The sequence below is a fragment of the Coregonus clupeaformis genome, chromosome 20, assembly GCF_020615455.1.
Source record: "Coregonus clupeaformis isolate EN_2021a chromosome 20, ASM2061545v1, whole genome shotgun sequence".
Taxonomy (NCBI): domain Eukaryota; kingdom Metazoa; phylum Chordata; class Actinopteri; order Salmoniformes; family Salmonidae; genus Coregonus; species Coregonus clupeaformis.
The window spans coordinates 47,146,264-47,290,442 of NC_059211.1; the positions used below are offsets into that span (position 1 = coordinate 47,146,264).

The following is a 144,179-nucleotide window of genomic DNA, read 5'->3' on the forward strand; positions in this document are numbered from 1 at the left end:
TTACAGTACAATACAGTACTTTTATTCCTTTGAGGGTATATCATGGTAGGGGGATTTGGGGAAGGCCACCCGAGCCACAGACTGTTTACTCGGCTAACATCTGACAGATGGAGACAGTACAGGTGCATCAGTGCCAAGACAGAGAGAGTAAAAAAACAGCTTCCATCAGACTGTTGAACAGCCATCACTAGCCGTCTACCATGTGATGCACACTAACTCACACAAATCACACACACAAGCTATCACACACACACACACACACACACTCACACGAACAAAGCCAACGCTGCTGTCCCATGTCATACAGACATTAAACCACTGGACACTTCCCGTTTCACACTGAGTATTTAAATACTGTATTACCGACATACAGTAGCTCACTCTAATATATCTACTGCTGTACATATCATTCTTAGTATATCTTGTGTAAATTCTTCCAGTGTATATATGTATATTTTGTAATTTTACTTTTTAATTATTTGTGTAATTGTTTGACATTTTACTGCATTGTTAGGAGCTAGTAACAAAAGCATTTGCACCCACTATAACATCTGCTAAACTGTGGACATGATCAATACACTTTGATTTGAGGTCAAAATCATAACAGACAAACTATGAGCTTGCTTGAATCTAAAATGCATCATGTCTAGGTTCTGCATCATTTCTTAGGAACCACTGCCCTCGAGTGGTTGACATGGGGATTGTTCATTGAGGCAATAAAAAAGGTAGCCTAGTGAAACCAGTCTGATCGTGCTATGGCTCATAGAAACTAAACATGAGTGCAGCAGTCAGTCTGCTTGATCCGGCTATAAAAAGGTATTACACAAAGGTAAACAGAGAACACTACACACTACCTGACATGAACCTTCCTCTCCCCTAATTGATTACCAGTGTTGGGAAAGCTACTCTGAAAATATAGTTTACCAAGCTACCAATTACTTCACACTTAAAGAAGTTAAGCTACACTAAAGCTAACATTAAGAAAAATATAGTTTACTTAACTGAAGTTACTTTGAAAAAGTAGATCACTACATCCAAACTACTTTGTGAAAAATTATCATATCTAAATCTGAAATGTCATTGACTACAAATTGCTAGAACACATCACTCCCCAGTCAGATGTTAACAGAATGTATAATATAGCCTATTAAACACAAAAAGTGAGAATTAGGCACACAAGGGTTTCAAGTGAGAATTAGGCCAGCATGATGCTGAAAAATAAATAATTATTGCCTAATTCACCCATATTTTATTATATTTTTGCAAAAACAGTAGTGTCTGGTTCCAAGATGTTAGCTACATGGCAAAACATGTAGTTTACTACTGAAAACACTACCAAGATTTGAATTTAGTTCAACTACCACCAAGCTACTGCAAAATGTAAGTAAATAACTAGTTGAACTACATGTAGTTCACTACTCCCCAACACTGTTGATTACATCATTCACAAGCAATGAGAGAGGGGATGGACAAAGTTCAAATTGTGACATAAACGTGCAGAAATGTTACAATAATTTGTATCACAGAAAGGCAACCAATTATACAAAGAAGAAGACCAACAAGAACACAGTTTTACATGAAAAAATCTTTAAAAATACTGAACTGATTATCATTTAAAGAATGGTGTTTAAATTATCCATGTCAGAGAACTTGGCTGTAACAGCATTTCTTTAAAATCAACAAATAACTCAAAAAAGGGAAAGATGTAAAGGCTTTATTATCATAATGTATATTTCAAGCATATGGTTAATATTTATAGAAGTAACGTATAGAAATGTCCCTGAAGTAGGGGAACCAGTCTCTGATGAGAGTGCCATAGTACCAGAACCAGGGATAGTAAGACTCTGTCTGTTGTGTGGCTCCAGAAGTGATGATGTGCAGAGCCGCCTCACTGGCCGGCCAGGCTTGGATGTTGGTGATCCCCCTGTAATACAAACAAAGGTGACTATTTGAAATGTGTCCAAGGATACTTGTATGTACTTGCATGTAACAACCATCAGGTCAATCATGAAATAATTGACTGTATTCCAGATGTAAGTTTACTTGACTGAACTTGGTATCAAAAATAGCTCACTTGACTTTCTCCATAGCTGAGTCTGTATCGATCAGGCCCAGGATGCAGATGGTGATGGACACGTTGCTCCTCTGCATGGCAAGCTCATGCTGCAACGTCCCAAAGAAGCCGTTCAGGGCAAACTTGGTGGACGTGTAGGGAGCCACAAATGGACTGCACATTTTTCCTTAAGGACCAAAACAATAGCCAGTCATAGGTTCAGGGTCACTTAATGGCGCATTTCCATTCAGGATTTACTCCAGTGTTTTACCCAAAAGGATCAGACTTTTCTGTTTCCATCTACACGGGCCAACACCTGTGTCTCACTGGGTCATGGCTCCGGTGGACCTGCTCTCACTTGTGGCCAAAGCCAGGCCACTGGTACTTTTCAGCATGCATTTACATAACAATGGCTAACTGTGGACTTCAACACCTTCTCATAAAGCAAATGTATTGATGATGCAGAGGTTGTTGCAGAGGTTGTTGATTTCCCTAGTATAACATAAGGGTGTATTCACTAGTGTAACACTGGTGTTACAGTCGAAAAGCAGTATTAGAACACTTTGTGTAGAGAGAAGAGCTCTCACTTACCTAACAAGGAGGAGACGACCACAATGGAACCCTTACTTTGATCAAGGGTAGGCAGAGCTGTCTTTGCCATCTGTAGATAGCTGAGGAAATTCACCTGTGAAAAAGAAATGAAGCAGGAAGAACTAGTTAGTTCGATTCCCAAGGGGGATGGGCAGTATGAAAATGTATGCACTCACCACTGTAAATTGCTCTGGATAAGAGCATCTGCTAAATGACTTAAATGTATTAGTATATAATGGTATGTGATATAGCAGTACTTGTGATTAAGTTACCCCACCTGCATTAACCATCTAGTGTGTTCCACATCTCCATCCCACATGGCGAATGGGCTGGGTCCTATGTGATTCAGCACCAGGTAGTCCAGTCCTCCCAGCTTGTCCACAGCAAACTTCACCACTCTCTCTGGGTCAGAAGGATTGGCCATGTCTGCTGCTATGTATAGAGCTTTCTGGGCCCCCAACACCTGGCATTTCTCTACTACCTGCAATACAAGCAAGTGATGTTTGCATAAGGGTAACATAATCATGAAAAACATTAAGTAATCAAGTTTTATTAGACGTATGTACAGGATACACATGGTATACCATCCAATGAAATGCTTAATTGCCGGTTCGTTCTCGACAATGCAACAACAATAAGAAATAATATAAGATAAAAATACGAACATAAAGTAAATGGCTCATTAGAATACAATAAACATTTTAGCATAAGTATAATACAGGAAGAAGGGGGATTGGGGGCAAGTGTTTAAATTGTGTAGTATTAGCAATAGTAAATAAGAGTCTGGTAGCAACAGTTGTGGTGTGTGTAGCATGAACGTGTATGTTAGTGTGTGTGTATGTGTGTATGTCTGTGTGGGTGTGAGCGTGAGTGAGCAGGTGGTCAGTCCAGTTCAAGTGTTCAGCAGTCTGATGGCTTGTAGATACAAACTGTCTCTGAGCCTGGTGGTAACAGACCTCATGCTCCAATACTGTCTACCCAACGGTAACGGAGTGAACAGCTCGTGGCTGGGGTGTGTGGGGTCCTTCATGCTGCGGGACTTCCCCAGGCACCGTTTTAAATAGATGTACTGGGCCGTCTTCACCACCCACTGGAGGGCCTTGTCATAGAGTTAAGTGGGAGAACTAATGGCTAGAGACATTGACATTGACGAAAACACCTAATTGAAGTGGTACTGACCTGCTGTAGAACCTTTTCCCTCCTGGCTGTAATTACCACCTGGGCACCAAAGCCGGCAAGGTGATATGCCATTTGTTCACCTATACCCGCACTGGCACCAGTCACCAGGACCCGGGCACCCTTTAACGACTCTGAAAACCAGCCATATTGAAAGTCATTACAGTAGTCATTACTTCTTACAGTATAGTTTGTCTAAATGCAATTCAAAAGGGAAAAACAAAGACAAGGGGCTAGAATGGGGACTGTTTAATGTCGACGTAAGGCCTATCAAGAAAACGTACAACTGATGTGGTGTAAAGTACGTGCTGTATCCTAGACCTGATGGACAGTTTCCTGGCATCCAACTATCATGATGATATGGATCTTTATGTCTGTCTAGGACTTAGTGTATAATACAATGTGTAATCTATACAGGCACATGCACAGATAGGAGTCAACCTGTGACCAGCACATGCCCCTTTGCCCTCCCACTTGCCAAGTGCCCTTTTGGTTGGTGATATAATATGTACAGTGCATTCGGAAAGAATTCAGACCCCTTCACTTTTTCCACATTTTGTTACGTTACAGCCTTATTCTAAAATTGATTAAATAGTTTTTTCCCTCATCAATCTACACACAATACCCCATTATGACAAAGCAAAACTGGTTTTTAGAAAACTTTTAGCAAATTTATATTTAAATAGAAATCTGAAATATCACATTTACATAAGTATTCAGATCTGGTCTGTCTGCCCAATATAAACGATCAAAACTGGCGGAGGAATAAAAATAGCATAAATAGGAAAGTATACCAGTTTCATTTGAAGACCAGGATGTTGACAGCTGTGCCATACAGATTGCAAAATAGTTGGGAAGAGATTTTTGATGTACCGATTCTATGGTACAGGGTGTATGAGTTCATATATAAAACGATGCAAGATTCAAGACTTCGTGCTTTTCAGCTAAAATTATTATATAGAATTCTTGCCACCAACAAAATGTTGACTATTTGGGGCATACAATCATCGAAGCTCTGCAGATTTTGTTGTGAGGATACAGAATCAATATACCATTTATTTTGGTATTGCCCTCAGGTAGCCTGTTTCTGGTCTCAGGTTCAGGAATGGCTGAAAATACATAACATTGATCTAAAATTGACCCTAGAAATAGTACTGTTGTGAGATCTGGAGAGACCGGATCAGTCAATTACTAATATACTAATACTCTTAGTAAAAGTATTTATCTTCAACTCGCAATCTGTGGATTCTATTCGATTAGATAGATTGAAATTGTATGTTAAACATCACAGCATAGTTGAAAGATATGGTGCATAGAAATCCGAAGAGGGTGGCCAGCAGAGATAGGTGGGATGGGCTGAGGGAAGCTGAGGGTTGGGATGTGGAATTGGAGACAAGTGGGAGTGGAGTTGCTGGGCGGGGGACAGAATGAAGGTCAAAGATAAAAGTAAAAAAAATACAGTCAAAATAAAACATAACAAAAAGTCAGTCTGAATGACACTGAGGGGCAATGTTGTTACAGCTAACGCCTGTTTGTTTGAGGCTGATGCCTTGCAGGTGTTTGTACAAATGCATATACACACACTCTCATTCAAATGCACACATCTGCACATACACAGACTGTGGGGGGGGGTCGGATGGTTGAGGGGCAGCTCTTGGGGAACTGTGGGGGGATTTTGGAGGGCTGGTGGCCGGGAGCTTGGGCCGGTGGCTGATGGATCGCTGGTTTGGGTCCCCATTTTTGATTTTGTGGGAGATCGACGTGCCCTTGAGCAAGGCGTTGACCCTGGTTGCTTCTGTGTGTCGCTCTTGATGGGAGTCTGTTAGATGACTAATGTGATGTAGTTGTTGAGCGGCTTCACTGCAAGTGTATTGTATGTTTTAAATATTCAATAAAACAAAATGTATTTAAAAAAAAAAAATATATATATATATATATATATACATATATATATTCTGACCCTTCACTCAGTACTTTGTTGAAGCACCTTTGGCTGCGATTACAGCCTCAAGTCTTCTTGGATATGACGCTACAAGCTTGGCACACCTGTATTTTGGGAGTTTCTCCCATTCTTCTCTGCAGATCCTCTCAAGCTCTGTCAGGTTGGATTGGGAGCGTCGCTGCACAGCTATTTTCAGGTCTCTCCAGAGATGTTCGATTGGGTTCAAGTCCAGGCTCTGGCTGGCCCACTCAAGGACATTCAGAGACTTGTCCCGAAGCCACTCCTGCGTTGTCTTGGCTGTGTGCTTAGGGTCGTTTTCCTGTTGGAAGGTGAACCTTCACCCCAGTCTGAGGTCCTGAGCACTCTGGAGCAGGTTTTCGTCAAGGATCTCTCTGTACTTTGCTCCGTTCATCTTTCCCTTGATCCTGACTAGTCTCCCAGTCCCTCCCAGTCCCTGCCACATCCCCACAGCATGAGGCTGCCACCACCATGCTTCACCGTAGGGATGGTGCCAGGTTTCCTCCAGATGTGACGCTTGGCATTTAGGCCAAAGAGTTTCTTGGTTTCATCAGATCAGAGAATCTTGTTTCTCATGGTCTGAGAGTCATTTAGGTGCCTTTTGGCAAACTCCAATCGGGCTGTCATGTGCCTTTTTCTGAGGATTGGCTTCCATCTGGCCACTCTACCATAAAGGCCTGATTGGTGGAGTGCTGCAGAGATGGTTGTCCTTCTGGAAGGTTCTCCTATCTCCACAGAGGAACTCTGGAGCTCTGTCAGAGTGACCATCGGGTTCTTGGTCACCTCCCTGACTAAGGCCCTTCTCCCCTGATTGCTCAGTTTGGCCGGGCGGCCAGCTCTAGGAAGAGTCTTGGTGGTTCCAAACTTCTTCCATTTAAGAATGATGGAGGCCACTGTGTTCTTCGGGACCTTCAATGCTGCAGACATTTTTTGGTACCCTTCCCCAGATCTGTGCCTCGACACATTCCTGTGTCATGACTGTCCTGACAGTGGATCAAAGGACCCTCTCTCTCTCCCACAGGAGAGGGAGCGGGGAGAAGTTGGACAGTTTTATGACTTAACAACCGGTCGTAAATACCGTGCAGACATTCTCTTCCTTGCCATGAAGTATTGGGAGAAAGGACCCCTTTGTTGACACAGAGATTCTTCCCGCCAAAACTCCAATATCCAAAGTGGATAATGAAACAATATTTATACTTCAAAGAATGTGGGAAATGGTTGTTGGGGACTTAAAGAACAATCATGTCGAATTCGTTACTATGTTGTGATGTCATTAAAGACGGTGGAACAACATAACTGTATCTCTGGGGGTGTACACTTCCCAGTTATGAGGTTTGCATCTAATTGTTGTATAAAATGAATGATTAAGTATAATAATATGTTTGTGAAGATAATCATGTGATTTTAGCATTCTAGATTAGATGATTATTTTCCATATTGACTTGTTCTCAGTCAGTGGCCTAGCCCAGATGAGCACAAACATGATGAAACACCCCTTTTTCTTCTCAAGTATAAAACCCCTCGTGACGAAATTCACACTAGACCAAGCAGACCACGGTGTAAGCCGGATGTTGCAAATGGTTGAATTTCTACCAGACCAGGAAGCTACACGGCTTCAAATGGTTAGACCAGAAAGACCAGAAAATGTGAGGCGTTAGTCCACACGTTTGAAATGGTGAGAAACTCTGAAACTCTCAACCTCTAAACGAGGTGAGGAAGAAGATAAACGCACTACACCTTATCATATCAGTCTGCAACTGGCATGTATAGTCATCTAGAGAATTTTCACTAAAGATACAAGTTGGGAAGGACAATCCCTCTCCGACAACTGTTGGTACATCTGAAGTATCTATTCTAACAGATCAACTATACGAACTACAGAGTATGCTAAAGTACCCATTCTAACCACCACCACGACCAGAAACTCTACCAAGGACATTGGGATCTATGTTGGGCAAACCAGAGTCCTACATCATCAACTCAACTATCGAAGACAGCTACACGTAAATACATGTTGCATTTCTAATCCGAATGAGCGGATATTAGGGTGCTAAGCATTCGTATTTCCGTGAGCGTAGTTTACAAATGTCCGATAGGTGAATTCCTTTGTCTCTTCCTCCTCCCCCTCTCTGAATCCGCCATTGTGTTATAACCAAACTGTCCTGTTTTGTTAGTCCGCTAGACTGTATTTACTGTATAATGTTAGTGGGTTTTATGTAGTCTGGAATTGCTATGGAGTTAGTAAATAAATAATTGAGCCAAGTTGTGTATTGCTGATTCAGCAATAAGGTTAGGGTTCTTACAGGTTCAAGGTTTATGCGACGTTCAGAATGAGACTGATAAGAGGTAATTATTTAATAAGTGACCTTGCACACTCTTGCCTGCATCTAGCGGATCTATGGTGTAATCATTAGTCCAACAGTTGCAATAGAGAGTTGCTATTGGAGAAATTCTTGTATGTTTATTACCACTTTGTTCCGTTTTTTGGCAGAATGAATACACCCGATCACACGCAAACACAGTTCACTTTCACAACAGCCACATACAAACAGCAGGATCCCTTTGATTGTTGTATAATTCCTTCTGGCATCTAAGTGCTCTCCTCCTCTCACCTTTTTCCTTTGCTTGTGGACTTTAGTGCACAACACATCAGCTTTCTGTGACCAGGTGAAAAAACCTTTCCAAGCCAGACCTTCATATCATAACCTCTAACCGCTACACACAGCCTACAGTGGCTTGCGAAAGTGTTCACCCCCCTTGGCATTTTTCCTATTTTGTTGCCTTACAACCTGGAATTAAAATGGGTTTTTGGGGGGTTTGTATCATTTGATTTACACAACATGCCTACCACTTTAAAGATGAAAAATATTTTTGGGGGTGAAACAAACAAGAAATAACACAAAAAAAAAAAAACTATTCACCCCCCCAAAGTCAATACTTTGTAGAGCCACCTTATGGAGCAATTACAGCTGCAAGTCTCTTGGGGTATGTCTCTATAAACTTGGCACATCTAGCTACTGGGATTTTTGCCCATTACCACAGATTCTCAATTGGATTGAGGTCTGGGCTTTGACTAGGCCATTCCAAGACATGTAAATGTTTCCCCTTAAACCACTGGAGTGTTGCTTTAGCAGTATGCTTAGGGTCATTGTCCTGCTGGAAGGTGAACCTCCGCCCTAGTCTCAAATCTCTGGAAGACTGAAACAGGTTTCCCTCAAGAATTTCCCTGTATTTAGCGCCATCCATCATTCCTTCAATTCTGACCAGTTTCCCAGTCCCTGCCGATTAAAAACATCCCCACAGCATGATGCTGCCACCACCACGCTTCACTGTGGGGATGGTGTTCTCGGGGTGATGAGAGGTGTTGGGTTTGCACCAGACATAGCGTTTTCCTTGATGGCCAAAAAGCTCAATTTTAGTCTCATCTGTACCTTCTTCCATATGTTTGGAGAGTCTCCCACATGGCTTTTGGCAAACACCAAACGTGTTTGATTATTTTTTTCTGGCCACTCTGTGTATGGCTTAAAGTGGTCCTATGGACAGATACTCCAATCTCCGCTGTGGAGCTTTGCAGCTCCTTCAGGGTTATCTTTGGTCTCTTTGTTGCCTCTCTGATTAATGCCCTCCTTGCCTGGTCTGTGAGTTTTGGTGGGTTGGCCCTCTCTTGGCAGGTTTGTGGTGGTGCCATATTCTTTCCATATTTTAATAATGGATGTAATAGTGCTCCGTGGGATGTTCAAAGTTTCTGATATATTTTTATAACCCAACCCTGATCTGTACTTCTCCACAACTTTGTCCCTGACCTGTTTGGAGAGGTCCTTGGTCTTCATGGTGCCGCTTGCTTGGTGGTGCCCCTTGCTTAGTGGTGTTGCAGACTCTGGGGTCTTTCAGAACAGGTGTATATATACTGAGATCATGTGACACTTAGATTGCACACAGGTGGACTTTTTTTAACTAATTATGTGACTTCTGAAGGTAATTGGCTGCACCAGATCTTATTTAGGGGCTTCATAGCAAAGGGGGTGGATACATATGCACGCACCACTTTTCCGTTATTTATTTTTTACAACTTTTTGAAACAAGTTATTTGTTTCATTTCACTTCACCAATTTGGACTATCTTGTGTATGTCCATTACATGAAATCCAAATAAAAATCAATTTAAATGACAGGTTGTAATGCAACAAAATAGGAAAAACGCCAAGGGGGATGAATACTTTTGCAAGGCACTGTACATCGTTGTCACCATATTAGCTAACGACATAATCAACATAGTTAGTAGAACTAACTCATTAGTAAACCCTCCAAAATCATGCAGTACAGCAAGCAGTTTAGCAGTTACACAGGTGGGCCCCAGTGGCAATAAATTAATAAAAGCAAAAGCTTATCTTGACTTGGAAGAGTTCCATTGTTGGATAGCCATAGCCAGCTAGCTAACATAGCATCCCTGTCTGTTTGAGCCGGGTGTTTGAGTAGGCTAAACTAGCTAGCTGCATTCGCTAGCTAAGTAAGTGAAGGTGAAAGTGGAAAAAAATATAATGAAATATAGCTAGCTCTCTCTCTCTTGCATCTCCTTCATTTTTGAAGAAATTAATTTGTTCAAAACTGTTCAACTATTGCCTTTCTCTCTCTTTGAGTCAACTACTCTCCACATTTTATGCACTTCAGTGCTAGCTAGCTGTAGCTTATGCTTTCAGTACTAGATTAATTCTCAGATCCTTTGATTGGGTGGAAAACATGTCAATTCATGCTGCAAGAGCTCTGATAGGTTGGAGGACGTCCTCCAGAAGTTGTCATAATTACTGTGTAAGTCTATGGAAGGGGGTGAGAACCACGAGCCTCCTAGGTTTTGTTTTGAAGTCAATGTACCCAGAGGAGAACAGAAACTAGCTGTCCTCTGGCTACTGTAGACCTTCATTGCAAAACTGTTTTAATCAATTATTTGTAAATATGTAAATATGTTTAGCATAGTTTTATCTAAAAAGGTTAACTTTGTTAATGTTTGACTATTTTCAAATTTTTTCTGAAATTCACTGAGGAAGATGGTCCTCCCCTTCCTCCTCTGAGGAGCCTCCACTGGTATGTATTAATTTGTGGATGTCGATCAGCCATTTCGTATGATATGTTGCGAATTGCAATTCTATGATATGTTACGAATTACAATTCATATGACATGTTACGAATTCCAATTTGTTGTGGCTACCATTAGCTAGGTGGCTAATGCTAATGTTAGCTAAGTTGCTAATGTTAGCTAGGCTAGGGGTTAAGGTTAGGGTTAAGGTTAGGAGATAGGTTAAAGGGTTGAGGGTTAGCTAACATGCTAAGTAGTTGCAAAGTAGCTAAAAGGTAGTAAGTAGTTGTAAAGTTTCTAATTACCTGGGTGGGCGTATAACGCGAACGTCTAGCAACCTAAACAAGGTTGTGTGTTCAAATCAATCACGGACAACTTTAGCATTTTAGCTACTAATAACAATTTCTTAGCTACTTTGCAACTACTTAGCATGTTAGCTAAATCTTCCCGTAACCCTAAACCAAACTTTAACCCTTTAACCTAATTCCTAACCCTAACCTTAACTCTAAACTTAACCCCTAGCCCTAACCCCTAGCCTAGCTAACGTTGGCAACATAGCTAACATTAGTGTTAGTCAAAAATAGAATTCGTAACATATCATACTTATTGTATATTCCTTAGAATATCGTACAAATTGCAATTCGTAATATATCATACGAATTGTAATTCGTAACATATCATATGAATTGTAATTCGTAACATATCATATGAAATGGATGATGGATATCCACAAATTAATACATACCATATAAAACGTAACATATCATACGAATTTGAGTGTACCAGATTTTGATTTACTATGTTACGTCTACCCCTGAGTCCAGGTTGACCCCCCTCCTTTCATTTTTGCCTTAAGTAACCTTCTGTCTTATGTAACCATACCAAACGTAACATACTCATTTGAGTGTTACGGATGTTCCTTTACTATGTTATGTCTAGTCTATGAGAACAGGATGGGCTGCTAGACGTTCCTGTTACAAGCTCACCCATCCACCCCGACCAACCACCCTCCTTACATTTTTGCCTTAAGTAATCTTCTGTCTTATGTATAGCAAATGTCACATATCATGCTAATTTGAGTTTTTCCCACATTTTTTAAAACGTTATAGCCTTAATCTAAAATGGATTAAATAAATGTTTCCCCTCATCAATCTATACACAATACCCCCAATGACAAAGCTAAAACAGGTTTTTAGACATTTTTGCAAATGTATTAAAAATAAATAACAGAAATACCTTATTTACATAAGATTCAGACCCTTTGCTATGAGACTCGAAATTGAGCTCAGGTGCAGCCTGTTTCCATTGATCATCCTTGAGATGTTTCTACAACTTGATTGGACATGATTTGGAAAGACATACACCTGTCTATATACGGTCCCACAGTTGACAGTGCATGTCAGAGCAAAAACCAAGCCATGAGGTCGAGGGCATTGTCCGTAGAGCGCAGAGACAGGATTGTGTCGAGGGTACCAAAAATTGTCTGCATCATTGAAGGTCCCCAAGAACACAGTGGCCTCCATCATTCTTAAATGGAAGAAGTTTGGAACCACCAAGACTCTTCCTAAAGCTGGCCGCCCGGCCAAACTGAGTAATCGTAATAGGGGAGAAGGGCCTTGATCAGGGAGGTGACCAAGAACCCGATGGTCACTCAGAGCTCCAGAGTTCCTCTGTGGAGATGGGAGAACCTTCCAGAAGGACAACCATCTCTGCAGCACTCAACCAATCAGGCCTTTATGGTAGAGTTGCCAGACGGAAGCTACTCCTCAGTAAAAGGCACATGACAGCCCGCTTGGAGTTTGCCAAAAGTCACCTAAAGAACTCTCAGACCATGAGAAACACAATTGGTCTGATGAAACCAAGATTGAACTCTTTGGCCTGAATGCCAAACGTCACGTCTGGAGGAAACCTGGCACCATCCCTACAGTGAAGCCTAGTGGTGGCAGCATCATGATATAGGGATGTTTTTCATCGGCAGGGACTGGGATTCCAGTCAGGATCGAGGGAAAGATTAATGGAGCAAAGTACAGTGAGATCCTTGATGATAACCTGCTCCAGGACACTCAGGACCTCAGGTGAAGGTTCACCTTCCAACAGGACAACGACCCTAAGCACACAGCCAAGACAACACAGGAGTGGCTTCGGGCCAAGTCTCTGAATGTCCTTGAGTAGCCCAGCCAGAGCCCGGACTTGAACCCGATCTAACATCTCTGGAGAGACCTGAAAATAGCTGTGCAGCGACGCTCCCCATCCAACCTGACAGAGCTTGAGAGGATCTGCAGAGAAGAATGGGAGAAACTCTCCAAATACAGGTGTGCCAAGCTTGTAGTGTCATACCCAAGAAGAGTCGAGGCTGTAATCGCTGCCAATGGTGCTTCAACAAAGTCAACAAAGTACTGAGTAAAGGGTCTGAATACTTAAGCAAATATGATATTTCCTTTCTTTTTCTTCTTCTTTTTAACATTTGCAAACATTTCTAAAAAACTGTTTTTGCTTTGTCATTACGGGGTATTGTGTGTAGACTGATGAGGAAAAAAACTATTTAATCCATTTTAGAATAAGGCTGTAACATCACAAAATGTGGAAAAAGTCAAGGGGTCTGAATACTTTCCGAATGCACTGTATTTGTTGTGATAATTGCATTGTTTGCTCTATAACCTGTTAATTCATATACCTTGCAACCGTGATATATAGACCTAAAGGCTGAGACAGTAAGAAGACACAGTGGCAGAATAAATTCAACCCCACCTTTGTTTTATCACAAAACCGGATAACAACCTCTGTCCAGTGAAGTCCTCAAAGCATATTGCATGTACAGTAACAGACAGTTACATGACCTACAGCATGGTCAAGCAAGTTAATGTTTGCGACATTTTCAGACCACTAAACAACTATTGATTTAGAACCACAGAGAGTTACCACAAGTCGCGCAAAGATAACAGGAGCTGCCACCACTATTCCAGCACCATTTCAACATCATCAAATCACCTCTGCTTAGTCTAATACAGTGACAACTAAAAGATACCAAAAACAATTTAGTCCAATCAACGTCAGCTAAATATGCTGTGGCTGTCCATGGTTCTGATTTCTGTGTGAGCGTGTGTGTGTGTGTGTGTTTGTGTGTGTGTGTGCGTGCACGTTCGTGCAAGTAGAAAAACATGTTGACTCACCCTACTTGTAGAGAAAAGCCAATGCCATCCTCCTCTGTTTCATGTTGATGAAATGGGCTATCACTCTGTCATACATTACACTCTTATTTTTTGTTGTCCTAGGCTACCTGGCTAAAATGCTTGCTCGCTACCCAATCTTCCATTCATGGGCAACGTTAGCTAGTTAACATTAGCCTTCTACATCTAGCTACATATTGAACTTCCATCCTCTCAGGCCAGGGGCACAACGATGTAGGAATTAATGGTTGGATCAGAATCACCATTATAATCATTGGCTAGTACGGATAATTAAATAAAACCACAAGTCCAAATCCCTATCTCCATCAATGGCTAATTTAGGAAAGAGACAATTTTAGCTAGCTGGCTAGCTAGCCACCGGAGGACAACAACACAAGAAGATGTAACAATTCAAGTTTTCTGTCAATGACCTATGCTCTCAATGGGATTTGATAGGAGTGATGCCAAATCCAAACTGGCTTCCCTTTACACTTTTTTTTGGTGCGCTAGGACCATTCACAGTTGAGCTCGCTCAGTTTAGCTCAATGCTGATTGTCAATTTTTTATATACTTTTTTTGTCAAGGGAGGCAAAATGCTCGCTGGCTTCCCTTGCCTTCAATGCTACGGGCGGCAACCAATGTCATACTCGTTTGGACCAGACAGCATCAGATAGATGACCTACACATAGAGAGACAGAGGGGCACTGTTTCGCTCGGATGATTTCCCCTGTGAGATACATTCAGACTCTTGCGAATTGAAGGAAAATTATGAAACACAGAGAGATGAAGGATTTGTATTTATTTAGTAAAAAAATTTGGGAAGCCTGGTTTCACTTGGCATCCTTGAATACACGCCACTGGTAATGAGGGGCATTTCCAATGTACTTATAAAAAAGCTTCTCCCAAATGATATACAATTTAAACTAAACTTTGCAGCAAGGCATTTCAAAACCGGAAAGGCCTATATCAGATTACCTCAAATGTATTATATTCACTTTGAAACAGTTGTACTTGATGAACTGGATTATCATGAATTCCAATTTGATCATATGAGGTTATCATATGATCTTAAAACAGAAGGTCCTCTTATAAGGTCACGGTCACAAGAGATGCACCATCAGGCAAATGATAAACAATTAGACACACAATCAAGCGCTATCACAGTCTACCGTTTTCACAAACCAAAGTGCGATTTCATTCAATTTTGACAAATATAATACTGTTCTTGTGTTGAAATACTGACAGTGTGGCTTACACACGTTAGATGTTATTACTATTTGAACCTTTCCCTGTTCGAGGTCTAGCCCCGAACCCAACTATATCAGTTTGATTGTGTAGTTTTGTTGCCAAACCTTAACACTTCTCTAGTAGCCTTCATCTACCATAATGTTTTGCGATTTGTTTTCTATAATTAATGTGCCGGTATTTTTCTGTCTCAAAGACACAAGCCTGGTTCCATCTGTATTAATCTGACAAATTAATAAAACAGTATACTGCCTTTATGTGCAATTTTAGTGAAACTGAATTCTTATGAGGATTTGAGGTTTCATAAATCAATAGCGTATCATATGTCTGTAATGTGTCACAACTGTCGAAGTGCTGACAACCACCCTCTGAGGTTCAACTGGTTCAGGGGCTGTAATAACGAATTATGTGATCATAAAATCGCCTGTAGCCAACAAAAGGTTGCACAGACCAGTCAAGGATTGTGAAGCTAAATATATATCTTACCTGGGTCTAAAGTGGGTCCACTCCATTGGAAAGCAACAAAAGCTGCACCTATAGAACCAACTACTAAGAGTTTAGTAAAAGCCTTCATTTTGCGACTGCTATAACCTACTCATTGGTTTCATGCAACTATTATTTGTTGTGAGCCAAACAACATAACAATAAATAAATAAAATCCCCACGATAGATATTTAGATTTATACTCTCAAGCTTCTCTGCACTTCAAGGTCCCGTAGTCGTTCAGAAACAATTTTTTTGTTGGTGAGAAAACATCCTTTATAAGAGGCTTATCTCATTCAATGTGAAGTAGGCTGAGTCTTTTATACTTGAGACAGCCTACCATTGTGCCCCAAATCCAAGTGTCATAAGACCTGTATAATTTTTTTTTAGGGCGAGGTATTATTATGGGGATTGGATTCATGCAGCCTGCTAAATGATTAGCGAAATCAAGTAGGGTACACCAACCACACAATCTGTAATTTCCATCATAAAGTGCAATACAATTATTATATTTATATTATTGTTATTATTATTATCATTATTTTTATCAGTAGTATTATTATTTAATATAGGCCTATTATTATCACCTTCATTATCACCGTCATAAATATGTTTCTGACTTTATTGTGCCTGGATTATTTTTATGCATGCGCGAAATGCACATGTTTTCTTGTGTTCTGAAATTGGCAACAACAAAAAAATATTCCTATCCTCATCCCCCTTCCCCTCCCCTCCTCCTCATGATCAGCAGCAGCCGGCCCGCAGCAGCATCAAATAGCATGAACATATTCAACCCATTATTCGTTTATTGTACCCAGTCGACATTTTATTTGTAGGATATATATAAATCACTTGGAACATGACGGTCTCTAAATATATTTATTTTGATGTCTTTCAGATCTTTGCGAATCAGCTACTCTCGGATTATTATTATTTTTAAATAACTTTATTGACACACATCTGTGTCACAGGGTTGCCCTTCAATGTAGCTGGTTGCTCTTCGTGGTCGAGCTCATTCATTTCATGCTTGCTGTTGCAACGAAATAAACGTTAATTCAAAAAATACCTTCATTTACCCGTGACACTATGGCTGGCAAGATTTTACCTGTTCTAAAGTAAGTTTTCCATTTCATACTCACGAGAAACATTAGTATAGCTAGCTAGCAAGTTATCTGGCATGCTTGAAGCAGGTTGAAATTTAGCTAGCTACAGTACAGTAGTAACGTTAGTTACCTAGAATTTTGCCTTGAATTTGGGTGTTGGCTAGCTAGATAGTTATCTGTTGTCCTTTAGTCGTGAACTAGCTAGCGAAACAACACACAACCTACTAACTATCTAACTAGTAGCCAGCAGATCCGACCTGCTTGCTTACAGCTGCACTAGGGTTCGGACTAGCTCTCAAACTCTAGACAGCATTAAAATCCAATTTTATTTGTCACATGCTTCGTAAACAACAGGTGAAATGTTTACTAACGGGTTACAATAAGTAACGATAACTTGGCTGTATAAACGGATTACCTGTACCGAGTCGATGTGCAGGGATACGAGGTAGTTGAGGTAGATATGTACATATAGGTAGGGATACGGGATAGATAATAAACAGTAACAGCAGCGTATGTGATGAGTCAAAGAGATTAGTGCAAAAAGGGTAAACGCAGATATTCCGGGTAACTATAGGTAAACGATTTAACTGACTATTTAGCAGTCTCATAGATTGGGTGTAGAAGCTGTTCAGGGTCCTGTTGGTTCCAGACTTGGTGCATCGGTACTGCTTGCCATGTGGTAGAAGAGAGAACAGACTGTGACATGGGTGGAGTCTTTGACAATTTTTAGGGCCTTCCTCTGACACCGCCAGGTATCGAGGTCCTGGATGGCAGGGGGCTCGGCCCCAGTGATGTACTGGGCCGTACACACTACCCTCTGTAGCACCTTGCAGTCGGTTACCAAACAGTTGCCATACCAAGCTGTGATGCAGCCAGTCAAGATGCTCTCAATGGTGCAGCTGTAGAACTTTGAGGCGCTGAGGGACCCTGCCAAATCTTTTCAACTTCCTGAGGGGGAAGAGGCGTTGTCGTGCCTTCTTCACGACTGTGTTGATGTGTGTGGACCATGATAGTTCCTTAGTGATGTGGACACAGGAACTTTAAGATCTCAACCTGTTCCACAAAAGCCCTGTTGATGTGGATGGAGGCGTGCTCGGCGATCAGCTCCTTTGTCTTGCTCACGTTGAGGGAGAGGTTGTTGTAATGGCACCACACTGCCAGGTCTCCGACCTCCTGCCTGTAGGCTGTCTCATAGTCGTTGGTGATCAGGCCTACCACCGTCGTATCGTCTGCAAATGTAAAGATGGTGTTGGAGTCGTGCATGGCCACGCAGTCGTGGGTGAACAGGGAGTACAGGAGGGGACTAAGCACACACCCCTGAGGGGCCCCCGTGTTGAGGTTCAGCGTGGCGGATGTGTTGTTGCCTACCAACACCACCTGGGGGTGGTCCGTCAGGAAGTCCAGGATCCAGTTGCAGAGGGAGGTGTTTAATCCCAGGGTCTATTTTAGTGATGAGCTTGGGAGGGCACTATGGTGTTCAATGCTGAGGTGTAGTCAATGAACAGCATTCTCACATAGGTGTTCCTTTTGTCCAGGTGGGAAAGGGCAGTGTGGAGTGCAATAGAGATTGCGTCATCTGTGGCTCTGTTGGGGCGGTATGCGAATTGGAGTGGGTCCAGGGTGTCTGGGATAATGGTATTGATGTGACCAGACTTTCAAAGCATTTCATGGCTACAGGGTGATAGTCATTTAGACAGGTTACCTTGGTGTTCTTGGGCACAGGGACTATGGTGGTTTGCTTGAAACATGTAGATATTACAGACTGGGTCAGGGAGAGATTGAAAATGTCAGTGAAGACACTTGCCAGCTGGTCAGCGCATGCTCTGAGTACGCGTCTTGGTAAGCCATATGGCCGTTAACCTGTTTAAAGGTCTTGCTCACATCTGCTATGGAGAGCGTGATCACACAGTCGCCCGGAACAGCTGGTGCTCTCATGCATAGTTCAGTGTTGCTAGCCTCGAAGCGCGCATAGAACATATTTAGCTCGTCTGGTAGGCTCACTTCACTGGACAGCTCGTGGCTGGTTTTCCCTCTGCAATCTGTGATAGTTTGCAAGACCTGCCACATCCAACGAGCATCAGAGCCAGTGTAGTAGGATTCTATCTTGGTCCTGTATTGACACTTTACTTGTTTGATGGTTCGTCTGAGGGCGTAGCGGGATTTCTTATAAGCGTCCGGATTAGTGTCCCGCTCATTGAAAGCGACAGTTCTAGCCTTTAGCTTAGTACAAATGTTGCCTGTAATCCATGGCTTCTGGTTGGGATATGTACGTACGGTCACTGTTGGGACAATGTCGTTGATGGACGTATTAATGAAGCCGGTTACTGATGTGGTAAACTCCTCAATGCCATCGGATGAATCCTGGAACATATTCCAGTCTGTGCTAGCGAAACAATCCTGTAGTTTAGCGTCTGCTTCATCGGACCACCACTTCCGTATTGAGCGTGTCACTGGTACTTCCTGTTTGAGTTTTTGCTTGTAAGCAATAAGGCTTTCGAAAAAACATATGAATCTTATCCCATCAGCGAGAATCCTTCAAATAAAAAATATACACTTACTGTAGCAGTTTTGCACGATCCATACAGCTATAAATGGGAAAATGATGCGCACGTTTCAATGGAGCAGAAGTCTGTGTGTTGTGATTCTGGATGGCCAGATAGCTAGCAACAATTACAAGAAACTGCAATGTGGGGAATCGTAAGTAGCTTGTTTTGGAGAGAGAAGTGCATTTTGCATCTGGGCGCATGGTCAATCCGTTGGCCATGCAGCATTTAGTGTGATACGGCCTCAGTAGAAGTCAGGGCATTCATACTTCTTGCATTTAGCTGAGCAGTGCAGAGCTGTTGTGAAGGAAGTTGTCAAGGAAGTGGGTTTGTGTTTATGCAGGATGTACCGCCCCCACCTACCGTCAACCAATCATGTCAATGTAGAGCTGATACAGAGCCCTCCGCATTGTTACTACATTTGGGAGGTGCACAGTGATGCGGTACGGAGCTTGATTTGGCCTCTGCATGCCTCCGGAGCCTCCGCAATTGCGCCACACCCTCCATATGGAGCCTCCGACCACATTTTCGGATCAGGCATAAATTGGCTTTTAGTCCTCCACAATGGATTAGTTCACTATATATATATATATATATATATATATATATATATATATATATATATATACACTACCAGTCAAAAGTTTGGACAGACCTACTCATTCAAGGGTTTTTCTTTATTTTTGTAGAATAATAGTGAAGACATCAAAACTATGAAATAACACATGGAATCATGTAGTAACCAAAAAAGTGTTAAACAAATCAAAATATATTTGAGATTCTTCAAATAGCCACCCTTTGCCTTGATGACTGCTTTGGACACTCTTGGCATTTTCTCAACCAGCTTCACCTGGAATGCTTTTCCAACAGTCTTGAAGGGGTTCCCACATATGCTGAGCACTTGTTGGCTGCTTTTCCTTCACTCTGCGGTCCGACTCATCCCAAACCATCTCAATTGGGTTGAGGTCGGGGAATTGTGGAGGCCAGGTCATCTGATGCAGCACTCCATCACTCTTCTTCTTGGTAAAATAGCCCTTACACAGCCTGGAGGTGTGTTGGGTCATTGTCCTGTTGAAAAACAAATGATAGCCCCACTAAGCCCAAACCAGATGGGATGGCGTATCGCTGCAGAATGCTGTGATAGCCATGCTGATTAAGTGTGCCTTGAATTCTAAACAAATCACAGACAGTGTCACCAGCAAAGCACCCCCACACCATAACACCTCCTCCTCCATGCTTTATGGTGGGAAATACACATGCGGAGATCATCCGTTCACCCACACCACGTCTCACAAAGACACGCGGTTGGAACCAAAAATCTCAAATTTGGACTCCAGACCAAAGGACACATTTCCACCGGTCTAATGTCCATTGCTCGTGTTTCTTGGCCCAAGCTGGTCTCTTCTTCTTATTGGTGTCCTTTAGTAGTGGTTTCTTTGCAGCAATTCGACCATGAAGGCCTGATTCACACAGTCTCCTCTGAACAGTTGATGTTGATGTCTGTTACTTGAACTCTGTGAAGCATTTATTTGGGCTGCAATTTCTGAGGCTGGTAATTACATTTACATTAAATTTTTGTCATTTAGCAGACGCTCTTATCCAGAGCGACTTACAGGAGCAATTAGGGTTAAGTGCCTTGCTCAAGGGCACATCGACAGATTTTTCACCTAGTCGGCTCGGGGATTAGAACCAGCCACCTTTCGGTTACTGGCACAATGCTCTTAACCACTAAGCTACCTGCCGCCTACCTGCCGCCTAATTCTAATGAACTTATCCTCTGCAGCAGAGGTAACTCTGGGTCTTCCATTCCTGTGGCGGTCCTCATGAGAGCCAGTTTTATCATAGCGCTTGATGGTTTTTGCAACTGCACTTTAAGAAACTTTCAAAGTTCTTGAAATGTTCCGTATTGACTGACCTTCATGTCTTAAAGTAAAGATGGACTGTCATTTCTCTTTGCTTATTTGAGCTGTTCTTGCCATAATATGGACTTGGTCTTTTACCAAATAGGGCTATCTTCTGTATATCCCCCCTACCTTGTCACAACACAACTGATTGGCTCGAACACATTAAGAAGGAAAGAAATTCCACAAATTAACTTGTAAGAAGGCACACCTGTTAATTGAAATGCATTCCAGGTGACTACCTCATGAAGCTGGTTGAGAGAATGCCAAGAGTGCAAAGCTGTCATCAAGGCAAAGGGTGGCTATTTGAAGAATCTCAAATGTAAAATATTTTGATTTGTTTAACACTTTTTTTGGTTACTACATGATTCCTTATGTGTTATTTCATAGTTTTGATGTCTTCACTATTATTCTACAACGTAAAAATAAAGAAAAATCCTTGAATGAGTAGTTGTGTCCAAACTTTTGACTGGTAGTGTATGTTACTGCTTGACTAAAAAAGTATTGGTCGACCAACAGCCTATCGACCAAACAATCAACCAGTCGACTAATTGTTGTCAGCCCTACATTAGCTAAAATCTACACTGAACAAAAATATAAATGCAACATGTAAAGTGTTGGTCCCATGTTTCATGAGCTGAAATAAAAGATCCCAGAAATTTTCCATTTGCACAAGAAGCTTATTTCTCTCAAATGTTGTGCACAAACCTGTTAGTAAGCATTTTAGCCTTTGTCAAGATAATCCATCCACCTGACAGGTGTGGCATATCAAGAAGCTGATTAAACTACATGATCATTACACAGGTGCACCTTGTGCTGGGGACAAAAGGCCACTATAAAATGTGCAGTTTTGTCACACAACACAATGCCACAGATGTCTCAAGTTTTGAGGGAGCGTGCAAATGAAATGATGACTGCAGGATTGTCCACCAGAGCTGTTGCCAGAGAATTCACTTTTCATTTCTCCACCATAAGCCTTCTCCAATGTCGTATTAGAGAATTTGGCAGTACGCCCAACCAGCCTCACAACCGCAGACCACGTGTAACCACGCCAGCCCATGACCTCCACATCTGTCTTCTTCACCTGCGGAATCGTCTAAGAGGAGGGGAGGCTGGGTGCTGAGGAGTATTTGTCTGTAATAAAGCCCTTTTGTGGGGGGAAAATTCATTCTGATTGGCTGGGCCTGGCTCCCCATTGGGTTGGGCCTATGCCCACCCATGGCTGCCCCTGCCTAGTCATGTGAAATCCATAGATTAGGGCGTAATGAATTTATTTCAATTGACTGATTTCCTCATATGATCTGTAACTCAGCAAAATCTTTGAAATTGTTGCGTTTTATATTTTTGTTCAGATTTCGAGAAATTATTCCTTAGTTGTTAATTTTAACTTCTCTCATTGACTTTTCAAACCCAGGCCTGGTCTGCTTGGTCTGTTTCGTAAGCATTCACGGACGTCTTGCGATGTTGCGCCTCTGGGTTTAGAAACTCTGTGATGTAATGTTATCTAGCTAGCTAACAACACTAACTGCAGCTTGTTTGCTAGCTAAGCTACACCTGATTGACAGCCAGATAAAGCTAACATTAATGCAACATGATAACTTATCCACCATGATGTTGCTATGAATTGACTTGATGTGCATATGGGTAGTCAGGTGTAGCTTAACACTGTATTTTTGTCCATCTGTGTCTGTCATCTAAAACTTGGCACTTCTTACCATCCGCAAAGTTGTTTCATCCCAGTGTTCCCATCTTTTTCTCTTACAGGTTGGCCACTAAGTTGACCATTGCAGGAGGTGCTTTGTATGTTGCCTATGATTCTGGACTATTAGGGGGAAGTGAGCAGGGCTCCGAGGTCCTAGGAAAAGCTAAAACTGCCATTCCCCCTGCAGTGGATGAGTGGGTGAAGTACTTTGGCTTTGAGGTAAAAATGCCATTATTGTACTGATTTTAACTGGTTCTGACCAACAGAACAATGCACTATGGAGTATGAGGTGAGTGAGAATATGTGAGGGAGGTCAAATGTACATTGTTTCTTTTAGCTTCCAGCTTTCCCTGAAATCGGATTCGCCCCTGGTGAAGCGTGGAACTCGGGTAAGAATTGGTTGACAGCTGATTCATAAAGGACTTCCAAGTCAAAAATGTAGCAATTGAAAGAGCTTCTGTCTTATTGCATTCCAGGGGTGCAGTCATCCATATCTGCTCTCTCATCGGGCCCTACAGCAGTGGGTGACTACACCAACCAAGGCTTGCAGTACCTGAAAGACCTCACCAAATGAAAAGTGACATCATGCAACCCTCTGCAATCACAACCAAATCCGCTGGTGTAATGTGACTGGTGCAAATACATACCTCCTGTAAAAGTCACTTGCTTGCTTTAAATGCATAGCACATCAACTACAAAAAATGCAGTGGCACAGTACATTTTGTGGAATTAGGTTTAGGCCAATTATTAATTTGTTTAGTTGCTGATAATGCCAGAACTCAATATTTGCATTCTATTGTGTTGACAGCAATTTGTCAACACAAGCAGATAACATTCTTCTTTACGCTACGTTTTGAGTAAAAAAATGACCGAACTTGGGTACCGCAGAAAGACTTGCACCCAAGAGATAAATCTGATTAAATCCTGATGGACATATTTAGTGCTGTCGTGTCTTGTGTGTGTATACATTGTTAATTTTACTATTTTTATTTATCTCAAGACTGATTTAATATATTTTGACCCGATTCCCAATCTATCCCATCATGATCCAACACATCTTTTATACAGAAAGAATGTTGTGTGTATATATATTTAACCATTTACGAGTGTAAAATAAACCTAAACATGTCAGATGTGAGACGTTTGGTGTGATATGTTGTCTGTTGAATTGAATATGTTTAGGTCCGGGTTCTCCAACCCTGTTCCTGGAGCGCTATCCTCCAGTAGGTTTTTGCTCCAACCCCAATTGTAACTAACCTGATGCAGCTGATCAACCAGCTAATTATTAGAATCAGGTGCGCTAGATTAGGGTTGGTGTTAAAACCTACAGGACAGTAGCTCTCCAGGAACAGGGTTGGAGAGTCCTGGTTTAGGTATACTTTGACAGCGTTTCCCAACTCAGGTCCTCAAGTACTGCCAACAGCACACATTTGTTGTAGCCCTGGATAAAAACACCTGATTCAAATTGTCAAGGGCTTGATGATTATTTGACAAGTAGAATCAGGTGTGCTTGTCTGGGGCCACAACTAAAATATGTATTTTGGGGGGTACTTGGGTGTAAGGTTGGGTTCGTATTACATGCTACAATTTATACTGCAAGTACTAGAACTTTTAACGGTGTGTTCGTAAAAATTCAGTCAAATTAAATGAAAGAACTGTAAATCATACTGTTCCTCCTAAACTGAATGGGTGAAAAATGGCAGAGGAAAGGGATATGCTAACAAATAAAACGTTCTTACTCATGATGAAATAATTACACAAATGGGTTGGTGATTGCTACAATTCCAGACCTGGGAGGAATGAAAGATGGAGGATAACAGAAGAGTGCACAATCTTTTGGAGTTTCATTTTACTGTACATAGAAACGCCACAGCACAACTGGTGGTGATACAAGTAGCAAAGAAGCACTGACAATTAGTTTTTTACAGTCACATTTTGTAGATAAACATTTTAGTAAAATTGGGCTGCAAAGACTCCCACAAGATTTTCTGCAAGAGATGTTCTTCCTCTGCAACTGTCAAAATAACCAATATGCTTGAATGCACTCAAGGCTGCATTCAAGTGATGCATGCAAATCTGACAATCGATAGAATTAACCTTATGTACACCATGGACCAACGCACTTTGTAAATGAATGCACTGTATGCCCTGGAGTGGTGAGACTAAATCTAAATAATTCTAACCAAAACATTGGCGTTTTGGACTTCCTGGGATTACATTATGTACTGTAGCTCCCAAGTCTTTAAAATAAGATTAAAAAGTGAAGCCACAAGAGGCCAGCCAGGCTGGAGGCTTTTTGAATGCAGTCTTTGCTGCATTTCTCTAGGTGAGATTTCTAGATGGGCTTTAAAGCTGGTATTTCAATTGGATATTTACAATATAACAGGAGTAACCACAACAGCATACATTTACAATACACTACACAAAAGTTAGATTAAATATTGTATGCGTGTTAACGTTTATTTTCTCCATGCGTTTTTATCATTATGATTTACCGATGCTGCAATATGCCACTTGTTCTTGCACAAGAAAAGTATCTTGACAGAAAAAGACAATGTGGCAAATCTTTAGCATATGTATGTGTGTAATTTAAAGTGCACCCTACAATATCAACATATGAATGAGACTAATCAACTGTCATGGATGTTATATTGGAGAAAATGGTCTTATACTGCATTAACTTCCAAACATTGCACATATCCTCTTATACAAACCAACAATAGCAAAAACCTGGTACGCAGCATTTGACACTTTTTTCTTTAAAGCATTTTTTTACTTTTACTAATACTGACCAAATGGTGGCCTTGACAGTAAATGGAATAAAATTGTGAGCGGTTAGCAAATATATACAGTATGGCAACATGATCAGCCTGAAGGCACTTTATGATGTTTGTTTTCTATTCAAGATCAGAATTTAGTGTAAAGCACTGCCTCTATTCCACTCAAGCTAATCATACAGTCTGATGATGTTGGGATTCTGAACATGGTCAGGTATTGTTAAGGCTTAGGCCTTTTCCCGATCTCTACAATCTCATCAGGTTGTGTGGTCCGGAAAAACATGCCCTAACTTTATGAAGACCTGTATTCCTTGTTTCTAACAAGTCTTGATTCAGCATTATGAATAAATGTTTAGATGTTCAAACTAGTGATTAAACCATCAGTTCTCCTAGGCCAGTGCAACCGAGTGCTATGAATCCAATGATAGCACTGTGGGTTCAGAAGGAATGATTGTCTATGAACTGACTGACACATAAATCAAACATAATGCCTATTAATAAAGACAGTAATTTTTTTTTTTTTTTTTACTTATACTTTCAGGGGCATCACAGCTTATTGCATTTCTCCTTCAAAGGCTTCACTGAACACTACAGCTCAAACTAGTCTCTACAAATATTCACCTATACATCATGCTTGCTGTTTGGTCATTCAAGGATCACATATGAATGGCTATTGGGGGCAGCTTTTACTATTAGTTTTATAATATATAATTCAGTTCAGCTTTGAATAAAGATAATTGAGCATTGGGATGTGGGAGACAATTCAAACGCGGTCGTTATTGCACTTTACTGTAAGTCTGTCATTGTAGGGCAAGGTGCACTCCTGGACTGTCCAAGATGTGAATCTACCGTGCAGCACAACAACCAAATGGGGTAACTGAAGAAGGGAGGAGGTTTAAAAAGGTCCTTCCAAGTGTACATGTTCCCACTCTCCTCCTAGTGGCCTACAATAGCATTGCTACAGTTCTGCTGTGCATACCATAGAACTAGTTTTAATGTGGACTAAAAGATTGCACTTCCTGAATAATAAAGCATAACTGTTATACCCTCCAGGGCCTTAAGAGATGGAGAGATAGAGTGAGGAGGATAAGTGAAAAGTAAGCGATAGAGTGAGCAAACAAGTGTCCTAGGTGGTCTTCACCAGGTCGTAAACATGGATGTGAAAGTCATCGTCGTATTTGATGTAGTATACGGAAGGCTTGGCAGGGACTTGGTAGATCACCAGGCCTGTTCGCTTCACACCTTTGTCAGTAACATACTCCACCTGCTTCCCCACAAGGCTCTCAGTCTCCTCGCCTGGCTTTCGGTCGGCCGGAAGCAAGTGCTTATTTTCTAGAGAGAAAAACAATGAATAGTCAATGCTAGGGTCTTTTCTTCAAATCTGCTTTGGGCCATTAGCAAAATATGCTATTTTAACCAACATGCTTATGCTTGTATGTATTCAAATATATAAATAAGTCACATAGGACAAGTAAGAACAAACACAGGAAATATTGTCCATAGCACTCCTAAAGCCACCATCATCTTATAATTAGTGTATAAAGAACAAACAATTTCTACTCTATATTCACCCTCCTGTTTTCTTTAGGGAGAAGTATCTGAACACTCTTATGCAGGTGGAGATGATGCTGAAGCTGAGAAATGGTCAGTACCTGCTTCAGGTAAGATCCTGAGATCTCCATCGGCGTAGTCGTCCCACAGCTGGTACATGTAGAGCACGGGGTCCTTCTCATAGGTGATGTAATACCAGTTAGTCATGATGGGAGCCCTGGAGAGGACCATGCCTCGCCACTCATTCTTCTCTCCATCCTCCTTCTCAAAAAGGTGTTCCACCGCTTTGCCTACCAACTCCTCCGCCCCGTGAGGAACCTTGATCTTGTTGTTGACTGTGGAAGCAGATAAAGGTCATCAAGACAGAGACTAACATCACATAGCCACTGTGTCCCTGCTGTCTGATCATGCAGTATCAGATATACAATAAAAACATGTTATAACTTGTGCAAACCAAATTACAACGTTTTTGCATTACTCTGAGAAGAGGATGTGACGCCAGAACTAAAAAAGGAACCCATCACATCACTCACCAACTTTCTCTGTGAGGACCTGTAGATTAGACACCCTTTCGTCCTTGAATAGCTCGATGCCGTAGACGCAGTCAAACCCATCATACTTGACCATAAATAGTGCGGGGTTGACACTGAGACGGTCGAGGACGGTGCCTTTCCATTTGCTCTGGTTGCCCTTCTCCCTCCAGTTGTGCTGTATTCTTACTCCCAGGAGACTGTTGGGGTCAGGGGTCATCACTGTGGAGTCACTCAGCTCCCCGCTACTACGCTTTCTGTGGCATAGTTAAGCAAATCATATTTGTTTGTAAGTGTAGCCTACCTATGTGCAGCTTACTCTGACAGTCTGGAAAGAGGAAAATCTCCAAGTGTTCATGTTATGATAACAATTACAGAAAACTACATGTTTAAACATACCTGCCCCTTTTCTTGGACATCCCTCCAAAAATTCAAATACTGCTGAGGGAACAAACAGACAGAAATGCTCAGAGATTCTGTGATAGAAACAGCCATTTTCAGAAAAATAATACTAGTCTGGAAAGAGACTGAGCTGTAAAGTAGTGGTTGAGACAGACAACCAGAGCAGCCAATGGCTTAGCATGTCTAAATAACTTCCTGGTCATTTCCTTGTATGCATTGCATCCATGGAGGTCACTGCAATCAATGCAGAAGGAACAAAACTGCCGCAGTTATACATCTTTACCCAAAATGTCATAATCTATAGTAATTAATTATGTCACTATTTGAACCAACACAATCATTGTTCAGTAACAACAAACTAATAGACTGAAAGTTGGCTATGAGAGATCAAGAGATGTGCTATTCAACTTCAAGAAAATACGTCAGCCACCACTGTATCAGACAAACATGCAGAAATTACTGTAGTCAATTTGAATTCGTCGCAACGATTGTATAAAACATGAATCGTCAAGTTCTACCATATCGCATTCACTGCTGATGAGACATGGACAATACGCGCCACAAGCACTGTTTGATCGTAATAGGTTATCAATAATTATTGTCTTTATGTCAACTCTACAATGATGTTCGGCGCACAAGCAAATGTAAATCTGGGTCCATGTCCCCGATAAATAATATATACACCGGTGGCCTATATTCTCTCCCAAAAATATAAGATTACCTGTACACGAATTTCATGCCAAAAATTTTCAATTCTTCCTGCAGTAAATGCACACTGCCGCCCATGCAAACCTCGCGAAACCTATGGAAAATGGGAGGATACTTCCATGGGAGAAAAAACTACAGCGCCCATAGAACCTTGAGGAGTGATGACCGTAGAGAGGGAGGTGAACGTGAGAGCAATGAACAATGGGAATTGCTGTCATTGTGGTGACCTCAGGTTTCGTTTCAGTGAACAGTCCACCGATATTGAGCAAAGGTAAGCTCGTGTTGGTTTAACAAAACATTTATGGTTTAACAAATGGTAGGCTACTTGGGTGAAACCTCTGGGTGAAACAGTTGCACATAATTTCATCATATATAATTATTATTACATTTACATTTACGTCATTTAGCAGACGCTCTTATCCAGAGCGACTTACAAATTGGTGCATTCACCTTATGATAGCCAGTGGGACAACCACTTTACAAATAAATAAATAAAAATATTTTCCTATTTTTAATGTTTAATTTTTAGAGTATATTTTTCATTTTCATTTGTTTTATATATATATATATATATATATATATATATATTGTATTTTTCTTTTATATATATTTTTTTGTGGGGGTGGGGTAGGGGGGTGGTAGAAGGATTACTTTTATACTATCCCAGGTATTCCTTAAAAAGGTAGGGTTTCAAGTGTCTCCGTGAGGGACAGGTGACACCTGAAAGTTGTAGGGGTATGTTGCAGGTAGACCTATGCTGTAGGATGCTGTATAAAGAAATCAATCAAAGAAAGGTTCAGGTCCTTGAATGCTTATACTGTAGTGTGTAGGCTACTGAACTTCCAGTGAAGTGGATGGCCAATGAGAGCATCTTTGACTGTGTACAAGGTGCAGAGTGAGTGACATCTGGTCCTATGGCATACTGCTGTGGGGAAATCTCTCTGGGTGGGTTACACTATCAAAAGATGGCAAAATACTGTATTTTGTTGGATGAAGCAACATATGTGAGTGAGAAAATAAACATTTTGAAATGCATGTTTTGATGTTGTCTTTTCTAGATAAGAGCCCATACCCTAATGTTGTGGTGGACACCAGATTCTACAAGATTATCAAAGATGGATGCCACATGTCTCAGGCAGCCAGACTTTGCCCCTCCAGAGATGTGAGTACATTATGCTTTGAGAGAGGCAATGAAGAATTAATCAATCACAGCAATCAATGACATAATCTGACAACCTGCAGTATCCGGCACTGAGTCTTCTCCTCAGGTACACTATAATGGAGATGTGCTGGAACCTGTAGCCAATAGTGCGTCCAACCTTCAGTAACATTGGTCAGCTTATCTAGAGGCTACTGCTTGACCAGCCAGACCAGCTGAGTGACCAAGGACCTAAATGAAGTAGAGAGTCTGCGTATCCTATTGTCACATTGTTTTGTTTTTACCTTACATCAAAACTGTTAACAAATTAACAAAATCAGTGGAGGTTGTTTTCAGTCTTTGAACACCAAGGCAAGAAATGATAAGTGTATCGACCAAAGTTTTTTACTAAAACATTTAGGGAACTCAAGTACTCCAAAGTGAGACACACAAGCCGAAATTAGTGACGTTTAATAAGAATAGCAACAAGGGAACACGCAATCAGAGAAAAGTGTTATCTTTAGCACTTCAACAAAAGCTTTGGGCAACCCTGCTCTTAATTAAGTCATAATCAGTCATATAGTGAGATTTTGTGTAAGCACACACTGGCAGCTTACATTCCCAAAACCTTAAGGGTTTCTAGCTAACTCCCTCTGAATCCATCGGCGGTACGAAGTCACTCGTGTGTACACATCAGGGGTACTAGGGTTGGCACACCTCTGCCCTGAGAAAGAGACAATGCCCGCTGACATCCCTTTACACACCAACGGACCTCCTGAATCCCCCTGCAATAGCAAACAATGCATTTCAATTCATTCTCCTTTGTCATACAGAAAAACGGATGAGTCATCTATCATAGTTAGTGCCTTGACCAAGAGAAACTATATTCTAGTTATAGCCAATAATAGCCTGTCCTGACCAGGAAAAACTAATTGCAGAGAGTTATAGCCTATAACAGTGCAGTCATACCGAGCAGAAGCCTTGGAAAGCGCTGGGGCCTGTTGCGCACACCACGCGGCTGGAGATGTTGATGCCACTCCACTTGCGGGCACACTCTCTGGGTGGGATGATGGTGGCATTGACCTCCTGCAGCTTGTCTGGTGAGTTGTCGTTATCATCTATGTCCCCCCAGCCAGCCGTGGTGCACATGCTTCCCTCAGCCATCGAACCATTCATCAGAGGGATCAGCTGCACTGCTCTGTTCAGGGTGGCCCTCCCTCTCAACTAAGAAAGATCACAGAGATAGCACACTGTATACATAATCTGTATGTATTCAGATATATGTTGTAAATATTCACTCAGTGGCGAGTTTATTAGGTACACCACCCCGTTCACGAAAATGGATCGCTCATACAGACAGTGAGTCACGTGGCCGTGGCTTGCTATATAAAGCAGGCAGACGGGCATCTAGGAATTCAGTTACTGTTCAATTTAATGTTAGAATGGGCAAAACAAGTGACCTAAGCGACTTTGAGCGTGGTATGATTGTAGGTGCCAGGCACGCCAGATCCAGTGTCTCAGAAACGCCCGCCCTCCAGGGCTTTTCACACACGACAGTGTCTAGGGTTTACCGAGAATGGTGTGACAAACAAAAAACATCCAGTCAGCAGCAGTCCTGTGGGCGAAAACAGCTCGTTGATGAGAGAGGTTGAAGGAGAATGGCAATAATCGTGCAAGCTAACAAACAGACAAATAACGGCACAGTACAGCAGTGGTGTGCAGAACGGCATCTCAGAACGCACAACTCGTAGATCCTTGTCACGGCTATTGCAGCAGACGACCACACCGGATTCCACTCCTATCAGATAAAAACTAGTTGGCATGCGATCACCAACACTGGACGATTGAGGAGTGGAAAAACATTGCCTGGTCCGACGAGTCCTGGTTCCTGTTGCGTCATGCTGATTGCAGAGTCAGGATTTGGCGTAAGCAGCATGAGTCCATGGACCCATCCTGCCTGGTGTCCACAATTGGCCCAGCGGCGCACAATTGGCCCAGCGTCGTCCAGGGTAGGGGAGGGAATGGCCGGCAGGGAGGTAGCTCAGTTGGTAGAGCATGGCGTTTGCAACGCCAGGGTTGTGGGTTCGATTCCCACGGGGGGCCAGTATGAAAAAGAAAAAAAAAGAATAATGTATGCACTAACTGTAAGTCGCTCTGGATAAGAGCGTCTGCTAAATAATGTAAATGTAAATGTAAATGGTGTCAACAGTACAGGCTCGTGGCGGTGGTGTACTGGTGTGGGGAATGTTTTCCTGGCACACGTTAGATCCCTTGATACCAATTGAGCAACGATTGAATGCCATGCCCCGAATAATTCAGGCTGTTATGGAGGCAAAGGGGGGTCTGACCCGATACTAGATGGGTGTACCTAATGAACTGGCCACTGAGTGTATATAGGCTATGATTATATATATTATTTTGTATGTATTATTCATGGACTTTAAACCTACAATGAAGTCAGTATCATCATGGATATTATTGTAGGCTATGTCCTTGTTGTCACTCACCTTGAGAAGCATGACGTCATTCTCCAGGTTGTCCCCATACCTGGGGTGTGGAATGTATTTAACCACATCCAATACTTGTTGTGAATTTTCATCCTCTGACAAGTCGTGAGCCCCAAGAACCACCCTGTAACGCCTGAAAATCAGTGCATGAAAGAATTTACTTGTGTATTTACCTTGAGAGACTAGTGTAATAACATTGAAATACATTTGGACAGATCCTACTACATTCTTAGACTCAACAACCCGGAAGCAACTATCAGCAGACAAAAAATACACACCCTTAATAGAAATCAGCAAAAAATAAATATTAGACACTGTTAAAGCATTCGCTCAGAGAAAAGCACCAGGTATGGACGGCTTTCTCATAGAATTGTACTTAACATTCTGGGACAAAGTAGCGCCCCTATTTACTCAAATGACAACACACGTCACTCAATTCAGTGCTTCCTAGTTCCATGTATCAATCAGTTATCTCAGTTATATTAAAACCAGGAAAATCTGGAGAGTCCCCTGCAGATTACAGACCCATAAATTTGATAAATTGCGACAATAAAATCATAACAAAACTCATAAGCAACAGAATGGCAAAAGTCTTCCCAGACTTGATACATGTTAAGCAAACAGGGTTGATTAAAAATAGATACAAACATACAAGAACATGTTTCGGTATAATACAATACGCTAAAAAACAAGATGTAGATTTATCAATAATGGCTGTTGATACCGAAAAGGCTTTCGACTGTCTTAAATGGCCTTTTCTATTCAAAACTTTGGAAGCCTTCAACTTTCCATTTGAAATAATAAATGTCATGAAAATATTATATAAATGTCCTAAAGCTAAAATATACACAAATGATACATTATCTGATTAATTTCCTTTAGAAAGGGGCACAAGACAGGGATGCCCCCCCAGCTATCAGTATTGATTAACATGAGTATAAACTAAACTTTTTTGCCGATTATCTCCTGATGTACCTGACAAATATGGAAAACTCAATTCCCCCCTTGTTAAAAATATTTTCAGAATACTCTAAAATCTCAGAATATAAAATACATGTGGAAAAAACTTAAATAATGTAATGGCAATAAGATAAATAGTAACTCATGATTTACAGCAATCCTTTAACTGGACCAAAAAAAATCTTACTGTAAATTCTTAGGATGCTTAATAAGTGACAACAAACAACAAATATATAAAGATTGCTTTATCCCATTACTCAACAACATGAAAGCAGATCTAATTAAATGGAACAATCTTCCCATAAATCTTACAGGTAAAATAAACCTTTTTAGAATGGCATGGCTCCCAAAGTTTTTATATTTATTTTCGGTAATACCAATTACCCAACCAAAGACATTCTTTAAAAAAGTATACTCGGTCATAGCAGACTTTATATGGGCAAATAAAACTAATAAACTAAAAAGGAAAGTTTTACATCTTCCTAAGTCTGAAGGTGGTTTTAACCTTCCAGACTTGGAATTGTATTAACTCGGCACACAAGGCTTTTATTTGCGACATATTGTTAAATGCACTAAAGAGGAACAATGTGTACGTATTGAAGATTCACATGCTCATACCCAGAATGTTTTCACGTGTCTATTTTCAAAGGAAAAAGCTAAGAACATTAACAACTTCATAGTTAAGAACACTATAACAGTAGGGAATAAAATGAAATGGATTCTACAAGAACCAATATCACTCCCTAAAAACAATGGAGCAATCCTTGGCTAGCTTTTCAGAATTCACTGATAAATTGGCCCACAATTAAAAGTTTAAAAGTTTAATATCACGACATTTCCACCTGAAAGCTTTTGGACATCAGAGCAATGTTGAGGGAATCCTATTTGAGTCAGAAAAATATACTTGTGTGATAGGTAAGATGTAAAAACCTTGCTTAGAGCCTATCCAACTGACAATCTCTTAGAAAAAAATATTAACTATTGGAACTAAGATTTAAAAATAACTGATATTGGCACAAGATGGAGGGAGTGTTGGAACATAATGAACAAAATTAGAGTTAACAAAAATGTACGCTTAATATAAACTCATGTAGAGAATGTATTATACAAGAGACAAAATTCACAAATTCTACAGCACAACGGCAGAGTCATGACTTAACAATGACTCAATAATTCATGACTTCTGTGAGTGCTATAAAGTCCAGTTATGGGCAGAGTTAGAAACCTGGCTGTCAGAAGTTTTACAATGTAAATGTACTTTTAATCCGTCTTTCAGCATATTTCAAGACATGGCATATCCTCGAGGGTGTGGTGAGATACCCAATGGGTTGGACTATTATTTTTGTCACTTATATTGAAGAAGCTATTACTTAAATACTGGAAGTGAAATGATACTCCATCGTTAAGAGAATGGAAGAATCAAATGCTTTATTTAAATATTGAAAAAAGTCTGGCTACAGACAGAAACAACATAACACAATCTGAAGTCATATGGGGCAGAGTCTCACAAGCATTGGAAACAACATTGGGTGTGGAGACAGTGGGAAAATGTGGGTATGAGCAAGTGTGATATCATTAATGTTTGTTGAAATGTATGTACATTTTAAGTTGTCTATTGTTTTTGTCTATGTATGATTTTTGGTTATTGTCAAAAAAAGTTTTATAAAATATTTTTTTTAAACAACATTGAAATAAATTAGTTTGAGAGATTCTGAGAGACTTGTTATATGTTTAATAGAGATTCTCACCCGTCACAGTGAGCAGCGGTGAGGACAAAATCCTCTCTCACCAGAACTCCTCCACAGATGTGTTGACCTTGGGACTGTAAGGAAGCCATGTAAGGACGAGAGTTACGAGCTGCCTCTCTTCCACCAACAATACCCACCTTCGGCACCTTGCGCCCATCAGTGCCTTTGAACAGAAAGTAGAGATTACTTTTTCTATAGCTTTTGTCTATAGCTCTGTATTGCTACTGTATCTGCACAGATTACAACAAATGGTATGTCAGTATTCACTACTGCCAAATAGAATATGAACTGCCTTTAGAGCTGTATGCAGAAGCATTGAAATTTTCATAACTAGTACTATACTTTTATACTTATATATTAGTCTGCATGCTGCAGTTAGTTCAGTGCTAATGGAAGTTAGTGTGTTATTTAATTTAAACATGCCTTACCATTTAAGGCGATGATCAGCACTATGTGAAGAACCACTGAGCGGATTGCCATAGTGCATATGGGCAAATGGCATGGTACACCTCTCGGTTATAAAAATGTAAGGGGGGGGGGGGTGTCTTTGTTCCCCATTGTACTGGGTCTTTGTTCCCCATTGCCACACACCGAACGTGTTTACCAATATTTTGCTGTGGCTTTGTGGTTTCAAGTGTTGCTTGATGGTGTACTCTGAGGAAAGATGGTTGTGATATTAGGAAATCATGGCTAGCAGAGTGCTGGCTGGTCTGATTGTATAGAGATTTCCCTTGAATCTCAATATTTTATCAAAAACATTAGAGCAAGCATCAGTTCAAGTTTATGTAATTTATTTATGATGATACTCAAACATGCAGAAGCATTATGTTGGAAAGCAAATTACAAAGGCTCCATGTTGTGCTATTGCTGCAAATACTTGTGCAATGAGAAGCTACCACTAACTTCTGTTGGCATTGTTGGGACATAGTGGTGTTTACCATGATTTGCTCATGTAAACCTTTCCCAGCATTCGCAGGTTTGAATAGACTGCAAAACTGTTTAAGTATAACAAACATGACATTCTATCTGATGTGTATGCAATTCTTTATACTGATCACAAGCCATTTCACTCTGTTCTGTGAAGCACACATTTATTTCCCTTACACTACGTACATGGTAATTGTTATGCATTAAACATAGACGATAAAGATAGACATCCAATGTAACAATTTAAGAAAGACATCAGGAGTACCAATAGGTATTAATATAAAAAAGAATTGGGCTGCAAACAAACTAGTGTCAGAGTGGTGTGTAAGATGCGTGGAAGGAATCAAGCGCAGGAACAGGATGACTTCAACCGTCTTTAGTAATGTTCAAAAAACACGTGAACAATGAGTCGCCAACCCAACCGGGTGGCGCAAACAATTACGCACAAAAACACAGTGCGTCTAAACAAGAAAAGCGCACGCAGTGCGAGCTCTCGGGTAACAACAACGAGAGAATACAATAAACTTCTCAGAGGCAGGCTGACAATAAACAATCACGCATAACACCTGACCCAAACACACGAAACTAAATAGGGAAACAATTAAGACACAAATAAGGGACAGGTGTTATGAACAGACAAAACCAAATGAACATGAAACATAGAACGGTGGCAGCTAGTACTCCGGAGACGACAACCGCCGAAGCCTGCCCGAACAAGGAAGAGGAGCAGCCTCGGCCGAAACCGTGACAGTACCCCCCTTGACGCCGCGGCTCCAGCCGTGCGCCGACCCGGAGCTCGGGGACGACCCGGACGACGCGGAGCAGGGCGCGCAGGATGACCCCCGATGGAAATCGGTCAGTAGGGACTGGTCTAATACGTCCCTCCTTGGCACCCAGCACCGCTCCTCCGGACCGTACCCTCCCACTCCACGAGATATTGAAGACCCCCATCCGGCGTCTAGAATCCAGGATGGACCTCACGGTGTACGCTGGAGCCCCCTCGATGTCCAACGGGGGCGGAGGAGTCTCCTCAATCTCAAAGTCCTGGAGTGGACCAGCTACCACCGGCCTGAGGAGAGACACATGGAACGAGGGGTTAATATTTTTGTAATCAACAGGTAGTTCTAACCTATAACTCACCTCGTTCAATCTCCTCAGGACTTTAAATGGCCCCACAAACCGCCGACCCAGCTTCCCGGCAGGGCAGGCGGAGGGGCAGGTTTCTGGTTGAGAGCCAGACTCGATCTCCAGGTGCGTACACTGGCCCTCACTGCGGTGTAGGTCGGCGCTCGTCTTCTGTCGACGTATGGCACGCTGCAGATGGACGTGTGCAGCGTCCCACGTCTCCTCCGAGCGCCGCACCCACTCATCCACAGCGGGGGCCTCGATCTGGCTCTCATGCCATGGTGCCAGAACCGGCTGGTACCCTAATACACACTGAAAAGGGGTTAGTTGGGTGGAGGAGTGGCGAAGAGAGTTCTGTGCCATCTCGGCCCAGGGCACATATCTCGCCCACTCCTCCGGCCGGCCCTGACAGTATGACCTCAGAAACCTACCCACGTCCTGGTTGACACGTTCAACCTGCCCATTACTCTCCGGGTGGTAACCCGAGGTAAGGCTTACCGAAACCCCCAACCGTTCCATAAATGCTCTCCACACTCTAGAGGTGAACTGGGGGCCTCGGTCAGACACTATATCCTCGGGTACCCCGTAGTGCCGGAAGACATGGGTGAACAGAGCCTCTGCGGTCTGTAGGGCAGTGGGTAGACCCGGCATGGGAAGGAGACGACAGGCCTTAGAGAACCGATCCACAACGACCAGGATGGTAGTATTCCCCTGTGAGGGGGAAGGTCGGGTAACAAAATCCACCGAGAGGTGGGACCAGGGTCGTTGTGGAATAGGCAGGGGTTGTAACTTACCCTGGGCAAATGTCTGGGCGCCTTACACTGGGCACACACCGAACAGGAGGAGACATAAATCCTCACATCCCTAGCTAACGTTGGCCACCAGTACTTCGTGCTAAGGCAGTGCACTGTCCGGCCGATACCCGGATGGCCAGAGGAGGGGGGACGTATGAGCCCAACAAATGAGGCGATCGCGCACCTCGAGCGGAACGTACGTCCGACCCACAGGACACTGTGGAGGACTCGGGTCGGTGCGAACGCCCGCTCGATCTCACCATCAACCTCCCACACCACCGGAGCAACCAGACAGGACTCCGGTAGTATGGGCGTGGACTCAACTGACCTCTCCTCTGCGTCATACCGCCGAGACAGAGCATCTGCCTTCCCGTTCTGGGACCCAGGGATGTATGTGATTTTAAACACAAACCGGGCTAGGGAACATAGTCCAGCGAGCCTGGCGAGGATTCAGTCTCCTAGCTGCCCGGATGTACTCCAGGTTACGATGGTCAGTTAGAATGAGGAAAGGGTGTTGAGCCCACTCGAGCCAATGCCGCCACACCTTTAGGGCCTGTACCACGGCTAACAGCTCCCTGTCTCCTACGTCATAATTCCGCTCCGCCGGACTGAGCTTCTTACTGTAAAACGCACAGGGACGGAGTTTAGGGTGGAGTGCCAGAACGCTGGGAAAGAACGGCCCCTATCCCGGCCTCTGACGCGTCCACCTCTACTTGGAACGGTAAAGAGGGATCCGGATGCGCCAACACCGGCGCCGAGGTAAACAGGTCCTTCAGTCTCCCAAATGCCCTGTCCGCCTCAGCTGACCACCGCAAGCGCACCGGACCCCCCTTTAACAGAGACGTTATGGGAGCTGCCACCTGTCCAAAACCCCGGATAAACCTCCGGTAACAATTCGCAAAACCCAAGAACCGTTGCACCTCCTTCACAGTGGTTGGGGTCTGCCAATTACGCACAGCTGACACCCGGTCTACCTCCATCTTCACCCCTGACGCAGATAACTGGTAACCCAGAAAGGAGACCGACTTCTGGAAAAACAGACATTTCTCTGCCTTGACATATAGGTCATGCTCCAACAGCCTCCTCAATACTCGGCGCACCAGGGCTACATGCTCAGCACGGGTAGGGCTATACACCAGAATGTCGTCGATGTACACAACTACTCCCTGTCCCTGCATGTCCCGGAAAATCTCATCGACGAAGGATTGGAAGACTGAGGGAGCATTCATCAACCCATATGGCATGACTAGATACTCGTAGTGTCCGGAAGTCGTGCTAAACGCTGTCTTCCATTCATCGCCCTCTCGAATGCGCACCAAGTTATATGCGCTCCTAAGATCCAATTTTGTAAAGAACTGCGCACCGTGCAGTGACTCCGTCATAGTCGCAATCAGAGGAAGTGGATAGCTGTACTTCACTGTGATCTGATTGAGACCGCGGTAATCAATACACGGGCGCAGACCTCCATCCTTTTTCTTCACAAAAGAAACTTGAGGAAGCGGGTGAAACGGAGGTCCGTATGTATCCCTGTCTAAGAGACTCAGAGATGTACGTCTCCATAGCCTTTCTCTCCTCTTGAGACAAGGGATACACATGGCTCCGCTGGGAGAGCTGCTCCTGACTGGAGATCTATCGCACAATCCCCCCGTCTATGAGGCGGCAGCTGCGCCGCCCTAGTCTTACTGAACGCCAGTGCCAAATCCTCATACTGGGGGAATCTGCAGTGCTGGCATTAGATTCGGACTCTCCACCGAGGTCGCCCCTATGGAAACACCCAGACACCGCCCTCACATTGAGCAGACCACCCTTTAAGAGCTTTCTCTCGCCACCTAATAATAGGGTCATGAGTCATCAACCAGGGAAGACCCAGCACTACCGGATACGCAGGAGAGTCAATCAGATAGAGCTGAATTCTCTCCTCATGACCCTCCTGCGCCATCATCTGAAGGGGTGCTGTGACTTCCCTAATCAACCCAGACCCTAACGGACGGCTATCTAGGGCATGGACGGGGAAAGGCTTATCCACTGGAAGGAGAGGGATCCCTAACTCTAAACAAAACTGGCGATCTACAAAATTCCCAGCTGCGCCTGAATCTACCAGCGCCTTATGCTGGGAATGAGGTGCAACCTGTGGGAAACAAACAGGCAAGGTTAGGTGCACGACAGAAAGCTCTGGGTAAGCAGGGCGCCTACTCACCTGGGTGGACCCCCCAATGCGTGACCTGCCTTCTCCCTCACTGGAGAACCCGCCCCAACACCTAGCCGCGGTGTGCCCTCCACGACCACAGTTGGTGCAAGGGCCGGGTCCCCTCGGGCTCCTCCTCCTCCGTTCCCTAGCGCCAGCACCTCCGAGCTCCATAGGGCTCGGCTCGGAGGTGCTGGAGAGTGGAATGGGCGAACCCCCCCTCCCGGGACGCCACGGGTGGCGAGCAGGGTATCCAGCCGGATGGCCATGTCGACAAGCTGGTCGAAAGTCAACGAAGTGTCCCTGCACGCCAACTCTCGCTGGACGTCCTCCCGGAGGCTGCAGCGGAAATGGTCGATATGGGCCCGGCTCATTCCACCCTGCATCAGCCGCTAGGGTCCGAAACTCCAAGGCAAAGTCCTGGGCGCTCCTCATCCCCTGTCGGAGGTAGAATAGCCACTCCCCCGCCGCCTTCCCCTCTGGTGGATGGTCGAACACAGCACGGAAGCGGCGGGAGAACTCCGCATAGTTCGTGGTAGCGGCGTCCATTCTCCTCCACTCGGCGTTGGCCCACTCCAACGCCTTGCCGGTGAGACAGGAGATGAGGGCTGAGACGCCTCGTGTCCCGAGGGCGCCGGGTGTACGGTGGCGAGGTAGAGCTCCACCTGCAGCAGGAACCCTTGACACCCGGCAGTGGAGCCGTCGTACGCCCTCGGGAGCGAGAGCCGAATCCCACTTGGTTCCGGAGATGCGACAGGAGGGCTGACCGATGGAGCTGGGTCGGTACGTGGAGGTGTGGGAACCCCGCTGGTCTCCCATCGGTGCAGGGTATTCATCACCCCCTCCAGGGCGTGACAGACCTGATTGATGCGGTCCTCCTGACCACGAAGACGTTCAGCCATCTCGGCTGTCGGCGTGGTCTCTCCTGCTGATTCCATGATGATGCGTGATTCTGTCAGAGTGGTGTGTAAGATGCGTGGAAGGAATCAAGCGCAGGAACAGGATGACTTCAACCGTCTTTAGTAATGTTCAAAAACACGTGAACAATGAGTCGCCAACCCAACCGGGTGGCGCAAACAATTACGCACAAAAACACAGTGCGTCTAAACAAGAAAAGCGCACGCAGTGCGAGCTCTCGGGTAACAACAACGAGAGAATACAATAAACTTCTCAGAGGCAGGCTGACAATAAACAATCACGCATAACACCTGACCCAAACACACGAAACTAAATAGGGAAACAATTAAGACACAAATAAGGGACAGGTGTTATGAACAGACAAAACCAAATGAACATGAAACATAGAACGGTGGCAGCTAGTACTCCGGAGACGACGACCGCCGAAGCCTGCCCGAACAAGGAAGAGGAGCAGCCTCGGTCGAAACCGTGACAACTAGGTTATTAGCACATTCATTTTGCAGGATAAATCCTAACATATTTTCTTGTTGATGACCTTCTTCCAGGGTAAGAACTTGGAAATCTGACTATAGACATTGGGCATGTACGGATAGTCACAGTTTACATCCGAGTTGAAGGAGATGAGACCCACAGCCTTTCCATTGAACACCAAAGGACCACCAGAATCCCCCTGTGGGAGAGATGATGATACCTTGTAGGTTACATACCAGTCAAAATTGGCCCATTTAGGTGCTTTGGTGCATGTATGATGTAGGCTACACATGTATGAACATCACATTGTCTTCCTACAATTTTTTGACTCAATATTATATATTTTTGAGGAGTTAAACAAACCTGACAAAAGCCGTTCTTGGTCAGGTATCCACCTGCCCAGATGACCTTGGGAGAAAGTTTACGCCAATCCTTCTGACAGACCTTCAGGACAATGGTAGTCACGTCCACCACTTGAAGGTCATTGACAATGCACTTGGTGTTGGGTTTGATGACTTGGTCCTTGAATTTTCCCTGTTTTCACAACTTTGCTTGATTTAGCTTCCCTAGACAGCTTGAAACACGTGTAGGCCAAAACGTGGGAATCTGTAGTGTTAGCAATTACTGATGAATGCATATGACCTATTAAGATGAACACTTAATAATAGTGTAAATAATAATATAAAGACATATCCTATTGAAACAAATATGTCACTATAGGCCTATCTTCAGAAGCATGATGTCATTACCAGTGTCAACATCTTCATAGTTGGGATTGCATTTGTGTTCCACGCTGTATCTGACAGCCATCTCTGGGCCCTTCTTGATGTTGTGGGTACCAATGACAGTCAAGTTGCTAAACGAGGAGCAGAAAAAACATTGTTTATCAGTCTGTTGAGTAGTATGGACACTTGAAATGATATACTACTTTTTGAAATGTACAGTTGAAATTGAGTTAGGCTACTCTACCTTTTGTCACAGTGTGCAGCTGTTAGCACAAAGTCTGCAGTGATCAGGAATCCTCCACATGTGTGCTTCCCATTCTTCTGCACAGAGGCCATGTACTGCAGGGTATTCTTCTGTGCTTTTTTCCCATTGATGGTTTGACCCCCAAATACAACTGAGATAGTAAAAGTAGCAAAAGTGGCCACAATGAGCTAAACGGTAAGGTAATAGGCATTTGTTCAGATCTCATTGATGTGTGTCCATCAAGTTCAGGTGTGATGGGTGATTTCGAAAGAGTCAGGCGCAGGAGGGTAAATCACAGAATAACAGGATTTATTCCGGAACACAGAGTTACGCAGTAATGCGTCAACACTCCAGTGCTCAAAACAGGCGCACTGGAACCAACAAGGCACACAGGGAAATATCCTGGCGATACAAAATACTAGGAGCTCCACCGAGCTTCACTAACCACACAATAAACAATCACACACAAAGACAAGGGGGCAGAGGGAACACTTATACAGGTAATGATGAGGGGATATGAACTAGGTGTGTGTAATAAACAAGACAAAATAAATGGAATGATGAGATATGGAGCGGCAATGGCTAGAAGGCCGGTGACGACGAACACAGAAGCCTGCCCGAACAAGGAGAGGAGGCAGCTTCGGAGGAAGTCGTGACATCAGGAGAGAGACATATCTGAATGTCCTAGATAGGTCAGGAGAACAGTAAGTAGTTTGTTCATGGTGTGCATCTTGCTTGGAGGGCTTTTCAAACAATCCAGGAATACCTGATTCACTATTGTACCCTTTATATACACAAGATGGTTGATCTGAGGACAGCTGTGGTTTCACTTCTATGATGACGATGTTTCTATCGATCCTTGTATGGTCTTCCTGTAAAGGCAAGGTACGTGTTTTCTGCATTTACCATAACTCTGTCGGCCCTTCTACATATGAATAGGTGGAGAGTTATCATGGGGACCTTATATGTGACACACTGATTATTAGTGTCACTTTAATGTTGCCAATCCTTGTTGTCGTGTTGATGACCTTATTACTTTTGATACTCAAGTACAATTAAAACCAAATACTTGTAGACTTGTACTCAAGTAGTATTTTACTGGGTGACTCACTTTTACTTCAGTCATTTTCTATTAAGGTATCTTTACTTTTACTCAAGTATGATAATTAGGTACTTTTCCCACCAATGGTCCTTGGTGGTATTCTTCTGTTAAATGTTCTGCATCACATTTGAGTGTTTCTCAGCACACAGAAACAGACAGACTTCAGAAAGTATTCACACCCCTTCACTTTTTCCACATAATGTTGTGTTACGGCCTGAATAAAAAATGTATTCAATTGAGATGTTTTGTCACTGGCCTACACACAATACCCCATCATGTCAAAGTGTAATTATGTTTTTCGAAATGTTTGCAAATTAATAAAAAATGAAAAGCTGAAATGTCAATAAGTATTCAACCCCTTTGTTATAGCAAGCCTAAATACGTTCAGGAGTAAAAATGTGCTTAACAAGTCACATAATAAGTAGCATGGACTCACTCTGTGTGCAGTAATAGTGTTTAACATGATTTTTTAATGACTACCTCATCTCTGTACCCCACACATACAATTATCTGTAAGGTCCCTCAGTCGAGCAGTGAATTCACAGATTCAACCACAAAGACCAGGGAGGTTTTCCAATGCCTTGCAAAGAAGGGCACCTATTGGTAGATGGGTAAAAAAGCAGACATTGAATATCCCTTTGAGCATGGTGCAGTTATTAATTACACTTTGGATGGTGTATCAATACAACCAGTCACTACACAGATATAGGTGTCCTTCCTAACTCAGTAGCCGGAGAGGAAGGAAACCACTCAGGGATTTCACCAAGAGGCCAATAGTGACTTTAAAACAGTTACAGAGTTTAATGGCTGTGATAAGAGAAAACTGAGGATGGATCAACGACATTGTAGTTACTTCACATTACTAACGTAATTGCAGAGTGAAAAGAAGGAAGCCAGAACAGAATAGAAATATTCCAAAACATGCATCCTGTTTGCAACAAGGCACTAAGGTAATACAGCAAGAAATGTTGCAAAGCAAATAACTTTTTGTCCTGAATACAAAGTGTTATGTTTGGGACAAATCCAATACAACACATTTCCACCAGACACTGGGAAATGAATTCACCTTTCAGCAGGAATATAACCTAAAACACAAGACCAAATCTACACTGGAGTTGCTTACCAAGAAGGAAGTGAATGTTCCTGAGTGGCCGAGTTACAGTTTTGACTTAAATCTACTTGAAAATCTATGGCAAGACCTGAAAATTGTTGTCTATCAATGATCAACAACCAATTTGACAGAGCTTGAAGAATTTTGAAAAGAATAATGGGCAAATGTTGCACAATCCAGGTGTGGAAAGCTCTTAGAGACGTACCCAGAAAGACTCACAGCTGTAATCGCTGCCAAAGGTGCTTCTACAAAGTATTGACTCAGGAGTGTGAATACTTATGTAAATTAGATATTTATGTTTTTCATTTTCAATACATTTGTACAAATTTCTAAAAACATGTTTTAACTTTGGGATTATGGGGTATTGCGTGTAGTCCCGTGTAGCTCAGTTGGTAGAGCATGGCGTTTGCAACGCCAGGGTTGTGGGTTGGATTCCCACAGGGGGCCAGTATGAAAAAAAACAAACATTATGCACTCACTAACTGTAAGTTGCTCTGGATAAGAGCGTCTGCTAAATGACTCAAATGTAGATGGGTGAGAAAAAACATATATTTAATCCATTTAGAATTCAGGCTGTAACACAACAAAATGTGAAATAAGTCAAGGGGTATGAATACTTTCTGAAGGCACTGTACATACAGACAGACGCCAGACAGACAGACCACAGTGATCACCATGTCCTCTGGTCTGAAAAAATAAGCTTTCGTTTGGTTTCAAAGCATTGTGACGTCTTCATGAAACCAGAGCTACTCTGTTGTCTTGACCACAAGTTTCCACGTGTGGAGGTGTTGGGTGATGACAGCTGAAGATGCAAGAAGAGCTAGCTGCCTAAAGATGTATACTCAAATCAAATCAAAGTTTATTGGTCATGTACGCAGTTTATCAGATGTTATAGCAGGTGCAGCGAAATGCTTATGTTACTAGCTCCTAACAATGCAGTAAAATGTCAAACAAGTACACGAATACAATACACTAAAATTTAATAAAAAAACGACAACAAATCAATAAATGTCAGAATGAATCCAATTAACTCCCCAAATAGCACTGTAACAGTAATCAAAATGAAAATGACTTGAGGCTGTTAATGGAAATCAACAAAAATACACACATAGACGTGCATGCATATACACTCTCTCCTAGTCGAGCATTCACATTCTCACACGCACACAGACACGGTACAGAGCTCATTGAAGAACGGACAGCCTTTATTGTTTCATACAATGATGTATATTTATTAATGTCTCATTCCTTAATACTTAATGATGCACTTGATCCAGGAAAGATACTTGGATATTTTGGTGTAGACGTTGGGCTTCTGTGGCTCATTGCAGTTTCCTTTCTGGTTAAAGGACACAACTCCTACTGCTGTCCCCTTGCACACCAGAGGACCTCCTGAATCTCCCTGCAATAATAGTTGAAACAAGGGAGGGAAAAAACAAACGTACTCTTCATTTGCAAAGCAAATCGCTTCTTTATAATTAATGCATTATCAGAATTAAAGGGCAATTCCAACAATTTTCAACCTCATATTCATTATCTCCAGCACCAAACCAGTGTCTACATATGAAGAGTTTCATTCCAAAATGCAGCATATCTATTTTCAGAAATGTGGGTAAATTAGCTTTTATTGTTTCAAGAAATTATGAAAGCGATTGTTGTGTTGTTTCACTATCTAATCGAGGCATGGGGTTGTTCAGTGACAGACATATATCACTTAATGGTTTCATTTCAGAGAGACAAATAATCTATTTTTTTTTGCTAAATGCTACATATCCACCTCACTCTCACAGAAATAAGTAGTACTGCTAGGTTTTACACAGTCAAATGTAACAAATAAATAAAAAAATTATAACTAACTGTATAAATGATACTTTTGTGACATCAATATTAAATTTTTTGTAGACGCTCTTATCCAGAGTGATTTACAGGAGCAATTTGGATTATGTGTCTTGCTCAAGGGCACATCAACAGATTTTTCACATAGTCGGTTTAGGTATTTGAACCAGTAACCGCTAGGCTACCTGCAGTAATATGAGATCTGACATTTTAGTCATTTAGCAGATGCTCTTATCCAGAGCGACTTACAGTAAAGTAAGTGCATTTATCTTACGATAGCTAGGTGAGGCAACCACATATCACAGTCAAATATATAGGATACGAACATTCCATTCCAGCTAAACAATGGATATATAGCGTTTTGCAAAAATAACACATTTTCATACATATTTAATATCTATGAACAAAACATCTGAGAACATAACAATTTTACACACACATGAAGGTACCCATAAGCAATCATTTCTGATGAAAAAACACAAATCTGAAAACATTTGTGGATATAGCGTTTTGGAAATTAACTGTTCATATGTGAAAACACATTTCTAAGATCTGTGGTTAAAAAGATACTGTAAGAAGAAAGGTCCTAAAAAATCAAAGGGTAGGATTAAAAGTTTTAAAAAAACACAGTGATTTTCAAGACCTGCAACGAGTTTCTAGCCCAAGGGAGGGTATTTCCTTGCTCCCCATGTCACCACGAATCACATAGTGACTGAAAATGTTTTATCTTTTGATGATGTCATTGGGTAGAACTTCTTTACTTGATATTTTTTCTACAAAGCGTAGTAATGCGCCATTTTCACATATGTTGACACTGGTATTGTGCTGGAGATATTGAAAATGAAGTTGAAAAGTAGTGGAGTTGCCCTTTAACTACATTCTATGACCATACCTGGCAAATGCCTTTATAATCAGCAGCAGTACCACCGGCACATATCATAGACGGGGTTATAGTGACAGTGTTCCCCCAAGATCTCTGGCAGGAACTTCTGTCTACAACGGTGACATTCACCTCCAGAAGACATGGGTTTGCAGAGCCCCCTGTTTTGGTGGCACCCCACCCTGCCACGGTACAGAAGGATTTGGCCTTGATGTCCTGGTCTTTCTTAGGGAGAGGGACCTGCTGCACTGCCTTGCTCTTCCGGGTAGTTTTGACAAGCTACAGTTAGAGTACATGTCTGTAGTTAGGTTTTCTAATACACTATATGATATATTATGCAACATTAATAGGCTACTATGTATGCACATGTTCAAAGGTTTTCATACGCGACTATGGGTCTTGTGTGGCTCAGTTGGTTGAGCATGGCGCTTGCAATGCTGTGGTTGTGGGTTTGATTCCCACGGAGGACGAGTACAAAATAAAAAGAAGATGTATGGACTCACTATTGTAAGTTACTCTGCATAAGAGCATCTGCTAAATGACTAAAATGTAGATGTAAATTACACCTCATTAAATGAAATGTTAATCTATGTAGATATGTTATTTATAACAGTACATTTGGCATTTATTATTTGAGGAATGGGGGGCTAAGCTAAGAAACATTCTCACATTGTGCATACTTCTGCTGTCATGTACCTGCAACAGCATGATGTCGTTCTCCAATGTCTTAGCATTGTAACCAGGATGTATGTGGTAATATTTCACATCAATGATGTGAGAAGAACTTTCCTGCCTTGTAATGTCATGAGCACCAACCACAACTGTCAGATTCACACCCCTGTGAAGAGGAAACAACAGTCTACTTACTGAGCACCTAAGCACACAGAACATTCTACAGCATAAAACAAATCTGCAATTTTTAACAGATACCACAGAATCATTTATGACTTTTCAGTGTGAGTAGTTTAAATTGTAGATGTCATTTTCTTACCAAAATAGTTCAATAGGATAAGAGTAACACACAATTACCATTTGTAGCAGTGGGCGGCTGTCATGACAAAACTCTCAGACACGAGGAACCCTCCACAGATATGTGACTTCTTTGCTTGTACAGAGACCATGTAGGGTTTGGAGTTAAGTCTGGCTTCTGCTCCATTCACTATGCCAGAGTCCTGGTAGGCTGGGACAGAGAGATTTGCCTTAATGAATCGTAGGCAGTGGTAGGCTATCACGTCGATACAAGATATTGAATAATTTTTCATGACATTCTGCTATTTACTTTAAAAAATTGTGTTTTTATAACAAGATCAGCTTTATTAACATCAATACCATACATTATATCACATTTACATTTCATAATGAAGAAAGATTGAGAATGATTTTAAGGGATTCAAAAGTCAACAACTTCCCATCGTTCACCCCCTCCACGTTTCGTTTCAATGGTTCTTCTCCTTTTCAGATCAATTCGAATTTGTTTAAAGACTGTCTCGCTGGAAACCAAAATATTTTCAATTGCAATTCGGCACCGGGTTTTCCATATTTGTGCTTTTACTGTACTTTACCATACAACTAATTGATGAATTGTACCATAATTGTCAGGTTACATTATAAAACCAGAAAGAAGACCTTCTGTGTGTCTACAGTGGGGGGAAAAAGTATTTAGTCAGCCACCAATTGTGCAAGTTCTCCCACTTAAAAAGATGAGAGAGGCCTGTAATTTTCATCATAGGTACACGTCAACTATGACAGACAAATTGAGGAAAACAAATCCAGAAAATCACATTGTAGGATTTTTTATGAATTTATTTGCAAATTAAGTATTTGGTCACCTACAAACAAGCAAGATTTCTGGCTCTCAAAGACCTGTCACTTCTTCTTTAAGAGGCTCCTCTGTCCTCCACTCGTTACCTGTATTAATGGCACCTGTTTGAACTTGTCATCAGTATAAAAGACACCTGTCCACAACCTCAAACAGTCACACTCCAAACTCCACTATGGCCAAGACCAAAGAGCTGTCAAAGGACACCAGAAACAAAATTGTAGACCTGCACCAGGCTGGGAAGACTGAATCTCCAATAGGTAAGCAGCTTGGTTTGAAGAAATCAACTGTGGGAGCAATTATTAAGAAATGGAAGACATACAAGACCACTGATAATCTCCCTCGAATTGGGGCTCCACGCAAGATCTCACCCCGTGGGTTCAAAATGATCACAAGAACGGTGAGCAAAAATCCCAGAACCACACGGGGGGACCTAGTGTATGACCTGCAGAGAGCTGGGACCAAAGTAACAAAGCCTACCATCAGTAACACACTACGCCGCTGAGTTGCATCCAAAGAACACCATACCTACTGTGAAGCATGGGGGTGGAAACATCATGCTTTGGGGCTGTTTTTCTGCAAAGGGACCAGGACGACTGATCCGTGTAAAGGAAAGAATGAATGGGGCCATGTATCGTGAGATTTTGACTGAAAACCTCCTTCCATCAGCAAGGGCATTGAAGATGAAACGTGGCTGTGTCTTTCAGCATGACAATGATCCCAAACACACCGCCCAGGCAACGAAGGAGTGGCTTCGTAAGAAGCATTTCAAGGTCCTGGAGTGGCCTAGCCAGTCTCCAGATCTCAACCCCATAGAAAATCTTTGGAGGGAGTTGAAAGTCCGTGTTGCCCAGCGACAGCCCCAAAACATCACTGCTATAGAGGAGATCTGCATGGAGGAATGGGCCAAAATACCAGCAACAGTGTGTGAAAACCTTGTGAAGACTTACAGAAAACGTTTGACCTGTGTCATTGCCAACAAAGGGTATACAACAAAGTATTGAGAAACTTTTGTTATTGACCATATACTTATTTTCCACCATAATTTGCAAATAAATTCATTAAAAATCCTACAATGTGATTTTCTGGATTATTTTTTCTCATTTTGTCTGTCATAGTTGACGTGTACCTATGATGAAAATTACAGGCCTCTCTCATCTTTTTAAGTGGGAGAACTTGCACAATTGGTGAGAACAGCGCCGGAGAAGATGGCTGCCGTTTTACAGCCCTCTAACCAATTGTACCATTATGTGTGTTTTTCCGCGTTATTTGTAATTTATTTTGTACATAATGTTTCTGCCATCGTCTCTTATAACCAAAGAGAGCTTCTGGATATCAGGACAGCGATTACTCACCTCGCATTGGACGAATATTTTTTCTTCAACGAGGCGTTCGCGAAGGATATCATACAGACACCCGACAAGGCCCAGATCCCCGTCATTCGCGTGAGGAAGAGACGGAGATATCGCGGGACGCAGATCCGGGTGCCTCGTAGGGATCCGACGGCGAGCGAGTAAACTGCCTCTCCCATCAATCCTATTAGCCAACGTTCAATCTTTTGAGAATAAAATTGACGATTTAAGATTACGGTTATCCTACCAACGGGACATTAAAAACTGTAATATCTTATGTTTCACGGAGTCGTGGCTGAACGACAACAATGATAACATTCAGCTAGCAGGCTATACGCTACATCGACAGGACAGAACTGCAGACTCTGGTAAGACAAGGGGTGGCGGTCTCTGTATATTTGTAAACAACAGCTGGTGCACAAAATCAAATACCAAGGAAGTCTCAAGGTTTTGCTCGCCTGAGGTAGAGTATCTTATGATAAGCTGTAGACCACACTATTTACCAAGAGAGTTTTCATCTATATTTTTCATAGCTGTCTATTTACCACCACAAACCAATGCTGGCATTAAGATTGCACTGAATGAGTTGTACAAGGCCATTAATCAACAGGAAAACGCTCATCCAGATGCAGCGCTCCTAGTAGCCGGGGACTTTAATGCAGGGAAACTTAAATCCGTTCTACCTAATTTCTACCAGCATGTTAAATGTGCAACCAGAGGGAAAAAAACTCTAGACCACCTTTACTCCACACACAGAGACGCATACAAAGCTCTCCCTCGCCCTCCATTTGGCAAATCTGACCATAACTCTATCCTCCTGATTCCTGCTTATAAGCAAAAACTGAAGCAGGAAGCACCAGTGATTCGGTTAATAAAAAAGTGGTCAGATGACGCAGATGCTAAGCTACAGGACTGTTTTGCTAGCACAGACTGGAACATGTTCCGGGATTCTTCAGACAGCATTGAGGAGTACACCACATCAGTCACTGGCTTCATCAATAAGTGCATCGATGATGTCGTCCCCACAGTGACCGTACGTACATACCCCAACCAGAAGCCATGGATTACAGGAAACATCCGCACTGAGCTAAAGGGTAGAGCTGCCGCTTTCAAGGAACGGGACTCTAACCCGGACGCTTATAAGAAATCCCGCTATGACCTCCGACGAACCATCAAACAGGCAAAGAGTCAATACAGGTCTAAGATTGAATCATACTACACTGGCTCTGACGCTCGTCGGATGTGGCAGGGCTTGAAAACTATTACAGACTACAAAGGGAAGCACAGCCGCGAGCTGCCCAGTGACACAAGCCTACCAGACGAGCTAAACCACTTCTATGCTCGCTTCGAGGCAAGCAACACTGAAGCATGCATGAGAGCACCAGCTGTTCCGGACGACTATGTGATCACGCTCTCCGTAGCCGATGTGAGTAAGACTTTTAAGCAGGTCAACATTCACAAGGCCGCAGGGCCAGACGGATTACCAGGACGTGTACTCCGAGCATGTGCTGACCAACTGGCAAGTGTCTTCACTGACATTTTCAACATGTCCCTGACTGAGTCTGTAATACCAACATGTTTCAAGCAGACCACCATAGTCCCCGTGCCCAAGAACTCTAAGATAACCTGCCTAAATGACTACCGACCCGTAGCACTGACGTCTGTAGCCATGAAGTGCTTTGAAAGACTGGTCATGGCTCACATCAACAGCATAATCCCAGAAACCCTAGACCCACTCCAATTTGCATACCGCCCCAACAGATCCACAGATGATGCAATCTCTATCGCACTCCACACTGCCCTTTCCCACCTGGACAAGAGGAACACCTACGTGAGAATGCTATTCATTGACTACAGCTCAGCATTCAACACCATAGTGCCCTCTAAGCTCATCACTAAGCTAAGGATCCTGGGACTAAACACCTCCCTCTGCAACTGGATCCTGGACTTCCTGACGGGCCGCCCCCAGGTGGTAAGGGTAGGTAACAACACATCTGCCACACTGATCCTCAACACGGGGGCCCCTCAGGGGTGCGTGCTCAGTCCCCCTCCTGTACTCTCTGTTCACCCATGACTGCATGGCCAGGCACGACTCCAACACCATCATTAAGTTTGCCGACGACACAACAGTGGTAGGCCTGATCACCGACAACGATGAGACAGCCTATAGGGGAGGAGGTCAGAGATCTGGCCGTGTGGTGCCAGGACAACAACCTCTCCCTCAACGTGACCAAGACAAAGGAGATGATTGTGGACTACAGGAAAAAAAAGAGGACTGAGCACGCCCCCATTCTCATCGACGGGGCTGTAGTGGAACAGGTTGAGAGCTTCAAGTTCCTTGGTGTCCACATCACCAACGAACTATCATGGTCCAAACACACCAAGACAGTCGTGAAGAGGGCACGACAAAGCCTATTCCCCCTCAGGAGACTAAAAAGATTTGGCATGGGTCCTCAGATCCTCAAAAAAATTCTACAGCTGCACCATCGAGAGCATCCTGACTGGTTGCATCACCGCCTGGTATGGCAACTGCTTGGCCTCTGACCGCAAGGCACTACAGAGGGTAGTGCGTACGGCCCAGTACATCACTGGGGCAAAGCTCCCTGCCATCCAGGACCTCTATACCAGGCGGTGTCAGAGGAAGGCCCTCAAAATTGTCAAAGACTCCAGCCACCCTAGTCATAGACTGTTCTCTCTGCTACCGCACGGCAAGCGGTACCGGAGTGCCAAGTCTAGGTCCAAAAGACTTCTCAACAGCTTCTACCCCCAAGCCATAAGACTCCTGAACAGCTAATCATGGCTACCCGGACTATTTGCACTGCCCCCCACCCCATCCTTTTTACGCTGCTGCTACTCTGTTAAGTATTTATGCATAGTCACTTTAACTCTACCCACATGTACATATTACCTCAACTACCTCAACTAGCCGGTGCCCTCGCATATTGACTCTGCAACGGTACCCCCCTGTATATATAGCCTCCCTACTGTCACTTTATTTTACTGTATATATAGCCTCCCTACTGTCACTTTATTTTACTTCTGCTCTTTTTTTCTCAACACTCTTTTTTGTTGTTGTTTTATTCTTACTTTTTTTGTTTAAAATAAATGCACTGTTGGTTAAGGGCTGTAAGTAAGCATTTCACTGCAATGTCTGCACCTGTTGTATTCGGCGCATGTGACCAATAAAATTTGATTTGATTTGATTTGATTTGATTTGACTAAATACTTTTTTTCCCCACTGTATGTCCCTAGCGTCCCTTTGCTGTTCTAGAGAATAGATGCGGGTCAGAAGGTAAAATGTCCCACTCTGCTGCCCTCTCACCCCAGAGTGTGTATACATCAAAGGTGACGTTTGGTCTTACCTGTGAGCCCTGGAGCGGGCAGTAGAGTGATGAGCAGGAGCAGGAGAGATGTGGCAGCCATGTTGTCAAAGAGCGTGATTGAAAATGTGTTCGAGAATGTGAGAGAATGAGTGATGGGGTCTTTGTCTTCTCAGACTGGTGGGTTTAGAAGTGGTGAGTGTCTCTATGAGACAGGATGTACCACCTGCTAGCGTCACAGGATCTCACCTCTCAGAGTGTGAACTTACCATACATACTATCGATTGACACCTCATATAGGCCTAGATCATCCACCACATTGTGACTGTTAATATTCGCTGGAAAACAGCCCTAAGATGATATATATTTTCCTACCTAATTGTACTATTAGTTAACTTTCTTTGATAAAACAAATATACCGTTTTAATCACTACTTTTTCACTTGAAAAATGGCTTTAAGTATTTGTAATTCCAGAAAGGATTCATGCTTGATATCACTGTAATAATTGTATTTAGGTAAGAAATAATTGAATACTCATTTTGTCAGGCCGTGTGTCTCAGGTACTGTAGTATATCCAGCAGAGGGGACAAGAGAGACAAAAATATTTCTGAAAGTTATTCAGTCTTACAACCAAGAGATGGTGCAGCGTCCCCAGTTGAAAGAATCGACATGGTGCTGGTTTCCCCACATTCAGTGTTTCCCCCCTCCTACAATGCATTGTGCAACATTAACCCAGCGTGTTTTGTGTAACATCAGAGAATTCCACCAGCTTATCCCATGTAATTACCTATTTAAATTGTCTGTGCTTTCTCCCTCATTCAAGACAATAGCTATTTGTCTTACATGGAGGTCGATGCCCTCCTTTCTTTGATCCCATTATGTGTCTACGTGCCAACCATGAACAACTAGACGTTAACATTGTGTGATCACCCCACTCTAGATACCTAAAAAACATGCTTATTTCATTTCACAATGTACACTATTTAAAACGGCCAAACTCCATTCACAACAGGATTCAGTTGGTAAGAGACAGACATTCAGTCAATACTAGGAATAGATTGTCCGCCATCTATGTCTTATCCCGGCAGAGAAGAGAAATTGGCAAAATAACATTTAGATTCAGCGCAATAAAGAAATTGAATTATTTATCTGAGCAAACCAAAAACCTTTCAATATAAAAAGTCATACAATACTTTAGAACTACTTAAACATAATACATTGGAAGGATGTGCATGACTATGGTAGAGGAAGGAACCAATCTATCTAAATCTAAATATTCTGTCAGAGTATTTATCTGGTCAATATGTCAGTGTATTACATCTGTTGTTTGTACCAGTGTGTTATAGGTGAACATTTGATTGTATTATACATTGTATTTTAATGTTTAAGGACTCTTGGAAGATTAGTCCAAATGAGGACTAAAAGAGATCCTAATAAAATAAAATAAAATGTGGCAGACCTTGCTATTGTCATCTCAGTCTGCTTTCAGTCGCGCTGTGAACCACTTTTTGCATCTGCTAAGTTTGCAATGCATTAGTGCCGTGCTATCAGCACTCCGAACCAGATAGATGAACCACAGTGACCAAGGCTTCTGGCATTCAGAGGAAGCAGTGGTGTAGTTTCAGAGTATTGTGTCGCCTTCATGAAACCAGAGCTACTTTGTTTTCTTCACTACTTGTTTCCATGTAGCCTATGTGTCTAAAGACTTGTATGATAATAACCCTATGTTGTTCATGTCAGTAGTGACTCATGGAAAATGACTTGAGGCTTTTGCTGGAAATCAGCACACACATGCACACACACACATACACTCCACAGATATGTGTCTTTGCCTGTACAGAGACCGTATAGGGTTTGGAGTAGCACCTGGCCTGTACTCCATTCACTATGCCAGAATCCTGTCATTGTGATTATCACATTGTGATCATTCACATTTCCAGTGAAAACAGCACTATGATACATTTCTTCATACTTAGTGGTAAATGCTTTTGTCTTGTCTCATGTCTGTTGTGTCAAGACTCTCAGGTATGGTTATATCTAGCAGAGGGAGCAAGAGAGTGGGGACGGGGACGGGGACGGGGGACTCACAATGAAAACTAGTTGAGATAGATATTGGCCTACACAGTGCACCTATTCAGAAACAACATGTTAACTACGAAAGGGCCATACCTTTCAAGTCACTATAGAAACAACAGTAAAACATTAAATGCAATGTTAGTTTCAGATTAAGAGGAAGTTGTGTTGTGATCATTGAAGTGGAACCTTGTTGAATAATCTTGGACCTTGGTGGTATTCTTCTGTGAAACTACATCTGAGTGTTTCTCAGCACACAGAAACAGAGAGACAAGTTTCCACGTGTGGTGGTGTTGGGTGATGACTGCTGAAGATGCAAGAAGAGCTAGCTGCCTAAAGATGTATACTCAAATCAAATCAAAGTTTATTGGTCATGTACGCAGTTTATCAGATGTTATAGCAGGTGCAGCAAAATGCTTATGTTACTAGCTCCTAACAATGCAGTAAAATGTCAAACAAATAAAAACATTTAAAAAAAGAAATGTCAGAACGAATCCAATTACCGGTAACCCAAAAGCTCTGTAACAGTAATCCAAATGCAATCTGTACGTATATACTGTACATCGGATGAATATACACACATGAGGCTACTTGCGTTGACTTAAAGAGCTTGGTCATATTTTTAACCGTATATAGCCTTTATCTACAGTGAAGAAATGACTTGAGGCTGTTAATGGAAATCAACTAAAATACACACATACATGTGCGTGCATAAACAGTTTCTCTTACGTCCGCAAACACATTCTCACAGGCACACAGACACGGTACAGAGCTCATTGAAGAACGGACATCCTTTTCTGTTTGATACAGTGATATATATTTGAAGAGTTTCATTCCAAAACTCCAAATATCCTTTTTCAGAAATGTTGGTGAATTAGCTTTTATTGTTTAAAGAAATTATGAAAGAGATTGGTGTGTTTTTACACTATCTAATCATGGCATGGGATTTGTTCAATGACAGACATGTAGTTGTTAAAAATCTATCACTTGATGGTTTCATTTCAGACAGATAATCATGTTTCTGGGTTTTTTTTATGCAAAATGCTATATATTTGCCTCACTATCAGAGAAATAAGTAGTACTGCTAGGTTTTACGCAGTCAAATGTAAGAAATAACAAAAATAACAAAAAACATTATAAAGAAATGTACAAATGTTAGATTGGTGACATCAACATACATGTTTTTTTTATTATATATAATTCAATACAGTAATATGAGATCTGTATGTAAAACAAATAAAAAAATTGACATTTTAGTCATTTAGCAGATGCTATTATCCAGAGCGACTTACAGTAAGTTAATTAATCTTAAAATAGCTAGGTGAGACAACATCATATCACAGTCAAATATACAGGATACAAACATTCCATTCCAGCTAAACAATGGATATACAGCCTACAACAACAAACACAAACATTTTCATACACATCTGAAATCTATTAATAAAAAATCTGAGAACAGTAATATTTTACACACACACATGAAGGTACCCATAAGTGTTTTGGAAATAAACTCTTCATTTATTACTCACTCAATGTATATTTCATTCCTTAATACTTCATGATACACTTGATCCAGGAAAGATACTTGGATATTTTGGTGTAGACGTTGGGCTTCTGTGGCTCATTGCAGTTGTCTTTCTGGTTAAAGGACACAACTCCTACTGCTGTCCCCTTGCACACCAGAGGACCTCCTGAATCTCCCTGCAATAATAGTTGAAATAAGGGAATGAAAAAACTAAATTACTCTACATTTACAAAGAAAGTCACTTTATAATTAATGCATTATCAGAATTAAAGACATTCTATGACCATACCTGGCAAACGCCTTTATAATCAGCAGCAGTACCACCAGCACATATCATAGACGGGGTTATGGTGCCAGTTTTCCCCCAAGATCTCTGGCAGGAACTTCTGTCTACAACAGCTACATTCACCTCTAGAAGGCATGGGTTTGGAGAACCGCCTGTTTTGGTGGCACCCCACCCTGCGACGGTACAGAAGGATTTGGCCTTGATGTCCTGGTCTTTCTTAGGGAGAGGGATCTGCTGCACAGCTTTGCTCTTCGGGGTAGTTTTGACAAGCTACATTTGGAGCACATGATCATACAGTTGATGATATTATACAAAATATTATTATACACATCTTCCAAGGTTTTCATACATGACTACTGCACTGGATTTTGCATACTTCCGCTGTCATGTACCTGCAACAGCATGATGTCGTTCTCCAATGTCTTAGCATTGTAACCAGGATGTATGTGATAATCTTTCACATCAATGATGTAAGAAGAACTTCGAGGTATTGTAATGTCATGAGCACCAACCATAACCGTCAGATTCACACCCCTGTGAAGAGGAAACAACAGTCTACTTACTGAGCACCTGAGCACACAGAACATTCTACAGCATAAAACAAATATGCCATTTTTAACAGATACCAGAGAACAAAAATGAGTAGTTAAAGTTGTGGAAGTCATTTTCTTACCTAAATAGTTCAATAGGATAAGAGTAAAACACACAATTACCATATGTAGCAGTGGGCGGCTGTCATGACAAAGCTCTCAGACACGAGGAACCCTCCACAGATATGCTTAGTCTTGTTTTGTACAGAGACCATGTAGGGTTTGGAGTTGCGTCTGGATTCTGCTCCATTCACTATGCCAGAGTCCTGGTAAGCTGGGACAGAGAGATTTGCCCTAATGAAACGTAAGCAGGGGTGGGCTATCACGTCGATACAAGATATTGAATTGTTTTTCATCACATCAATTGTTCTGGTCTTTACCATACAACTAATTGATTAATTGTACCATAATTGTCAGGTTACATTATAAAACCAGAAAGAAGACCTTCTGTGTGTCTATGTCCCTAGCGTCCCTTTGCTGTTCTAGAGAATAGATAAGGGTGAGAAGGTCAAAAGTTTCCCACTCTGCTGCCCTCTCACCCCAGAGTGAGAAGAGGTCAAAGGTGAAGTTTGGTCTTACCTGTCAGCCCTGGAGCAGGCAGGAGAGTGATGAGCAGGAGCAGGAGAGATGTGGCAGCCATGTTGTCAAAGAGCGTGATTGAAAATGTGTTCGAGAATGTGAGAGAGTGAGTGATGGAGTCTTTGTCTTCTCAGACTGGTGGGTTTTGAAGTGCTGAGTGTCTCTATGAACTCCTTCACAGGATGTACCACCTGCTAGCGTCACAGGATCTCACCTCTCAGAGTGTGAACTTACCATACGTACTATCGATTGACACCTCTTATAGGCCTAGATCATCCACCACATTGTGACTGTTAATATTCGCTGGAAAACAGCCCTAAGATTATATATATTTTTCAACCTACGCTCTTAGAAAAAAGGGTTCCAAAAGGGTTCTGCGACTGTCCCCATAAGATAACCCTTTTTTGGTTTCAGGTAGAACCCTTTTAAGCATAACTCTTTTGGGTAGCATGTAGAACCCTCTGTGCAAAGGGTTCTACATCAAATCAAATCAAATGTTATTTGTCACATGCGCGAATACAACAGGTGTAGACCTAACCGTGAAATGCTTACTTACAATCCCTTAACCAACAATGCAAGAAATAGAGTTAAGAAAGTATTTACTGAATAAACTAAAGAAAAAATTTAATAAATTAAATAAAAAGTAACACAATAAAATTACATAACAATAACGAGGCTATATACAGGGGGTACCGGTACCGAGGGTGGCAGGTAGCTTAGTGGGTAAGAGCGTTGTGCCAGTAACCGAAAGGTCGCTAGTTCTAATCCCCGGGCCGACTAGGTGAAAAATCTGTCGATGTGCCCTTAAGCAAGGCACTTAACCCTAAATGCTCCTGTAAGTCGCTCTGGATAAGAGCGTCTGCTAAATGACTAAAATGTAAAATGTAATGTGAGGGGGTACAGGTTAGTCGAGGTAATTTGTACATGTAGGTAGGGGTAAAGTGACTGGTGTCAATGTAAATAGTCTGGGTGGCCATTTGATTAATTGTTCAGTAGTCTTATGGCTTGGGGGTAGAAGCTGTTAAGGAGCCTTTTGGACCTAGACTTGCCACTCCGGTACCGCTTGCCATGCGGTAGCAGAGAGAACAGTCTATGACTTGGGTGACTGGAGTCTTTGACAGTTTGTTGGGCCTTCCTCTGACACCGCCTAGTATATAGGTCCTGGATGGCAGGAGCTTGGCCCCAGTGATGTACTGGGACGTACGCACCACCCTCTGTAGCGCCTTACGGTCGGATGCCAAGCAGTTGCCATACCAGGCGGTGATGCAACCGGTCAGGATGCTCTCAATGGTGCAGCTGTATAACTTTTTGAGGATTTGCGGACCCATGCCAAATCTTTTCAGTCTCCTGAGGGTGAAATCTTTTCAGTCTCCTGAGGGGGAAAAGTTGTTGTAGTTCCCTCTTCATGACTGTCTTGGTGTGTTTGGACCATGATAGTTTGTTGGTGATGTGGACACCAAGGAACTTGAAACTCTCGACCTGCTCCACTACATCCCCGTTGATGTTAATGGGGGCCTGTTCGGCCCTCCTTTTCCTGTAGTCCACCATCAGCTCCTTTGTCTTGCTGACATTGAAGGAGAGGTTGTTGTCCTGGCACCACACTGCCAGGTCTCTGACCTCCTCCCTATAGGCTGTCTCATCGTTGTCCGTGATCAGGCCTACCACTGTTGTGTCATCAGCAAACTTAATTATGGTTTTGGAGTCGTGCTTGGCCACGCAGTCGTGGGTGAACAGGGGAGTACAGGAGGGGACTAAGCACACACACCCCTGAGGGGCCCCGGTGTTGAGGATCAGCGTGGCAGATGTGTTGTTGCCTACCCTTACCACCTCGGGGCGGCCCGTCAGGAAGTCCAGGATCCAGTTGCAGAGGGAGGTGTTTAGTCCCAGGGTCCTTAGCTTAGTGATAAGCTTTGTGGGCACTATGGTGTTGAACGCTGAGCTGTAGTCAATGAACAGCATTCTCACATAGGTGTTCCTTTTGTCCAGGTGGGAAAGGACAGTGTGGAGTGCGATTGAGATTGCGTCATCTGTGGATCTGTTCGGGCGGTATGCGAATTGGAGTGGGTCTAGGGTTTCCGGGATGATGGTGTTGATGTGAGCCATGACCAGCCTTTCAAAGCACTTAATGGCTACCGACATGAGTGCTACGGGGCGGTAGTCATTTAGGCAGGTTACCTTCGCATTATTGGGCACAGGGACTATGCTGGTCTGCTTGAAACATTTAGGTATTACAGACTCGGTCAGGGAGAGGTTGGAAATGTCAGTGAAGACACTTGCCAGTTGGTCCGTGCATGCTCTGAGTACACGTCCTGGTAATCCAAAAGGATTCTACCTGGAACCACAAGGGTTCAACCTGGAACCAAAATGGGTTCTTCAAAGGGTTCTCCTATGGGGACATCTGAAGAACCCTTTTTGGTTCTAGATAGCACCTTTTTTTCTGAGCGTGTACTGGTACTACAGTATTAGTTAACTTTCTTTGATCAAACAGATATACAGTTTTAATCCTGACTTTTTCACTTGAAAAATGGCTTTAAGTATTTGTAATTCCAAAAAGTATTTATGCTTGATATCACTGTAATGCTTGTTTTTAGTTTAGAAATTGCATTTTGAAAGGCCATGTGTCTGAGGTACTGTAGTATATCCAGCAGAGGGGACAAGAGAGTCAGAAATATTTCTGAAAGTTATTTAGTCTTACAACCAAGAGATGGAGCAGCGTCCACAGTTTAATTAATAGACATGGTGCTGGTTTCCCACATTCAATGTTTTTGTTGTTGTATTTTTATTTATTATATGTATATATATATTTTTTTTACAATGCATTGTTACTGTGTGTAATATTAACCCAGAGTGTTTTGTATAACACTAGGGAATCCATCCTCATTCAAGAGCTACAGTATGTGTCTTACATGGAGGTCGATGCCCTCCTGGGTGTGACCCCATTGTGTGTCAATGTAACCACTACATGCCAACCATGAACAACTAGCCAGTGTGTCTATGTATGCTGATGACTCAACACTATACATGTCAGCTACCACAGCAACTGAAATTACTGCAACTGCAGTTAGTTTCAGAATGGGTGGCAAGGAATAAGTTAGTCTTAAATATTTCAAAACTAGAAGCATTGTATTTGGGACAAATCATTCACCAAACCCTAAACCTCAACTACATTTTCTGGAATTTTCCAAGCGGTTTAAAGGCCTAGTCAACTTCTGACCCACTGGAATTGTGATACAGTGAATTATAAGTGAAATAATCTGTCTGTAAACAATTGTTGGAAAAATTACTTGTGTCATGCACAAAGTAGATGTCCTAACCGACTTGCCAAAACTATAGTTTGTTAACAAGACATTTGTGGAGTGGTTTGTGTAAGTGTATGTAAACTTCCGACTTCAACTGTAAATACTTCTGAAAAAGTGTGGAAATCATATTCTTCTATACTAATACAATTGCTCAGAGAAATACATTTTGTTTAACAAGTATTGGTCACAAAATCAACATTTTGCAATGGACATCTCATTCTCTGGACTTGAAAACCCGTGGTGTGAATTTGAAGAGGGCAGTCCATAAGCAAAGACAAATTATATCAAGGATCTGGAAGGATTCTGTATGAAGGAATGGAATGGTCTAAGATCCCTCCCAATGTGTTCTCCAACCATAGCCGCGGGAAGTAGGGGTGCTGAGGATGCTGTAGCACCCCCTGAAAAATCGGAATTAAAAATAAATAATTAATAAAAACAGATATTATACTTTTTTTAAATAATTTTTTTCACAAAAGTAGTGTACTGGGCCTTCACTAGTCCTGTATTAGAGGACCGATATAGATGTCTGTAGCGCGAGCAAAACATTTTTTTTCAGCATCTCCGTTTTGGCAAAGTAAGGTTGTTAGTTATAAAATTAAGAACAGTATCTTGCAAGATTCCATAGTTGGAATTGTAAGAGTTGTTGCCCTGTTCCTTTCTCTGCGGTCGTCATTCTAATGGAATCCAAAAAGAACAAAACCCTGTCCTCAAACATTTACATCAAAAGGTGCAAAGTTATGGGCAAAGACCCAAAACATCCACATCAAATTAAATATTTTTCTTGATCAAATAACATGGAAAACTACCACTTTTTGTGCAGTATTAATTTACCATCGTTACAAACCGCTTCATGTAAATGTACATTACTGTATTGTACGCAGGCTGGTCATCTAGGTTTTGTACCTGTGGACTTTCCATGAAGAAACACAATGCACAATACAGTAATTGAGTACATTGAGACATCAAGTGGTTTGTGATGATATGATGTGGTTTAGTTGGTAGAGCATGGCGCTTGCAACGCTAGGGTTGTGGGTTTGATTCCCACGGGGGACCAGTATGAAAATGTATGCACTCACTACTGTAAGTTGCTCTGGATAAGAGTGCCTACTAAAATGTAAAAGGAATGAATTACCATTTTTTTAAATGCACCCCCCCCCCTCCCCCCACTTCTTGCGGCTATGTCTCCAACTCATAAAACATTTTAGAAGAAGGCTCAGTACCACTATCCTTGCAAGGTGAGGTATTGAAACGTATTGAATACAGGGGTGTCAATAATTTTGACCCCTACCTTTTTGAGAAAAAAAGTTATCACTTGTTAAACAAAATCTCTTTCTCTGAGCAAGGCTATGTATTCCATTCCAGCTAAACAATGCATATATAGCGTTTAGCAAAAAAATAAAAAAAACATTTTCATACACATCTGAAATCTATGAATTAAAAAATCTGAAAATGGTAATGAATGTACCCATAAGCAATCATTTCTGATGAATAAACACAAATGTGAAGAATTGGTAAATATAGCGTTTTGGAAATAAACTCTTAATTTATTACTCACTCAATGTATATTTCATTCCTTAATACTTCATGATACACTTGATCCAGGAAAGATACTTGGATATTTTGGTGTAGACGTTGGGCTTCTGTGGCTCATTGCAGTTGTCTTTCTGGTTAAAGGACACAACTCCTACTGCTGTCCCCTTGCACACCAGAGGACCTCCTGAATCTCCCTGCAATAATAGTTGAAACAATGGAGGGAAAAAACTAAATTACTCTACATTTACAAAGAAAGTCACTTTATAATTAATGCATTATCAGAATTAAAGACATTCTATGACCATACCTCGCAAACACCTTTATAATCAGCAGCAGTACCACCAGCACATATCATAGATGGGGTTATGGTGCCAGTTTTCCCCCAAGATCTCTGGCAGAAACTTCTGTCTACAACAGCGACGTTCACCTCCAGATGGCGTGGGTTTGCAGAACCGCCTGTTTTGGTGGCACCCCACCCTGCCACAGTACAGAAGGATTTTGCCTTGATGTCCTGGTCTTTCTTAGGGAGAGGGATCTGCTTCACAGCTTTGCTCTTCGGGGTAGTTTTGACAAGCTACATTTGGAGCACATGACCATACAGTTGATTCTCCAATAAGCAACATGATATTATACAAAATATTATTATACACATCTTGAAATGTTTTCATACATGACTACTACACTGGATTTGAACAAACCTGACTGTGCTTGTTTGTTTTTTTCTCTCCATTAGATCTAAGGTCTATTGGCATTTATTGTTGGTGTAATGGTGTGATAATGCTAAGCTAATAGACATTCTCACACTGTGCATACTTTCTCTGCCATGTACCTGCAACAGGATGATGTCGTTCTCCAATGTCTTAGCATTGTAACCAGGATGTATGTGGTAATATTTCACATCAATGATGTAACAACAACTTTCCTGCCTTGTAATGTCATGAGCACCAACCATAACCGTCAGATTGAGAAAGAGAAAACCACAGTCTACTTACTGAGCACACAGAACATTCTACAGCATAAAACAAATATGCCATTTTTAACAGATACCACAGAATCATTTATTACTTTTTGGTGTGAGTAGTTAAAGTTGTAGATGTCATTTTTTTCTTACCTAAATAGTTCAATAGGATAAGAGTAAAACACAATTACCATATGTAGCAGTGGGCGGCTGTCATGACAAAGCTCTCAGACACGAGGAACCCTCCACAGATATGCTTAGTCTTGTTTTGTATAGAGACCATGTAGGGTTTGGAGTTGCGTCTGGATTCTGCTCCATTCACTATGCCAGAGTCCTGGTTAGCTGGGACAGAGATATTTGCCCTAATGAAACGCAAGCAGTGGTGGGCTATCATGTCGATACAAGATATTGAATTGTTTTTCATCACATCAATTGTTCTGGTCTTTACCATACAACTAATTGATTAATTGTACCATAATTGTCAGGTTACATTATAAAACCAGAAAGAAGACCTTCTGTGTGTCTATGTCCCTAGCGTCCCTTTGCTGTTCTAGAGAATAGATGAGGGTGAGAAGGTCAAAAGTTTCCCCACTCTGCTGCCCTCTCACCCCAGAGTGAGTAGAGGTCAAAGGTGATGTTTGGTCTTACCTGTGAGCCCTGGAGTGGGCAGGAGAGTGATGAGCAGGAGCAGGAGAGATGTGGCAGCCATGTTGTCAAAGAACGTGTCTGAGAACGTGATTGAAAGTGTGAGAGAGTGAGAGATGGGGTCTTTGTCTTCTCAGACTGGTGAGTTTAGAAGTGGTGAGTGTCTCTATGAACTCCTTCACAGGATGTACCACCTGCTAGCTTCACAGGATCTCACCTCTCAGAGTGTGAACTTACCATACATACTATCGATTGACACCTTTTATAGGCCTAGATCATCCACCACATTGTGACTTTTAAAATTAGCTGGAAAACAGCCCTAAGATGATATATATATATTTTCCTACCTAGTGGTATTATTACTGCACTTTCTTTGATCAAACAGATGGACAGTTTTAATCCTGACACGTAAAAAATTGCTTAAAGTAATTGTAATTCCAGATAGTATTCATTCTTTTTATTTATTTATTTATTTTACCGTTATTTTTTCAGGTAAGTTGACTGAGAACACATTCTCATTTACAGCAATACAACTGTAATGCTTGTATTTATACTGAACAAAAATATAAACGCAACATGCAACAATTTCAAAGATTTTACTGAGTTACAGTTCATAAACAGTGGGGAAAAAAGTATTTAGTCAGCCACCAATTGTGCAAGTTCTCCCACTTAAAAAGATGAGAGAGGCCTGTAATTTTCATCATAGGTACACGTCAACTATGACAGACAAATTGAGAGAAAAAAATCCAGAAAATCACATTGTAGGATTTTTAATGAATTTATTTGCAAATTATGGTGGAAAATAAGTATTTGGTCACCTACAAACAAGCAAGATTTCTGGCTCTCACAGACCTGTAACTTCTTCTTTAAGAGGCTCCTCTGTCTTCCACTCATTACCTGTATTAATGGCACCTGTTTGAACTTGTTATCAGTATAAAAGACACCTGTCCACAACCTCAAACAGTCACACTCCAAACTCCACTATGGCCAAGACCAAAGAGCTGTCAAAGGACACCAGAAACAAAATTGTAGACCTGCAACAGGCTGGGAAGACTGAATCTGCAATAGGTAAGCAGCTTGATTTGAAGAAATCAACTGTGGGAGCAATTATTAGGAAATGGAAGACATACAAGACCACTGATAATCTCCCTCGATCTGAGGCTCCACGCAAGATCTCACCCCGTGGGGTCAAAATGATCACAAGAACGGTGAGCAAAAATCCCAGAACCACACGGGGGGGACCTAGTGAATGACCTGCAGAGAGCTGGGACCAAAGTAACAAAGCCTACCATCAGTAACACACTACGCCGCCAGGGACTCAAATCCTGCAGTGCCAGACGTGTCCCCCTGCTTAAGCCAGTACATGTCCAGGCCCGTCTGAAGTTTGCTAGAGTGCATTTGGATGATCCAGAAGAGGATTGGGAGAATGTCATATGGTCAGATGAAACCAAAATAGAACTTTTTTGGTAAAAACTCAACTCGTCGTGTTTGGAGGACAAAGAATGCTGAGTTGCATCCAAAGAACACCATACCTACTGTGAAGCATGGGGGTGGAAACATCATGCTTTGGGGCTGTTTTTCTGCAAAGGGACCAGGACGACTGATCCGTGTAAAGGAAAGAATGAATGGGGCCATGTATCGTGAGATTTTGAGTGAAAACCTCCTTCCATCAGCAAGGGCATTGAAGATGAAACGTGGCTGGGTCTTTCAGCATGACAATGATCCCAAACACACCGCCCGGGCAACGAAGAAGTGGCTTCGTAAGAAGCATTTCAAGGTCCTGGAGTGGCCTAGCCAGTCTCCAGATCTCAACCCCATAGAAAACTTTTGGAGGGAGTTGAAAGTCTGTGTTGCCCAGCGACAGCCCCAAAACATCACTGCTCTAGAGGAGATCTGCATGGAGGAATGGGCCAAAATACCAGCAACAGTGTGTGAAAACCTTGTGAATCAAATCAAATCAAATCAAATCAAATCAAATTTTATTGGTCACATGCGCCGAATACAACAGGTGCAGACATTACAGTGAAATGCTTACTTACAGCCCTTAACCAACAGTGCATTTTTTTTAAACAAAAAAAGTAAAAAATAAAACAACAACAAAAAAAGTGTTGAGAAAAAAAAGAGCAGAAGTCAAATAAAATAACAGTAGGGAGGCTATATATATATACAGGGGGGTACCGTTGCAGAGTCAATGTGCGGGGGCACCGGCTAGTTGAGGTAGTTGAGGTAATATGTACATGTGGGTAGAGTTAAAGTGACTATGCATAAATAATTAACAGAGTAGTAGCAGCGTAAAAAGGATGGGGTGGGGGGGCAGTGCAAATAGTCCGGGTAGCCATGATTAGCTGTTCAGGAGTCTTATGGCTTGGGGGTAGAAGCTGTTGAGAAGTCTTTTGGACCTAGACTTGGCACTCCGGTACTGCTTGCCGTGCGGTAGCAGAGAGAACAGTCTATGACTAGGGTGGCTGGAGTCTTTGACAATTTTGAGGGCCTTCCTCTGACACCGCCTGGTATAGAGGTCCTGGATGGCAGGAAGCTTGGCCCCAGTGATGTACTGGGCCATACGCACTACCCTCTGTAGTGCCTTGTGGTCGGAGGCCAAGCAGTTGCCATACCAGGCGGTGATGCAACCAGTCAGGATGCTCTCGATGGTGCAGCTGTAGAATTTTTTGAGGATCTGAGGACCCATGCCAAATCTTTTCAGTCTCCTGAGGGGGAATAGGCTTTGTCGTGCCCTCTTCACGACTGTCTTGGTGTGTTTGGACCATGATAGTTCGTTGGTGATGTGGACACCAAGGAACTTGAAGCTCTCAACCTGTTCCACTACAGCCCCGTCGATGAGAATGGGGGCGTGCTCAGTCCTCTTTTTTTTCCTGTAGTCCACAATCATCTCCTTTGTCTTGGTCACGTTGAGGGAGAGGTTGTTGTCCTGGCACCACACGGCCAGGTCTCTGACCTCCTCCCTATAGGCTGTCTCATCGTTGTCGGTGATCAGGCCTACCACTGTTGTGTCGTCGGCAAACTTAATGATGGTGTTGGAGTCGTGCCTGGCCATGCAGTCATGGGTGAACAGAGAGTACAGGAGGGGGACTGAGCACGCACCCCTGAGGGGCCCCCGTGTTGAGGATCAGTGTGGCAGATGTGTTGTTACCTACCCTTACCACCTGGGGGCGGCCCGTCAGGAAGTCCAGGATCCAGTTGCAGAGGGAGGTGTTTAGTCCCGGGATCCTTAGCTTAGTGATGAGCTTAGAGGGCACTATGGTGTTGAATGCTGAGCTGTAGTCAATGAATAGCATTCTCACGTAGGTGTTCCTCTTGTCCAGGTGGGAAAGGGCAGTGTGGAGTGCAATAGAGATTGCATCATCTGTGGATCTGTTGGGGCGGTATGCAAATTGGAGTGGGTCTAGGGTTTCTGGGATAATGCTGTTGATGTGAGCCATGACCAGCCTTTCAAAGCACTTCATGGCTACAGACGTCAGTGCTACGGGTCGGTAGTCATTTAGGCAGGTTATCTTAGAGTCCTTGGGCATGGGGACTATGGTGGTCTGCTTGAAACATGTTGGTATTGCAGACTCAGTCAGGGACATGTTGAAAATGTCAGTGAAGACACTTGCCAGTTGGTCAGCACATGCTCGGAGTACACGTCCTGGTGATCCGTCTGGCCCTGCGGCCTTGTGAATGTTGACCTGCTTAAAAGTCTTACTCACATCGGCTACGGAGAGCGTGATCACATAGTCATCCGGAACAGCTGGTGCTCTCATGCATGCTTCAGTGTTGCTTGCCTCGAAGCGAGCATAGAAGTGGTTTAGCTCGTCTGGTAGGCTTGTGTCACTGGGCAGCTCGCGGCTGTGCTTCCCTTTGTAGTCTGTAATAGTTTTCAAGCCCTGCCACATCCGACGAGCGTCAGAGCCAGTGTAGTACGATTCAATCTTAGTCCTGTATTGACTCTTTGCCTGTTTGATGGTTCGTCGGAGGGCATAGCGGGATTTCTTATAAGCATCCGGGTTAGAGTCCCGTTCCTTGAAAGCGGCAGCTCTACCCTTTAGCTCAGTGCGGATGTTTCCTGTAATCCATGGCTTCTGGTTGGGGTATGTACGTACAGTCACTGTGGGGACGACATCATCGATGCACTTATTGATGAAGCCAGTGACTGATGTGGTGTACTCCTCAATGCTGTCTGAAGAATCCCGGAACATGTTCCAGTCTGTGCTAGCAAAACAGTGCTGTAGCTTAGCATCTGCGTCATCTGACCACTTTTTTATTAACCGAGTCACTGGTGCTTCCTGCTTTAGTTTTTGCTTATAAGCAGGAATCAGGAGGATAGAGTTATGGTCAGATTTGCCAAATGGAGGGCGAGGGAGAGCTTTGTAAGCGTCTCTGTGTGTGGAGTAAAGGTGGTCTAGAGTTTTTTTTCCTCTGGTTGCACATTTAACATGCTGGTAGAAATTAGGTAGAACGGATTTAAGTTTCCCTGCATTAAAGTCCCCGGCCACTAGGAGCGCTGCATCTGGATGAGCGTTTTCCTGTTGATTTATGGCCTTGTACAACTCATTCAGTGCAATCTTAATGCCAGCATTGGTTTGTGCACCAGCTGTTGTTTACAAATATACACAGACCGCCACCCCTTGTCTTACCGGAGTCAGCCGTTCTATCCTGCCGATGTAGCGTATAGCCCGCTAGCTGTATGTTATCCATGTCGTCGTTCAGCCACGACTCGGTGAAACATAAGATATTACAGTTTTTAATGTCCCGTTGGTAGGATAACCGTAATCTTAGGTCATCCAATTTATTTTCAAATGATTGAACGTTGGCTAATAGGATTGATGGAAGAGGCAGTTTACTCGCTCGCCGTCGGATCCTTACAAGGCACCCCGATCTACGTCCACGATATCTCAGTCTCTTCCTCACGCGAATGACGGGGATTTGGGCCTTGTCGGGTGTCTGTATGATATCCTTCGCGGCCGCCTCGTTGAAGAAAAAATCTTCGTCCAATACGAGGTGAGTAATCGCTGTCCTGATATCCAGAAGCTCTTTTTGGTTATAAGAGACGATGGCAGAAACATTATGTACAAAATAAATTACAAATAACGCGGAAAAACACACATAATAGTACAATTGGTTAGAGGGCTGTAAAACGGCAGCCATCTTCTCCGGCGCTGTTATGAGGATTTTACTTACAGAAAATGTTTGACCTGTGTCATTTCCAACAAAGGGTATATAACAAAGTATTGAGAAACTTTTGTTATTGACCAAATACTTATTTTCCACCATAATTTGCAAATAAATTCATGAAAAATCCTACAATGTGATTTTCTGGATTTTTTTCCCTCATTTTGTCTGTCATAGTTGACAGGTACCTATGATGAAAATTACAGGCCTCTCTCATCTTTTTAAGTGGGAGAACTTGCACAATTGGTGGCTGACGAAATACTTTTTTTCCCCACTGTAAGGAAATCAGTCAATAGAAATAAATTCATTAGGCCCTAATCTATTGGTTTCACACGACTGGGCAGGGGCGCAGCCATGGGTGGGCCTGGGAGGGCATAGGCCCACCCACCGGGGAGCTAGGCCCAGCCAATCAGAATGACTTTTTCCCCACAAAAGGGCTTTATTACAGACAGAAAGACTCCTCAGTTTCATCAGCTGTCTGGGTGGCTGGTCTCAGACGATCCCGCAGGTGAAGAAGCCGGATGTGGAGGTCCTGGGCTGGCGTGGTTACACGTGGTCTGCGGTTGTGAGGCCAGTTGGACATACTGCCAAATTCTCTAAAACGATGTTGGAGGTGGCTTATGGTAGAGAAATGAACATTCAATTCTCTGGCAACTGCTCTGGTGGACGTTCCTGCAGGTAGCATATCAATTGCACGCGCCCTCAAACTTGAGACATCTGTGGCATTGTGTTGTGTGACAACTGCACATTTTACAGTGGCCTTTTACTGTCCCCAGCACAAGGTGCACCTGTGTAATGATAATGCTGTTTAATCAGCTTCTTGATATTCCACACCTGTCAGGTGGATGGATTATCTTGGCAAGTGAAAAATGCTCACTAACAGGGATTTATACAAATTTGTACACAACATTTTAGAGAAATAAGCTTTTTGTGCTTATGGAACATTTCTGGGATCTTTTATTTCAGTTCATGAAACATGGGACCAACAATTATAATATAATAATAATATGCCATTTAGCAGACGCTTTCATCCAAAGCGACTTACACTCATGTGTGCATACATTTTTACGTAAGGGTGGTCCCGGGGATCGAACCCACTACCCTGGCCTTACAAGCACCATGCTCTACCAATTGAGCTACATTGCATGTTGCATGTATATTTTTATTCAGTATAGTTTCGAAATGCTTGTAGACAAATTTAGTCAGGCCATGTGTCTCACGCACAGTAGTATTTCCAGCAGAGGGGACAAGAGAGTCAGAAATATTTCTGAAAGTTATTTAGCCTTACAACCAAGAGATGGTGCAGCATCCCCAGTTTAAAGAATACACAGGTGCTGGTTTCCCACATTCATTTTTTTTTGTTGCATTTTTATTTATTTAATTATTATATATATATATATATATATATATATATATATATATATATATATATATATATATATATATATATATATATATATGTATTTTTTTTAAAGTGCTTTGTTACTAAACCCAGAGTGTTTTGTATAACACTAGGTAATCCACCCTCATTCAAGAGCTATGTGTTTTACATGGAGGTCGATGCCCTCCTGGGTGTGACCCCATTGTGTCTATGTAACCACTACACGCCAACCATGAACAACTAGCGCTTTATTATGTGTGACCACACCACACTCTAGATACATCAGACCTTGCCATTGTCATCTCAGTCTGTTTTCCAGTGGCTGTGCACCCATTTTTGCACTGCATTGGTGCCATGCTTAACAGCATTCCGAACCAGATAGATGGACCACAGTGACCAAGGCTTCTGGCATTCAGAGGAAGCAGTGGTGTAGTTTCAGAGTATTGTGTCGCCTTCATGAAACCAGAGCTACTTTGTTGTTCTACCCATATGTTTCCACGCAGCTATCTGTTTAAAGATGTGTATATGATAATAACCTTTTCTTATTCATATCAGTTGTGACTAGTGGAAAATGATTTTATTTACATTTTAACAGATGTTCTTATCCAGAGCAACTACGGTTAAGTGCCTTGCTCAAGGGCACATCGGCAGATTTTTCACTCTAAGATTCAAACCAGTGACCTTTCGGTTAGTGGCCAACGCTCTTAACCACTAAACAACCTGCCTCCCCAGATTTGATTTCAGGATTTTACTGGAAATCAGAGATAGGTTGATATTTTGGTGTAGACATTGGGTGTTCTCGGCTGGTTACAATAGTCTGCATCATTGAAGGACACAACTCCCACTGCTGTCCCCTTACACACCAGAGGACCACCTGAATCCCCCTGAAAGTTGAATAGTTGAAACAGGAGAGAAATTTGCAAAACAAGTATTTATATATAAATACTCATATTCTTCTATACTAATACAATTGCTCAGAGAAATACATTTAGTTTAACAAGTAATCCCTTTTTTGCTCCAAAAGTAGGGGTCAAAATTGTTCACACCCCTGTTTTCAATACCTTTCAATACCTCGCCTTCCGAGGATAACGTCACTGAGCCTTTTTCTTGAATGTTTTATGAGTTGGAGAACACATTGGGAGGAATCTTATATAATTCCTCCATATAGAATCCTTCCAGATCCTTGAAATCCTTTGTCTGCGATTATGGACTGCCCTCTTCAATTCAAACCACAGGTTTTCAATGTGATTTGTATTTTTCAACATGAAAGTAGAGCTCTTTGGCCACACACACCAGTGGTGGGTTTGGCATCGAAATGAGAATCCATAAGCAGAAAAGAATCCCATATCTACTGTAAAATATGGTGGTGGATCTTTGATGTTATGGGGCTATTTTGCTTACACTGGTCCTGGGGCCCTTGTTAAGGTCAATCGCATCATTAACTTTACCCAGTACCAGGAAATTTTAGCCAAAAACCTGATTGCCTCTGCCCAGAGGCTGAAACTTGGCTGCAAGTGGATCTTCCAGCAAGACAATAACCCCAAGCACACAATCCACAAATAAAAGGTTAATTGGCCACAAAATGAGTCTCCGGACTTCAAACCCATTGAAAACCTGTGGATATCAAGGATCTGGAAGGATTCTGTATGGAGGAACAGTCTATGATCCTTCCCAATGTGTTCTCCAACTCATAAAAAAACTGTAAGTTGCTCTGGATAAGAGCGTCTGCTAAATGACTCAAATGTAAAATGTAAATAAAACATTTCAGAAAAAGGCTCAGTGCTGTTATCTTCGCAAGGTGAGGTATTGAAACGTATTGAAAACAGGGTTGCCAATAATTTTGACTCCTACATTTTTGAGAAAAAAATGTTATTACTATTTTTATTACTACTATTTTTCGGAGTAATTATATTAGTATAAAATAATATAATTTCCCAATTATTTTAGCTTACAACATAGCTCAGCATATGAATTCTTTATTTTATAGAGTCATTTTTGCTCATCTTTATCAAAGATGTATTTCGGACCCCACAGTATGCACAAAGTGCACAAAACATTAGGAACACCTTCCTAATATTGAGTTGCACCCCTTTTGCCCTCAGAACAGCCTCAATTCGTTGGGGCATGTATTCTACAAAGTGTCCAAAGCGTTCCACAGGGATGTGGGCCCATGTTGACTCCAATGCTTCCCACAGTTGTGTCAAGTTGACTGGATGTCCTTTGGGTGGTGGACCATTCTTCATACACACGGGAAACCCAGCAGCCTTGCAGTTCTTGACACACTCAAACCGGTGCACCTGGCACCTACTACCATACCCCGTTCAAAAGCACTTAAATCTTTTGTCTTTCCCATTCACCCTCTGAATGGCACACATACACAATCCATGTCTCAATTGTCTCAAGGCTTAAAAATGATTATTTAACCTGTCTCCTCCCCTTCATCTACACTGATTGAAGTGGATTTAACAAGTGACATCAATAAGGGATCTTAGCTTTCACCTGGATTCACCTGGTCAGTCTTTGTCATGAAAAGTTCCTAATGTTTTGTATACTCAGTGTAGGTCACCACATTGGAGACTGAGAAGCAGACATGGTCTTACAAAAGTCTTACAAAGGTAATCCCACACTCTGACTGAAGAGATTCATCATTTGATTCCAAGTCCTAGTGATGTGTGCCAGAGGAGGCTGGTGGGAGGAGCTATAGGAGGACCGGCTCATTGTAATGGCTGGAATGGAAGAAATGGAACGGCGTCAAACATGTGGTTAATGTATATGATACCCTTCCATTCCAGCCATTACAATGAGCCCATCCTCCTATAGCTACTCCCACCAGCCTCCTCTGATGTGCGGAGACCTCAAGTTAGGATTCAGCTCTTAAAGAGTTGAGCCTTAAAAGTAAGTCAGGTACTGCAGTATATCCAGTGGAGGGGGCAAGAGAGTCCGAAAAATATGAGCTGCTACTGTTATGCAGTCTTCTAACCAAGAGATGGAGCAGCTTCCCCAGAATAAAATGACAGACCGGTTCAGCCATAGTAGTAGCCATAGCGCATGTGTACTTGTGGGTCTCTTTTTGTGATAGAAAAAATTTTTTTTTGTCATTACCTTCTTTGGTGTGCTTTTTAGGGCAAATAGTTGACAAATTAGGTCCTCTGTAGAGAGTAATGAACCTGTTCAGGAATAACAGGTTTTTATGTTTGTTCAGATGCTCTCGTCCATTCATCTTGCTCCCCTAGTTTTTGTCATCAATTGAGGTTAATTGCAATGATCACTTGGAATGAGGAAGCCACTCTAACGGAGGAAGTGACTCCAACCTCTGTCCTCTCCATCATTATCAAGACAACAGGTCGGCCCCTCCAGAGTAGCCTGCCTTCAGCTCTTACCTCTCACATTGGAGTTACTGGCAGACAGGGGCCCATGCAGTCAACAGTGCATTGGGGAGATCAGCCACTGCTACTCAGTGTGCTTACCCAAGGCCAGAGAGAAAGCCCCCTCGCCCCCCAGCTCCCCCAGCTCAAAGCCCTCTAATGCTCTAACGGTTTGGCCCATTGATGTGGAGGGGCTCTCTTTCTGTGTCATGTTAGGGGAGCCCTGGATCATGTTTGACATGAGGGTCTGAGAGGGCTGATGAATGCAGCTCAGCAGTGTGAACTGGGAACGTGGAGCTCAGCTCAGGGTGGGTGGGACCATCAGGTATCAGAGGAACATGCCTCTAATGCATGGAGTAATTCACACTTAGATGAAGCAATACATATCATGGGTCTGGATGAGGCAATACATATAATGGGGTCGGATGAGGCAATACATATAATGTAAGTGTTTGCACCTGTGAATAAAACACACTGAAAATAACACAAAAATGTATTGTTAAAATGTAATTTCTTAACCTCTTATCTTTCTGTAATGTTGCAAGAGGCCCCGGGTGTTCAGATGAGCCCCCAAAATGTATCCTCTGTACAGCAGCAGGGCTTCTATGATGAGGTTACACTTCTCTTAAAACTTACATATGTTCCTCCTTCTCATGTGTTATACCGTTTTTAAGATTACCCAGAGTCATACCTATAGTACATTGTACCAAGAGGTTTCATACCTACAGCAGTTAGACAGTACCATTACTCAAACTTTGTGTGGACCACAATTGAAACATGACTCATTTTACTTTAGCGAGCTTTAGAAGAAGATGCCCACCTATTGTCACAGTTCTTATGGAGGAGAATGGAGAACTAGTGAAGTGGAGGCATAGAGGGAGGACACACACAAAGATGTGGGACTACAAGGGGAAATTGATTCATTAGGCTCCAGAGGGAACTATAGTATAAGCTCAAAGCCTGTCTAGACTCACGGCAGTCTGGTCAAAACTCTACACCCTCTTAGTGTAGGCTACATTTCATTGCCACTCTTTGATTCCACAGCCTGTCTCTATATTTCTCCTGGGTACTGAGAAAACGATTACATTTTAAAGGCTGTTTAATTTCAATTCCTCATTTGTAGCTCTCCATAGGAAAAATTAGCCCCCTCAAACTGAACTGTAACCGACCGTTGTATTCCTCTCCCTTTGCCAACAGTGTCAAGTTATCTGTGTTCTGTTCTTGAGAAACAAATGATGACAAGGCTTGACAGAGGAAACTGACACTTTCTGGTCATGGTTATTTTATGCGTCTGATACAGCCTGCGAGGGTAATCCAATAAAAGCATTCTCACCACAGCGAGACCAGCTTATTTTTTAAACTTTACCTAAGAAGGTCAAATAAGCCATGACAAAAACCTCATTTTAAACATTATACGTGGAGAAAATCTTCTTTAAGGAAGAGCACCCACCTGCTAGTCTTTGAACAGAAAAGGCCAGTGTGTGCTACCGTAGCCTTAGCTCTGAGAAAATATCCCAACGCAGATGGTGACAAAAGACAGAGACACTCTAGCCCCTTTCCCTTGGAGAATTACTCCACACACACTGGAGCTCGAGCGGCAGGGTGGATAAGGTTTGGCACGCCTCAGGCTTCGCATGAACCTGTCCCAACTTAGGCCTTTTCCAGTCACCAGAAGCCAAAGACAACCTTATGATGTTGACTGGGACTTCATCCAAAATCTGGCCTGCTTCGGTTGGCCAAACTATCTAGACGGAGACTAGCCTCAGCCCCTCCAACCCCTACACCCTCTCCCCATCCTGCTAGCCTTCCCTTCCCATCCTGCGGTGTCTGACATGCTCGCAGGCATCTGGGGAATGCACACAGGGGTGAGGCTGGACGGAGGCCTCTGTGGCACCGCATACCTGTGGAGTGGCATGGCAGGGCTTTGGGGGTAATGTGGCTGGCGCGTGTGCCACTCAGCAGCCCTGTCTCATGTGGCTGCAGACACACAGACTAATCCACTCACTCAGTGATGAGAAGGCCCGATATGGCCCGTCTGATGGATCTGATGCCTGCTGCCAAGACTCCGACAGAGGGAGTTCGGCCAGACAGCCACAGAAGGAACACAAAAGTAAAGGAATTTCTGAAAGATATGGAACTTAACCCACTCTAACTGACATTGTAACTCATTCTAACTGAGCTCTATGAGGAAGAAAATAAACGTTCAGCTTTTTCTGAGACATTGGGCATATTCTCATATTCTTCTAACACACACAGGTACAGACATGCGCACATGCACTCACACACTCATCGTCTGTCCCTCGGTCCATTCACCGTAATAATTTGGGCTGTTTTTGTAACAAAACAAGACCCTAATCCCAAATTCAAGGAGCTGTGAATGGCCCTGAACAAAATGGTAGACAAATGTGAAGGATTAGAGTAGGCCTGTGAAAGAGTGAAGGGTTTGCTATTGATCTTCGGTGGTCCTGGGCTCTCTCAGGGCCTTTCTGTCTGAAAACCCCACTGGGTAAGAGCATGCAGGGCCACTCCAGAACCCCCTCGGCCACCGAGAGACACAACAGCCACAATTAGTCTCAGGGGCTGTAATAGCAATTCAATAGGTGCTTTAAAATGGTGCCCCTTCTCTCCTCCCTTTTCGTCTACAATACATAGATCGGTATTATGAGTGGCAAGGTTTTTTTTCTCCCACCCACCACAGTTCTTTTCACTCCTCTGAGAGAAAATGACCACACAGGTTTCAAAGGTCCCTGAATCTTTAGGTCATTGATCGCTAAAGCAGCATGACTTGTGCCCCCATAGATTTTGGCCAAGGGCCTTCAAAATGGGCTTTCTGGAGCATTTATTATTGCTTGTTTTGTCCCCCAGTTGCAATTAATCTGGAAGAAACCATTTGTATGGCACTTTTACAGATGACAAAGCATGTATAGATACAAAAACGAAAAAAATAGCTTTTGAGTTAAATTATCAACATACAATATGTGTCTGTAAAATAGGGTAATAGGCAGACAGATGTATAATATAATTCACTGTTGGAGGTTGGAATAATTCCCACAGTACTGCCCTAACATTTTGAGGTCAGTACAGAGCTCTGCTGTAAAGACTCAGGACAAATCATTAGAACATTGAGCTATCCATTGCTATGAGGTCAAATGTAGGATGTGGACCACTAACTTATTTTGTCATATTTTCTATGCACTTTGCCAAACCATGAAACCACCCTATATGAGTTAATCAACACATAGCACGCAACTGATCAATCTCTTAAAAATTTGGTGGTCCTGACTTTTTCACAACAACATTGCATGACTCCTGTCCTCTCATTAAAGTTATTTCAGTCCTTTGTTCAGACACAGCTGATCAGACACAACCCATATTTAGGACCAAGCACCTGTGCATATGGCATCAACAGGCTATAGGAGAGGGGGAGTGGGAGATGTCTTTGGAAGGATATCTATTCCCTTTTACTATGTTTGGAGCATTCCAAGTTGATTTTGTACAGCGTTTTGGGCTTTTCTGCTGATCAAAGGCCATTGCTTTGATGAGCACTGCCAAGGGATCCCTCTTGTTTTGCTGGCGAGCGCACTGACAGGACAGTAGAGGAACAATGATAATTACAGACTCCCATTTAGTGTCCCTGCGCTCTGAGCTGCGTCTGGCATAAACAGGCAGCCTCACCTTAAAGCCAAGAAAGAAAGGAGAAATTCTTGGACTGTTAGATGAGTGGAGAGGTGGAGACACTTTGACGATGAGGCGAGCCATTCAACAGAACAGGCAGAAAATGGGATTACTTTACTTTGTAGTCTTGCATGTTTTAAAGAGTTCCTGTTGCTGCTGAATAATAGACCAGGATGCATTAGTCGAGAAACACCTGCATAACTACACTTACTTCTATGATTACAGTTAATATTATCTGTCTATTGTCTACTAAACTTTATTTCCCAACTTAACTGTCGATAAAATACAGAACCTAAGTGAAGTTTCAGTGCGTTACACTATTTCTTGTCAACCCGGCAAACCAGGAACATTAGCTAAGATTCCCACTAAGTTCTAGTTAGGGTTTTATCGAACATTAGGATGATACACCCCAAAAACATTCATATTTTTTATAATAAATATATATATCCTTGGAATGTTCTCCTAACATTCACTAAAATGTTGTGCCCAACATCTGTAACAACCACCAAAGAACATTCCCCAAAAGTTCTCATTAGGTTTCCAGGTAATGTAATAACACAATGTACAAGAAATGTTTTCCCAGCAAACCAAAATTGGTTCTATGAAAGTTCCCAGAACATTCTTTAGGTAGCGACAAAGTTCTCATAACATGTATAAAACATTCACCTGATGTTACACGTTCCTATAACACATTTGATCTGTTCTTTAAAGGTTCCCAGAATATTTCATTAGATTGTGGGAACAGTCTGTTGAGAACATTGTGGCATCACAAAATACACAAAATACATTTTCCCAAAACACAAAAACGTTCCAGTTGTGTGGGTGATTATACAATGTTTATTTTAGGGTGCAAAAACCATTCACCTGATGGTACAAGAACGTTCCCAGAACACATTTATTCTGTTCTGTAAAGGTTCCCAGAATGTTTCATTAGGTTGTCGGAACAGTCTGGTGGGAACATTGTGGGGACATGACAAGAGATATGTTCCCAAAACACAAAAGCTGTCTAGTTTTGCTGTTATTCAGATAATGTTTTATCAGGTGGCACAAAACATTCCTTTGATGTTGCAGGAATGTTAACAGAACAGCCTATCTAAGTTCTTTAAAGGTTCCCAGAACATGTAATTGGGCTGTGGGAACAGTGTGGGTGCATTACAAAAGATAGGTTCCCAAAACACAAAATATGCTCAGTTGTGATGACATTCATACATAAATAAGTCAGTTTGTATGAAGTTCGTAGCATATTTGTTTTAGGTTTAACATAATATTCCATTGATGTTCATGCAATATACATTGTACCTTGTCTTGGACATCCTTAGAACATTTCAAGGACATCTTAAATTCAAGTTTTTCCTAATACTACCACAACATTCAAATACATCCCCTTTATGTTTCTCTCCAGATTTAATGGCAATTCTCATTTGAGGACTGTATTGTAGGTGATGTAGAGACACATGATTTTAATTTCAGTCATAGGTCATTTGAACAGCATTTCATCTTACAAACACATGTTGAGTATCTGAACATTCTTTATTTCATTGGACATTTGAACAACATTTAATCATACAAACACAACCATATTTTCTACACTTCATATATTTGAACCTGCAATGTTTGGTTCCTCGAGACAGGTCTTTTATCGTCTGTGCCACCAGGGAAGCTCTCGTACATCCTATTTTTTTCAGTATATAGCCATGGCAGTATGGTCCATCAGGAATTCCACGCTTCCTTTTTAGCCTTCTTAGACATAACTAACCCAGGAAAATACTGGTAACTGGGTTATTCACCATCACGTCACCCATCCTCTTTATATGCTGCGTAGAGAGAATGGCACCGGAGGGGATGGCTGCTGTTTTACGGGCTCCTAACCAATTGTGCTATTTTGTGTGTTTTTTCACTTTGTTTGTGACTTATTTTGTACATAATGTTTCTGCCACCGTGTCTTATGACCAAAAAGAGCTTCTGGAAATCAGAACAGTGATTACTCACCTCGAACTGGACAAAGGTTTTTCTTTAACAAGCTGAACGCGAAGGATTTACTGCTGCTCCCGGACCAGGCCCAAATCCCTGTCATATGCATGAAGAGGAGACACCAATACAGGGGACGCAGATCAGGGTGCCTTGTGAGAATTTGTTGGCGAGTGGGTAACCCGCCTCTACCATCTGTCCTATTGGCTAACGTGCAATCATTGGAGAATTAACTGGATGAGCTCTGTTCGAGACTATCCTACCAATGGGACATTAAAAACTGTAATATCGTATGTTTCACAGAGTCATGGCTGAACGACTTTATGGATTATATACAGTTGGCTGGGTTTTCCGTGCATCAGCAAGACAAAACAGCTACCTCCGGTAAGACGAGGGGTGGTGGTTTGTGTACCTGAGGTAGAGTACATCATGATAAGCTGTAGACCCCACTATCTATATTATTCGTAGCTGTCTATTTACCAACACAAACCGATGCTGCCACTAAGACCGCACTCAACGAGCTGTATAAGGCTATAAGCAAACTTGAAAATGCTCATCCAGAGGCGGTGCTCCTAGTGGCCGGGGACTTTAATGCAGAAAAACTGAAATCTGTTTTATCTAATTTCTACCAGCATGTCACATGTGCAACCAGAGGGAAAAACCTTTACTCCACACACAGAGATGCATACAAAGCTCTCCCTCGCCCTCCATTTGGCAAATCTGACCATAATTCTATCCTCCTGATTCCTGCTTACAAGCAAAAACTAAAGCAGGAAGTACCAGTGATTCGCTCAATACGGAAGTGGTCAGATGACGCAAATGATAAGCTACAGGACTGTTTTGCTAGTACATACTGGAATATGTTCCGGGATTCATCCGATGCCATTGAGGAGTATACCACATCAGTCACTGGCTTCATCAATAAGTGCATTGATGACGTTGACCCCACAGTGACTGTACGTACATACCCCAACCAGAAGCCATGGCTTACAGGCAACATCCGCACTGAGCACAGTTAGAAAAATATGGCATGTAGAAGCAAACTGGATGGACATCATGAAAATGATCGGAGAGGTTAAGGGTAGAGGAAGTTCAGGAGTAAAAACAAACAAAATAGAATTATTGTAAAATTGACTGTGTCCATAAAATGGATATAGTATGTATAAGCTGGAGGTAGAGGCCTAAGCGTTGTTGTTCACTAGTTTACTCCAATTAGGGAAGGGGTGGTGGGGTTGGAAAGTAAGATATGTATATAAACTCAGCAAAAAAAGAAACGTCCCTTTTTCAGGACCCTGTCTTTCAAAGATAATTCGTAAAAATCTAAATAACTTCTCAGATCTTAATTGTAAAGGGTTTAAACACAATTTCCCATTCTTGTTCAATGAACCATAAACAATTAATGAACATACACCTGTGGAACGGTCGTTAAGACACTAACAGCTTACAGACGGTAGGCAATTAAGGTCACAGTTATGAAAACTTAGGACACTAAAGAGGCCTTCCTACTGACTCTGAAAAACACCAAAGGCCAGGGTCCCTGCTCATCTGTGTGAACGTGCCTTAGGCATGCTGCAAGGAGGCATGAGGACTGCAGATGTGGCCAGGGCAATAAATTGCAATGTCCGTACTGTCAACAACAACTGCCCGAGTTACACCAGGAACGCACAATCCCTCCATCAGTGCTCAGACTGTCCGCAATAGGCTGAGAGAGGCTGGACTGAGGGCTTGTAGGCCTGTTGTAAGGCAGGACCTCACCAGACATCACGGGCAACAACGTCGCCTATGGGCACAAACCCACCGTCGCTGGACCAGACAGGACTGGCTACCCGGACTATTTGCACTGCCCCCCCACCCCATCCTTTTTACGCTGCTGCTACTCTGTTAAGTATTTATGCATAGTCACTTTAACTCTACCCACATGTACATATTACCTCAACTACCTCAACTAGCCGGTGCCCCCGCACATTGACTATGCAACGGTACCCCCCTGTATATATAGCCTCCCTACTGTCACTTTATTTTATTGTATATATAGCCTCCCTACTGTCACTTTATTTTACTTCTGCTCTTTTTTTCTCAACACTTTTTTGTTGTTGTTTTATTCTTACTTTTTTGTTTAAAATAAATGCACTGTTGGTTAAGGGCTGTAAGTAAGCATTTCACTGTAATGTCTGCACCTGTTGTATTCGGCGCATGTGACCAATAAAATTTGATTTGATTTGATTTGATTTGATTTGACTGGCAAAAAGTGGTCTTCACTGACGAGTCGCGGTTTTGTCTCACCAGGGGTGATGGTCGGATTTGCATTTATCATCGAAGGAATGAGCGTTACACCGAGGCCTGTACTCTGGAGCGGAATCGATTTGGAGGTGGAGGGTCCGTCATGGTCTGGGACAGTGTGTCACAGCATCATCGGACTGAGCTTGTTGTCATTGCAGGCAATCTCAACGCTGTGCGTTACAGGGAAGACCTCCTCCCTCATGCGGTACCCTTCCTGCAGGCTCATCCTGACATGACCCTCCAGCACGACAATGCCACCAGCCATACTGCTCGTTCTGTGCGTGGTTTCCTGCAAGAAAGGAATGTCAGTGTTCTGCCATGGCCAGCGAAGAGCCCGGATCTCAATCCCATTGAGCACGTCTGGGACCTGTTGGATCGGAGGGTGAGGGCTAGGGCCATTCCCCCCAGAAATGTCTGGGAACTTGCAGGTGCCTAGGTGGAAGAGAGGGGTAACATCTCACAGCAAGAACTGACAAATCTGGTGCATTCCATGAGGAGGAGATGCGCTGCAGTACTTAATGCAGCTGGTGGCCACACCAGATACTGACTGTTACTATTAATTTTTACCCCCCCTTTGTTCAGGGACACATTATTCAATTTCTGTTGGTCACATGTCTGTGGAACTTGTTTAGTCTCAGTTGTTGAATCTTGTTATGTTCATACAAATATTTACACATGCTAAGTTTGCTGAAAATAAACGCAGTTGACAGTGAGAGGACGTTTCCTTTTTTTGCTGAGTTTATATGTAAATGTATGTATATGTATTTATATGTATGTATGTGTATATGTATGTGTATGTATGTATACAGTGGGGAGAACAAGTATTTGATACACTGCCGATTTTGCAGGTTTTCGTACTTACAAAGCATGTAGAGGTCTGTAATATTTATCATATGTACACTTCAACTGTGAGAGACGGAATCTAAAACAAAAATCCAGAAAATCACATTGTATGATTTTTGAGTAATTAATTTGCATTGTATTGCATGACATAAGTATTTGATACATCAGAAAAGCAGAATTTAATATTTGGTACAGAAACCTTTGTTTGCAATTACAGAGATCATACGTTTCCTGTAGGTCTTGACCAGGTTTGCACACACTGCAGCAGGGATTTTGGCCCACTCCTCCATACAGTGTCACGGTTTACTAAGCCAGAACCCAGAAGCAGACCAGGACAAGGTAAGTGGTGTCAAAGGTGAGTGTTTATTTAACTGATCCACGAGTGCTGCTGAATAATCCAGGGAACAGAGCGGGCGGCGTGGATGAGTTGTTGAGGGTGCAGTAGTTGGTCCAATGATGGCTCGGCAGCCGCCGACCATCAGGCAGAGGTTGGGTGAAGGTTCCGGACGAGTGACTGCAGGGAGAACAAAACGGAGGTAAGCATACAACAAGCAAACAAGGTGCAAAACAACAAAACTAATGCTCTAAGCTCTAAGACTGATCCGCTGATAAACATACTGTTCATGGCTAACGATCCGGCAGGGAATGGATGTTAGGCCAGAGCCTAAGAAGGGTGATGATCAGGACCAGGTGTGCAGATTGCTGATGGGATGCAGGTGCGGAAATCAAGAGAGCTCCCGCCTAGCAACGTTGCCCGGCAACCAGGCAGGGAGCGTTCCAGAACCCTCGGGAAACTGGAGATCACGAGCAGAAAAACTAGTACACAGACAGGACCCGACTCAGACTGCCGGGATCGTTACAGTACCCCCCCTCCGACGAACGCCACCGGGCGGACTCCCGGAGCGCCAGGATGGAGGCGGTAGAAGTCACGAATGAGGTCAGCATCTAGGATCTGTCGCCGCGGAATCCAACTCCTCTCTTCAGGACCATACCCCTCCCAGTCCACGAGATACTGGAAACCCCGGCCCCGCCGTCTGGAATCCATGATGCGTCGCACCGTGTAGGCAGGACCACCTCCGATCATCCGAGGAGGAGGAGGAGGAGGCGGAGGAGGCAACAGAGGACTGAGGAAAACAGGCTTGAGGCAGGAGACATGAAAGGTGGGATGGACTCTGAGCGTCCTCGGTAGTTTGAGTCGAACTGCCACCGGATTGATCACCTTCTCCACCACAAACGGACCAATGAACTTCGGTAACAACTTCCTAGACTCAGTCCGTAAAGGAAGATCCCGTGTGGCCAACCAGACCCTATCTCCGATGGTATAGGTGGGAGCGGGGATCCGGCGACGATTCGCCTGGAGCTGATACCGGTCCGAAACTCTAAGGAGTGCCTTTCTGGCCCGATGCCAGGTCCGGTGGCAACGACGAATATGGGCCTGAACAGAAGGCACTGAGAGCTCCTTCTCCTGAGAAGGGAACAAGGGAGGTTGGTAGCCATACAGGCACTGGAAGGGAGACATCCCAGTGGCAGATGTAGGGGAGAGTATTGTGGGCATACTCAACCCAAGGCAACTGAGAGACCCAGGAGGTGGGGTTGGAAGAGACCAGGCAGCGTAGCGTGGATTCCATCTTCTGGTTGGCTCTCTCCGCCTGACCATTAGATTGGGGGTGAAAACCAGATGTGAGACTGACTGTAGCTCCAATGGCCAAACAGAAGGACTTCCAGACAGCAGAGGTAAACTGAGGGCCACGGTCGGAAACGATATCACTGGGCAAACCGTGGACCCTGAAAACCTCCCTAACCAGGATCTCGGACGTCTCCGAGGCAGAGGGAAGCTTGGCAATTGGCACAAAGTGGGCGAACTTGCTGAATCTGTCCACGATAGTCAGAACGACCGTGTTCCCCTCAGAAGCGGGCAACCCAGTGACAAAGTCCAGGGCCAGATGCGACCATGGTCGCCGGGGAATAGGAAGGGGGTGAAGTAGTCCAGAGCTGGGCCGATTGGTACTCTTATTCTGCGCACACACTGGACAGGCAGCAACAAAACCCCGAGTATCCTCGGCCATGGCAGGCCACCAAAAACGTCTGCGAAGAAACGCCATCGTCCGAGCCACGCCAGGGTGACAAGCCATCTTGCTGGCGTGGGACCATTTGAGGACAGCAGGACGAACCGACTCAGGCACAAACAACCGACCGGGTGGACCGTTACCGGGACCGGGCTGCGTCCGAAGGGCCGCCATCACCTCCTCCTCAATCTTCCACATAACTGCTCCCACGACGCAGTTCCGGGGAGAATTGTCTCGGTCTTGGACCCACTCTCTTCCGTCTTGGAGAACATCCGGGACAAGGCGTCCGCCTTGCCGTTCTTAGATCCAGGTCGGAACGTCAGGGAAAAATTGAATCGTCCGGAAAACCACGCCCACCTGGCCTGGACGGGAGTTGAGACGTCTAGCCGATTGCACGTAAGCAAGATTCTTGTGGTCAGTCCAGACAATAAACGGTTGCTCCGCCCCCTCCAACCAGTGGCGCCACTCCTCCAAGGCAAGTTTCACCGCGAGAAGCTCCCGGTTACCCACATCGTAATTCCTCTCCGCAGGCGAAAGGCGACGAGAGTAGTAGGCGCAGGGATGGAGTTTACTGTCCGTGGAGCATCGCTGCGACAGGATGGCGCCAACTCCCACATCAGACGCGTCCACTTCAACGACGAACTGACGGGCCGTGTCCGGTTGAGAGAGAATCGGTGCGTTGGTGAATCGCCTCTTCAAATCCAGAAACGCTCGATCCGCCTCCGGATTCCACTTGAAGGTCCTGATACTGGAAGTCAAGGCAGTTAACGGAGCGGCCACACGGCTGTAATCCCGGATGAATCTGCGGTAGAAATTCGCAAACCCCAGAAATCTCTGGAGCTGCAATCTCGTACCGGGCTGGGCCCATTCCAGAACCGCTCTAACCTTCTCCTGGTCCATCCTAATCTCTCCCCTGGAGATGATGTACCCGAGAAAGGATGTCGTGTGGGCGTGAAACTCGCACTTCTCGGCCTTCACGAACAGGCGATTCTCCAACAATCGCTGCAGAACCTGCCGGACATGCTGGACGTGGTCGGAAGGTTCCTTCGAGAAGATCAGAATGTCATCCAGGTAAACAAACACAAAGAGACCGATCATATCTCTCAGGACGTCGTTCACCATACTCTGGAATACCGCTGGAGCATTGGTCAGTCCAAACGGCATCACCTGATACCGAAGTGACCCATCGGTGTATTGAAACCCGTCAACCACTCGTCCCCCTCTCTGATCCGGACCATGTGATACGCATTGCGTAGGTCTAGCTTGGTGAACACCGTAGCACCCTGTAAGGAGTCGAAGGCAGAACTCATCAAGGGCAGGGGATACTTGTTCTTGACCGTGATGTCATTCAACCCCCGATAATCAATACACGGTCGAAGAGAGCCATCCTTCTTACCCACAAAGAAGAATCCTGCCCCCAGGGGTGATGACGAGGGACGAACGAGACCAGCAGCTAGGGACTCCTTGATGTAGGTCTCCAAAGCCTCACGTTCAGGTCGGGAGATACTGTATAACCTTCCCTTGGGGTAGACAGCTCCAGGGAACAGGTTGATGGCACAATCATATGGTCGGTGGGGAGGGAGTGACAGAGCCTTCTGCTTACTGAACACTTCCCCCAAATCGTGATATGTCTCGGGAACCAGGGACAAGTCTGGGGGTTTAGCCTCAATCACCTGACTGGGAACCGAATGGGGACAGGCAGTCTTGAGACAGTTAGCATGACAATCAAGGCTCCAACTCGTTACCTTGCCCGTCACCCAATCGAACGTGGGATTGTGTTCCTTCAGCCAGGGGTATCCAAGGACCAGAGGAACATGGGAAGACGGCAGAATGAAGAATGAAATCATCTCAGAATGATTCCCCGACAACAGCATCTTAACCGGTTCAGTCCTCATCGTGATACGTGCCAGACTACTGCCGTCCAGAGTGGTAGCTTCAATGGCTTCCGGCAATTGCTCCTTGGAAAGCCCCAGCTGTTCCACCAACTCGGCATCAAGAAAGCTTCCATCGGCACCTGAATCGATAAAAGCGTTAATCGCTAAGCTCTGATTCCTGTTCATAAGGGTAGCCGGAAACGGGGTCTGACAGAGGTATTGAGAGATCGAAACTGGCTCGCTAAAAGTCCTCCCAACTTTAGCGAGCCGCGCAGTTTGACGACCGCCGGGAACCAGTGGCGAGGTAATGTCCCGAACCACCACAGTAGAGGCAACAGTTAGTCCTACGTCTGTGTTGGCGCTCCTCCTTGGTTAACCCGTGCCGCCCCACTTGCATGGGTTCAGAATCGGGAGACAGGACCTCTCCACTAATCCTGTGTGGTGGACGATGATCGACGTATTCTGGTCCAATCCCGACCCGACTGGAACCTGAGAAGCTGATCGGTTGGACGGGACCCATTGCTTCTCCCTCCTTCGCTCTCGGACTCGATTATCCACCCGAATAGACAAGGCTACCAAGCTGTCCAGGTCACTAGGCTCCGGATAGGAGATCAACTCATCCTTGAGCTGCTCCGACAGACCCTGGTAAAAGGCCGCTTGCAGAGACTCCTCATTCCACCCACTCTCCACAGCCAACGTCTTGAACTCGATCACGAAGTCGGCCACGCTGCGAGTTCCTTGGCGAAGTGAAAACAGGCGCCTAGCTGCGTCCCTCCCTCGGACGGAATGGTCGAAGAGCTTCCTCATCTCGGCCGTGAACCCCTGGTATGAAGCCATGCAGGGATCCTGTCGTTCCCAAACGGCTGAAGCCCACTCCAGCGCTCGACCACGCAGCAACTCAATCACAAAGGCTATCCTAGCTTTGTCTGTGGCATAAGAGTAGGGCTGTAGATCGAACACTAATCCACACTGCATAAGGAAGGAACGGCATCTTCCCAGCTCCCCCTCATATTTATCCGGCGTCGGAACCTTGGGCTCACGGAAGGACACAGCTCCAGAAGCGGCAGGCGAGATGGGTGAAACCGGTAGTGGATCCTCCACCGGAAACTTGCGCTGGTTCTGGACCTCCGTCAGACCGGTAGAAAGGTTCCGAACTGACAACGCGATCTCCTGTAGTACCGTGCTATGATGGCCCAACATCTTCTCCTGATGGGTAATGGCATGGCGAACAGAGTCCAGGTCCGCTGGGTTCATTACTGGCCGGATCGTTCTGTCACGGTTTACTAAGCCAGAACCCAGAAGCAGACCAGGACAAGGTAAGTGGTGTCAAAGGTGAGTGTTTATTTAACTGATCCACGAGTGCTGCTGAATAATCCAGGGAACAGAGCGGGCGGCGTGGATGAGTTGTTGAGGGTGCAGTAGTTGGTCCAATGATGGCTCGGCAGCCGCCGACCATCAGGCAGAGGTTGGGTGAAGGTTCGGACGAGTGACTGCAGGGAGAACAAAACGGAGGTAAGCATACAACAAGCAAACAAGGTGCAAAACAACAAAACTAATGCTCTAAGCTCTAAGACTGATCCGCTGATAAACATACTGTTCATGGCTAACGATCCGGCAGGGAATGGATGTTAGGCCAGAGCCTAAGAAGGGTGATGATCAGGACCAGGTGTGCAGATTGCTGATGGGATGCAGGTGCGGAAATCAAGAGAGCTCCCGCCTAGCAACGTTGCCCGGCAACCAGGCAGGGAGCGTTCCAGAACCCTCGGGAAACTGGAGATCACGAGCAGAAAAACTAGTACACAGACAGGACCCGACTCAGACTGCCGGGATCGTTACATACAGACCTTCTCCAGATGCTTCAGGTTTCGGGGCTGTCGCTGAGCAATATGGACTTTCAGCTCCCTCCAAAGATTTTATATTGGGTTCAGGTCTGGAGACTGGCTAGGTCACTCCAGGACCTTGAGATGCTTCTTACGGAGCCACTCCTTAGTTGCCCTGGCTGTGTGGTAAAAACTCAACTCGTCGTGTTTGGAGGACAAAGAATGCTGAGTTGCATCCAAAGAACACCATACCTACTGTGAAGCATGGGGGTGGAAACATCATGCTTTGGGGCTGTTTTTCTGCAAAGGGACCAGGACGACTGATCCGTGTAAAGGAAAGAATGAATGGGGCCATGTATCGTGAGATTTTGAGTGAAAACCTCCTTCCATCAGCAAGGGCATTGAAAATGAAACGTGGCTGGGTCTTTCAGCATGACAATGATCCCAAACACACCGCCCGGGCAACGAAGGAGTGGCTTCGTAACAAGCATTTCAAGGTCCTGGAGTGGCCTAGCCAGTCTCCAGCTCTCAACCCCATAGAAAATTTTTGGAGGGAGTTGAAAGTCTGTGTTGCCCAGCGACAGCCCCAAAACATCACTGCTCTAGAGGAGATCTGCATGGAGGAATGGGCCAAAATACCAGCAACAGTGTGTGAAAACCTTGTGAAGACTTACAGAAAACGTTTGACCTGTGTCATTGCCAACAAAGGGTATATAACAAAGTATTGAGAAACTTTTGTTATTGACCAAATACTTATTTTCCACCATAAATTGCAAATAAATTCATTAAAAATCCTACAATGTGATTTTCTGGATTTTTTTTCCTCATTTTGTCTGTCATAGTTGACGTGTACCTATGATGAAAATTACAGGCCTCTCTCATCTTTTTAAGTGGGAGAACTTGCACAATTGGTGGCTGACTAAATACTTTTTTTCCCCACTGTACATGTTTCAAGCAGACCACCATAGTTCCTGTGCCCAAGAACGCCAAGGTAACCTACCTAAATGACTACCGACCAGTACACTCACGTCGGTAGCCATGAAGTGCTTTGAAGGGCTGGTCATGGCTTACATCAACACCATCATCCCAGAAACCCTAGACCCACTCCAAATCGCACACCACCCCAACAGATCCACAGATGACGCAATCTCTATTGCACTCCACACTGCCCTTTCCCACCTGGACAAAAGGAACACCTACGTGAGAATGCTGTTCATTGACTACAGCTCAGCATTCAACACCATAGAAGTGGTCCTCTGTAGCTCAATTGGTAGAGCATGGCGCTTGTAACGCCAGGGTAGTGGGTTCGATCCCTGGGACCACCCATACGTCAAAATGTATGCACACATGACTGTAAGTCGCTTTGGATAAAAGTGTCTGCTAAATGGCATATTATTATAGAGCCCTCAAAGCTCATCACTAAGCTAAGGACCCTGGGACTAAACACCTCCCTCTGCAACTGGATCCTGGACTTCCTGAAGGGCTGCCCCCAGGTGGTAAGGGTAGGCAGTAACACATCTGCCACGCTGATCCTCAACACAGGGGCCCCTCAGGGGTGCGTGCTTAGTCCCCTCCTGTACTCCCTATTCACCCACGACTGCGTGGCCAAGCACGACTCCAACACCATCATTAGGTTTGCCAACGACACAACGGTGGTAGGCCTGATCACCGACAACGATGAGACAACCTATTGGGAGGAGGTCAGAGACCTGGCATTGTGGTGCCAGGACATCAACCTCTCCCTCAACGTGATCAAAACAGAGGAGCTGATCGTGGACTACAGTAAAAGGAGGGCCGAGCACGCTCCCATTCACATCGACAGGGCTGTAGTGGAGCAGGTCGAGAGCTTCAAGTTCCTTGGTGTCCACATCACTAACAAACTATCATGGTCCAAACACACCAAGACAGTCTTGAAGCGGGCACGACAACTCCTATTACCCCTCAGGAGACTGAAAAGATTTGGCATAGATCCTTAGGTCCTCAAAAAGTTATACAGCTGCACCATCGAGAGCATCCTGACTGGTTGCATCAACGCCTGGTATGGCAACTGCTCGGCATCCAACCGCAAGGCGCTACTGTCACGTCTCCTCCCGTTGCTCCACTCCGGGGCTCTGATTTGCTGGTCTACTGAGCCACCGGTCTGAGCGCACCACCTCGGCAACACCGGAATGGAAACCCAACGCACCCTAATCACCTCCAGCGCACCTGCACCTCATCATCTCATCACCACCCTTATATAGCCCTGGACTGTTCAGTGTTGGGTTGTGTATGATTGTTAGTGTCTTGTTGTGTACTCGCTCTTTGTTGTTCTTTACATTGTTGATTCCTGCGTCTGTGTCCTGCCTCTTCGTATTCTCAGTACTCGTCACAGCTACAGAGGGTAGTGCGTACTGCCGAGTACATCACTGGGGCCAAGCTTCCTTCCATCCAGGACCTCTATACCAGGCAGTGTCAGAGGAAGGCCGAAAAAATTGTCAAAGACTCAAGCCACACTTGTCATAGACTGTTCTCTCTGCTACCGCACGGCAAGCGGTACCGGAGCGCCAAGTCTAGGTCCAATCAGCTTCTACCCCCAAGCCATAAGACTGCTGAACACCCGGACTATTTGCATTGACCCCCCCCCCCCCTTTTTTTACGCTGCTGCTACTCGCTGTTTATTATCTATGCATAGTCACTTTACCCCTACCTACATGTACATATTACCTCAATTACCTTGACTAACCTGAACCCTCATACATTGACTCGGTACTGGTACCCCCTGTACATATCCTCGTTATTGTTATTTTATTGTGTTACTTTTTTAAAAAACTTTAGTTTATTTAGTAAATATTTTCTTAACTCTTATTTTTCTTAAAACTGCATTGTTGGTTAGGGGCTTGTAAGTAAGCATTTCACGGTAAGGTCTACACCTGTTGTATTCATTATCTCAGCCAATCATGGCTAGAGGGAAGGTTCCTGTATTTTTCCATGGCTAAATCAACTAGGCTAGTAATTTAACAATTTTATTCGTATTTCCAGATGGCATACACGTTTGTTATTAAGGTACATGAAAGTTCACATGTTCCAGAAGGCATTTCTGCAAAAAACCCATTTTAATAATAAAGAAATATATATATTTCAAATGCCTCTCCTGGGAAGTAGTGACATGTGACATACGCCTAGCTTCCTGAAATGAGTCACATATTTACAAGGTATCCAAGAGTATGAGTGCTGATCTAGGATCTCTTTTGCTTTTCAGATCATGAAAAATAAACTAGGGTTGACCATATCAAGCATCTGAAGGTAGGAATTATATCAAGTGCATTTAAAAAAAAGTTGAACCGTCAATTTCTACACAATGTTTTTTGGGGGGGCGTTTAAATTCTGCATTTGACTGGATTTAGTAGAGTATATCTGAGCCTCAATTTCATAGTCCCCCCCCAAAAAAAAATAAAAAAATAAATAAACATGGTTAAAGAATATGTTGGATTGAACCTGCAATTTTCAGATCTGCATTCATATCACTAAGCCTCTGCGCAACCAGGGGATAGCTGTTTTTTTAATATCTTTTATATATAGTCAATAAGTACACAGAACGAGTTATACCAAAATTCCCATCCTCTTCATACATTGTTTTATGATTTTCTTTCTTCATAATGTGTCTTATGAAATTTGATTTTGAAATTGAGAAAAGGTACAATTGTTTCCTTATTTATTTTTAAGGTTCTGAGTCTGTTCTGAGTCAGTACGAAAAAGTACGAAAATGTATGCACTCACTACTGTAAGTCACTCTGGATAAGAGTGTCTGCTAAATGACTAATGTAAATGTAAAATATATTTCAAAAGCATATGAATACACAAGAGTACAAGTTATTTAAAGGAAGCTCTATCCAACTAAAATCACATTTCATAAGACTTTCAACACGTGATGAAGAAAGAAAATCATAAAATACAGTGTTGCAAGTATACAGCGTATTAAAGGATTCAATTAAAAGTATACAATTTAATTTTATCGTCAATTGTGCACAAGGTTTAAACAAAACTTGACTTCCGCTTTTAACCCAACCTCTCTGAATCAGAAAGGTGTTGGGGGCTGCCACATTGGGCACGTTGTTTTTTTGGGGTTAACTGCCTTGTGCAAGAGAAGAAGGACATATTTTTCATCTTGTTGGCTCAGGGATTCAAATTAGCAACCTTTCAGTTACTGGCCCAATGCTCTAACCACTAGGCCCCCTGCCTCTAAGAAAAGGATGGGAACATTTTAATAACTCAGAAATTGTTCTGTGTCCTGATTGACCATATTTGACTGGGAAAAAAACACAAGGCTGCAGCTGTCCCCTGGTGGTCCAGAGTTTTAATGATCTGTCTGCAGAGCTGATGATTGCATGTTCAATCCCAAGCTTTTATTTTTTTGTATTTTTTTGTTGGTGGGGGTTACAGGTACAATATCCATTTAAACGATATATTCAGTTTATATCAAATGTACCTGTGGGCAGCCCCCAGCAACTAAGGTTGCTTGTCAGTCACCCCGCATACCCCCCAACCTCCTGCCCCCCCCCTCCCGGCGACCAGAGAAAACCCTTCCCATACCATCTTTTGAAAACGATAACGGTGGAATGGAGGCTCAGCTATACTCTACCAAAAGAGAGGATATCTTTATTTCTTCAAGATTTATAAAGAACTCAGAAAGGCTGTTCTGTCAACATTCCTGCAACATCAAAGGAATGTTTTGTGCACCCTAATACAAATATTATCTGAATGTCAGCACAACTAGACAGTTTTTGTGTTTTGGGAACATATCTATTGTCATGTCCCACAACTTAATGAAATTCTGGAATCCATTAAAGAACAGACGAAATGTGTTCTGAGAACATTGTTGTAACATCAGGGGAATGTTTTTTTCACCCTAAAATAAACTTTGTAGAATCATCCACACAACTAGACAGTTTTTGTATTTCGGGAACATTTTGTGATGTCCCCACACACTGTTCCCACAACCTAATGAAACATTCTGGGAACTTTTACAGAACAGACAAAATGTGTTCTGGGAATGTTCTTGTAACATCAGGCAAATGTTTTATACAAACATTTTATAATCTTCACCTTGACTGGACAGTTTCTGTGTTATGAGAATATTTGCCGCGACCTAACACATTTTCTGGGAACTTTCACAGAACCAATTTTGGTTTGCTGTGAAGACCCTACATATTTGGCATGTGGCACTTTAAAGATTCAGTAGGTGTCGCCGCCGAAACTTCCCCCACTAAGACACAGGAAACCTTTGGCCAAGTCTTCAACTCAAAAGATGTAAAGCTGTAAGGGTACTGGAAACAAAAGAGCTCACACACTCAAAGTCTCCTTAGACCCTCACACCAACATCCAATTGTTTGGCAGGCCTTTAGATCGAACGGCAGAGCGACATAAAGCTATTTTGACTAGACATGTTTCCCATCAAAGCAATTTCACATTGACAGGCTGAAAGGTTAGCCTTTCTCCCCCCAATAGAGGCCATTCATCCCCATCTCTCCAGTCTGCAGGGTGAAAATATTCTATGGCCTCCCATGCTTACCAGGCCTTCAGTGTGATTAAAGACCCATGATAGCTCATTGAAGAGCTCATCAGCACAAGTCTTTTACAAGTCAGGGGAGGTCTATTACATCAAATCCACTCCCGCATTGAATGTTCATGTGGTTGTGATGATAATGCAGATTATGTAACTCTGATGGAGATGTTGACAACGCAAAACAATCAAGGCAAGTACAGTACATTACATGAGTGGAAAACATTGACTCTTTTTGAATGAAGCTAACTGAGGAGATGTGAAGTGTGTTGCTATAAGTGACTCCTTGAAAATTGGGTAATTTATGTGCATTTTATTGAAGTTCACCAAGCTGAACATGAACCAAGGCACTCACTTATGTTATTATGATGACAGTATTCAATTGACAGACCAATATTGTCTTCTTAAAATCTGACTAATAGTTGAAACGGTGTTCTTGTAGATCATGTCATTGTTGACCACTCAGTAGAGGATGATTGCGATCTGAGGAGGTGGCATGTTACAGTAACATACAGTATAGACTACAAAATGGAATGGAATACAATTAGGATTTCAGACTAGACACAAAATGGAGGCAATAACATCAACTTCAAATGTTATACGGTACAAAAAGGTTTAAATATATTAAAAGTTCTATTTGCAACAGGTTTTTGAAAATGTTAACAAGACATGACAAGATAATGCAATAACCAGTTACCATACGTTAGAAATGAATGGGTAGTCTTAGCACTGTGAAAACGTGTACACACAACCTCAAATGCACGAAGGGAGTAACATATGCATTTAACTACTGAATTCTGGAACTAACATATCAGAGACAATGTCATAAGTCCCACTTTCAAAGATTGAGCCCTGAGCTAGTGGTCTAGGATTGTTGGATGAAAGAAGGAGGCTAAAGTACACCCCACTGGGCACAGATCATTTCTACATCTAGTGTTGATTTACATTTGGTTGAGTTGTCAACTAATTTGAAGTCAATGTGAAAACAAAACAAAAATGTCACCATGTCATTGGATTTAGGATCAAATGTAGGTGGAAAAATGACAAAATTCCCTTACGTTGATTACTTTTTGCAAATCCGATCAGTTTTCCACATTGATTCAACGTCATCACTTTTAATTATTTTGTTGAAATGATGTGGAAACAATGTTGTTTCAACTAGTTTTTGCCCAGTGAGACTTCTGCAGAGCTCACACATTCATTTCAGAAACCCAGAAGACCCAATAGCCAGATGTCGTCAGTTTCTGTTTTTGTCTTAAACAGACATCCATAGGTATGTTCAGTCCAACCGTTTTCGTCAACAGGGAATTCTGTCCCCTCTGAAGTACAGTCAAGTGCAAGAGTCCTTGTATTGTATCTTTAGAGTCCTCTCTCAAACGCTTTAGTTACTTGATCAGATGAACGTATTTGACAACCTAAATCAATGTTCAAATCTGTTCACTGTTTGTCAGGTTTCTTTCACCAGTTCTTTGCTTTAATAGCATATTGTAAGGTCACTCAAGGAAAAGCATTGTCTCCTGTAGAGTCATAGAAATGAAGGGATGAGTGGGGGGCAATATATAGACAATACTCGTACCCTTTAAAGGGGAGATATGTTTCAATTACATGCTTTCGCAGAAGCTGCTGGGGTCAGAATTACTCCTTGACACAGAAGAGCGTCATCAATATCATCCTTCAGCTTGATAACCAGTCATAATAATAATAGACATACTGTATTTACACAATATTAGCAGCTTTACTTCTGGACCTTACACTAAAAAAGGGAAGTGTGAATAACTTAAACGTCCTGTATTATGCCCCCACTGCGATCTCGACAAGCAAAATAGTGTATAAAACCCCAACAAATGTACATATATGGGAGAGGGGATGGATAGAATAATGACAATTTCATCAGTAATTATCTTGATAACAACAACACTAGTAGGAGGGACTGGGACTGTTGTTGGCTGGTTGCAAAGCAGAGCAAAGCCCAGTTGTCCAGCTATGAGGGCAGCATGGGGAGGAAGTGGGTGGAGGGGTGTCTCCTCCGAGCTTTGTGACCTCGCCGGGGTTTCCCCCTGCCGTTCAGAGACACAAACATCTGCCTGCCGCCGTGTTTCCAGCGCAGGGAGGCGTACGTGTTGTATCCGTTCTCCTCGATGCGCTCCTTGAACTTACAGTTAGGGTTGTACTTCATCTGCAGGTGAGAGAGAGAGAAAGCGAGAGAGAGACAGAGACAGAGACAGAGACAGAGACAGAGACAGAGACAGAGACAGAGAGAAGGGAGAGAGGGGAGAGAGGCAGAGAGGGAGAGAGGGAGAGGCAGGTGTTTATTAGGACCAGAGGGAGTAACTAACAGCAGCAGCATGGACACACCTCTGAGCTAGGGACAAAGGTCTATGCATGTTATTGCACTCAAATGTTCCATATGTTGCTGTGTTGTTATGGAGTTATTTGTTGTGTGTTCAAAGTGAATGGCCATTCACGGTGAATGGCAAACAATTATATAATTAGGTGATTGTTATTGTTGGATCATGGTCAAGAAGATAGTCGGATGTTACTGAAAGTAGAAGAAAAAAAAACAACAACATGAAAAAGCATAACAAACAATCAGATACATGGCTATCAAAAAATAGTACATAGCAGATGAGTGCTTTTTCATGCTGGTTGTTTCTTCCTTTATCCACTTCTGAGGCTAAAAACAGAAGCAGTGATTTGTGTCAATATACATGCACAGCCTAGCCAACAAAGCCCTCTCCACTTTGCCATGGGTGGTTGAGCTTCTTATCTGTAAGTAGGTATGACCTAAAAGATGTGACCGTGACAACGGATTCTAGAGCAATCCCCTCTACAGGCCTCTATCAGTCCGAGATCACAGGGCCCTTATGGAGATAGCATCAGCCTAGCGTGATTCTTCTGCTTAATGGTCATTAAGGGAGGATTCAGTAGGAGGTGAATGGAGAGGCTTTGGTAGGCTGATTGAGTTCATCTATATCCTGTTTACGCTGGTGGCAGGGTGAAATAACTGTCTGCAACTCGTCTCATCACAGCTTCTGAGGAATTGTGTATGACGAATTGCCAGCTCCAGATTTCTCTCTCTCTCTCTGAGCTGTAAAACACTTAGGGCTCTATTCAAACTGTATCGCTGAAGCCTTACAGATTGCACGATAGAAATGTAAAGGAAATGTCAGTTTGATCTGACATATGCAGTGTTTACGGGGAAAGCAGTCTCCGCTGACGCGGTAACATTGCCTTTAAATTTAAATCACGCTGTAACGAAGAACTTCCGCGATACAGATTTTATAGAGCCCTTAGACATAGGCAGCCTCATTACATGAATGAGAGAGAGAGAGAAAGAGAGTGAAAGAGAGGGAGGGAAAGAAAGAGAGAGCTGGCTGTGTGTATAACACAACCACTGGCAGACGGCACTCTAGACCTTCACATCTGCCTCTTTTGTTATCTCAGTTCAGCCTCCTTTTCTTGGCCATCTATTTTGACAGTGGAACAATCCTCTCCAAGTCACGCAGGCGAGCATCACCTGTAGCTATCATCAGGCTTGGCCCAGGTGCATAGCCGTGATTGATACCGCAACTCTGGCCTGCTATTGATTTTCCTATTGGATACCTCGAAGACTCACTTGAATAGAATGATCTGTGTTTAAAGAAACCATCGGGGTCCCCTAGCTAGAACCTGGCCCCCCAGGGTGTCTTGTGAAACAATGTTGCAAGGTGTACCTACCGATCCAAAGAGTGTGCCTTTTTTGGACATGGCTAAGTACAGCCCGGTGCTGACAGATTTGATGGCGACGACTCCCACACTGACAGATCGGATTTCCATTAGGCCTGAAAAAGAAGGAATAGGAGTCTCTGTTAGAACATTGGAGTTTCCCCATCAAAACCATTCATTACCGATTAGGAAACCAGACGGCCATATGCTCTGGGGAGAGTTTTTTCCCAAGACAAGAGACAACAATATGCACAATGGCCCATTTAAACGATTCCCTTTGTGAAAAGACATCAACAACGCAGTTCCTCAACAATCAGCTCACTGAGAACTACTAGACTGCATTTGAAAATAGGCTGTGTATGTCATACAGAAATACAGTGAAATGATTAAAATCAGCCATTTCAAACACATATCAAAAACAATATTCAAGAGGAAAATATCAATTTACTCGTAAGACAACATTGTTTTTAAGTTTTAAAAAAAGATTTGCCATTCGAAAACATTTTCCCGAGCTCACTGGTGTGCATCCGTCCATGGCCTGGTGTATCTACACTGAGGGTACAAAACATTAGGAACACCTTCCTAATATTGAGTTGTGCCCCCTTTTGCCCTCAGAAGATTAGTCGTGGCATGGACTCTACAAGGTGTCGAAAGCGTTCCACAGGGATGCTGGCCCATGTTGACTCCGATGCTTCCCACAGTTGTGTCAAGTTGGCTGGATGTCCTTTGGGTGGTGGACCATTCTTGATTCAGACGGGTAACTGTTGAGCGTGAAAAACCCAGCAGCTTTGCAGTTCTCGACACACTCAAACCGGTTTGCCTACTACCATATCTCGTTCAAAGGCACTTAAATAATTTGTCTTGCCCATTCACCCTCTGAATGGCACACATACACAATCCATGTATACATTGTCTCAAGGCTTAAAAATCCTTCTTTAAACTGTCTCCTCCCTTTCATCTACACTGATTGAAGTGGATTTTAAAAGTGACATCAATAAGGGGCCATAGCTTTCACTTGGATTCACCTGGTCAGTCTATGTCATGGAAAGAGCAGGTGTTCCTAATGTTTTGTACACTCAGTATACACCATCTCATTAGACTGACTGCAGCATACAGCACAAAGGGCATTATGGGCTGGGTCCCAGCCTGCACAGGGAAGGAGTGCCATCATCCCAGACCTGACACTCCACCCAGATGATGCCCGCTGTTGTTTACCAGGGAGACACAAAGCAGCGTCTGATGGCCACTTACACCAACCTCTTACCCACTTCTACCATGAAAGACCTGGCAGTGCTGCGGGCTAATTGTTTCCTCTGGGCACTGATTGCAAACAAGTCCCATGTAGCTTGGTCTTGATCTTGTTTTAGTCTACACAAAAAGCCCTTAGCCATTGTCATGACGATAGACTAAAATGTTTTGGAGATGACCTGAGGGTTTTACTGCGGGGGCCTGAATAGGACCTAATTGCTGGATATGCATTTCCCTTGGATAACTCCTCCTGGCTTTATTTGCACAGTCTCACCTTCAAAGGCACCCTGATGTGGCCTGCTATCTGATCTGAGCACACATCCCTCCCAACAGACACCACCAGCCATGGATACCCGGTTTGGAGGAGAAAAACATAGAGAAACATGATGGGTTTTTTCTCCTCCTATGGGCACCTCTGGATGTTGCTGAAAAAGGAAACAAGGCTAATAAATGGACTGTTGCCTTTGGACAGGGCCTGTAAACACTGTAACACATCAAGGTGCTGAAGGAGATGTGGACCCCATGCCAGTAGGAAATGAAGCAGGAGCCGTAAACTCGCAAAGCGCCCAGACCAGAGGTGCAGCGTTGCTCATGCAGAACAACATGTGCTGAAGGGAGAAGCGGGTGAGTTTCCGAGCAGGGTTCCTGGTTAAACCCATCCAGCGATGAAAAATAAACGCCCTCACCAGGGTCCCGAGCAGGTGCTAGTCTCCCGCCTCTGCCATCTTTCCCCCATTTATTTATGTAAATCCAGACTTTGTTTGGAAAGAAATGAGGAAAAAGGTGTACTTGGCAGCAACGGTTGACTTAATATGTTTGGGGATTAAATAATCAGTCTCAAATCAGAATTCAAACTGATGTACTGTATGTTCTAGTTCCACCAGCCTGTATCTAGATAGCTCATACAAAGGTATTGTATGATAATAGCAGAGAGGGGCAATGATCTTAGGGGGAAATCCTCATCGTCCCACTTAAAGGGATAGTTAAACCAAATTACAAAGTTACACATTTATTTCCTTACCCTGTAAGCAGTCTATGGACAAGGTGTGACAGCAATTCATGCTTTGGTTTAGTTTCCCTGGCACTGTTTTCACATGCTTATGTTTTAGCATTTGTGGCACAAAGCCCATTCAAGTCGTGGGACCAATATTAGCATTTTTCGGGCATCATGTCCAAATCATCCAGAAGTAGAGTATCTATAATGGCGAACGTGCATAAAGATGGCAGAATTCAGATATGACGTCATTGTTTTAGCACTATTCACTGACTGTTTTTACTACAGCGCGCGACATGGTTTAACGTGCCAATAATTCAGCACAATCTACAGTACTTTTTCAGTTTTTCAAATTGCCAGCGTCTTGAAGCTAAAGTTGGGATCATGTATACTCTGCTAATGACCATACTAAAAAATAAGTGACGGAGAACAATGAACAATATGGCGACCTTAGCAAAATGAGGAATTTGTGGTAAGTGCCATTTTTATGCACCTCCGGGCATCTATTTTCGGCTGGCGTTAAAGCGGCTCTAGTGTCAAACGCAGGTTAGTTTGCAATTTCGTCATGTAAAAACTACAGCACTGGCATTTTTTAGCCCTAGCGCCAGGTTCAGCAATTTATCAATTTTATATCAGCTCGCTTGCGCTCAGATGGGCGGGATTGGAATATTTGAGGCGTGTCCTTAAAAACATGATCAAAAGTGCTAATTTCAGGTAGCGCTGATACGGATATTTACATTTTAGTCATTTAGCAGACGCTCTTATCCAGAGCGACTAACAGTTAGTGAATACATATATATTTTTTTTTATACTGGCCCCCCGTGGGAATCGAACCCACAACCCTGGCGTTGCAAACACCATGCTCTATCAAATGAGCTACATCCCTTCCCGGCCATTCCCTCCCCTACCCTGGACAAATTGTGCGCCGCCCATGAGTCTCCAGGTCGCGGCCAGACAGAGCCTGGATTCAAACCAGGATCTCTAGTGGCACAGTTAGCACTGCGATGCAGTGCCTTAGACCACTGCGCCACTCAGGAGACCCAACCAAAAGCTGGTTTTAGTGGTAACGCGGTTGGTTATGGCATGAATTTTGACAGCGGAAACACAGCCTATCCATCCATGATGCACACTGCCCATATGCGCATGGAACAAGAGTAGCCTAATGTGGTTTTGGTGCCTGTATACTTTGTATTTAGAAATAAATGTTTTTTTCCCCATTTTGTTTTATTTGATTAAAAACCAAGCATAGCCTCAATGAAGGCTTTTTAAAAATCTGCCCAATGCAATCGCGAAGTACTCAAGACTGTCGATAAAGGGTTTGGCTAATGAGACTGCTTGGAAATAAATCTTAGCCACCAAAGCTTTATTAAAATATAAAGTTTGAGAGGAGTAGGTGAACATTTTAGTAATTTAGCAGACGCTCTTACCCAGAGCGACTTACAGTTAGTGAGTGCATACATTTTTCATACTGGCCCCCCGTGGGAAACGAACCCACAACCCTGGCATTGCAAGCGCCATGCTCTACCAACTGAGCTACAGGGGACAATCTTGGTTTCATCAGACCAGAGAATCTTGTTTCTCATGGTCTGAGAGTCTTTAGGTGCCTTTTGCCAAACTTCAAGCGGGCTGTCATGTGCCTTTTACTGAGGAGTGGCTTCCATCTGGCCACTCTACCATAAATGCCTGATTGGTGGAGCGCTGCAGAGATGGTTGTCCTTCTGGAAGGTTCTCCCACCTCCACAGAGGAACTCTAGAGCTCCATCAGAGTGACCATCGGGTTCTTGGTCACCTCCCTGACCAAGGCCCTTTTCCCTCGATTGCTCAGTTTGGCCGGGTGGCCAGCTCTAGGAAGAGTCTTGGTGGTTCCAAACTTCTTCCATTTAAGAATGATGGAGGCCACTGAGTTCTTGGGGACCTTCAATGCTGCAGAAATGTTTTGGTACCCTTCCCCAGATCTGTGCCTCGACACAATCCTGTCTCGGTGCTCTACGGACAATTCCTTCAAGCTCATGGCTTGGTTTTTTCTCTGACATGCACTGTCAACTGTGGGGACCTTATATAGACAGGTGTGTGCCTTTCCAAATCATGTCCAATTAATTGAATTTACCACAGGTGGACTCCAATCAAGTTGTAGAAACATCTCATGGATGATCAATGGAAACAGGATGCATCTGAGCTCAATTTTGAGTCTCATAACAAAGGGTGTGAATACTTATGTAAATAAGTTTTTTCTGTTTTTTATTATGTATACATTTGCAAAAATTGATAAAAACCTGTTTTCGCTTTGTCATTATGGTGTATTGTGTGTAGATTGCTGACATTTTTATTTATTTTATCCATTTTAGAATAAGGCTGTAACTTAACAAAATGTGGAAAAAGTAAATGGGTCTGAATACTGTCGGAAGGCACTGTCTGCCCACGGGGAGAAATGATGGTGCCTGTAAGTGTGACATAGCCTATTTAAAACAAGTTGTTGTTTCATTTTGTTTAGAATTTGATTAGAATTATTCATTCTCTTTTTAGGCCTTATCAATAATTAATGTAATCTTTCTTATTGACAATGTTTGGCATGTCCATGCTCAGCTATAATGCAATTTATAGTAGGCCTAGCTTCTATATCAGCGTGAATGCTATTGAAGCCATGCAATTACGTAGAACAACGTGGACTGTAAATGGGTTCAAGTTAACTTATTTAGCAAAGATAAGTCTATATTTTGTTATTTCATTCCTGTAAGCCATTTAACAAACTATAACGGACTAACATTGGAATTGGAGTTGATTCCAAGGCAATACATAAAAGACCATAAATACACAACTTGAAGCAACCACATATTTCGCCATGGAGCACGTTCTGATTGGCCAGTGAGGGGCCAAGCCTCGACACACCCACAACTTGTTTATTCATCAAAACCCAGCTCTTTTGCACCAAAGCCAGCAAGTGCGCCGATAATTGTGATAGTGAAAATAGCACAAATATTTTTGACACACCCCTGAACCTATAGTGCTACCACCTGCGCTTAGATTTACCATTGCCAGGTTTGTTGAATTGCTAATGATTGTGAAGCTCAACAAAGTCACTTACAGTGCCATCAGAAAGTATTCATACCCCTTGACTTATTCCACATTTTGTTGTGTTACAGCCTGAATTCACCCATCTCCACACAATACCCCATAATGACAAAGTGAAAACATGTTTTTAGAAATTTGTAGAAATTTATTGAAAATGAAATACAGAAATATTTCATTTACATAAGTATTCAAATCAAATCAAATTGTATTTGCCACATGCGCCGAATACAACAGGTGTAAATATTACCGTGAAATGCTTACTTACAGCCCTTAACCAACAATGCATTTATTTTTTTATAAAAAAGTACAGTAAAACAACAACAACAAAAAAGTGTTGAGAAAAATTAGCAGAAGTAAAATAAAATAACAGTAGGGAGGCTATATATACAGGGGGGTACCGGTGCAGAGTCAATGTGCGGGGGCACCAGCTAGTTGAGGTAGTTGAGGTAATATGTACATGTGGGTAGAGTTAAAGTGACTATGCATAAATCATTAACAGAGTAGCAGCAGCGTAAAAAGATGGGGTGGGGGTGGGGGGGGGCAGTGCAAATAGTCCGGGTAGCCATGATTAGCTGTTCAGGAGTCTTATGGCTTGGGGGTAGAAGCTGTTGAGAAGCCTTTTGGACCTAGAATTGGCACTCCGGTACCGCTTGCCGTGCGGTAGCAGAGAGAACAGTCTATGACTAGGGTGCCTGGAGTCTTTGACAATTTTGAGGACCTTCCTCTGACACCGCCTGGTATAGAGGTCCTGGATGGCAGGAAGCTTGGCCCCAGTGATGTACTGGGCTGTCAGCTTCCTGCCTCCTGTTTGTCTCCGGGCCTCTAGAGGTCATCTGTGTTCCCCTCTGCCTTAGTTCTTCCTCGTGTGTCCTAATTAGCTTGATCCAGGTCACCTGTGCCTTGTTTCCCCTTGTGTATTTTAGCTGTGTGTTTTCCCCTTGTTTCTCACTTGGTTATTGAGTCCTGGCTATGTGTCTCCTGCTTTGTTCCACCGTGTCTTTCCAAGTAAGGTTTTCTAAGTTATCTTTAGTTTGTTTTTCTCCCCTCGTGGAGTTATTTTGTTTTGCCTCCTGTTTTGTTAACATACCTCTTTCTGAGAAGAACTTTTGTTGGACTATTTGTGAATGGCGAAGAACCTTTGTTTTTGCATTAAATCTACTGGCCTGGAGTATTGCCTTGGGTGTTTCATTTGGGTCCTACTACACCTCCTCTGTGGCTAAGGGGTATTACCCCCAGCTCTCCACATCTGAGACCGGAGTTCTAGCACGGCATTGTGACAGAATAACCAAGTCAATCATGGACCCAGAAACACTCAGTTCCCAGGACCTGTTGGCGGTGATCACTCGACATGAGGCTTCTTTCCAGCGCCATGAAGCCGTTCTCAGCCGACAAGAGGAGCTGATGGCTAGACATTCTCAACTCCTGGCCGAAATGATGAGTTCCCTTCACCAGCTCTTTGAACGCCTCCTTGGTCCTCTCCCTTCCCCCAGGTCACCTCCCAGTGACGACAGGCCTTCTCGGTTGGCGGAGCCCCGACTACCACCTCCCAAGCCCTTTTCTGGGGATCCAAGCTCTTGCCAGGGTTTCCTCACCCAATGCTCCCTCACCTTCGAGCTCCAATCCTCAAGTTTTCCCACAGACCGTTCCAAGATTGCCTACATCATTACCCTTCTTTCAGACAAGGCGCTCGCCTGGGCCTCTGCGGTGTGGCAGTCCCAGGAGGCCTGTTGTGATTCCCACGCTGCATTTGTAGAAGAGTTCAAGCGGGTGTTCAATCATCCTGTCAGTGGGCGGGGAGGCTTCCAAGCGCCTACTGTCTCTCCGTCAGGGCTCCCGAAGCACGGCAGATTTCGCCATTGATTTTCGGACCATAGCAGCAAGGAGCGGATGGAATGATGAAGCGCTGAGGGTCTGCTTTCAGGGAGGGTTATCTGAGCCCCTTCAAGATGAGTTAGCCACCCGAGAACCAGCTGGAGATCTCGAGTCCCTCATAGCCTTGGCCATCCGCCTGGACAATCGTCTAAGAGAGCGGAGAACGGCTCGCCGCCAGGTGTCTCAGTCCCAAGTTCCTCGGAGCAGCTCTGTTTCTCCTGTTTGGACTCCGTCATTCAGAGCTTCCCGGCTCCTGAACTGCTCCAGGATTCCCCGGAGAGCATGCAGTTAGGCCGTTCCAGGCTTTCTCCCAATGAAAGGGAACGTCGCATGAGGGAGCGTCGGTGCCTCTACTGCGGGGTTGCCGGCCACTTCGATCCACTTGCCCCGAGCTTTCGGGAAACGCCAGTCCCCGCCCAGCTACAGGAGGGCTGTGATGGGGAGAATTAGAGCTCCTCCTACTAACGCTGTCCTGGCTATTCCAGCCACTCTGTCCTGGGAGGGCCACCAGCATCGGGTCCAGGCTATGATCGATTCCGGTGCCGCAGGTGATTTCCTGGATGTAACCTTGGCTAAGGAACTTAAGATCCCTACCCAACTACTTCCTCATCCCCAGGCAGTTACAGCCTTAGATGGCAGACCTCTGGAACCAGGAAAGGTTACAGAGGCGACTCAGTCCCTACGACTTACCATCTCTCAACACCAGCAGGAGGAAACCTTCTATCTCATTGACTCTCCCGAGTATCCTAATATCCTGGGTCACCCTTGGCTATGCAGACATAATCCCCAGATCGACTGGCCTACTGGCACCATTCTAAGCTGGGGTCCCACTTGCCAACTCACCTGCATGCTTCAGAGTCCCTCAGCCCCTAGTACCCAGTTTCAAGAGTCTGTTGACGTCTCCCTAGTCCCCAGTGTTTACCATCGGTTCAAGGCTGTGTTCAGCAAGGCCCGGGCTACTTCCTTACCGCCTCATCGCACGTATGACTGTGCCATTGATCTACTCCTGGGTGCTGCCCTCCTAGAGGTCGGATCTTTTCCTTGTCCTCCCCGAGCACGCAGCTATGGACACCTACATTAAGGAGTCCTTGGCAGCCGGCCTCATCCATGCCTCTACTTCCCCGGCTGGGGCGGGCTTCTTTTTGTTGAAAAGAAGGACGGGGGTCTTAGGCCTTGTATTGATTACCGGGGACTCAACAAGATCACGGTTCGGAATCGATATCCTCTTCCTCTCATGGCCACTGCTTTTGAGCTGCTTCAAGGGGCTTCCATTTTTTCTAAACTGGATCTCCGCAATGCTTACCATCTCGTGCGGATCCGGCAAGGTGACGAATGGAAGACGGCGTTTCAACACGCCCACGGGGCACTATGAATATCGGGTGATGCCGTTCGGGCTCACCAATGCCCCCGCAGTATTCCAAGCCCTGATTAATGATGTTCTCCGGGATATGCTTAATCTGTTCGTCTTCGTGTACCTGGACGATATCCTCATCTTCTCGAGGTCACTGAAGGAGCATGAGGGGCATGTTAGCCGGGTTCTCCAGAGGCTCCTTGACAATCACCTCTATGTTAAACCTGAGAAGTGTGAATTTCATGTTTCTCAGACTCAGTTTCTCGGGTTTATTGTCACTCCCGGGCACCTAGAGATGGATCCCAAGAAGGTCGAAGCGGTCCGCAGCTGGCCCACACCTGCCACGGTCAAGGAGGTTCAACGGTTCATTGGCTTTTCTAACTTCTATCGGAAGTTCATCAAGAATTTCAGCTCAGTGGTAGCCCCCTTGACGACGCTTACCAAGGGAGGAGGGACCAAGGTTCACTGGGGTCCGGAAGCAGCAGGGGCCTTCGAGGATCTCAAGCGCCGCTTCACGTCTGCTCCGATTCTGGTGACTCCTGACCCCGAAAGACCTTTCGTGGTGGAGGTGGACGCCTCAGAGGTGGGGGTGGGAGCCGTCCTGTCACAGAGGGGTGAGGATGGGAGATTACACCCTTGTGCCTTCATGTCTCGCCGCCTGTCTGAGGCCGAGCGCAACTACCACGTGGGGGATCTAGAGTTGCTTGCAGTAAAACTGGCCTTGGAAGAGTGGCGCCATTGGCTTGAGGGGGCTCAGCACCCGTTCCAGGTTCTCACAGACCACAAGAACCTGGAATATCTCCAACAGGCTAAGCGGATGAACCCTCGGCAAGCACGATGGTCCCTTTTCTTTAATCGATTCCAGTTCCTCCTGTCTTACTGACCTGGCACCAAGAACGTCAAGCCGGATGCCCTGTCTCGAGCCTATTCTCCCGAGGTACAAGAGAAGCCCTTGGCATCGATTATTCCAAGGTCTAGGATCGTTGCACCTCTTCAGTGGGAACTAGAAAGAGGGGTACGAGAAGCCCTTGTCCATGAGCCCGATCCAGGCGGTGGTCCTGCCGGTCGCCTGTACGTTCCTCTCTCTGTTCGGGCCGCGTCTTGCAGTGGGGTCATGAGTCGCCCTTGACATGCCATCCAGGCAGTGCTCGCACACTGGAATTCCTCCGACGGCGGTTTTGGTGGCCGTCCATCAAGAAGGACGTGCAGGTCTATGTTGAGGCCTGCCCGGTGTGCAACCAGGGAAAGTCGACGCGCCAGCGACCCCAGGGACTGCTCCATCCCTTACCTATTCCTCGAAGGCCATGGTCACACCTTTCTCTGGACTTTGTTACGGGACTTCCTCCATCCCAGGGCAACACCGTCATCCTAGTGATCGTTGACCGGTTCTCTAAGGCTGCCCGGTTTATTCCCTGCCCAAGCTGCCCTCGGCTAAGGGAGACTGCTGAGCTCCTCATGAACCATGTCTTCCGGATATTTGGCATTCCCCTGGACGTGGTCTCTGACCGAGGTCCCCAATTCTCGTCCCGGTTTTGGGGGGGCCTTCTGCAGGCTTATTGGGGCCACAGCCAGCCTATCGTCAGGGTTCCATCCAGAGTCTAATGGCCAAACGGAACGGATTAATCAGGATCTGGAGACCACCCTGCGGTGTATGGCGGCCAGTAATCCCACGTCTTGGGCCACCTATATCATTTGGGCTGAATATGCCCACAACACCCTCCAGTCTTCAGCCACCGGATTGTCCCCCTTCGAATGCCAGTTCGGTTACAACCCTCCATTATTTCCAGAGGAAGAGGCGCAAGTTGGTGTTCCCTCGGCCCAGCGCTTTGTCCAACGCTGTAGGCGGACCTGGAAGAAGGCCAGGTGTATCCTCCTTCGGACCACCCAGAGATACCAAAGTCAGGCTAATCGACACCGCCGGACGGCCCTAGTTTCCGAGCTGGTCAGAGAGTTTGGTTGGCCACTAAGAACCTGCCCCTCCGGGTCGAATCCAAGAAGCTTTCCCAGAGATACATCGGCCCTTTCCGCATTGCTAGAAAGGTTAACCCTGTTTCGTATCGTTTGGTTCTGCCTCGCTCCCTTAGAGTTAACCCCACTTTCCATGTTTCACTCCTTAAACCTGTCTTGTCTTCTCCTTTTGCCCCCCCACGCAGACCCCGCCACCTCCCAGGATCATTGACGGCCAGCCAGCCTACACAGTCCGCCGGATACTGGACTCCCGGAGGGTCCAGAACTCTCTGCAGTATCTGGTGGACTGGGAGGGCTACGGGCCAGAGGAGCACTCCTGGGTTCCAGCCAGGGACATCCTGGACCCAGGTTTGATCCGAGATTTTCGCACCCTGGGGCCGGGGTGTTCTGGAAGGAACGTCAGGAGTCGTTCCTAGAGGAGGGGGTCCTGTCAGCTTCCTGCCTCCTGTTTGTCTCCGGGCCTCTAGAGGTCATCTGTGTTCCCCCTCTGCCTTAGTTCTTCCTCGTGTGTCCTAATTAGCTTGATCCAGGTCACCTGTGCCTTGTTTCCCCTTGTGTATTTTAGCTGTGTGTTTTCCCCTTGTTTCTCACTTGGTTATTGAGTCCTGGCTATGTGTCTCCTGCTTTGTTCCACCGTGTCTTTCCAAGTAAGGTTTTCTAAGTTATCTTTAGTTTGTTTTTCTCCCCTCGTGGAGTTATTTTGTTTTGCCTCCTGTTTTGTTAACATACCTCTTTCTGAGAAGAACTTTTGTTGGACTATTTGTGAATGGCGAAGAACCTTTGTTTTTGCATTAAATCTACTGGCCTGGAGTATTGCCTTGGGTGTTTCATTTGGGTCCTACTACACCTCCTCTGTGGCTAAGGGGTATTACCCCCAGCTCTCCACATCTGAGACCGGAGTTCTAGCACGGCATTGTGACATGGGCCGTACGCACTACCCTCTGTAGTGCCTTGCGGTCGGAGGCCGAGCAGTTGCCATACCAGGCGGTGATGCAACCAGTCAGGATGCTCTCGATGGTGCAGCTGTATAACCTTTTGAGGATCTGAGGACCCATGCCAAATCTTTTCAGTCTCCTGAGGGGGAATAGGCTTTGCGTGCCCTCTTCACGACTGTCTTGGTGTGTTTGGACCATGATAGTTTGTTGGTGATGTGGACACCAAGGAACTTGAAGCTCTCAACCTGTTCCACTACAGCCCCGTCGATGAGAATGGGGGCGTGCTTAGTCCTCTTTTTTTTCCTGTAGTCCACAATCATCTCCTTTGTCTTGGTCACGTTGAGGGAGAGGTTGTTATCCTGGCACCACACGGCCAGGTCTCTGACCTCCTCCCTATAGGCTGTCTCATCGTTGTCGGTGATCAGGCCTACCACTGTTGTGTCGTCTGCAAACTTAATGATGGTGTTGGAGTCATGCCTGGCAATGCAGTCATGGGTGAACAGGGAGTACAGGAGGGGACTGAGCACGCACCCCTGAGGGCCCCCCCGTGTTGAGGATCAACGTGGCAGATGTGTTGTTACCTACCCTTCACACCCCTGAGTCAAGTTAGAATCACCTTTGGCAGCGATTACAGCTGTGAGTCTTTCTGGGTAAGTCTCTAAGAGCTTTGTACACCTGGATTGTACAATATTTTCCCATTATTCTTAAACAAATTATTCAAGCTCTGTCAAATTGGTTGTTGATCATTGCTAAGTCTTGCCATAGATTTCCAAGTAGTCTAAACTGTAACTTTGCCACTCAGGAACATTCACTGTCTTCTTGGTAAGCAACTCCACTGTAGATTTGGCCTTGTGTTTTAGGTTATTGTCCTGCTGAAAGGTGAACCCATCTCCCAGTGTCTGGTGGAAAGCAGGTTGAACAAGGTTTTCCTCTAGGATTTTACCTGTGCTTAGCTCCATTTCACTTCTTTTTTAGCCTGAAAGACTCCCCAGTCCTTAACGATTACAAGCATACCCATAACATGATGCAGCCAGCACTATGCTTGAAAATATGGACAGTGGTACTCAGTAATGTGTTGTATCGGATTTTCCCCAAACATAACACTTTGTATTTAGGACAAAAAGTTAATTGCTTTGCCACATTTCTTGCAGTATTACTTTAGTGCGTTGTTGCAAACAGGATGCATGTTTTGGAACATTTTTATTATGTACAGGCTTCTTTCTTTTCACTCTGTCAATTAGGTTAGTATCGTGGAGTAACTAAAATGTTGTTGATCCATCCTCAGTTTTCTCCTATCACATCCATTAAACTCTGTAACTGTTTTAAAGTCAGAATTGGTCTCATGGTGAAATCCCTGAGCGGTTTCCTTCCTTTCCGGCAACTGAATTTGTAGTGACTGGGTGTATTGATACACCATCCAAAGTGTAATTAATAACTTCACCATGGTCAAAGGGATATTCAATGTCTGTTTTATTCCCCAACTACCAATAGGTGCCATTCTTTGCGAGAAGAATTCCACTTTGACATTATGGGGTATTGTGTGTAGGCAAGTGACAAAAAAATCTAAATTGAATAAATGTTACAATCAGGCTGTAACAAAACAAAATGTGTCAAAGTCAAGCGTTGTGAATACTTTCTGAAGGCACTGTATAGATGATTTGAACATGATGCGCTAAAAATGCTAATATCGGTTCCATGACATTAATGGAATTTGTGCCACAAATGCTAAAACGTTACCATGTGGAAACAGTGCTAGGGAAACTAAACCAAAGCATGGATTGCTGTCATACCTTATCAATAGACTGCTTAAAGGGCAAGGAAACCAATATGTAATTTTGTAATTTGGATGAACTATCTCTTTAAGTGATATTGTGAAACCAACCCCTCACTAAATAAGATAGCCAAAGACAGTGTCAGCGTCTCCTTCCTTCCTGTCTTTCCTGTCAGCATGGAGCGGTACACAGACTCCCAGCTGCTAACACCAGTATCCATGCTTACCAGGTTAAGTCATTCACATCAGACACACACAGAGAGAGGCAGAGAGGTTAAATAAATACAGGGCCTGTTGATTATTTCTTCTCTGATGTGTGTGTACATGGAGACCCATTCTTCACACAGCTGCAGTGGTGAGGCCAGCCCAGAGCCTTTAAGGGCACGTTAGCACTTTGATGGCAACGTCCCCTTTACGAGCTGTGTTTACAAACATTGGGCGTTTTGGTGGCAGGGAGCGTGCAAGCGACTCATAAGCAAATAGGCCCAGGCCGGCTGGTGATTGGAGCTCACCGTGGGTTTATGGGACTTGTCCAGTCCAATGAAAACCGCTGGTGCCTGAAAGTACTGCTGCCTCTAATTGCCATTATTTGCTGCTCTGAGCTCCAGGCACAGTAGGTGCTATCATGAGCCTCACTCTGATATGTAGACTACAGTATGTACTGAAGGCATGGAGTGGATGGGGTGGTTACAATGACTTTTTCCCTGAAGTATCAAATGCTGGCTCGTGGATATCTCACGTGTGAGAATAGTTTTGTACGGGCGATTGTTTTGATATCAGAGAGAGAAAGACTTCCATCGACACCCATGGTCAAATCGCTTTCATCATTCCCTTTCTACTCATTACCTGTTATTTCATCCATACATGGCAGTGAAGCTGCCAGCAGAACCAACTTCTAAGGACATAAAATGGGGATTTGACATTGTTTAGAGAAAGCGCTTGGTCTCTGGACACTTGACCAGACATCCATAAAGGCCTCTTAGATCCATATACTGTAACTCTTAGTCACCTTTGAAAAGTCAGGCCATTGTGTTGAAAGCTGGCGGCAGAGCTAGTATTAACCAACTTTTCTAACCTTACATGCTCAAATCTCAAGGTCACTAATACTGGGCCAGCTGCAACAACTACAGCTAAGATTTCAGATTTACTCAAATGTGTGACTTCAATTGACCTCATTTGTACTTATGAATCTAATGACCATGAGTACTCACATTACAGTAGACCCACAAGTAATGTGTGACAGTATGTTGTGTCATATTATGCAATGAGTGTTTCTGCTTTTTTCAATGCAATATTAACCCATTATTGCATGTTAACCAATTGTTGCATGTGGACATGCAATAAAGGAAGAAATTATGAAAGAAAAGGAAGCTATTTGTAATTATGCTGTTAATATTGATTAGAAAGGTACTTTTTGCTTCCTTCTTGCCCTTGGCAGAAGCTGCTAACCTTTGACATGTTTTGTCGAAGCTTTACAAGCAAATCCTACCCTATACAGGACTAGTCAAGTGTGGACTGACCATTTTTCTATCTTCTATGGGATTTTTAAAAAGCATAGAAGAAGCCTTTTGCCCAGTCTTCTTTTACTCTTTCTCTTTCCTTTCTTTCCCCCTTTTGTGGAAGTGAGCCCCTCGTCAGATCATTCAGCCTTTTCTGACCTTGAAAAAAAAATGCAGGAAGGAAAGCGAGAGACACTCTCACGGGGTTCCTTTTGTCAGACTCATGCTATGGGAGGAGGAGGGAGTGGGTACAGGGTGTAGGTGCTGGTAATAAGAAGGGGGGGTCATAAAACTATGTCGACTCCAACTTGCCCCTCCGTCCCCCAATAAGTCTTTGTTACTTACAGTACCTGAGAGGTGGAGGGGAGACAAGATCTTATTAATGACTAAGCTTTTTGTTGAACTTGGGTGGGGGGGCTTTCCCTCCCATCACAATTAAAAAGCAGGGGATAAGGAAGGAGCAGAGTCGAGTGAAAGACCTTCTTTTTGGGTCTTTAATTTCTTGGGTTGCCCCCTTCAGCAGCCCTCCATGGCCCGGTGCTCGACCAGGAGAGAGCCTGGGAATCTGGGCGCTCCCGCTGGGCGCTTGCTCTTGATTGACATACCTTTTCAATTATTTCACAGTTTGCTTGCCTTTTAAATGGAGAGGGCCCTGTTTTTTTTCTCTACCCTCCTTTTCAAAACACAAGCTTTTCATGTTGGGTCTTCGCTGCTGGGCCTAATGGCTGTGACCAGCACCTTTGATCTGAGCTGACCCCCTCAGAGGGCTGAGGGCTGGGGACTGGGTCCAAGCAAAGGCCTGTGTGTGTGTGTGTGTGTGTGTGTGTGTGTGTGTGTGTGTGTGTGTGTGTGTGTGTGTGTGTGTGTGTGTGTGTGTGTGTGTGTGTGTGTGTGTGCGTGTCTCTGCCTCTGCGAATGGTTAAGGAAGGAGGGGACATAGCCAGCATCACTCATTACTAATTTAAACACCTTGAAAGATTATCATGGGAACAGGAATTTAGTAGGTAGATCGAAATCATTTCAAATGATCCCCGGCAGTAAACTCTTTATGTAGAATTACTCTGGTATTAAGCATACATTATTAACTTTTATCTCAACTTAGGTCACACATTTTGAATAAATTCGCAGAATGTGAAAATCTGTAGATCTCTGCTACAGACATTATAGTTTTACATTATGAAAGACTGTTAACATCAAAAGGAGGATAAGGAAAATCATTAATATTAGCTTCAACTATAATTGTCTGTGACTTATCAGTCTTATGTGAGCCATATCAGTCTTATCAGTCTTGTGTGAGCCATATCAGTCTTATCAGTCTTATGTGAGCTATATGAGTCTTATCAGTCTTATGTGAGCCATATCAGTCTTATCAGTCTTATGTGAGCCATATCAGTTTTATCAGTCTTATGTGAGCCATATGAGTCTTATCAGTCTTATGTGAGCCATATCAGTCTTATCAGTCTTATGTGAGCCATATCAGTCTTATCAGTCTTATGTGAGCCATATCAGTCTTATCAGTCTTATGTGAGCCATATCAGTCTTATCAGTCTTATGTGAGCCATATCAGTCTTATCAGTCTTATGTGAGCCATATCAGTCTTATTAGTCTTATGTGAGCCATATCAGTCTTATCAGTCTTATGTGAGCCATATCAGTTTTATCAGTCTTATTTGAGCCATATGAGTCTTATCAGTCTTATGTGAGCCATATAAATCTTATCAGTCTTGTGAGCCATATCAGTCTTATCTGTCTTATATGAGCCATATCAGTCTTATGTGAGCCATATCAGTCTTATCAGTCATATGTGAGCCAAATGAGTCGTATCAGTCTTATGTGAGCCATATGAGTCTTATCAGTCTTATGTGAGCCATATCAGTCTTATGTGAGCCATATCAGTCTTATCATAGCCAAACCTTTTCTCATCACTTTTTATGAGTATCTAAGTAGCTTTTTAGACATATTGAGACCCCCTTCCTTTGTGTGTTGATCGAAAGGCAATGGGGTGAACAGAGACAGAGAAAGGGGGGCTTAACTTCACGCCACTGGCTTCTACCTTGTCGCTTGTCTGTGTTTGAAAGGCTGGTGAGGGGAGAGACTCCTCAGTCTGTCCTGCTCTGCCTCTCATAAAGGACTACTTTCACCTGCACCTTTTATGGATAGTCTCTTCTAGAACTACAATAATTGCAGAAACTCTGTTTACACACAACTTTCTCCTTGACCTGTAGATAAGATACTGTAGGGCAGAGCAGACGCAGTATTCGTTTGATGACCAACATTTGAAAGGGACGTCTCTTACCAAAATGCATTTATACTTGTGTGTCTAAATAAGATAAAGTCAAAGAATGAGTGAAGAAAAGAACACCCTCACAACCCTAACACAAGCAGCTGACCTGGCCATCAGTTAGTAGGCCATTCAATTACAAACATCCTCATCTAATTGGTTTCAGTCCCTGTCCAAGCTGACAACCTGATAGCATAATGCCGACCCACATCGCCATGCGGTTATGAGCAGCCTGAGGTTGTGGTGACAGATCAAGTCCAAGGCCAGAAGCATGTCACTGGCAGGTTCATCGCTCTCTCTCAACACAGCTCTGAGGGCATAGAGGCAACAAGGGTTAGCCCAACAGTGGGTCTCCAAGGTCTGTAGACAGGGATCTGTAATGTGAGATCCGCAAAATATTCACACAAAACAGAGTGGATCATAACCGTTTTTTAAGTATTGTACATTGTTGAATTTATTGGCTGGTCGAAATACCACAGAATAGACCCCCCATAATGTCAAGGCTTTTGTTTCATTCCATTCGTTCGATTCCAACTGAAAGAGTAGCTTGGCTTTTAAAATATGATTGGTAGACGTTCCCTATAGCATTGCATTGGTAACAGAGAAGTACATAACTATTTTATAAATTACATGTACAGTATAGTATGGAGAATGGCTATTGGATGGCTGTGGCAACAGTCTTGACAGTTTTACCACTAGATTGAGCAGGCCATTAGTTTCTAGCGATAGCTGGCTGATAGATGGTGAACGTCTTGTCAGGGACCTAGTGCATTTCGGCTATATTAGCAGAATTTACTGGAAGCTTGATAATTCTATCATGTGAAACTGCTTCATTGATAAATGTTTTTTAATGAGTGGCTGAATGAAACCTAATCTTCTGTTAACTTCCAGTCTGACAGTGTTGGGACGGAAAGGGAACCCGTACAGGAGACACAGTCGTCTGCTGGGAGGCTAGAAGGGAGACTGGCTGACCTTCACATAGGAGCTTGTAATTGAGTCAGGGTACATGAACTCACAGTCCACAAAGGGAAAAGACAGCGGAGATATATTATTATACAGCTTTAAATCTTACACTGTATATTAATACACGACACTTGGTACATTTCGTGAAGCCCGGTCGCATTTGTCGCAATGATACATGTCCACAATATAATGGTACACTGTGACTCTGACATCCTAAATTAAACATTAGCCGCTCAGCTTTCAAACAGCTTTGATCTCTGGGAAAACAGACAGGGGTAGATTTAGGCAGACTTTATATTGTGCCTGTGCCTGATTGGCCCTGTTACATCATGACATGAAAGCAAAGATAGACATTTTATGTTAGAGCAGGGAGGGAGCAGGCAGTAGGGCTTGTTTGGGTTAGGGTGCTGGATGGTGCTTGTGGCCACATGTCTTTCCCATTAACCCGTGTCTAAGGGGGAGGTCAGGGACAGACAGGAAGCAGCATTGATCAGGCTCAATCTCAGCGTCTGCTCGCTGAAAACAGAGGACAAAGGCCAGGCAGGGGAGAGGTACAGGGAAGGGAGAGAAATCCCAATAGAGCCCCATACCATGACCGACCGACCGAGCTGCTGGGTGGGTGATTGAGAATTACAGCTGGAAGAGAGAGCACCCCTGCTGAAATATCACCTTCTGAAACAAATTTAGAGGCATGAGAGAGAGGCCTTGATTAGCCAATTGGGGGAGAATTCTCTAAGTACTATTTCCAATCCTGGAGGGGTCAAACGGTTTGTTCATCAGAGAGCAGAGAGAGAGGATGGAATTGGATATCTGGCCCTGAAGATGTTCATGCAAAATCAATGCACCATAACCAATTCCAATACTAGAAGAAACTAAGAAACATACAAAAAAAGGACTTCATATTTCAACCTTCAGAGGTGAAACATGTTTTTGAGTATCGTCACTTCACATTCACTTCACATTCACATTGACTGGTTTATTCATGGACTTTGTCTTCAGGGATATTGGTTTGGATGTTAGAAGATGTTCCACATACAGTTTAATTTAAAGCCACACTCTATTCACACCGGCTTCAGGTCGAAAACGAGCCCCATTGTATAATGGGGGATTTGTGACCTTTGGTTTTTACGCTGGTGTTTTCTTTTTATAACTGCACGCTCCATAACTAATGTGGCTGTCAAAAGCTAATGCCAGTTATATGCTGATATACATATGGTGTGATGCCTTCACCTGTTTACAGGACTGACTGGTGCTGGACAGCAGTATAACATTTACAGTCTCTTTAACGGCCCTGTGAGTGCCACCCCAGAGCAGCGCTCCAGAGCTGTGGCTCCATATGGCAGCTGTGGAGCTCACGGCTCAGCGTCAGGGCAGGGTCCTGTGTCTCCGGACATGCCTCATACCTATTAAATCTCACAAGGCAAAGATGATTTATTCATCCCACCCAAACGGCTATGAGACACGTCTCCTCGGAGCAGAGCTGAGTGGCTCCCTCAAGCAGACACACACACACACACACAGTGTGTATTTTACAGTATACTGTATACATACAATAAAGTTTTAATCGCTGACTGCTTTTCTTAGTAAATAGATAAACAAATATACATGTATTCCTTTATAACCTTTCATTTCCAGACCCAGACATACTTGAGACCCAGACTTACATGAGATGAAAGAAAGCTGCATAATCAGGGAAAAGAAAAAGCCCACACCAACTTGGTGAAATCTCAGTCTCCGCAATAACATTGCCTGAACATCTCTCAGGTCTACAAGATGTTGGAGACATTCAATTCAGCAAAAGTAGCCAAAGTGAAACGTTTCCAGCCTTTTGGCCTGTGCTTTTTGGTTCTACTCTCTCTTCAAATGAGGTAAGACTGTCTGGGACTCTTGGCTTCCAGTGGTTCTAACAAGTAATAAAGATACTCATGGCTAATTTAGCTCTGTCATTTCTGGCCGGTTGTCATCATTCCTCAAAGTAATGGATGTTGTTTTTATAAAACGGTTTCAGCAGGATAAAACAATACAGTTGGAAGTGTGCACAGTCTGGTACATGTGCTACAACACACATGCTAAAACCCCCTGTCTGTCTGAGGACTTACATGTGTCCTGCACAGTGTCTCTATACAATGTGAGTATCTATACAATACCCTATCTGCTGATAACAAGCATGTGTGCAGTACAGTGGACAATAATGTGTATAGGCTGATGATGACTTCATGTGTAAGCTACAGTAGCATGATTGATAATGTGACTAGAGCATGTATAGAAATAGCCATTCTATTTACAATGAGCTCCAAAAGTATTGGGACAGTGACAATTTTTGTTGTTGTTTTGGCTCTGTACTCCAGCACTTTGGATTTGAAATGATACAAGGTTAAAGTGCATACTGTCAGCTCTAATTTGAGGGTATTTTTATCCATATCGGGTGAACCGTTTAGAAATCACAGCACTTTTTGTACATAGTCCCCCCATTTTAAAAGAACCAAAACAACAATAAATGTCACTGTCCCAATACACTGTATATGATGTACAATATGCTGTGTAATGAAGGAAATAGAAAGAGGGTGAGAGGAAGGCCGGTCCGGATGTACCTGTGTCTGTGTTCCCTTCGCATGCGGACCAGCCCGCAGAACAACAACGGCGATTGACAGAAAGGAGAACAAGAAGAAAAGAGTTGGCAGAGCTTGCTCCTTCCCTGCCCAGATCTCGCCTGTTGTTCCCACATTCCTGGGGACCTCTTGGGGGATGAGAGCGCCAATGGGCCTGATAACATTATTTGCCTGCTGTCTTTTAATCTATCAGTCCACACTCACTCACTGCCGAGCTATCTGTGTGTGTTGGGATAGACTCACACGGACATGTCCCATACACTCTGGACAGCTCCACATAGATCGGTAGTGAAGTTATAGGGAATGTCCAGTGATATGGGGCTGTGGGTTGAGTTATGTAATTTCATTGTTGAAATCTTTGACTTCAACATTAGTCCCCTCTATAGAAGAGGGAGACACCTGTTCTACATTTTGCTCTATTGTTGTCCTACGTGTTCAAGAATTGGGCAGCGGAACATGGTTTTACATTGCACAGACATTGCACAATGGCATGTGCTAATCATAGAAAATTCCAGATGATTGTTGTAATATCCTGATAGGATATCTGTTTATTGTGATTGAGTCTAGCCTATGGCATACTACATCATTTTGCATAATAAAGTCATGTAAGGTTACGTCAAGTTCACAGACTCAACCTTTCCTTTAATTAGACACTAAGAGTGACAGTTAAGTGGAAATGTAACAACAGTATCGAGAGAAACACATTATGCAATGTTTACTCAACATAGAGTTTACACAACATTCCCAGATGATAATGTAAATTCCATCTGTGATTCTCTGTTCAGAATGCATCTAACCTATGATCCTGGCTCTTTTTATAGAATGTTTTACAGTTACACGCTATGGTTGAGTGGTTTTAAGTATCATCTTCTAGAGAAACACCCCTTTGACAATGTCATACACAGTGTAGTTTTACAAGCCCATGGCACAGGTCATGCAGTATAATGGCAACAGTTGACGAATGAGCATTCAATGTCAAATTCAATGACATACTACTAGTATGGAAAGATAAATTCATCTCTTTTTACTTTACCCTCTGAGCCAGTGAGTTAGACATGCAGACCAGAAAGAGGCTTGTCCCTGTGCCTGTGTGTGTGTGAACCAGCCAGTGCTCAGGTGAAAGCTGACTCTCACACTCCCTCGGCCCCGGCTGTGAGGGGTGACATTCTCTCACACACAATCCCTCTCTGGTACAGTTTCAGGGCCAGCACAGCACTCGGCCCTGTTTCCCCTTTATACTGCTGCTGATGGGAGAAGAGCTCGGGGGATTAGCCAGGTCCTTCAAAGGCCATTAAAGCAAATGACAGGTATCCTGTTTCGGCGGTGCTGGGACAGGCCAGATGAGGAGCGCCGAGGCCAAGCAGGAGAGCAGGGGTCAGCTTGGGACAAAAAGACAGGGCCAACGTGGGCCTCACTCTATCTGGCTCACTCCCTGGCCCTCCCAAACTGGGAGCCCTGTGTTTATGAATGGTCCACTTGATGGGACCTCCGAGACATTGTCTCACGCTGGTAACTTTAGCTTCTTTACAGTCTAGCGTTTTGTTTTCGGATTGTGGTGTCTTTCTTTTCATTTGGGCGTGGCTTCCCCTGATGGAGAATTGATTCAAATAAAAATGAAGAATTCTCTCATCAGACTAGTCAATAATACAATGTTGTAACTTAGTAACAATGATCATTCACATTGCAATTTGCATTTCAACACTTCTCTAAAGTCACAAATGAACACAAAAGACTAAGCAGTATGAAATTAAAGGTTTTGATAAAACTACCCAGGATTGTGGAGGGAAAATGTTTTAGGTGACAAATGGATTCAGGTTATGTTATGCTAATGTTTCCCTCTAATGTGGGGATGTCAGATTCTATCGTACTAGTTCGTACCTGGCAGCTTATGCTGTACTATATCAACTTGGACAGAATCATTGCCAGACAGTCCTTTCCCTCGGCTAAACATTTTCATAAAATTGCATTTAGATGTTGCAGTTCCATCAAAGGCCTACATTTGAATACTTGGGACGGCCACACACCATTGAAGTTTATCAGTCCATCGTTTTATCAGTCTACATCAATCTATTGGACAGTGTGTAAGACATTACGAGACAGATACAACTGATAATGCTGCATAGATGGCCATAGGGAGTTCCGTATCCTGCCATTTTCTCTGGACAGCACACACACACACTCTGCCCCTTGGCCACCGCCGCACTCTCTCTCTCTCTCTCTCTCTCTCTCTCTCTCTCTCTCTCTCTCTCTCTCTCTCTCTCTCTCTCTCTCTCTCTCTCTCTCTCTCTCTCTCTCTCTCTCTCTCTCTCTCTCTCTCTCTCTCTCTCTCTCTCTCTCTCTCTCTCTCTCTCTCTCTCTCTCTCTCTCTCTCTCTCTCTCTCTCTCTCTCTCTCTCTCTCTCTCTCTCTCTCCACCCTCGCCCCACCCGGTGAACTGCAATCTAGCAGCACTGCGGAAGTGTTTCATTTACCAATTACCGCTTGCAGATAAAGCACACGTTCCCACAGTCTAGAAGGCCAGGGTCAAATGTGACCAATTAGCCCATCCCCTCCCAGCAGAGATTATCTGATTTATCCACAGTAAAACAGGGCAAATCCATCAGAATCATGACCCACAACTAGTATGGACCAACCCAAAGACACATAGTACAACTCTTTAACAGTAAAACAACATTGCAGAAAACAGGCAAACAGTGCACATAACCACTAAGTTGGGTTGCCTTTCAGGTACTGGGCCTAGCTATACAGATACTGAACAAGAATGTGTACAGATTCTTGATGTTCAGTATCTTAATTTGATCACCCTGTTGTTGCAGAACATTTCCTGCACAACAGGAAATGTAAACTTGTAGTGTAAAAAAGGCTTCTAAAGTTTGTAATTTGACACTTTAAAATGTCAGACTTGTTTTGCCCTAACAAACACTGTATCACCCTCTACAAAAATGTCCATTGATTATAATACACACAATAATTCCCATTTCCTGTTGCTGCAGGATTATTTTCCTGCTGTGATGAACTGGTCAAATTAAGATCCTGCATCTGTATAATAACTTGTTGAAAAATTATTACAAACATGAGTCATTCAAGATAGGGTATGCAGTTAAAGAGGTTAGTATGGGAGACCTCCCGCCCTGCTACACAGATAGCTAATCATTTAATCTGTAAACACAACCATAGAGACCTGCTCATAATTGGAATGCAAACATGCATTGATTGACTCTCCATGCTAGCTGTATTATTAACACTGAGTACCTCAGGCCTGCTAAATCTAAGCTGTGAGTGTTTAATGGAACAGCAATCACCCCATTAACTCCCTCCAGCATGAACGATCAGACAACAATCCCCCAGTACTGATGAGACTTAGAGGCATCCCGGCGGTGCAGCGGGACGGTGGGGGGCAACTGATGGATTGGAGAGGTGAAAGGGGTTAACGAAGCAACGGTCTGGTTGTCTGTCTGTGCCTGTGTGGTACAGAGGGTGCTGCAATCTGACCTGAAACGTTTCTTTAATCAGGGAGAGAGAAGGAGGGCAAGTCCTCCAAATCATCACATCTGTAACGAGCGAGAGGCTATCAAAGGCTTCACAGATAGTTACGAGCAGATTTGCCTCACGCTTTGTGACTCACGGCTTCTGCAGTTTCCTGCACTTTGCTATCAAAAGGGGGCCGGCCGGGATTCGAATAATTCCCCCAGTGCTACTAAATTGCAGTTGGAGTTGCATCTGCAGCTGGTTTGCTGTCCAGACGCAGGCACCAGCAGTCCTCTCTGACTGGAAACAGAACCAGAGGAAAACAAGGTCTTGTTTATCATTTCCTACCTTCATCTGTGGCGGTCCCTTGGAAAAAAAGTGTAACGCTAATTCAGGACCAGCCACATATGAATTTAACCAGAGAATATCAGATTAAACACTGGAGCTCCAACACTGAGGTACAGTGAGAACGTGGCGCTCATGTTTACACACCCGATCATCATGCTATCAGACATGCTATTTCATTAACTAATTTGAACTTCACTTAGTTCCCTTTAGCCTTAATTAACCCTATCCAGCCCAGTGATGACATCTGGCTTCTCTGGGTTTCTTTTGAAACTCCCTGTTTCCAAATTATCCAGGGACTTTGAAAACAGAGAAAACAGGGCCTGTGTTGCCGTGACAACCTGGGTGAGACGAGGTGTGTGTGTGTGTGTGTGTCTGGCGGGGGATGAGGTTGAGTGGCTCGTCAGGTTCAGTTCAGAGAAGTAGAAAGTTCCACTGGATGAATATGACACAGAGTAGTCTCCCTGGCCTCAGTTTGCCCCGTATTTACATTATTAAAATGAGACGGGCAGACAGGGAGGTGACAGGTGGCACAAGAGGGAAATCAGAGCCCTGTCAGAACTGTCACTTGCTCCACTGGCCAAAGGGCCCTGACCCCAATCCTATCCACTGCAGGGGAGGAGAGAGAGAGAGGAGGGGGGAGGGGCTGGCATCTAGACCCTGTCTGCTCATCCCAGTCACCACACACACACACACACACACACACACACGATTGTTTTACTATCCTTGTGGGGACCAAACAATTGATTCCCATTCAAAATCATTTTTTCCCTAACCCTAAACCTAACCCTTAACCTAACCTTAACCCTAAACTTAACCCCTAACCCTAACTTCTAACCCTAAACCTAACCTCTAACCCAATTCTACGGATGGCTGCAGGCTTCATGGGGGGGACTTTCATCGCCTGCTCCACACTGTTAGCCGACTCCCAGTCATAGTCATTCCAAAATAGATGCTAAGTTATCTGATATCTGAAGGCACCGTCCCATATGAAAGTGATTTTTCAGTATACTCCCTCTCTCACTCTCTCTCTCTCTCTCTCATTCATAATGTTTCTGGAAAATAAGCCCTCAGCAGGAATCAGGATGGAGTTTATCATTACTGTAACTGCTCAATGAGAGGGCCTGGCTGGTTTTAGATGAAATCCTACTGATCTACTTCCTTACTGCAGCTCTCTGTGGAGAAAGACCACTGACACTCCAATGCTTTGTGACCACCCTCTGTGCTTTAATGACACACACACACACACACACACACACACACACACACACACACACACACACACACACACACACACACATACATACATACACACACACACACACATTCACACACACACACACACACACACGTACACACACACATACACAGATCTTAATCTACTACAAGGTGAGGTCTGGATCTGATTACGCATTAGGGGAAGGAAAGGCACATCTTTTTCAGTTTAGAGTCCACTTCATGCTCCTACAATGGCACAAGTATAAACACTGCACATGCATTCTAAAACACACACGTACAAGTTCACAAAGAACTTTGACACGCTACTCACATCCTGCTCATGTTCACTTAGCTAAATACTCCCCCCGATACAAAGCAGGTACAGAGGACGTGTATGTAATGTCCTTTTAGAGGAAGGTGGGGTGCATGGTCTAAACCTGATGGTATGCAGGGACCTGGGGAGTTGACTTTCACATTTGCATTCATTATCCACTTCCAGAAATGGCTATAAAGGTTACAGTACATCAGATAGTCTTCCTTGACTTTGGGCGGGCATACGAAACTACAGTATGTCAGGGTATTCCTCCTATCTGGAATATTGTACTGCACTTGTGCTGTAGGTGTATAGGTGTCTGTCTGTCTGGGTGGGTGTGGTCTACTACTATAGAGGGGTCAGGGTTCACTTCTCAGGATGACCCACTAACCACTCACTCCTGTAATCTGTGAAATCACATCCTGTCCTAGAAACGTGCCAGAGAACGTCTCACACAAGAGGAGCTGGGATTATTGCCAACAACTCATACTAACAACCCCAGCACCACTGTATAATAATGAGTCATAGAGATATGGAGTAACGATAAGGCCTAGTAGTAAAACTAAACACATTTTCCCATTTATTGTCATTCACATGATTCAAATAAACGGTATAGTTGTTATTTCCAGTATATTTCACTGTGACACAATGTGACTTCCCTGTGGAGGTGTTGTAATTAGCCAGATATGCAATCTATTACACACATAGTAGCGGTCAATGAAGTCTCTCAGTTGCCTGACAGCAGGTCATTATTTACTGGAGCCATGCAGGCAGGTCGCTGATGTGAGGGACTTGGGTCCAGAGAGCTTTCCACACAACGTGTCACGCTCTGGTTCCGGGACGTTGTTATAGAACCAGGGTGTGTTTGTATTGTTGGGTGTTGTGTGGGTTAGGTTGGGTATAGGGTGTGTTCGTTTTGTTGTGTGCTGTTTGGTTGGGGTGTCTAGGTGGTTGTCTTCCTTGTTTGTATTCATGTGACTCCCAATCGGAGGTAACGAGTGACAGCTGTCGGCTCGTTATCTCTGATTGGGAGCCATATTTAAACTGTGTGGTTTCTCCTTGGTTTTGTGGGTTTTTGTTCCTTTCAGTCAGTGTTGCTGTTGGACTTCATTTGAGTCGTCTTTTGTTTTGGATACGTTATTTAATAAAGTCATGTTTCTTGGACACGCTGCGCCTTGGTCATACTTGGACGACATAGACGACCGTGACAGAAAAACCCACCACAAAAGGACCAAGCGGCGTGTCAAGCGGCAACAGGATACACCTACACAGGATTTATATCCACCCATAAAGGATTCATGGACATGGGAGGAGATTCTGGATGGTAAGGGGCCTTGGGCACAACCGGGAGAATATCGCCGTCCTCGTGAAGAGCTGGAGGCAGCTAAAGCCGAGAGGCGGCGATATGAGGAGGCAGCACGGAGGCAAGACTGGAAGTCCGTGGGTACTACCCAATAATTTCTTGGGGGGGGGCTAAGAGGGAGTGTGGCGAAGTCAGGTAGGAGACCTGCGCCTACTCCCTGGACTGACCGTGGAGAGCGAGAGTACGGGCAGACACCGTGTTACGCAGTAGAGCGCATGGTGTCTCCTGTACGCAGGCATAGCCCGGTTCGGTACATTCCGGCTCCACGTATCGGCCGGGCTAGACTGAGCATTGAGCCAGATGTCATGAGGCCGGCCCCACGCATCCGGTCACCAGTGCGTCTCCTCGGGCCGGCTTACATGGCACCAGCCTTACGCATGGTGTTCCCGGTTCGCCCACATAGGCCGGTGCGGGTTATTCCACCTCCCCGTACTGGTTGGGCGACGGGGAGCATCAACCGAGGTAAGGTTGGGCAGGCTCAGTGCTCAAGGGAGCCAGTACGCCTGCACGGTCCGGTATTTCCGGATCCACCAGTACCTACACCACGCACCAGGTTTCCTGTGCGTCTTCAGAGCCCTGTGTCTCCTCCACGCACTGGCTCTATGGTGCGTGTCTCCAGCCCTTTACCACCAGTGCATACACCACGCACCAAGCCTCCTGTGTGTCCCCAGAGTCCTGTGCGTCCTGTTGCTGCTTCCCGCACTAGCCCTGAGATGCGTGTCCTCAGCCCGGTACCTCCAGTTCCGGCACCACGCATCAGGCCTACGGTGCGTCCCCAGGGCCAAGCATGCCCTGTTGCTGCTTCCCGCACTAGCCCTGAGATGCGTGTCCTCAGCCCGGTACCTCCAGTTCCGGCACCACGCATCAGGCCTACGGTGCGTCTCGGCCGGCCAGAGTCTGCCGCCTGCCCTACGGCGCCTGAACTGCCCGTCTGCCCTACGCCGTCTGAACTGTCCGTCTGCCAAGCGCCGCAGGAACTGCCCGTCTGTACTGAGCCTGCAAAGCCGCCCGTCTGCCATGAGCCTTCAGAGCCGTCCGCCAGACCGGAGCCGCTAGAGCTCTCCGCCAGACAGGATCAGCCAGAGCCTTCCGCCAGACAGGAGCAGCCAGAGCCTTCCGCCAGACAGGATCAGCCAGAGCCTTCCGCCAGACAGGATCAGCCAGAGCCTTCCGCCAGACAGGATCAGCCAGAGCCTTCCGCCAGACAGGATCAGCCAGAGCCTTCTGCCAGACAGGATCAGCCAGAGCCTTCCGCCAGCCAGGATCCGCCAGAGCCGTCCAGCCAGGATCCGCCAGAGCCGTCCAGCCAGGATCCGCCAGAGCCAGCCAGCCAGGATCCGCCATTCAGTCCGGTGCTGCCCCTCAGTCCGGTGCAACCCCTTAGTCAGGTACTGTCCCTTAGCCCGGTGCTGCCCCTTAGCCCGGTGCTGCCCCTTAGCCCGGTGCTGCCCCTTAGTCCGGAGCTGCCCCTTTATCCAGGTGGGTTAGTTTGGAGGGTGGTCAGTGGGAGGAGGCTACTTAAGCAGTTTGTGACTGTGGTGGGGTGGGGATCACGACCGGGGCCAGAGCCGCCACCGTGGACAGACGCCCACCCAGACCCTCCCCTAGTCTTTATGTTGGTGCGCCCGGGGTTCGCACCTTTAGGGGGGGGTACTGTCACGCTCTGGTTCCGGGACGTTGTTATAGAACCAGGGTGTGTTTGTATTGTTGGGTGTTGTGTGGGTTAGGTTGGGTATAGGGTGTGTTCGTTTTGTTGTGTGCTGTTTGGTTGGGGTGTCTAGGTGGTTGTCTTCCTTGTTTGTATTCATGTGACTCCCAATCGGAGGTAACGAGTGACAGCTGTCGGCTCGTTATCTCTGATTGGGAGCCATATTTAAACTGTGTGGTTTCTCCTTGGTTTTGTGGGTTTTTGTTCCTTTCAGTCAGTGTTGCTGTTGGACTTCATTTGAGTCGTCTTTTGTTTTGGATACGTTATTTAATAAAGTCATGTTTCTTGGACACGCTGCGCCTTGGTCATACTTGGACGACATAGACGACCGTGACACAACGCCTCTCCTCCCTCAACTGACTGATGAGGCAAGGCGGGTGTGTACGCAGGAAAGGGTGGGGAGGCGGAGGCGGAGGCCCAGATTTACCTGAGTGTATGGGGCGCGTGGCGTCCAAACCTAGCCCTGTTTTATGGTTGCTTATTGCTTCCTTTATGGCCCAATCTAGGTAAATCTGTCTTAACTCCAGTGGGTGGGCAAGCTAGCCATCAACCGGCAGGTGTGCCGACTACACATTCTTAACTGTTATTCCTTTCTGCCTGTTACCGTTTCTTACTCACATCCAGGTTCCCTGTGATTTGAGGTCAAATGTATACACCTTTAAACTCTCCACTCAGACAAGAATTGATTTCAATGATACCTAAGTTGTACCTCATTTTTTCTAGCGAGCTCCTCTTTCAGCTTCCTTTTTTCCCTGGGCCAACAGCTCTTTCCAAGACAATGATGTCTGGCTCCATCGAACTGGGAGGTGACTCTTTATTTGAAAAGGTCAAAACAAAACCATTAAAACCCTGGCAGTTGGCCTGAGGGAGGGACTGCCCTCGCCCTCGCCCTCGCCCTCCACCTCGCAGCGCCTCACAGTCCCGGGGTTGAGCCCATGTCTCCCTCTCCGTGTTATGGAGTGGCCTGATTTAAGACGAGAACTGAGTGCTGCTGACAATATTTTATTTGGCAGATGATGATTCCAAACATATGGTGCTGCTGCCTGAGTAAGACTGGTTGACTGGCGGTTCCCAGCTGATCTAATTAATACTTATTTGACGTCTTTCACAAAAAAACCTCTAATAATAACAGTGCTCATTGAGGAAAATGCTAAGCTCTATTCCCCTCTAAATAGTTACTGCTTGGCTCACAGTCTGTGTATAACACTGCAATGCCTACTGTAATGTATTGTAGGTCATTACAATGGTGTATAAGGAGGGTAAATCATTTTGGGGAGCATGCCTTGGACTCTATTAGCAACGGTATATTAGTCTGGGTAGCTAGCAAACAGAGCTGAATAATATCAGTGGGAATGGGTCGTTTCTGGCATCAAGAACACTTGGTCACTTGTCTCACTGTATCTTTAATATAGATTCAGATTCAGGTTGTTTAATAGTCACATGTGCAGGGTTGCAGGTGTGATTGCAGGGTAAAGTAAATCCTAGGCTTCTAGCTCCAACATGCAGGATTAGTGAAATAAACATGGTAATAAAAACAATAGAAATAGAACTAGCACTATACACACAATAACAACTGTGGCAGTGATGAATACATACATGTCTATTGTAGTGGAGGCAGAGTAAAGACTGTTGAGGGGGTGGGGGGGAAAGACCATAGGGGGAACAGCAGGCAGAGTAAAGACTGTTGAGGGGGTGGGGGGAATGACCATAGGGGAACAGCAGGCAGAGTAAAGACTGTTGAGGGGGTGGGGGGGAATGACCATAGGGGGAACAGCAGGCAGAGTAAAGACTGTTGAGGGGGTGGGGGGGAATGACCATAGGGGGAACAGCAGGCAGAGTAAAGACTGTTGAGGGGGTGGGGGGGGAATGACCATAGGGGGAGCAGCAGCATGTCCATTGAGTGAAATAAAAACAAAAAAGTAATAATATACATATTAACAACATAATTACCATCTAGGCTATCAAACTCTGTAATTGTTTCAGTTCTCCACAATTAACTCTCTCCAAAGTCTATAGATAATGTGTGAAGCTCTTATTCCCCCTGTCATTAAAACAGCCATGCAAATGGACACCCTCTTAACATCATTTGCTCAAGTCTTTAAAAGAGGGTTCCTTATTGGCAATGGTATCGTCTCCTTTTTGTACTCTTTGAAACCCACAGGATGTAGAAAGCGGTTAGGATGTAAAAAAGGAGTGGACTCTTGGAGCCAAAGTCAGACTCAATAAACCCATTGATGAACCCAGTATAGAACAGAAAGGAGCTAGGATCAGACTGTAATTGGCCATTCATGATATCAAACTCCGGTGTTAGAAGCCATTGAGGTTAAACTAATTAGAGTGCCACACTGCCACACATTTTCCGCAACATTCCCAGGGTGTGTGAGTGAGTGAGTGAGTGAGTGAGTGAGTGAGTGAGTGAGTGAGTGAGTGTGTGTGTGTGTGTGTGAGTGAGTGAGTGATTGAGTGAGTGACCCAGGGTGTGTGAGTGAGTGAGTGAGTGAGTGAGTGAGTGAGTGAGTGAGTGAGTGAGTGAGTGAGTGAGTGAGTGAGTGAGTGAGTGAGTGAGTGAGTGAGTGAGTGAGTGAGTGAGTGAGTGTGTGTGTGTGTGTGTGTGTATGTGTGTGCGTGAGTTTTATTTAGCTTTTTGCCTCTCGATGCCAAAAACAGCTGGCAAGAGATCGATTTTCCTTGTTTCCGACTCAGGCCAGGGCCGCAGTTCTTATTCGGAAGGATTAAAGTGGCAGGATTCGTGGGATTTTCCCCTCCTGTCCGCACCATGATTCTCTACGAAGCCACGTGACTCAGACGCTTTAGAGGAAACCTTGCATAAGGTCTAATGAGCAATGGGAAAGCCTCTAGCTCTCCTACCTTTTAAATGTCCACCACAATACTAAGCAGAGCACACCCTGGCTCTCTCACACCCTCATTAACATGTGTGTACTCTCCCTATTCAAAACAGTCTGTCCTTACTTTAGCCAGGTGCTTCCCTTTTTAGCTTTTACTCCATGCTGTTGATGCAGTCACACATCTAAGTCATTCTGACTAAGCATTGATGGTGAGTCATGAGGAGGAGTTAGACAGAATATTTAAGACAGAATATAACTTTCTCACGCCTTCAGAAGGGCCAACTAAATACCCAAAGCATAGTGTGATGTCTAGTGTAGTACCAGGTGAATGTCTATCGCCAAAGCAAGGGTATACAAACATGTTATGAAATAGGAAAATACACAAGTCATTCAGTTAATGGTTGGGCTTCCAGTATCAGTAACATCATCAATAAGGAAAAATAACTTGACAGACTCAATCACATTTAAATACTCAGGTGTCCACACTACCTGCATGTGTATATCAATGATAGGTCAGGTTTACTGTAACTTCATTTTAAGGGATCCTTATTACAGTATAATTACATATGTAATTACACTGTAACAAGTATTGTAGTTAATTGTAATAACTCATAGTTACACTGTAATAACAACATGTAACTGGTGATAATTGCAGTCTGTAATTACAGAAGTGTAACAAATGAATGCTTGTTACCATGCTTGTTACAAATGTTCACGTTTCCAATAGCATCCAAATGCACAATTTTTCAGCCTGCACAAACCACATTCTGAGTGTTAACTAATTGAAAACCAATCACCTCATTGACACAACTATAAAGGGCTCTGTAGTCTGATGCCCAGGCCCAGGTTCAGCTTTCATTTGAACTGCATGGAAGCTTATGAGCGCTGTGGCAAAAACGGGGGGTTTACATATATATATTTTTTAAATTGTTAAATTATTTAACAGTGCATTTGACATGGAAAGCAACAGTAGCTAAGGAGGGCAGGGCTTGACAATGGGTGAATTACTTTATTAAGCATCAAACATTTTTAACACATTACTAAATAGTTAGCCTATGGCTTAAATTGTGATATAGTCATTCAGTGCTTGCCAAATTGTGAGCCTATTAAGCCTGGTTGAATAATGGTTTATTAATGCACTTCAAATGGTCATAATACAACATCTTATTTCATAATGTAACCTTACAAAAGTTTCATTGTTGAAGAACACTCTTACTTTTGGATGGGATGCATTGGTGCACTTATTTATTTATCCCAGAAGTTAAGATATCAAGTCAAGATCTGCCCATCTGCGCAACATGCTCAAAATAACGACGACCTCGAACGTGCCCACAATTTGTGTTGCCTCTGACTCAGTGACAGTGTGTAAAGAACCGGGATCAAGAAGGTTGTGTGCAAAATCCAGACATAAGAGATTGCTGCAAAATAAATAAAGTGGTGTAGACAAAAACGTCCACACAGGAGAGAAGGTAGCTAGCTAGGTTTTCCATGCAATTTGTTTTGCTTTTTCGATACAGAAATTGTGCTGGATGATTTAGCATATGTAGTTAGCTAGCTATCTAGCATTTGCCAGATGGCTAACTTAGTGTTGGCTAGCTAGCTAACAATAGCTTTCTAGTCTGGCGAACACTAGCTACCTAGCCAACTACCTATGCTAAATTGTGCAGCAGAATATCAAAAACTAGCTAGGAAACGTTAGCTGCTGTTTTTGGTAGGGCTACCAACCAGGCTAGAGAATATACTTTCCATGCCTTCACAGCTAACATTAGCTAACTAGCTACCTAATGCTGACAAGTAGCTAGCTAGCAAGGCTTGATGGTCTTATCAAAGACAGTACAGTATGAAGATAGGCTAAAACGGCATCTCCAATAGAAATCCCCAATCACACTTGTAGGCGATGTCATGGCGACGTTGGCTAGCTAAACTCATGCGTAGAAACACATCATCAGGTTAACGGTTATCTCAGGCCATCAAATCAAAGGCACTCCTTTGATATAAAATAGTTTTTGACGGAAATGAAAACGTATCAGTTTGTCACGTTCACGAGGTTGGAGTAATAATATGTTCAACTACTTAAGACAATGGCTCGAATCTAGATTGTGCTTTAGATTTCGAGAAAATTAACAACTAAGGAATAATTTTTCACTTCTGTCATTGACTTCTCAAACCCCAAACCCCAGCCTGGTCTGTTTCGCAAGCGTTCCCAGAAGTCTTGCGATGTTGCGCCTCTGGGTTTAGAAACGTTATGATCTTCCCTGAACCTTGTTCTCAGGGTATCCGTACAATACCCAAGGGTATTACCACAGAATTTCTAAACATACTGTACTGTCTTTGGTATTATTTGAGACACCCAGCATGTTAGCTACCTATGAGTAGTTCCTTTTCAATGTAAAAACTAGCTGGGTCATTCCTACTCAGCGGTGTCTTTTCTGTCCCCAGGAAATATCACTTCTTATTTAGTGTAAAATATGAATTCAAAAAGGATATAAATATAAGGTCAGGTTGTCCTTTACCTTAAAAACACAAAAATATGGATCTTGAAAGTTGAATTTTATGCATTTTGAACACAGTGGATTCATCAACTTCCACGAAAAATATAAACCATAAAATAATAATATTTAAAATATTATTACATTATTTTATAGTCAGTTAAATTATCTCTCAACAATAACGTTTTTTTCAGGATTATTGTATTTATTATTATTTAATTTAAGATTTTCTGTGTGTCCCTGATAACACTTTCCACCCTTTTTAGTTTGTTGTAATTCTCCATTTAAGAAAACAACCCCTTCCTACAATGAGACCCCATTCAGGAAACAATGGTGCAAAGCTAAATAAATATAAACCCTCAGTTTTATCTATTTTTCCCATGTTTCATGTTGTTAGTCAGTATGTCCCACTCATACATTTCCATCATGTTAGGCTAAATTATAGAAAAAATTAACCACATTTCAAAATGTTAACAAACTGTATGTTCGATAGAGAAGTTAAAATCTTGTTCAAATGTTCACCATTATGCTAGCTCAATCTTGCTCACTCACAGAGCTACGGCTAATTTAGGCTCAACATTTCCACTCTGTTAGGTTCCACCCTGTAGGATTATCACCTAACAGGTTGGAAAGTGCACCTAAAAAAATTAAGTGCCTGAGCTTGACCAATATGTTTTTCTGAAGGTCAAACATGTCCTTTTTCTGATATAATGTATTTTTTTCTATTTTCCCCAAAAATTATGAGGTCCAAAAGGCACCGCAAAGTAGGAATACCAGCTAGCTTATTAGTGTTAGCAAGCAGAGTTCCATTTTGACAAAAACGCAGTTAGAACCTTATAGTCCCGAGCTCTATGCTAGCTGGATAACACAACTTCTAGCTAGGTAGCCCGGGCGTTTATTTTCTTAAATCACTGAACACAACAGGCGCTTATTAGAGATAGGCTTATGCACTATAGCTGTATTTTTTTGTTTTCACCCCGGGAGAGTTTAACTAATGACATCGTTGGTTGATTGAGCCTGCTGTCTGCTGTCTGATCAAAAAATGAATGGATCAAAATATTGTTTTGTAACACATATTCTGGCCTTTGTGTTTCAGTGATTGCACGATCATGCTAGCAGCGAGTAGATATGGTTGTCTTTGTTCAAAAGAGCCATTGGACTTGTCTCAACGATGTTCCTATATGCCAGGACATTGTAGGATATCTAGGTTGACTCATTTTCCCTGGCTTTGTAAAGACTACAGCCTGACAGGAGCCATTAGTACCACCACAAGCCAAGCTAGCCATGTTTAGCTAGCTAGCTAGCTGTGTTTGCTATACCTAAAATGTACTCTAATGTTATAGCTAGCTAGCTAACTAGCCTAGCTAGCCACAGTGCCTCTCATTAGGAGCAAAACTGGAGAAGTTGTTTGACGATGATGGCAGACAGAAAAGGAATTACTTTGGCTTGATGAGTAACTATACCTGTGTGTTGTAGCTAGCTAGCTAACGTGTGTCTGTGAGATGTATCATATTCTACACTATGCTGCTACAGTAGGAATACAGACAGTACACAATGATTGCCCATGGATGTGTAAAATCGTTTTCGTCTTTCTCAAACAGACAATAATGCTTGGACACAACGAAGTTAATGACTCTCGAGGAGATGCGAAAAGGTCCCATAACAGTGACTCCAAACACCTCACTGCACCACCCAAACACACCATATACAAGTATTCCCTTTGTAGAACTGTAGTGTTTATTATAAGCATCAGTATTATATTTTTCTTCTACTGGATATACACTATATATACAAAAGTATGTTGACACCGCTTCAAATTAGTGGTTTCAGCTATTTCAGCCACACCCGTTGCTGACAGGTGGATAAAATTGAGCACACCGCCATGCAATCTCCATAGACAAACAGTGGCAGTAGAATGGCCTTACTGAAGAGCTCAGTGACTTCCAACGTGGCACCTTCATAGGATGCCACCTTTCCAACAAGTCAGTTCATTAAATTTCTGCCCTGCTAGAGCTGCCCCGGTCAGCTGTAAGTGCTGTTATTGTGAAGTGGAAACGTCTAGGAGCAACAATGGCTCAGCCGCGAAGTGGTAGGCCACACAAGCACACAGAACGGGACCGCCAAGTGCTAAATCGCGTAGCACGTAAAAATAGTCTGTCCTCGGTTGCAACACTCACTACGGAGTTCCAAACTGCCTCTTGAAGCAACGTCAGCACAATAACTGTTTGTCAGGAGCGTCATGAAATGGGTTTCCATGGTCGAGCAGCCACACACAAGCCTAAGATCACCATGCACAATGCCAAGCGTCGGCTGGAGTGGTGGAAAGGCGTTCTCTGGAGTGACAAATCACGATTCACCATCTGACAGATGAATCTGAGTTTGGCGGATGCCAGGAGAACGCTATGTGGCCGAATGCATAGTGCCAACTGTAAAGTTTGATGGAGGAGGAATAATGGTCTGCGGCTGTTTTTCATAGTTCGGGCTAGGCCCCTTAATTTCTAGCCAGCATATTATGAACGCTAGCTAGCTAGATTTAGGTTTAGATACAGAAATGTAGTTAGCTAGCTAGCTAGTTAGCTAGGTAAAGTTAGCTACTATACCTCAGCTTGTCCTCTTTTCTGCTAAGCTGATGTTGGCTGATTGGATGCCTACCTCTTTGAAGTGAAGGGGAAAATCGATGGAATAGCATCACTTTTCAACGTTCGACGACATGGCAACGCCATCAGTTGAGACTTCAGTTCCATTTCGAAATCCTCTGGCTGAAAGTGCTGGCTACAAACACAGACATTTTAATATTTCTCACATCAATTGGATACACCTCCACGGGGCAATCCTCCACGTCCTGAAATAGCTATGAAATTTGGATATTGTGGTTTGCTTACAACTAGGAAATGTAGCTGGCCCGTTTCAACCGGTGAGATGCAGAAACACTCATATTTGCATGTAGTGAGGATTTTTTTTTTTTATAACACATATGATATATTAATAACATATTAATGGACATATTGTATATATAGTTAAATAGAGCAGCAGTGAAATGTCCCTTTAATGCACACAGCTTTTGCTAATTTGCATAGTTCATTGTTTAATTCCAGCATTCACTTCCAGCATTTTAATACATTTCTTAATTTCCTGCACTAATGTGTAGTAATATACACACTGTGTCACGTTTGTTTTGTCTTAGCATGCCTCTATAAAAATAAAAAATAAAAAAATGTTTCCATGACAATAATTATTCTCCTCTTTGACTGTGCATTTTCGGCAGTTCTTACTTTCGCCACTAGAGGGCCTGATTTCTAGGGTTCTGTACTCCCGAAGTTGTTGACTGTTTTTGTGCTTGCCAGTTAGCTAGCAGTTCTTAGCTGTTATCAGCTAATGGTTATCATTTTCTTACTGGCGATAAAAACGGATGATTGCCATAATTTTTTGCCGTGATCACTGAATTATTTAATGTAACAAATCAAACATTAAATCTCGTAAACATTTCATGCTAATTCATGGTAACTTCATAAACAATTAATTTAGACCCAGCGTTTTTTTTAAACAGGCTTTTCTTTGCTGAAATGTGTGCTGTTGCCCCGCTATTAAAAGGGACAGACGGCTATTTGAGATTCAGCGTTTAATTGATGTTTTACGGTACCTATACTCCGAGTCGATATTCACGTCATAAGAAGGAATTCCCCTCGACCACAACCACAAATTGGGGAAAACATTATTTCACGTTGACCTCCATTGTAAAAGAGCCAACGTTGTCATCGATGTTTAGTTATACATCATAAATATCAAAACATGTCAAAACCTGCTGTGTTGTTGTATACAGTGAGGGAAAAAAAAGTGTTGTTGTATACAGTGAGGGAAAAAAGTATTTGATCCCCTGCTGATTTTGTACGTTTGCCCACTGACAAAGACATGATCAGTCTATCATTTTAATGGTAGGTTTATTTGAACAGTGAGAGACAGATTAAAAACAAAAAAATCCAGAAAAACGCATGACAAAAATGTTATAAATTGATTTGCATTTTAATGAGGGAAATAAGTATTTGACCCCCTCTCAATCAGAAAGATTTCTGGCTCCCATGTGTCTTTTATACAGGTAACGAGCTGAGATTAGGAGCACACTCTTAAAGGGAGTGCTCCTAATCTCAGTTTGTTACCTGTATAAAAGACACCTGTCCACAGAAGCAATCAATCAATCAGATTCCAAACTCTCCACCATGGCCAAGACCAAAGAGCTCTCCAAGGATGTCAGGGACAAGATTGTAGACCTACACAAGGCTGGAATGGGCTACAAGACCATGGCCAAGCAGCTTGGTGAGAAGGTGACAACAGTTGGTGCGATTATTTGCAAATGGAAGAAACACAAAATAACTGTCAATCTCCATCGGCCTGGGGCTCCATGCAAGATCTCACCTCGTGGAGTTGCAATGATCATGAGAACGGTGAGGAATCAGCCCAGAACTACACGGGAGGATCTTGTCAATGATCTCAAGTCAGCTGGGACCATAGTCACCAAGAAAACAATTGGTAACACACTACACCGTGAAGGACTGAAATCCTGCAGCGCCCGCAAGGTCCCCCTGCTCAAGAAAGCACATATACAGGGCCGTCTGAAGTTTGACAATGAACATCTGAATCATTCAGAGGAGAACTGGGTGAAAGTGTTGTGGTCAGATGAGACCAAAATTGAGCTCTTTGGCATCAACTCAACTCGCCGTGTTTGGAGGAGGAGGAATGCTGCCTATGACCCCAAGAACACCATCCCCACCGTCAAACATGGAGGTGGAAACATTATGCTTTGGGGGTGTTTTTCTGCTAAGAGGACAGGACAACTTCACCGCATCAAAGGGACGATGGACGGGGCCATGTACCGTCAAATCTTGGGTGAGAACCTCCTTCCCTCAGCCAGGGCATTGAAAATGGGTCGTGGATGGGTATTCCAGCATGACAATGACCCAAAACATACGGCCAAGGCAACAAAGGAGTGGCTCAAGAAGAAGCACATTAAGGTCCTGGAGTGGCCTAGCCAGTCTCCAGACCTTAATCCCATAGAAAATCTGTGGAGGGAGCTGAAGGTTCAAACGTCAGCCTTGAAACCTTAATGACTTGGAGAAGATCTGCAAAGAGGAGTGGGACAAAATCCCTCCTGAGATGTGTGCAAACCTGGTGGCCAACTACAAGAAACGTCTGACATTTACATTACATTTTAGTCATTTAGCAGACACTCTTATCCAGAGCGACTTACAGTTAGTGCATACATCATACTGGCCCACCGTGGGAAACGAACCTACAACCCTGGCATTGCAAGCGCCATGCTCTACCAACTGAGCTACATCCCTGCCGGCCATTCCCTCCCCTACCCTGGACGACGCTAGGCCAATTATGCGCTGTCCCATTGGTCTCCCGGTCGCGGCCAGCTACGACAGAGTCTGGATTCGAACCAGGATCTCTAGTGGCACAGCTAGCACTGCGATGCAGTGCCTTAGACCACTGCGCCACTCGGGACCTCTGTGATTACCAACAAGGGTTTTGCCACCAAATACTAAGTCATGTTTTGCAGAGGGGTCAAATACTTATTTCCCTCATTAAAATGCAAATCAATTTATAACATTTTTGACATGCGTTTTTCTGGATTTTTTTTTATTTTTCTCTCTCACTGTCAAATAAACCTACCATTAAAATTATAGACTGATCATGTCTTTGTCAGTGGGCAAACGTAAAAAATCAGCAGGGGATCAAATACTTTCTTCCCTCACTGTATGTAACCAGGTCTAAAATCCCAACCTAAGGTTTGAAATGTTCCCAAATAGAGCCTGCAAGAAGAGCCTTGTAGCTGCAATTTATTCGGTGTGGGAAATGTGGGGACCCAGTGTCTAAGTAGGCTACACGTAGCTATGTGTGTGGAAAAGATTTAATCACAGGCAATACATTTAACTTGTTTAGTACAGTCCGTTTGTAACTCCACTTTCTATTTGTAGCTGTATAGTCTGTTTGTTTGTGTTGTTGGTCTTGGCTAGCTTAATGTTCCGGTTGGTAGCTAGCTAGCACTCACTCACGTGGCTGCTAGCACTGTCATGAAAAGGGACATGGGGGAAGCCCTTCAATATTATATTTTGTAAGTAGTGTGAACGCTCAGGAGCAGGCAATGTTTAAAACTAATCTTTAGACATGTACTTTTCTTAAATGTAGTTTTGTAATTGACTAAAACAAGCAGACAACAAGAAAAATGTGTTTGAAAAAGGTTACGTTTTTGATGTGAGCCAATGGGGTAACCTAGCTAACAACAGGTTGTTTTCCCCACAGGCAGGCGGGGCTGTGACTTTCTATCTAATACCGACTTGGACTATAACTATACAAAGTAGTTATTTTGGGGGGTTTAGAAATATTTATTAACTTATTTTCAGATATCTTCAGAAATACCCACAATGCACTATTGTCAACGTCAGCTGGCTAACATTAGCTACTAGCCATGCTAGCATATAATTACATTCAAGATCCACGAAGAAGAAAGCATATAAATTCATGTGAAAAACTGCATCTCCTCTTCTCCTGTGCATTTGGTAGTGGTAGTCGAGCTAGCGAGTGAGTTGTAGTAGTTTTCCATCGTCCGTAGCTAATGCTAGTTTTCAATTCAGACCCAACAGCTTTTTAAAAAGCGAAAAATACCAAGTAGGTGTGTTGTTGCTGGGTGCAGTAATACCCACAAGGATGGGGTTACGACTCATTTGTGGCCCAAAAATGAGAAGCTAGCTTTGAAGTGGGACCAGTTTGTCTGGTTGAAGTGAGCGGATTGGAGTAAGGGAAACGTGGGCATGTCTACTGTACGCGGTGCTCATTTAATCCTGGAGGATTTTGATGGCTATAACCAGTGGAAGGCAGGATTCGGAATGAGACACCGACTGAAACCAGGTGCTGTGCCGAGCGTGAATGTGAAGCCTGCAACCTACCGACCTACCGTTACATCGCGAGTGTCAGCAGTGATGGAGATAAACCGGGTCAATTAAATTTGGATTTACCTTACTATATCGCTATTGGATTAACTGACTCTCCCTCGGCCGGTGAAAAGACCTCTCCCTCTGAAGTGCCTCTCTCCTGGGCTCTTCTTTGGTAGCTAACTCATCCGTCTATCAGTAAGTCTCCGCTCTCTCTACTTTAGGTGTTGGCTTTTTTTGTTCTGTGGGTTCCTGCCTGTGCTAGACTAGTTGGTGTTGTTCTCTGGATTACTACTTAGCTATGTCAACCGTGGTGGTTGGCTAGTTAGCTGGCTAGGCTAGCTAGCAGGCTAAAATAACTCACTTTAGCTGGCTGGCTTGCTGGCTAAGATAAATGCATATACCGGTAGTTAACATTATTTGATAACTGATTAGATGACATTATGTATTTCCAAAATGGTGGTTTACTTTAATTTAGCTGTAAGCTAGGTGTTGATAGCAACTGGCTGACTCATGCAGCGCTAACGTAACATTAGCAGGCTAGCAGTGCTAACACTAGCAGCCTAGTTGGCTAGCAACCTTACAAGCTGATTTGTAACTGTGGTATCTAAATAACGATGCTAATTATGCTGTGAGGACAAGAAATCCGCTGACACTGTCCTTGATTATAATAGTTTATTACATCGACGATTTCAGCGCCAATTTACAGACTCCTGCAGACATCTGGAGAACAACTGACCCAATCTCTAATATGTTGTTTCTCCTCGTCCTTTGTCCCAACCATAGTATTTATAATCTGTAACATGATATGGGTGGTTTCCCCATAAACCAATCCCAGGACGCCACATAACAGACTTCCTCTGTTTTAGGGTGCCCCTATAGTAATGCTTTCCAGATGCTTCCACAAGCTGAGTCAACTTCCTCTAACACACCATTGGCAAACATCAGCAAAGTCATAAACTGTTTATACACTACATAACAATAAATTAATATCAAGTATTTGCTTGTAAATTGGCAGAAAATTAAATAGAATGCAAACGATTTGGTTTAATTTGAAAGTTATACATTTGAAGTTATTTTTGTTGGAGTTTACATTATAGGGAATAGGCTGGCTTGCCGGGTCCTCCATATAACATCACACCCCACAAAAACATTTTTCCGGCATTACTTCGGCATTCTTCGGAATTCTGATCGGTTTTATGTAATAACTCGAAAAATAGAAAAGTGAGGTGTAGCTTTGCTTTGGGGCTTTTGATGCGTATACTAATGCAAATCCATATGTTACATGTGGTTATGTTTATGCTACCTACCATTTGAAAAGGGGAGAAAAGACAATCCCGTTTTCTCTTAATTAGCTAGCTAGGCGGCTACTCACAATACTATAGGCTGCAGATTTGAGTCACCACTATTAAAATCGTTATTTTATGATATTGAGTAGGCCTATGTCTTTGTTTATTCTAATTAATCAAATTATTAATACAACAATATAAATCCTTATTATTTTGTAAGAAATGTAAGGTATTTTTAAATAATAAAGTTGACTAAATTAGATGCTCATATTTAGTTTGTTTTCAACGGGTAATGAGTAGTAAATAAGTACAGTGGGGAGAACAAGTATTTGATAAACTGCAGATTTTGCAGGTTTTCCTACTTACAAAGCATGTAGAGGTCTGTAAATGATTTTTAAGTAATTAATTTGCATGTTATTGCATGACATAAGTATTTGATACATCAGAAAAGCAGAACTTAATATTTGGTACAGAAACCTTTGTTTGCAATTACAGAGATCATACGTTTCCTGTAGGTCTTGACCAGGTTTGCACACACTGCAGCAGGGATTTTGGCCCACTCCTCCATACAGACCTTCTCCAGGTCCTTCAGGTTTTGGGGCTGTCGCTGGGCAATACGGAGTTTCAGCTCCCTCCAAAGATTTTCTATTGGGTTCTGGTCTGGAAACTGGCTAGGCCACTCCAGGACCTTGAGATGCTTCTTACGGAGCCACTCCTTAGTTGCCCTGGCTGTGTGTTTTGGGTCGTTGTCATGCTGGAAGACCCAGCCATGACCCATCTTCAATGCTCTTACTGAGGGAAGGAGGTTGTTGGCCAAGATCTCGCGATACATGGCCCCATCCATCCTCCCCTCAATAGGGTGCAGTCGTCCTGTCCCCTATGCAGAAAAGCATCCCCAAAGAATGATGTTTCCACCTCCATGCTTCACGGTTGGGATGGTGTTCTTGGGGTTGTACTCATCCTTCTTCTTCCTCCAAACACGGCGAGTGGAGTTTAGACCAAAAAGCTCTATTTCTGTCTCATCAGACCACATGACCTTCTCCCAATCCTCCTCTGGATCATCCAGATGGTCATTGGCAAACTTCAGACGGGCCTGGACATGCGCTGGCTAGAGCAGGGGGACCTTGCATGCGCTGCAGGATTTTAATCCATGACGGCGTAGTGTGTTATTAAGGGTTTTTTTTGAGACTGTGGTCCCAGCTCTCTTCAGGTCATTGACCAGGTCCTGCCGTGTAGTTCTGGGCTGATCCCTCACCTTCCTCATGATCATTGATGCCCCACGAGGTGAGATCTTGCATGGAGCCCCAGACCGAGGGTGATTGACCGTCATCTTGAACTTCTTCCATTTTCTAATAATTGCGCCAACAGTTGTTGCCTTCTCACCAAGCTGCTTGCCTATTGTCCTGTAGCCCATCCCAGCCTTGTGCAGGTCTACAATTTTATCCCTGATGTCCTTACACAGCTCTCTGGTCTTGGCCATTGTGGAGAGGTTGGAGTCTGTTTGATTGAGTGTGTGGACAGGTGTATTTTATACAGGTAACGAGTTCAAACAGGTGCAGTTAATACAGGTAATGAGTGGAGAACAGGAGGGCTTCTTAAAGAAAAACTAACAGGTCTGTGAGAGCCGGAATTCTTACTGGTTGGTAGGTGATCAAATACTTATGTCATGCAATAAAATGCAAATTATTACTTACTAATCATACAATGTGATTTTCTGGATTTTTGTGTACCTATGATAAAAATGACAGACCTCTACATGCTTTGTAAGTAGGAAAACCTGCAAAATCGGCAGTGTATCAAATACTTGTTCTCCCCACTGTATATGGTAATTGCTCATAGGTAACTATGTATGTAGGTAACGTACTATGTACAGTAGGAACACAATAATTACAAGAAAGTACCCCTCAAGATACACTTAATTTTAACTAGCTAAATCCTGTGTAACACCTAGTAATTACATTGCAATTATTCAGATAGTACGTGTACTCTGTGGTGTACTAGTGGGTTTATCCTCCCACTTGGATGGCAAGGAGGTTCAGGTTGTCATAATGGGCAACATACACATTCATTATAAGTAATTTTTTAAATTACAATCTGGGATGACATCTGTATGGTAGACCCCAGTCAGTGAGGTTGACCTATAGCTGATCTGTTTTTGTAAACTCAACCAAATTAACCCAGATTATGCACTTTTGGGGGGAAACTGCTAGTGACAACATTAAGTAGAGAATTTGAACAGTGAGTATTCAGGGGTAGGTAATTCGAGCCTATTAATCTTTCTAATCTTGGACACGTAGCGCATCTGTCCACGAGAGTTTACAATTTTGTGACAGTTGTTACTGAATCGGATGC

At 43.7% G+C, this 144,179-nt stretch overlaps 7 protein-coding genes and 2 pseudogenes across 10 annotated transcripts in view; 1 reads left to right on the forward strand and 8 right to left on the reverse strand.

The window, feature by feature from the left end:
- Positions 1 to 1,186: 1,186 nt before the first annotated feature.
- Positions 1,187 to 17,284, reverse strand: LOC121533543 (hydroxysteroid 11-beta-dehydrogenase 1-like protein). Of its 2 annotated transcripts, none has more exons than XM_041839587.1 (6): positions 17,264 to 17,284; positions 3,824 to 3,954; positions 2,922 to 3,125; positions 2,645 to 2,738; positions 2,075 to 2,240; positions 1,187 to 1,924 (listed from the first exon to the last, which is right to left on the reverse strand). In XM_041839587.1, the coding sequence occupies exons 2-6, from the start codon at positions 3,893 to 3,895 to the stop codon at positions 1,747 to 1,749; spliced, it is 714 nt and encodes a 237-aa protein (XP_041695521.1). In that variant the 5' UTR covers positions 3,896 to 3,954; positions 17,264 to 17,284; the 3' UTR covers positions 1,187 to 1,746. The 2 variants fall into 2 exon arrangements, with proteins under 2 accessions (XP_041695521.1, XP_041695520.1); XM_041839586.1 differs by lacking the exon at positions 17,264 to 17,284 and adding an exon at positions 15,749 to 16,078.
- On the forward strand, positions 16,691 to 24,132 carry LOC121533544 (MICOS complex subunit MIC13). The gene is made up of 4 exons (XM_041839588.2): positions 16,691 to 16,860; positions 23,057 to 23,213; positions 23,332 to 23,383; positions 23,471 to 24,132. Exons 1-4 carry the CDS (start codon positions 16,832 to 16,834, stop codon positions 23,566 to 23,568), a joined length of 336 nt encoding a protein of 111 aa, XP_041695522.1. The 5' UTR covers positions 16,691 to 16,831; the 3' UTR covers positions 23,569 to 24,132.
- Positions 24,133 to 24,825: 693 nt separating this feature from the next.
- LOC121533545 (spindlin-Z-like) lies at positions 24,826 to 29,350 on the reverse strand. Of its 2 annotated transcripts, none has more exons than XM_041839591.2 (5): positions 28,976 to 29,350; positions 28,252 to 28,290; positions 27,856 to 28,109; positions 27,424 to 27,657; positions 24,826 to 27,103 (listed from the first exon to the last, which is right to left on the reverse strand). In XM_041839591.2, the coding sequence occupies exons 2-5, from the start codon at positions 28,269 to 28,271 to the stop codon at positions 26,898 to 26,900; spliced, it is 714 nt and encodes a 237-aa protein (XP_041695525.1). In that variant the 5' UTR covers positions 28,272 to 28,290; positions 28,976 to 29,350; the 3' UTR covers positions 24,826 to 26,897. The 2 variants fall into 2 exon arrangements, with proteins under 2 accessions (XP_041695525.1, XP_041695524.1); XM_041839590.2 differs by having other exon boundaries at positions 28,252 to 28,293.
- Positions 29,351 to 30,555: 1,205 nt separating this feature from the next.
- LOC121533546 (granzyme-like protein 1) lies at positions 30,556 to 35,853 on the reverse strand. The gene is made up of 5 exons (XM_041839592.2): positions 35,744 to 35,853; positions 35,316 to 35,478; positions 32,608 to 32,740; positions 31,070 to 31,324; positions 30,556 to 30,885 (listed from the first exon to the last, which is right to left on the reverse strand). Exons 1-5 carry the CDS (start codon positions 35,793 to 35,795, stop codon positions 30,730 to 30,732), a joined length of 759 nt encoding a protein of 252 aa, XP_041695526.1. The 5' UTR covers positions 35,796 to 35,853; the 3' UTR covers positions 30,556 to 30,729.
- A 5,922-nt stretch (positions 35,854 to 41,775) lies between these two features.
- Positions 41,776 to 43,434, reverse strand: LOC121533547 (annotated as a pseudogene).
- Positions 43,435 to 46,101: 2,667 nt separating this feature from the next.
- LOC121533548 (mast cell protease 1A-like) lies at positions 46,102 to 54,285 on the reverse strand. The gene is made up of 5 exons (XM_041839593.1): positions 54,167 to 54,285; positions 48,663 to 48,813; positions 48,330 to 48,471; positions 47,646 to 47,912; positions 46,102 to 46,319 (listed from the first exon to the last, which is right to left on the reverse strand). The coding sequence occupies exons 1-5, from the start codon at positions 54,225 to 54,227 to the stop codon at positions 46,167 to 46,169; spliced, it is 774 nt and encodes a 257-aa protein (XP_041695527.1). The 5' UTR covers positions 54,228 to 54,285; the 3' UTR covers positions 46,102 to 46,166.
- Positions 54,286 to 57,652: 3,367 nt separating this feature from the next.
- Positions 57,653 to 59,690, reverse strand: LOC121533549 (complement factor D). 2 transcript variants are annotated; one of them, XM_041839595.1, is made up of 5 exons: positions 59,182 to 59,690; positions 58,726 to 58,876; positions 58,405 to 58,546; positions 58,016 to 58,282; positions 57,653 to 57,902 (listed from the first exon to the last, which is right to left on the reverse strand). In XM_041839595.1, exons 1-5 carry the CDS (start codon positions 59,240 to 59,242, stop codon positions 57,750 to 57,752), a joined length of 774 nt encoding a protein of 257 aa, XP_041695529.1. In that variant the 5' UTR covers positions 59,243 to 59,690; the 3' UTR covers positions 57,653 to 57,749. The 2 variants fall into 2 exon arrangements, with proteins under 2 accessions (XP_041695529.1, XP_041695528.1); XM_041839594.1 differs by having other exon boundaries at positions 58,726 to 59,690.
- Positions 59,691 to 63,952: 4,262 nt separating this feature from the next.
- Positions 63,953 to 65,680, reverse strand: LOC121532717 (annotated as a pseudogene).
- Positions 65,681 to 95,908: 30,228 nt separating this feature from the next.
- The window catches only part of LOC121532718 (fibroblast growth factor 10-like), a 55,103-nt gene continuing 6,832 nt past the window's right edge, over positions 95,909 to 144,179 (reverse strand). Inside the window, exons 2-3 of the mRNA XM_041838502.2 lie at positions 99,314 to 99,417; positions 95,909 to 97,772 (exon numbers count right to left, since the gene is read on the reverse strand). Coding sequence (XP_041694436.1) covers positions 97,578 to 97,772; positions 99,314 to 99,417 — 299 coding nt within the window. The 3' untranslated portion in view covers positions 95,909 to 97,577. The remainder of the gene's footprint in view (positions 97,773 to 99,313; positions 99,418 to 144,179) is intronic.

Coding starts and splice junctions, on each gene's coding strand:
- LOC121533544 (XM_041839588.2), top strand. CDS start 16,832: ATGGCTGGCAAGATTTTACCTGTTCTAAA. Junction 16,861..23,056: donor AAGATTTTACCTGTTCTAAA/GTAAGTTTTCCA, acceptor TTTCTCTTACAG/GTTGGCCACTAAGTTGACCA. Junction 23,214..23,331: donor TGAAGTACTTTGGCTTTGAG/GTAAAAATGCCA, acceptor TGTTTCTTTTAG/CTTCCAGCTTTCCCTGAAAT.
- LOC121533543 (XM_041839586.1), bottom strand. CDS start 15,836: ATGAAGGCTTTTACTAAACTCTTAGTAGTTGGTTCTATAGGTGCAGCT. Junction 2,739..2,921: donor ACACTAGATGGTTAATGCAG/GTGGGGTAACTT, acceptor TCTTTTTCACAG/GTGAATTTCCTCAGCTATCT. Junction 2,241..2,644: donor GGTCGTCTCCTCCTTGTTAG/GTAAGTGAGAGC, acceptor TTGGTCCTTAAG/GAAAAATGTGCAGTCCATTT.
- LOC121533546 (XM_041839592.2), bottom strand. CDS start 35,795: ATGGCAATCCGCTCAGTGGTTCTTCACATAGTGCTGATCATCGCCTTA. Junction 32,741..35,315: donor ACCGCTGCTCACTGTGACGG/GTGAGAATCTCT, acceptor ACTGATTTTCAG/GCGTTACAGGGTGGTTCTTG. Junction 30,886..31,069: donor CTTTCCAAGGCTTCTGCTCG/GTATGACTGCAC, acceptor TTGCTATTGCAG/GGGGATTCAGGAGGTCCGTT.
- LOC121533548 (XM_041839593.1), bottom strand. CDS start 54,227: ATGGCTGCCACATCTCTCCTGCTCCTGCTCATCACTCTACTGCCCGCT. Junction 48,814..54,166: donor GCCCGCTCCAGGGCTCACAG/GTAAGACCAAAC, acceptor TCTCTGTCCCAG/CCTACCAGGACTCTGGCATA. Junction 46,320..47,645: donor ATTATAAAGGCATTTGCCAG/GTATGGTCATAG, acceptor CTATTATTGCAG/GGAGATTCAGGAGGTCCTCT.
- LOC121533545 (XM_041839591.2), bottom strand. CDS start 28,271: ATGTCCAAGAAAAGGGGCAG. Junction 27,658..27,855: donor GGTCCTCACAGAGAAAGTTG/GTGAGTGATGTG, acceptor CTGCTTCCACAG/TCAACAACAAGATCAAGGTT. Junction 27,104..27,423: donor CAGGATCTTACCTGAAGCAG/GTACTGACCATT, acceptor TTTTCTCTCTAG/AAAATAAGCACTTGCTTCCG.
- LOC121533549 (XM_041839594.1), bottom strand. CDS start 58,985: ATGGTAAAGACCAGAACAATTGATGTGATGAAAAACAATTCAATATCT. Junction 58,283..58,404: donor ACGACATCATGCTGTTGCAG/GTACATGACAGC, acceptor CTCCAAATGTAG/CTTGTCAAAACTACCCCGAA. Junction 57,903..58,015: donor ATTATAAAGGCGTTTGCCAG/GTATGGTCATAG, acceptor CTATTATTGCAG/GGAGATTCAGGAGGTCCTCT.